This window comes from Fundulus heteroclitus, chromosome 5 (genome assembly GCF_011125445.2).
Source record: "Fundulus heteroclitus isolate FHET01 chromosome 5, MU-UCD_Fhet_4.1, whole genome shotgun sequence".
NCBI lineage: Eukaryota > Metazoa > Chordata > Actinopteri > Cyprinodontiformes > Fundulidae > Fundulus > Fundulus heteroclitus.
The window spans coordinates 7,864,215-7,984,446 of record NC_046365.1 but is presented as its reverse complement, the minus strand read 5'-3'; the positions used below and the strand labels follow the sequence as shown (position 1 = coordinate 7,984,446).

Genomic DNA, 120,232 nt, shown 5'->3' with positions numbered 1-120,232 from the left:
ATGATTTTCTGCTTACAGCTAATGACACGTTTAAGATTAAAACGTTACTTCAGACAATAAAACAAAGATCGTTTTATGTACAGAAATGGGAGCTTAATCTTGAGAAAGAAAAGTTCAACTGAGGCTCACAGAGAACAGACGCTCTGTTTGGAAATCTTTGGTTGAGTTTTGGTCTGAAATGGCGTGGCCAGGGCATGGATAATTTCTGGGGGGAAAAATCCAACAACTTCAGGGTAGCCTTCCTCTCCTACTGATGCTAAACAGTTAGGAAGAAAACACCTTCAGACATGTCATGTCCAAATTCATAATCATCTAGGCATGGCCCCATATGACATTCTCAAGCCACGATAAAAGTGTGTAAAAATAATCCTATTAAATGTCATTAACACAACAAGGTGTATCAGTTTTTATTTTTAATAGAAAAGCTACACTAGATCCTACTGCAGTTAAAATTATATAACTTTATTACATTAACTATGCCATTCAATTTGATTTTCATTTTGATACATAGACTTAAACATAGTACATAAACACCTGGTACTCTTTATTGGACCAAATGATGTCCATTTTGTTCTGACTGAAGCAAGTATAACAAGCCAATATTAGCTGGTTAATTAGTAGAGCTATCTGCTCCAGTAGCCCCAGCCTACAGTTAGCTGCTAACCAAACATACTGCACATAGCTTGGTGCTGTAGGGTGAAAATATTCTCAGAGTAGTGGGTGGCACACATTTAGTTCCTACCCCATAAGCTTGTCAAGGGCACAACCCACACACTCAGCTCTGCTGCTCAGCCCACAGGTGTATTCACCTTGCAATTGTTCATGGGAAAAATACATTTGTTTTTCCAATGGTATAAGATATGTTGTTTAGAAGCATCATTACAGTACAGGGGGAAAAAAACTCTTACTATTTATTCCGTTTATTCCTTGCTATTTGAAAACATTTTTTTTTTAAGCTAGTGAAGGAGCTATAGCGTGTATTTGCTGTTGCGCTTATTTTGTGTACTCCGATATCTCATGAGGACCTCAAGACTCCACGTTTGCTGATTTATGACGCACAATTGGGTGCATCCCCCACTTTGCAAACCAGTGCTAGCCCCTGTGTGTTTGGCCTGATTTCCTTCTCTGAAAGGTGCCTTTATCCTTTCATCTCAGCAGATCACAACTACACAGTGCCCTTTTATTTACGTCCCGATTTCATATTTTAAAATAGGGTTCTATTTGTAGAAATGTTCTTTATTTGTCTTGAGACAAACCTGTACTGATCTTACATAATTAGCTTGTTCTTAGGCCTTTAGAGCTTCATTCACTCTCCTATATCAGAGCCCAATTTAAAAACCAGTTTGTGGAAGAAGGTGCTTTATCTGTTGACTTAATATTTTCCATTTATTTAACAAGGGAACAAAGGCCACATGCTCATCCACTGATAAAGCTTATTATCCTAATCAAGTTTGGCATCTGCCACTGGGAAAGTATTGACTATAAATGAATGCGAACTTTTACAAACCTATTTAAGGACTCAAGTGCCCAGTTGTACATATGATTACATATCATGCAGATCGTGGAAGCCTCTTCATTGTTTTGCAACACATTTGATCCTTTCCCATATCAGCAATCCTTCACTCAACCAGAAGGGGGATTCAGTGGATGTGAAGAGGGTGATGGTTGCATGTAAGATTTCTAAATGTACCTGATGAGGTTTACAATATGGTGTGTTGAGTTAATGAAAAAGTCCTTTATGTGACTTTGGCTGTGGTTGGAGCCTGAGGAAATCTTAGATCTTTCCTCTTGTAACTGTTTGTATTAAACTGTTTGTATTATTATGCAATCAGAGGGCCCAGTGGCAGCTTCGCTTCTCTCAGTCTCCCCAGGGCAGCTGTGGCTACAATGTAGCTCACCACTGTCAGGGTGTGAATGGCTGAATGACTCAATGTAGTGTAAAGCAGTTTGGGGTTGTCAAACTTGACCAAGCGTACACAAGTACAGGCCATTTACCGGCCATTCATTTTTCTAAGAACTCAGTTTTCCCACTTAGCAGGTGTTTTTCCTGCTGCCTCCTTTTTGTTCACACTCTCTTCCATCCCCACCTCTGCCTCTTATCACAGCTCTGCTGTTGGTCTTCAATCAGGACCTGCAAAAAAAAAAAGAAAAAAAAAAGAGAAAGTAAATTCAAAGCTTACATCCAATTAGTTGGACACGTTCTGTGCGTTGCCCTTGAAAGAGAGAGAGTAAAATGTCTGGATGATAATGACAGGATTCAGTATTGGAGCGTTCACTAAGCTCTGAATCTTTTACTTAAATTGTACATTTTTGCTCTCTTATGTAACCTTCAAGCCAGGTTTCATGATAAGTCTAGAAAAAAACTGTCTGTGGGGTTCTACAGGCTTATATAGCCTTTGTTATTCTGAATTCACATACCTTTGTGTTGTGAAAAAATAGTGTTATAGATAAACATCCCTGGCAATTATACAGATTACACTAATGATTTGTGGGAATCTGGTCAAAGTTATACAGGCAGAATGAGATTTCCTCGGTCCAACCTTTTTAGAAAAGGTGGCTCCTGGGTGTTCCTCAATGAGAAAACAGCCGTCTGGCTTTAATCTGTCACTGTTGTATAGTGGCCAGAAAGACATCTCTAAAGGGTAGACATATATAACTTAACTGTACTGTTTCCATGGCAATGCAATTACGCTGAAGCAGAGAGAGTTTCGCCGTAGGGACGCTGATACAGACCACCCATGACACCTCCTCATACGTGGCTTCCACCCGTCTATTATGTGCTTTTGATGTCTGCTCAGGTAATAGGTAGGTGCTCGTCTTTAATGGTGGATTGTTGCAGCTGAGATGCAAGGAACTTTTGCAAACGTGAAAGGCTCAGGAACTTCAGCTGCTTCCTTGGACAGACACTTCCTGCCTTGTGCCTTTAAATGGGAGCAGCTGAAGGATGCAGGCTTTGTGGTTTTGGTGGACAGAAGAAGTGATCACTGGAAGCCAGACTTCTAACATGAAAAAAGAGGTTTTTCAATTGAAAATCTTGAACTTAAAAGGGCACCTAACGATGTTGTTATGACATTTTGTCATATTGCAACCAAAAACGTACCAAAGCCGTTTATTTTGTACAAATAAGAAAGCTTAAAAATGTGGTGCGCGTTCGCATTTGACCTTTCTGACTGAATTCCTTTTAGAACCACCCTTTACGGCAGCTTGCAGGTTTCATGGGCGATGTCTCTGCCAACCTTTGAACACCTGGAGTCGAACATTATTTTTGCACCATTTTCATTTACAAGTTCAACCTGAGTCAGGCTGGAGACCTTTGGTTAACGTCAACGGTTAAGTGTCTAATATCCCATTTTAGCTCTGGATGTTTAGAGTCATTGTTCAGCTGAAAGGTGAACCGAAACCTCATTAGCAAGGCTTTTGCTGCCTCTAACAAGTTTCCTTCCAGGATTTTTTCCTCTATCCATCTTCCCAATTCTGACTAGTCTATTCCTGCTGAAGAAAAGCACCTCCACAGCATCATGCTGTCACCAACATGTCTTGATATGGAAATGTTTTTTTTTTTTTTTTTTGCTCCACAGGATATTATAGCATAGCTAAATTGTTCAACTTAAGTCTAAATTGACCACAGCGCCTTATTCTACCTGTTTGCTGTTTCTTCTGTAAAACTTTCTTTCAGTGGGAAATTTCTTCTCACTCTTTGACTAAAAACCTTTGACTGTTTGTGGTAATACAACTTATTTACCAACATTGCTCCCATCACCCTCCAGTCACATCAGGTGAGTCCATCCAAGTTGCCAAGTATATACGGACCTGCAGAATGAAATAGCCAACACCTGGAATGTCGTATCCTACCAAAGGTGTCCGTTACAATTGTGATATTCTCTATACTGATATCGTGGTGAAAAATTACAATTTTACATCTTATACAGCTCAGGTTTGCAGCTGCCATATACTCTTTCATTTCCTTTAAACTTCTACACAACTTTCTCCCTGACCTGTCTGCTTTGTTCGTTGTTCTTCATTATGCTCTTTGTTCACTAATGTTCTTCAAACCTCCCAAGGCCCCAAACAGAACAGCTGGTTTTATACTAAGATTAGATTAGGCCACACACGACTGACTCCATTTATTATGGAGATGATAACTGAAGGCTAGCACCGGATATTATTGGGAGTAAAGGGGGCCGAATACAAACGCACGCACGCCAACATCAAGATTCTAAAATTAGACAGAAATTTAAGAGACTACGCTAGCTCTTTCTTCCTCCTCAGGCTCAGTGCTGCTATAGGCCTAAATAGCAGTCATATCGGTACATTCCAACAAAATAAGTCTGTAATGTGACCACAGGTGAAACGATTTAAGATGCTTATGCAAGACTGTGTGTAACTGTACAGCTAACGTGAGCTGCTGTCAGCTGCTGAGCCAGACACCGGGAGTCCCTCAGCAGAAACCCCTCATCAGGAATCGCTGGTGATCCCTCGATCTCTCCCTCTCTCCCTCCCTCCTTTCCACTCATTTCTGCTCCCCCCCAACCCCCACCCGCTCTCTTCATCCCAGCGTTCCTGCGAGGACGTATGCGCAACGGAGCGGAGCCGCTTCATCCGGAGCTGATCCCGGGCAACATCTCTCCGCGGACACGGGTTCTCCCTGCCTCCCCCGGGGAGCTCGCGCTGTCCTCTCCGCCTCCCGTCTCTGCCCGGCGGGCGGACCGCGTGCCAGGTGTCATGACGCACCAAAAAAACTGGCGCGTGTCCGAACTTCTCCCCGCGAGTCTGCCGCGTGCGCACGTCGCGTGAAGTCGCGTCCTCCCCTCGCGTGCGCGGATTCAATCCAAAAAGGGAGCGCGTGCGTCAGCCCCGGGCCCGTTTGTCATCTCCGTCCCGCTGTCACCGCTGATGATGTAATTGTTTCTCTCCCAGATGGATCTGCGCTCCGCTGCTCCTCCTGCGTCGCCGCTCTCAGAGTGAACGAGGGTCGCCGCAGAATGCGCCCCTGAAACTTGGACCGCTGACAGCAAACCACCACATGGGGACATTTTCAACTCCTACTAAACTTGGCCAACTTTCCATAACAGGAGCGTGCGGAGACGCCTGATGCATTGTAGCTTTCCTTGAGCAGAGAGATGGGGAGGAATCGTCTGCTTCTGGGGTCATTTCGTACAATCTAGTGGATGTATGGAGGAGAGCAGCCCGAGGATGACCGGCGGAACCCGGGAGGCTCCGGTGAACATCTCCCCGGCGGTGGCTGCCCACGCAGAGGGGGAGGAGATCGAGGTTTTGGAGAGTACCGACGTCCTTCCCGTTGCTCCAGAAGAAGTTGTAAGTTCCACGTTTAAACTACCAACCTTTATCGATAGGAAGCCGGGTCTCTGTTGAATTGTTTGATATAATGAGTGAAAATTAAACTCTTGAGGGCTCTTTCATGTCATTACTGAACTGTAATAAAGGATGTCTGAGAATAAGCTTTTAGGAATGCATCATTTTAGAACACGGTAGGCCTACTCTTTAAGTTGTTGCGTCCTCCTCAATGATCAGTGATCAGTTAAGAGCAGAGCAGAATTTAGGCTCATTTGTGGTGAAGTACATCCTTTTGAAACAGGTGCGGCCAGTCCCCTCTGGCTCCTGTCTGAGGTTTTTCATTCTTCCATTTCTTCCTCTCACTCACTTTCACCTTCACTTGCTCTTCTTTTCTCTTTGCTTTTCCTGTCTCAGCAATGGAAGTCCTTGTTTGACAAGGTAAGTAATACAAGCTTTATGTGGCTGCTTTAGTCTATTTCTGTATGCATGCTTTTCTTTTTGTCTGTCCCTGTGTGTGTGTGTGTGTGTGTGTGTGTGTGTGTGTGTACTTGTACTTGCAGTAGAGTGAGAACATTTCGTATTTTACCTCCAAAGTGAGGACATTGATGTAAAGTGAGGACCTTTTTTTTTTCTTTTTTTTTTCTTTATATTTTTAAGCCCTTGAACCCTTTCACATGTTCCAACCTCAAACTTCAAGTTTTTTTTATTACCTTATATTCAAATTTCTTACAAATAGAATCTGAAAAGTGTGGCGTATCACTAATACTCTGGCATCTCTAAATAAAACCCTAAGTGATCAAATGGCTTCAAAAGCCAATAGAGTACCCCTGTGTGTGACACAATCACATTATAAATCCAGATTTTCTGTGAAGACCTCACAGATTTTGTCAGAGAACATTAATGAACAAACAGCATCAAGAGCACCAGGGAACACAGCAGGGAGGTCAGGGAGAAAGTTGTGGAGACATTTAAAGCAGGGTTTGGTCATATAACGTAATCCAAAGCTTTCTACATACTTAAATGGTATGGCACATCTGACACCAAACAAGACATGTGGGGTCCACCTGCAGTGATAGAGCGATCATTAATCAAACAAGCAGCAAGTAGCCCCGAGGTGACTCTTGAGGATCTGTACAGATCCATAGCTCAGGAGGGAAAATCTGTTGTCAGGCAAACTAGTAGTCTTCCACTTGACAAACCTGGCCTTTATGGAAGAGGGACAGGAAAGCCTTTTGTGGGAAAATCAAAAAGACATTTTGTTAGCCCTGAGTGGCAGCTGTTCACATCCACATATGTGCACGCCCGGTCACCCGGCTATGTAAACAAGAGAATGGAGAACAACACAGAGAGCTGTGGTGGGACGTCATACTCTAGCCCAAGGGTTCCAAAATGTTTTTAGCCACGCACCCCCTTCTGTGTCCCAACCGGGTAGGCGCACCACCTATCTTAAAAAAAACATGAACAAAATTGCAGTTGCAGTTACAACAACACAACCATCATAGCAAAGGTTATGGAAATAAAATTAGAACATAATTTGAATTAAATTGCAATAAAGTTACACACAACTCCCAAAAGAGAATCACGAGGTCTTTCAGGTGCATTAGTGGCTCAGCCTGAAGCCAGAGAAAAAAGAGACAGTCAGATCGGTCACACCTCCACAACCTGTAACATCTCTGAAGCAGAGACCATCCAGGTGGATTCACAGATTAAACTCTGATGATCTTCCTTTGTTTGTTTTTGCTTTATTTATTTACTTGTACCAGCTTCTAAATCTGAGTCTGACTCACAATTTACTCTGCAAAATACAAACACAAAAAAGTTAAATTTGAATGGTGTCTGAAGACAACAGAGAGAGAACTTTGGTAGTAAAAGTAACAATAACAGAGCAATCCATAAAGCTGTTATTGATCAGAGGAATAAAAAGTTATTTCCTGATTGTTTCACAGCAGGTAAACACGCCCACAGCAACACACCTCAGCTCCCCACAGCCCCCACCACCAGTTGCCTGTTTCCTGGTTCCTGTCTGAATACGCGCTAAAACTGCATCTGTAAAATGAACTGCAGCTGTCTGAATCACAATGACAAGTGTTACAGCTCTGTGCATGAACATAGTCAAGAAACCGCATCCACCACTAATTTTCCCACCAGCAGCAGCAGAGCTTGTCACTGAGTCACAGCACCATGAGCAGCGCTGTTTGTAGGTGCAGCGTGATCAATAGAGAGATCAAGTCACTCAATTTAACCTTGTAAAACTTTCGGCCCAAATTCAATTTCCCCTCTACTGACATGAAATGACGTGAAGTGAGGAGAGAGATAGACATTTTCTGACTGCCACTAGTTTTCTTCTCCCAAATCCATTGCAATTCTCTCCTCTGTTGCCTCCGATTCCTCTCTCTCTCTTGGATCCTCTCCTCCTTCATCACTAATTTTAGATGTCTCACCTGCCTGACTGTTTCCCCAATTTCAGCCAATTGAGCATATTTGCGAGAATGAATGAAGTAGAGGCCACAAGCTAGGTGCGCACATACAGTACAATGCATAGAAGAAGATATCTTCCTCTATATTTCATCTTAAAATGAAGCATAGAAGAAGACTTTTTCTAAATAAGTAGATTTTCGTGTTAATACATTTTATTTATTTGTTATATTTACAGTTTTTGATTTTAAGTTTTACAAAGGAAATGTTTTTTTTGCACGTCTTTATGGTGTGGGGAAAAAACAGACCTCAATTACATTTGTCTTCTCGCGCACCCCCTAGCGTCAGCTCGCACAACCCCAGGGGTTAGTGCACCACACTTTGGGAATCCCTGCCCTGTTCCATCTGAAATATAACCTTTAGTTCTTCACATTACTATTTTTTAGTTCTTTGTATTTAAAATAATGACATATTGCTTATTGCTCATTCAACTTAAACATGCACTGGAAAGGTGATTAAAGGACAACTAAAAACTCAATGTACTCATATGTTCTAATTATATTGATCTCTACTGCTTAAACCATCCGACAAAAGCTTCTTTGCATGCTAAACCTGACATTTTCCTTGGAATACAAGAGCAATTATGCAAGTGCCCATTTCTCATTGAGGCTGATTAATGGATCATATTTTTGGACTGAAACGTTGCCAAGGCCAGCTTTAAATTCTTTGCCTGCTGGGTAGCAGTCATGGCACAACATGTAACAAGGCCGCATTTCTGTCAAAATCGGGAGCATCAGAGTGGGAGGATGCTGGAACCAGTGTGTGCGTCGCTCACTCACAGTGACCCCAATAATGCCATTAGGACGACACATAATACTGAATGCATTGATCTATGAGTAAGGCCTGCCTTGTAAAAGACAGATGACAGCATGCAGATGCACACAAACAGCCAAGAAACCCCAGGAGAAGAGAAACAGAGACCGAATGAATACGCAAGCAGCAGGCTGAGCTGACAGACGGCAAACGAGCCCCCACTATCACACTCACACATACACACACGTGCACACACACACTTATTTATGCACAGCTATCCTTGTGTGGGCCTGCTGCAGCACCTGCCTGGCCTGGGATTCAGGCCCCCTACTTTCTGCTGAGGGTAATTATATGTATTAATGTGTGTGTTTCAGTGTGTGTCAGTGTGCGCAGAGGTTCGCTGGGATTTTAAGCGTTGTGTCTGAAGCTCGTGTCAGGCTTACTCTTGCTGGGGTAGATGGAGGTCTCCTGGGATTATGTTGTGACTGCGTGTGTGTTAGTAAGGGAGCATTTTCTTTGGACAGCCATAGAATGGGCCCCTCAAGCTGCCATCTTTATGCGTGCCAAACAGCTTTGAGTTTCCTCAAGTGGGCGTCGGCACAAAACAAAACGCGGGTTTGTCCAAATGGCGAGGTCGCCGACCGCTCTGGCAGCTACAAATCTCCTTTCTCTCTTCCTGCTCTCTGTTCCTCCTCCTCACTCACAATGAGTTGCTCCATTTGTCAAGGGGCCGACCTTGGAGACCCCTGCTGCTGTGAAGCGACAAGAAGAATGATCAGCAGGATCATACAGTTCCATCAGGAAAAGGAGGGGTTTTAATCCATCCTGGACTCCCTTGTTGGTTCGTAAGCAAAAGAAAAGAAAAAAGAATGATGATGGAACAAAGAGCAAGGCTGCAACCTTAAGATGCTAGATGAACACTGGAAAGATCATGTAAGTTTATTGTGATATGGTAGATTTCTTTATCTTGCATTATAATTAGAGGTCAGTTAGAATAACATAATACCACAGTTTCTCTTACATTTTACTTTTATTTGTTCATCCAAGTTTGGGTAAAGACATGAACCCAAACTAAGGGGTAAGGGGTTATGTCCCCTTACAATAAATTTTTCTAATTCATTAAATTACAAGTAGCATAAAATATGCTATTCTATGGTAACATCAATGACTCTCAGGACAAGTGACATGCACTTCACTGCGTCTTACCCCTGTTTTCAGTATCTTGACAGTGATCTGCTATAGAAACGTATCCATCTTTCAGTCAGCATTCTTGCAGTGTACAGCAACAGGTGAGGGATGGGCAGTGCTGTGCACTTTTATACTCCATGGAGCTGGGAAAACTCTGCCCTCCCTAGCACTTTTCCTGGCATCTCATTAAAAGCCTTGAAGCTGTAAGAATGGTGCTTTTGAAACCATAACATTTTAGATTCCTGCTAGTACCCGGCTCATGGTTAAATGCCAGTAAAGCATTGGATATGCTGAAGCATAGAGCCTTTCACTTGCAATCTCAGATGTCAACCATAAATGTTGCTGACCTGTACTGTCATTTCAGTCACACAACACTAACTCCTGACATACTTTGTCTTAAAGATTGTGTGTTACTAGTAGTCTTTGTTGAACATTGATGAGGCTAGGAAATAGGCTAGAGAAAGCGTAGGGGAACACATGCAGCAGACATCTTGGGGTCATAAATCAAACCTCGGATGACTGCAACAAGGACAAAAAGCTTCTGTATAGGGGGTGCCTAACATAACACTACGTCATGCCTCTGCCCCAACAGCTCTCCCTTTAAACAGAGAAAATCTGATAGCTTTCAACAAGTGGCAGCAGAAGAAGAGTCTCGACGAAGTAGATTCCGCATATACAACCCTAAGAGCACAAGCCTGTCAACAATTGTAAATCCAATATGTTTCTTGATAGATGTATGTTGGAAGCTCAAAGATAAGACAGCTTTGCTGTAATACCTTTTGCCTTCCGGTTACCTACTGATAGGTCTTTCTGTAGCAGCCTGAATTACCAGGTACATCATCTATTCTGACTTTAATATTGCTTCCTCAAACCTCCCTGATACTGTAAATAGACAACCTTGATTCTACTACACTTAACCACTTTATTTCTGAAGAGGGTTGTTGTTACTTGAACCTGGTTGTGCTTATATTTTGGTCCATTAACTGATCGGAGAAAGATTTGTTTTTTATCTCCAGAATGGCAGATCTTTAGTCTCTGGTCCAGCTAAAAACTGTCTTAGTCAGGTCACTTCTTCATTTCTTGATACAACTCTCTCTATAACTTTACAAAATGGGGTTTTGCAGGATCTGCCAAACCTACAAAAAAAACACCCCTCTTGACAGAGAAAATACATGTTTTTTTTGAGTGAGCTGCTGTTGTGGAGATGTCCGCGACCAGAAAATCACTATAACTGCTAATATTTTGCTATGAGGTCTGGAGGCTCATACAGTTTGTTCCTCCAAGGTATACCCTGGCCCTTTACTCTTTTTAAACTTCTTCCTACTCTCAGCAAGAGTTTGAAAGGAAGTTTACTTAGCATGTCACAGGTCAAAGTTTTATCCAAAACTGTTCCATATTTGACTGGTTGGACTTGTTTGAGGGCTTGATGATGTAAGGAAAACATAAAATTGCACTTAGATTGCTAAATATTGTGCTGGTGATATTAATTATGATTTACCCGTATTTAAGTCACTCTTCTTTCTTTTCCATAATTTCATTATCTCGAAAATTCTTGCTGAGCTTTAGCATCTTAGTCAGATGTGGGCATAGAGGACAGTAAAACTACTAATTGGATAAATTATATTATTGACATACGGAAACTTTATTACATAAAAAATATCATGTCAACAATTGCTCCACATATTGGTTTTGCAGTGGATAATGATTGCGATTCAATATATTGTGCTGCCCTGCTATAGTTGGAAAAACATGTGGTCATTATTAGATACTAAATCCTGTTATTACATGTAAATACTGTAAATTAAAACAGTTATTGTCTGGTAAGAGATAGCGTGAATACCACCACGGATTATGTAAAAAGTCACCTTTCCCATAATCCTATAATCAACTCTTAATGTTCATTTCCTTCTATGTGACTGAGCTGGCATTTTAATCTGTATTCAAAGTCTTCGCCTTGATATCGTTTTCACTGACTCCCGTGTGACTGCAGAATTGCATTTTAGTTTCAGACCGTCACTTGCTGAAATGCTACGTCGTTCTGTTCTGCCTCCCCCTTCGCTCCGCTGTCCCGTCCCTGGAGAGGATTTTGTTGCTGTGTAAGTGCTTCCCTCCTCTGAGGAGTGCAAACCTCAACGATTCGATTCATGTTTCCCATCTCCTGAAACAAGCAAGAAGAGTGAGCACAGAAACAGACAACATCTAATGAAGCTGGAGAGATGGACTCCATTGGCAAGCTAATATTTGTCCTCCACGCACGCACGCACGCACGCACGCACGCACGCACGCACGCACGCACATACACACAAACACACCCACATACACATACCTTTGTTTGAAATACAAAGTGAGAACTGTGCCTTGACTTCTATTCGTTTTCAAGCCTTTCTATGACAAAACCCTGACCCTAACCCTAACCTTTAACAGTATATACCTAAACCTAATTGGTACCATAGTGCGAAATGTAACCTCTAGCCCAGAAAAGAAGTGAGGACCAAAAAAAAGGTCCTCACTTTACATAAAAGTCCTCACTTTACTAATAAAGTGAGTAAAAAATGCTTTTGCTCAGCTGCAAGTACAAGAACGCACACACAAATGCAGAAATATTGAATGGCAGGAGCTGTTGTAGCTTGATCACAGATAATAATGGTATAACAAAGAAAGAACAGGTTTTTTTTAGATTACTCTTTCTCTGTTGGGTGACCCAGTGTAGCACTCTTATGGTGCTTTTTAAGGAGTTCATCAGATTATAAGATGCTATCACATTTTTTTTGTATTTGATGGTCCCTATTCAGCAAGTCTAGATCAGAACGTAAAATGAGTAAACACCCTCATATTGTGCTCCCTTGAAGGGAACATCTGATGACTTTCCCTACCCGATAGTGACAATGACTAAATTAAGAAGTTTTTGACAAGATGTTTTGTGTTCCATCTGCAGCTCATGTTCACAGGTATAACAATTTGTCAAAAGGAAGAAGAGTTGTTTTATGATTATAAATTTTAATTAGGGCAAAGATAAAAGTTGTTTTAAGAAAATTCAGCTGTCTGTGTTTGAGTTGGCTGTATTTCAGTCTAGAGATGCGCATAGAAATTGGTGGCTTGAATTAACTGATTTCAACTTGATTGGACCTGACCAATGACTAAGCTGGTTGGAAAGACCCTTCTGGTCCATTAAATGACTGGCAGGGTTGCCGATCACTTAATGCAATGTAACAAAGTACTATCAGATCTCACCTAACCACACCTTTCTGAGGAAATTGTTAGTGCAGCTAGATGACTTAAGGTTATTTATCTTTCTTTTTTTATTTATTTTTTTACAAATTAATTCAGAGCCCAAGGTGTACAGCTGTGTTTTTATGGCATTTGGACCTTTCATTCTAGACTTGGACCATTGATGGTCATTTCACTTATAACTGTAGTCAGCTACACATACAGTCTTAGTACAGTATAAGTTCGTTAAAAAAGTCATCTTATTTTGGGAAGAGCCTTCAGCTGAAGTAGTACGAAACAGGTATAAATCTTGCAAATAATCTCATAAATAATCTGACATTAATTCAAAAATGCTCTTCTACAGAGACTCAAATATGATATCATCCTATTTACTGTCTTGATGTGTATGCTGGAGTTATGAAAAACGTGTTACCTGGGTTTGAACATGTCAGAACAAAGAACATTTTGTGGAACATCAAGTTCTAACTTGTCTTTAATTGGAAAATATCATGCAAAATCCAAAGTTTTAGCCCTTATATACACTTGTTGTGTACTTGAAATCTCTAGGAATGCAGAAAATATGAATGCAGTTTTCTCCGGAACTGCAAAAATATCTTTGTATTTGGTTTGTGTCACATATTTCGAGCCATTCAGTTTTCTAACAATTACGTCACAGTATTTGCTGCAGAACCCCTAACCAAGGTCATGGACTTTGAGCTTACCAGTCTCACAAACCCCACCATAACAAACAGCCGTCAGTTACGTCTAAGAAGAAACACCTTTAACTTTCACTTGACCACTTAAACTTGCATATTTAGTACTTTAGATTGCACGCAGCACTTTAATGAAGCATATTTGCACACCCTATTTTTAGTTCTCTGAGTAATTTTCTAGTCCAAGCTGAAGAATGCCGAAGCTACAAGTGGATAAGTGAGACTGTTTGGTTGTTTATTAGACCATCCCCCAGCTTACTCCTAAAAGTGTGAAGTGTCTCCTTTAGGCTCAATTATACTCACGCGTTGGGTTGCCACGCTGGTCTGGGCAGACTGGACATAGTTGCAGTATTCTCCAATAACACGGGGGGGGGGGGGGCAGTACTCAACATAACCAGTTGTTCAAATGTAGTAAAAAGAGTAGAAGCAGTTGACAATTCACACTTCCACAATGACCGCGTGCAGTATTGTAAACAATCTAGCACCCATGAGACTTTGCCAATAAACTAACCCATGAAAGTATACCAGTAATTCATGTATGTTGTTTTCAGTCGCACTATTGCGTCCTTTTTGGAACACACGCACCCTCGCACCCCGTTCAACGTGTTGAGTATAAAGCTAGCTTTAGAGAGACTGCACCAAAATGAGTTGCTCTTAGATGCACATCAGAACAAAGGTTACAAGGGAGAATGTGGCGGTAAATTAATGAGGAATTCAGACCAAAGCATTGCAGTTCCACTTTATATAGATCACAAATAAATGATTTCAATCTGAAAAGAAAGAATTGAAAAGCATGCTATGTACCCTTGAAAATGTATGTGTTGCTTTTGATGTAGCCTGAATCAAATGATAAACGTTTTCTGAGATTGAATACGTTACATTTCTTGGATGGTGCCATATTTTTTTACTTTTATTTTAGAGGACCAACTGAGAATAAAATCTCAAAGCTGCACAACATCCCACCAGATGGTCAGATAATTATTAATCAGTTTCAAGCATCCTAATGTGAATCACTGCTATCTTGGTCTTAAGTTCAACATTAGCACTCTTTGGCGTGGAGGCTGTTACTCCAGGAAGACTCAAACTGTGAGGAGTTTTTCAATTCGGTCAGATGGTGCGTATAAGCTGCAAGAAGTACAAACAAAAATGTGTTTTCTATGAGCTGCATTGGCTGTTCATTCAGGATGCTACAACAAAGCTAGTCTTTGGTGGTTGATAATCTTTTGCTGTTTGTTTTTGGGTGTTTTTTCGATTTGTCATTTGTCTCTGCCTTGGGGATGTTTCGATCAGTTGGTGCAGAGATGAACCGAGCCAGATCCAAGTACAGCAGATAACAGGAAGTTCCTCTGTTTTATCTTTTTATGCTTTGAGCCTCTTTGATAGAAGAGAAATGTTGCCTCTTGTTAGATACTAATCTATTTTCTACAGGGAGTACACAAAGACTGCTGTTTACGGGTACTATTGCTAACCACACTATTGGTGCTAAGCGTATTAATTGCAAACCTAGGATATTAAAAGTAACAGTCATTTTTGTATGTTTTATATCAGAAAACATCCTGCAATACACACAGTATGATGCCACCTTTGCTTTTAATAAATAAATAATAAATAAATAATTAAATAAATATACCTAACAATTTATGTCAGGAAGACCAACAAGAAATACTCTGAATGCTGTTAATTATAAATCAGAATTCAGTTTTGGCAGTTTTACAAATTCACAGTTAATTCTTTTCCTCAGCCTTTTGCCAAGCCTAAATTCTTACAAACTATCAGCCACTAGCCTGTCTGTGATTATGGGCTCAGTTCCAGTTGGTGTGTTTGCATCTCTATATGCCCCCAGCTGCCTTTCTGTTGACAGCCTGCCCCCAGTGTCACTTTGAAATCCCTCTAGGCATTCAACCCCAGGAGATTAGAGATTAAACACTTTCATATGGCTGCATACTTTGAATGAAAGTGTTTCGCTTTTCATTTCTTGCCCGGTGGCATGGATTTTTTTTTAAATACTGCCGCGGTTGTGCCAGAATCCCACATATAACTGTTTCAATCCTCTTTTAGGAATGTTATCTAAATGAACACACTCAGTCAGAGTGTTGCTTTGTATCGAACACATCCTGTAATAAAGCATTTGCGATTCAAAATCATTGCCTCACAACATTTCTACCTACAATGAAAGTAAACTGTATTTTGTTTATGCGATACCTCATCAAGTCTAGATGGTGGTGTCTGACTGTCTTTAGTTAGTTTGAAGGGAAAGATCCACCTCCCAGGTAGCTGCTGTTGTAGCTTGACCATATTTTCCCAAACATGGGCATATGGGAAGCTGCGTTTAGCCATGCTTGTAGAGACAGGACGTCTCGCTGCGCCCTGTCAGTTTTACCCATGCTGTAGAACAAGACGTGCAGACAGCGAGATCATAGAGAGTGGCCCAGGAAGCTGATTGTAGTTTGCTTTTGTCTCTTGGAGGGATACCTTTTCTCTTGTGTTCAGTTCCAGAGAACCTTGAACTGAAGGCTTAAATATGAAAGGAGCAGACCCACACCTTACACTGTGAATCACTTAGAATCTAAGTGTTTTAGAGAAAGGTGAATTAGTATGCAGTTGTTATTTTGCAGTGAGGTTAAAGTTTAAGTTGTTGTTTTGAGCATCAAATGCAAAAAGAAATCCCCACCAAAAGTAATAAGTCATTGTTAGGTTAGTGACTAGCACTGTTGTCTCAGCCTCTGGATTAAAATTCTGTCTGAGGTATTTTTATGTAGTTTGCCTATTCTGTCTTGGCATGTCTATATTCTCTACAGCAGGGGTCACCAACATTTTTGAAACTGAGAGCTACTTCATCTGTACTGTCTCATATGAAGGGCTACCAGTGAACTCGTCACCAAGCTCACCTTAACGTTACGTAATATAAATATGTTTTAATGCTTTTGTCATTCTTAAATCTATGTAAATACAAGTATAATTAAAAAGGAAGAGCAACTGAATAAAATAGCATTTTAAAAGCAGCTTACTTTACTGCAGGATTGAGCTTTCTTTTTCTTTTATTTTTTTTATTTTTGAACAGGCTTGTGGGCACCAAATATGGTCCTTGGGGGCTACCTGTTTCCCATGGGCACCATGTTGGTGACCCCTTCTCTACAGTAACTCCAATTTCCTCCAACAGTCCTCAAACCTAAAATACCCTTAAATTAAATATTGACTGTTAGTCTTCTCTTTGTGTCACTGTGTTGCCCTGTGATGACCTTAGATAGGGATGTCCTGATGATACAATTTCAAGCTCTATACCAATACCGAGGAAAATGTGTGATGCCATTTTCAATTCTGCGGGAAAAATAAAGTTGTAAAGTTGTTTATTTTTATAAAGATTAAAAAAAATAGTATATCCAATATCAACGGTAAAGTATGCATATTCGATTCAGTTGTTGAACAAGTTGTTGGAAGCCACGTTACCCAACACTGTAAGCAGGGATCTGCTCAATTCAAATGTAATGATAAACAGTTCTGTTTAGTGCAGCCCAACATCAGAATAAAAACTGTTATTCTGATATTGTGTTATTGCTAAATATTGATGACCATATTGATTACGATAAACCCACATTTTGAGCGATTCAGCACCTTATCCACTAAAAGCATATATCCAGCATGTGCTTTGAGGGCAGAATTTGTATGCAAGTCCCTTGAAATAGGGCACAGTTGCACAGTTGGGAGCACTGTTTGTAGCAAGAAGGTCCTGCTGTGATTAGGGCTGTCTTAAAAATAAAAACATCCGATTAATAGATTCCTCCCCTTTCGTGTAACAAAAATAAAATATTTTAAAATTTTGCTTTTATTTCAAGCCTATTGTTTGGGAGTTGACCTGAGTTCAAAGTGCAACTAAATACAAGCTGTGAAACATATGCTTGTAAAACAAGATGGCAGCCCTGCAATTGTAAACAATGAAAGTATAACAAAATGTTTGCTGCTAGAAGTATTACACAGTGACCTAAGAATTGACTTCACTTGTATGACTTCAAACTAACTAAAAAAATGAGCAAATGAGTAAATTAAAGTGCCTCTGACAATATATTTTCCCAAACATATATTCAGCATTGCATGTTATTCTCTTCATGGAACCCCAATGAGTCCACTGGCAAAGTAAAATCCATATTTTCCAAAAATTTTATCGTAAAAAATTGTAAATTCAAATTGATCGATTTATCTCCCAGCCTCAAGTGTGACTCAAATTGTAAGCAAAAACTTTGCACCACTAAGTCCTCATAAGACCTTTTGCCTTTTCCTATTCTTTATCACAGTCAAAATACATCCCCAAAGCGTACGCCTTCTCAATTAAAGACGTACGAAAAGGCTCTTCTCAGGACGCAGTTGCCATGTTATTGTAGTTTTTTAACTAGTTTTTTTTACCTTTCAACCCTGCAGCACCTCACTTTTTTATTGTAAGCCATTGTTCTTCAGGTATACCACTGAAAGATTCATAATATAGACTTTGATGCAAATGAGTGTTAAAAGTTTTTTTTTTTATAAATATTGACTGAATTACACAATTTTGTTGTGCTGTGTTTTGAGTTTTAACAGAGTATTGCAGGAGCCATATTATCTGAAATCACATTAGTAATCCCAATGGCAGCTGTAGCGTGAATGCTGGCCTGGTTGAGCCTGTTATTTTACATCTCAAATAAATAAATGTTAACAAAAGAATAAACTACCGTCAATATATTAATCAAAGCTGTATTGAAATAAAATATGTCATCATCCCAGAAGGATTTATTCCAAGTTGGGCCAGTCTGTACATTATTATTTTTATTCTGAATAGAAGGTAAAACTATGTTTACAATCCAGTACAGCTTTGCAGTATTTTTCTGAACATAAAGATAATTAAATGGTAAATAAACTAAATTTGTGTAGCACTTTTCTAGTCAGACTGACCACCCATTGTGCTTTACACTAGAGCCACATTCACCCAAATGCATTCACTAATGCACACATTCATACACAGTTACGCTGATCAGTAGGCAGCCTGGGGTGAAGTGCTTTGCACAGGCACACATTGACATGTGTTAAGGGAAGCTACGGCTGAACCCACAACCCTCAGAATGCAAGATGACTACCCCCTGAACCACAGTCAACAACAAATACAGTTTAGATAAATTAAAAACACTGGTGAAATAGCCCTTTAATAATTTGAATACAAATGTTGACCAGCTTGTTAATGTTGACCATATTTTGTGAGCAACTGCAAACCAGTTGCGGCCCGTTAAAGACCGTATGTTGACTTCTGACAGAATTGCAACCTTGCCTGTGAGCATCTATGCCCTTATCAAAAATTATTAATTATTTAATTATGTCGCTTTGTGTTTGTGAAGGTGCACATTTTTAGGTATAACATCTATCAGAAGCTGTGTTTATAAGCAGCATAGCAGACGGCATTAAGAAATTTGATTTACAACAGTATTTGTTATCGTAGCTATATGTAGTTCCTTGATCAACACTGCTGTTGTAATCTTAATCTTTGCGCATTTTGACATGGCTATAGCATCGCTTTATTTGTTGGCTTCCATTAGCCTACCTTCAGCTTTTCCAGGTCTTTATTCTTTCGCAGTTAGTAGGCTTACCAGGACAGCCCCAGTTCTTCCATTCGTGGAGCAGGTGCTTTGGCAGTGTGAACACTAGTAGAAAAAGGTGCCAAATAACAACTAGTTCCACTTCAGCACTGGAACTGGTTCTGTGCAAAACCCCCTAAAACAAGAATCTTGGAACTTCTACTTCCTGGCCACTAAAGGCTCCCACATACTCAGGCGTACTGTGCGCATACCGTGAGCCGCTCCGCACAAACTCTCTGTGGACGTTTGCCCTTCATAGTGGAGAGCACCTATTGCCTACATTTCTTGTGACAAATTCCTACATTTCCCACACTTTCTGTCAATGGGACAAAGCAGGGGAATGGATAGTAGCATGTTTAATTAGCTAGTTAAGCACCTGGAGCTGTTTTTTTCTCCAACAGGCACCCACTGCACATCTGCTAGTGTGGCACAGCGTCCTTGTGCATGCCTGCTTGGAACAGCTCCGTATATTTAGCTCAAAGTCACATATCAAACAGTTCCATGCAAAATCAACCTCGAGTGTGTGCGGACTCTGCACAGATGTCCGCATGAGCATGTGGGGGGCCTTAAGGCTCGAACTCTCCAAACCATCGATCCGTCTGACCCAATGTTTGGATCCGCACAGATTTTTTTCCTCACCTATTGTCAGAGTAGAGGCTCCCTCTACAGACCACCAGACTCAGGAGATTGAGTATTCACGTGAAAGTATGTACTACAAATTTCAGATATTCTGCCAGCATAAACAATGCTGCTGCTGTTTCATTTGCTTATCTGTTTGCTGTACTTCTGAGCCTCTACACACAGTCTATTGAAATGTTTTATTGATTATTTATTGAGCTGTGTGTTTTCTGGGACAGACCTATATAGGGACGAACCTGGCTGGAAAATGTCTTCTGTTTACCTTGCGATTTGGAGATTTTATTTTGTATTTTCCCCAAAGCTGAGGTGTTTCACTTTGCAAAAGTGTCTCTCTTCCTGTCTGATTCATGCATTTCCTGTCAAAATCCTGCGTAGCAGTTTGACATGATAGAGCAGGGGTCTACCATGGTCGGAGTCATGGACGGATCGGATTGGTTTGGTGTGTTTTGGCCTTTATGGATGCTGTGATGTAACCTCTGCTTTGTGGTCAAAATTACAGATAAAATGTTGCTCGATGTGGATGAAAATGTTTATTGAAAATAAAGAATTTTAATGCAATTTTAGGGAAGGTTTAATAAAATGTGTTCTGAGTTGTCCCTACTTCGTTTATACAGGGATCAGGTAAGTAAAATCTGGGGGACTTAATTGGCTTGCATTGAACAGCCTCAGAAGCGTGTTGTTGTTTTTTTACAGTGTAGAAATACCAAAGAAACATCTGGTCAAATGCTGCAAATAATTATTTACCTTCCACCAGAACAAAAGGTTTTCTGATAAATGAGCAAATCGGTTAGGTACATTATATTTCAGCTGTAAAAAGCCTATTTCTATCTAAATTATTTTTAATTTGCCGATATACTTAGCTGTCTAATTGCCACTGACACACATACACACACACACAGATGGTGGGCTCACTGTTTGCTGACCTGCTCTTCCAGCGCTCTGTCAGCGACTGACCCCAGCTGAGCCTTGGCAATGACTCAACATGAAACACTTTAAGGTATCACTGAGCTGTGTATTATTAATTTTGGATGATAACAGTATTTATGAGCTTCAAATTACACTCTGCCTCCTTCTGTTTTTGAACTACCTGGGCCGTGATGTGACGGAATAACAGCCAGGATCTTAAAGATTTTCATGGAAAGATATAATCAGAGCTCATCTCCCCCCACCTGCCTCTTCTCTCCTCGGCTCTAAATAGATTCTCTTAATGAAAGGCGCAGTTCCAGTTGGCAGAGTGTGAAAACAGTCTCTGCTTTTTATGCTGAAGTAAAAATAGCTGCTGGATCTGTTGATCTGTAAATGGCAGAGAGAAGATGTGGTCGTTTATCTGTAATTGGTTTCAGAGTGCAGAACGCATATAGCAGCCATAGCATGAAATCAAAGCGTCCCTTTCTACAGCTGAATGACTCTGCCGTGTGGTAATAGCCATATGTGCATACGTGTGAGTGTGTGTGTGTTTACGGTTCATTATGGAAAGCCTAGTGAGGATAGTTAAGGGGCATGGGTTAGACTTGGGTTAGGTATAGTTTGTGCCTTTCTTTTGTTCTCTAAAGGCCCGTTTACACTACACTTTTTTAACCGAGCCGAGACCAGTCCGAGCTCGGTAACCGAGATAACTCTTGTGTGTAAACGGTCAGCAGACTGAACCAGACCGCGCTAACGATAACCGGACCGCGCTAACTGCAGACCAGTTCCCCACCAGGTCTCGGACTGGTTTTTTTTATCCCGGTTACCTGATAACGAAGAGCGCATGAGCAGACCGCGTCATCCCCTTACAGTCAGCTGACTGTCAGCGGGTTTCCCGGCGTGTCTGGCTGCACGTCCCGATTCACACTCCATTCAGACAAATTTCAGACATTCATAATAACACTAGCTTCCTTACCGTGCCACACAGTTTCCAGAGATGACTCTGCTTATGAACCTCAGCGTCTGTCATTGTTTCCTGCGTCTGTAAATCCTTATTAGACGTTCATTTGTCTTATCCACGTCCCAAAAGCCGACTCTATGTCTAACAATAACATCCTGAATGTGACGGGTGCCGCCATTTTGATTTGCTCGGTCCCGCCTTCAATCCCAGAGAGCGGTAGTACCGCAGATCGCCACTAGGAGGCGAGGAGCAACCAAGGAACAAATAACCGAGATAACTCTTGTGTGTAAACGGCTGCATTTATCTCAGTTAACTGGACCAAGCTCGGACCGGTCTCGGCATGGCTCGGTTTTTAGGTGTAGTGTAAACGGGCCTTAACTCTTCTCCTTGAGTCTGGTTCCCTACTAAAGGTTTAGTTCATGTTAAAAAATGTGAAATGAGGGGCCGATCAAGGAGCTTCCAGTATTGATGATGGTTGTGACCCACCTTTTCCCTGTAGGGTCATCTTTTATGCATACACTGATACACTGATTGATGCCTGATTTGATTTAGTTCTTGTAAAGCCACACTTCAAAGAGACAATGTGCAGTGTTTCTTTAAATATGCCAACTTTCAATTGGCAAAACCTAAAATATCTGCCTATACATGAAAACTCCTACACTGGACATGTGACGGATTATTTCTACTGATACTTTCTATTAGTACTTTGTAGTGTTTTCTTGTGTAAATTGATGTTACTTCCTCCCGCTCTATAAAAACCTGCTTATGTTCAATGGTATAACAAATGAAAAATGATGTAGCGCAGTTCAATTCAAAAGGTTTGTGTTATGTCTGATTTTCCGTTTCAGTTTAATTTTCTGTGATTGCTCGTTCATTGGTGGAATACTATGTGATGCATTTGCTATAAAATACATTTGTGATTTGAAATTCTGTACTCCATTTAGAGTTCTATGAAAACATGTTTGCCTCCTTACAGATCATTTGTGTGTTCAGATTATCAAACCAATTCAGTATCAGAAAAAGATAACGCAAAGCAAATTCAAGAAGCTGTTTTCAAGTTCTGATTTCTTTAGTTGGGAGAAACAAGCCATCTACACCGAGGGAAAAATTATGTTTTGTGTGTAAACATAATAATTAATTGTGCATAATCGTATTTTTGGAGGACTAAATTAACTTTCAGCCAGACCTGATTACTGCCAGTCCTGTAGTACCAAGAAACCACTTGCACCTTTATAGACCCAGTTCCACTGGCTCTTACTAGCCGCACACTGCACGGCTCCACTCACAAGTGTTTCAGGAGCAGTTTTTTTTCAGTGCCGTCCCCGATCCCTCCATGTCTGCTGAGGAGCGAGGCTAAAGCGAGCCAACTCGAGAGGCGTTTTCAGTAAACATCCCTCTTTTCAGTGATTGGTCCCGAGGTGAGGGGAAATAAGGTTCTCTCCGAGGAAGTCCCGAAACGCTGAAGAGCGACAATATTAAGGTTACGGACCACAGTGAACAGAGTGCGTTAAATCAAACTATTATTTTATTATTTACAAACCATGAACTATGCCTGAAGGGTAAAAACAAGGAGAAAAGTACACTTCAGCTACCCAGACGAGCTGTATCAGATCCATGGATTTATCGAGGGTTTTCGTCACTGAAAACAGCTGGAAGAAGGAGCGGTGTGCGTCTGGCACCAGCAGCCGTTTTATTGGAGCTTGAACTCGGCTGGGAGGCCTGAAGCTTGCAGGCTAAATGGCTCCGCCACTCCATTTCGGTCTCTCTTACTCTCAAACACAGTTTCAAAGCAGACAGAGTTCAGACAGGCTCTGCCTTATTTTCTCATTAGATGTGTGATGCAGATATTTATCCTGGTGGATTACTCCCTTAAAATATCCAAGACAATCTTGCATTTACAAACATATATTTTTTATTATATATTATATATTTTTAATTTATATAAAAGTTTCATTTATAATAATGTATTTTTTATCATTTACCATTTCTTGCAGATTTCTTTAAAGGGTTAACAGGGAGTGGGGGGGTTGGAGGGGACAGGGGCTAAAGTAACACCCACAAGGCGTTTCCCTCTTCCAGACGTTTCCAGGCCGGTCGAGTCACAAACTGGACAAAGATAATCTGAGCGGGGAGGAGCCGAGTCGAGCGGGCCAAAACTGTGCCTTAAGACAACATAAAGTAGTTCAAATGATCTAAAAAGGAAATACATCATGTTCTGGTCTAAATAAGTTCAGGACCTTAAAGCACCACTGTGTAAGTTTCGACCCAAGTATTACCTTCACTTGAGAAATAGTATATATGGATGCAGGCTGCCCTTCTCAAAAACTTGCCTATGTAACTGGCTCTGAATGGGTCACGTGACCGAGAGTGCTGCTTTGTGGCAGTCTGAGCTCCCCTTGAACATGAGAGCTATTTTTCTCATCCTCGAGTCAAAGTTTGTCATGCCCATGGTTATTACAAAATACACTAAATGTAGTTCGCACACCTGCATGTCAGCTCTTCTCCTCTGTTGAAATTACTGCATTTCATGATAAGATGACTGAGCCTGTTGTCTGTCCCGTACTTCTCTTCCACGGCTCCTGGAGCTCCCCGTCCCTCTCCCTCTCCCCCTGGCTCTGCCTTGTCCTCTCCCTCTCCGTTTCAATGAGAGACTCAGACCATAATCTAGAGGGGTGAATGTGGCCATGTCTTTACAAGTAACTCCATGACTTCTCAGTCTGCATGTTCTAAGTAATCTGCTTTCAGATTCCAAAACAAGGAGACTGATTAATTTTGCAACAGTGGATTGTTGCCAGTGGCCTTCAGCGGCACTAAACCTGAAAGTTAATTTATTTCTTCCAAGTCCTTCCTCTTCTTCTCATAGACTTGTAAGACAATTTGCTTCTTGCAACTTAGCTATTTTCAAAATATACAGCGAAAGCAGTGGAGCTACAATGAACGGCTGAAACCAAAGCTCACTGGAAACATAAACACTAGAAGTGTGCATGTGACACAAGGGAAACTAACTAGGAACGAACACGTACATTGGCGTTAGGTGAGCACGTCACAAACATTGGCATATGAGACAACCAATAGGTAAAATGATCCCCCCAGAACTTGAAGCTGAACATAGATTGTCCACTAAACCTTCAAGGTACACCTGACTTAGGGGGTTATGCATGCACAAAATAATTCAAAACTCATAAGCAATTTCACCTGTGAATGGCTCAAAAAACATGAAGGTTTTGGGATGACCTGGTCACACTCTGGACTTTAAACTGATTGAGCTATTGTGACGTGACCTTAAACAAGGCGTTTAAGCTCAAAAACTCTGCAGTGTGGGCAAATTAAAATAATTCTAGAAATTATGTAAAAAGGATGTAATAGACTCCATGCCATGGCAGTTCTTGCTGCCAAGGCTGATACTACCAGCTATTAGTTTAAGGGGGCAATTACCTTTCCACATAGTACCAGGTCATTTGAGATACATTTTTGTTCCTTTAATTAATAAAGTCATCTTTTGAAAATGGGTGCTTGTACTTAATCAGATTGTCTTTACCCTTTGATCCGCAACATTAGCCAGAAAAAAACACAACCGTAAGAAGCCTGGAAAGGGGGCAAATTGAATCCCACAGCACTTTGTGCACCCATGCAGAAAATTGTGTTCTGGGAGTGTTTTTGTTTTTATTTTGTCTTGTAATGTGAACATAAAGGAGTTTCCATTCAGCAGCATTTGTAGAAATTAAAAACCTCGGTAATCTTCTTGACCAACTGACCCCTCTGGGTTCTTGTGTACTGTAGTTTGAGGAATGCAGTTGAAAGCTATGTAATGTTTGTACGTTTCTGGTGTTTAATTTACTTTCAGATTAACATGATCTGCCTTCCCATCAACTTAAAGTATGCAGGTGTACTGGACGTCACCTTTTCCAGAAGAGCCTGGTGGCAAATTTACAACTATTGCTCCAAAAACAAACAAATAATAAGAAATTATGGTTCCTTTTGTCAGCCTATTTATACTCCTCACTACAATAATTTTCTGCCTAAATGTTTAAGACGTCAAGAAAAAAAAACCTTTAATCTATACCAACAGTTTTGAAACAATACTTTGCAACAGTTTTAAACTACTACCTTTCTAAACAGCAAACAGGTTTAAATTCAGATTGATTGGCCAAGATTAACCAGACGGAATTTGGAAGCCAGGTCTTTCTTTCATTAGTAAAGGCAACGTACCTGAGCGCTGATAGTTATCGAGGTATTTTTAGTATCAGGGAACTGTTTAAAATAGGAATTTAGGAGTAGCACAGAGATATAAGAAGTTTTTTTTTTAAAGGAAGCTACGCTTTTCTACATGTCAAGTTCATTCAAGCTGATGAAGAGAATGAGATAACATGAAGGCTGAGCTTTGAATCCGTCTGTCATGGAACATCCTGGATTTGAAATTTAGGCATGTTTAAAATGGGTTTTTTTATCATCTTAGAGTTAAGGTAAGAGTCTAGATTCTCTTGCGCTTTAACATAAGGCTGATGTTTACAGTTGGTAAAACTAGTCGCGCTTACCAAGCTAGTTGCTAATTTAAGAAGACTGTTCTGAAAGAAAGTCTTCCGCATCTCTATCTACATGAGTCTCAGAAGACATTTGTGTTCCAAAACCTTTCAGGTCTATAGTCACCACTAGAAGATATAACATTGACACAAGCTGTGTCCGAATTCAGGGGATGCATCTTTCAAAGGACCTGACCCATGTAACATGTCATCTCAAGTTACTTTACAAAGTCAAATTCAATCAGATTATACAGATTGGTCAAAATTTTCCTATATAAGGGAACCCAGTTGATTGCATCAAAGTCCCAACAAGCAGCATTCACTCCTGGGGAAGTGTAGAGCCACAGGGAGAGTCGTCTGCATTGTCCATGGCTTTGCAGCATTCCCTCATACTGAGCAAGCATGAAGCGACAGTGGAAAGAAAAACTCCCCATTAACGGAAAGGAAAACCTCCAGCAGAACCGGGCTCAGTGTGAACGGTCATCTGCCTCGACCGACTGGGGTTACAGAAGACAGAGCAGAGACACAACAAGAGAGACAAAAAAGCACAGAAGCACACATTGATCCAGGAATCTGTTCTACATTAGATGGTAATAGCGGGTGATCTGTCTTCTCTGGATGATGTCACAGCTAACAGAACGCCAGACCAGGTGTACCTACTATGAAGAAAAGAAGAGAGAGAACAAAAAGTTAAAAGCTGAAATGACGACAATCATTTCAATGCAATGCAAAACTGGAGAACAGTATGACTCTGTAGAGTGAGAAAAATAGGCCCTGATGTCCTCCAGTAGCCTAAGCCTATAGCAGCATAACTATAGAGGTAGCTCAGGGTAACATGAGCCACTCTAACTATAAGCTTTGTTACCTTTTGTAATGTTGAAAGTAATTTACAGGTTCATAGATATAGAAATATACCACCAAATAAAATTAACTGATGACAAATACCATATGTTTAATTTATTAGTAAAACGTCACTACTTAAACCCTAACCTTAATTTCTAAGCATAGTTTTATTGGTAGAGATTAACAATAATAAAATAACCGAACATTTACATTAGATAACATCTGACTGAATTACTCCTGCTTTTAACTCATTGCAGAAAGCCAGGGGAAGTTTGAAAGCTACGTGGGAGACAGGCGTTCTTTCTTGGAATAGCGAACCTCAACCGATCGGTCAGCTGAAAGCCAGCTGTTAGTGTAGCGGAAGCAGAAATGTCCAAACGCATCTGAGCATTTTTAAAATGAAGTTGAATGTCAATACACAGCTAAATTCTCGTTTTAAAACGTTTTAAAAGTTACTGTTATGTCACAGAAAGCGTAATATATCCAACTTTATTCACAGTTTTCCCTCTTCTCTAGCATTGCTGTTTCTGGTTTTATCATGGGATAGGATTGGCCACAAAGAATACGGCGGAATCATCCTTCAAATCAGGGAGAAGAAGGACACATTTGTGGGCCACATTTGAAGGAATCTTACAAGGATTCGTGAATTCAGACAGGCCTCCACAAATGTGCCATTTGAAGGATGCAGCCCCTGAATTCGGACACACTGACAGTTACCATAGCCCAGTGTTTCTTGCATATTTCTGTCTCTCAAGCCAAGAATCCCTATAAAGTAATGCATCAGAGTGAGCGTTCATCAGAGCCAATCGCTCCTTTCTGTGTTTTCTCCCCAGAATAGCTGAACTCTTTATGAAACAGATTGGGCATACTTGTATTTGCCCTTGTGCTAGATATACTTTGGGACATATTTTACTGGATTTGTATCCTAAATTGTTTGCCTGCTTGCAGATCACTATGTCTTATACTCACAGCTGTTGGTGAAGCACTATTTTAGTGTCTTCTTGCTAACTTCTCTGTCTTTTTTATCTCCCTTGAGTAGTTGTGGCAGACAGTTTTCTAGACAAGTGGATGTCAGAAATGCATAAATCAAATGCAAAGGCTGCTTCCCTTACACCCACACTAAAGCTGCAGGCTGCGTAGTCCGAATGCATTTTGCAATGTGTCTTGATTCCTTTTCCCACTTTTTGACATTTTTACATGTTGCATAGAGAATTTTATGTCTTTAGAATGTGCACACTGCATGTAAAGATATCAGAATTGCTTATCTGATGTGTGTATTTTAGATACTCTGTAATTCTGTTTTGCTGGTGTCATAGTAACTTTTGTTGGGCCTGCCAGACAGGCCCAAGGTGAGCCACGGTGCTTAGCTTCTACACATATCCTCGCTCCTGCTCCGTCCCCTCTGTGTCATCTTACAGGGCACCGCAGCCAAAGCCAGCAAGCTTGGCCAAAGTGCTGAAGTGGCCAGCTGTGACAAGGACAAAGCCACATAGCACAGCTCAAAAAGAAAACCAGGGAAAATGAATGCCATATTGGATCATTGGTTCTCTGCTGGGATGCTTTATCGTCTTTGCCTTTGCCTTATTGGGCTGTGTTTTCATAAAGAACTAAATTAGATAGACTACAGATGGCCTGCTGGTCTTTGGACACATTAAGTATTAGAAGGTTTTGGCAGATGTTATGTCTATGATTTTTTTTTAATGAAGCCAAATCCAAGAGGGGATTAAAATGAGTTAACTGATGGGAGTTTTTCCAAACAAAAAATAGGATGAATATGGAGGTGTGCTTGTCAATGAACTCAACATTGCTCATGCACAGAGCAGCAGAGAGGCTTTGACAAACAGCCATTGCCGTGGAGAAAACAAAGGTGAACAACCCAGGGGTAAAAAAAAAAGTAACCAATCACATTTATACATTTTTCAAAAAAATTCCATCTGATTTCATAAAGCTGTCGACACTGCTTTTAGCTGATTCTTTTTTGTTAAATGACGTCACTGTATAAACCATTTCATGTTGATTTTGTGCGTATGTAAATTGTTCAAGGAATTGTATAAAAAAAATAATTACCGTATTTTTCGGACTATAAGGCACACCGGATTATAAAGCGCACCGTGAATTTACATTTCTGTGTGTCTTCATCCACACACAAGATGTACTGGATTATAAGGTGCATTGCATAGTCTTCCCAAGTGTGTAAAAGCGACACTCTGACAAATGGTCAGAGTGTCGCTTTTGGCCCCCCCCGTCCTGGGCCCGGGACAACTGACCCGTTTGCCCCCCCCCATCGGCGGGCGTGCTTCCATATATTCCAAATCGCTATCAAATGATGACGATAAATCCATGGAACTCCCATCGCTGTCGCTATTTAATTCATTACTCTCTGCTTCACATACTGCACTAATGGTCGCCATCTTGGATAATAGCGCGTTGTGAGGAAAACCAGATTCAGCATTGGGAATTTTTTTAAAATAGAAATTTATTGAACATATTGTATAAACAAACAAAACACACAGTTACTCAGAAAAACATGAGACAGGTTCTCCAATCAGCATTGGGACTTGCTCAACAGCCGATACCGCACCATGACGTCCAAACTGGGAGGTGGCAGTACTGTTCTTTGACCAACATGGATGCCTCCAGTAAAGCACATTCAAATAAAATTGACTCTTAATTTAAAGAACTTATCATTCATTGAACAGTATGTAATAATTTTATATTTAAAGTATTTTCAGAAGTTTGAATTCTGAATATGGCCGGACTTCTCCTTTAACCTATATAAAACAAATTTTGCTGTGATCAAAGGTCCGCGGTACTTTACTTAAAAATCGTCATCATCGTTTCCCATAATCTAATTATGGGAAAGATTATACTCGTAAAGCTCTAAAGGTCAGTCTCGTCTATCCTCCACCTCTGTCACAACCCACACACAACTGTGGTCCCTGTGCTGCCCAGGCAAAAAGAAGCTGTACTTTATTTCTATTTATTTATACCAACAGGAGTAGAATAGAGTGGAGCCCAGTGGTGAGAAATGGGGTTGGGGCGGTTTAAAAGGGGCAAAGGAAATGTAACGCCATTGTGCGTTGTCCTCCTATTTCTCTGGAGTCCGGATGAGTGGCAGCCATAGACATAATATAAGAGTAGACGTGTCATAGAGCGGGTTCTGCCTATGCTGCGATGCGTCAGAGCGTCCGCCATCTTAAATGTTTTTACTCCAGGAGTGAAATAATTCTGCAAACTGTGATTATTCTGGAAATGTTCCCCCTTAATTCTCATAATATGATGTTTTTATCATAACATTATCACTTTTGTGTTTGTTTGTTTATTTTTACTTTATTGACCTGGGACTTTTTTTCCTCATATTATTAATTTTACCTCTTTAATACTACCACAAAAAGTCTGTTCCTATTGGTTCACATGTGACACGGTTTTATGAAATAATGAAGACCACAATGTTTAGATTTAACAAATTGATCCTTATATTCATATATATATATATATATATATATATATATATATATATATATATATATATATATATATATATATATATATATATATATATATATCTGTGTGTGTGTGTGTGTGTGTGTGTGTGTGTGTATTTATTGCAGCACAGGAATTAGGCATCTTCTCTGATCCACGTTCACAATAACAGAACTCAACTTTTTTCTGCCACATACAATATGGCGGTGACAATGACGTGCGAACCTGCGCCCTATGACGGGTCTACGTATATATGTCTGTGGTGGCAGCATGAGAGTGGCAGGACAAAGATACAACTTCTCTGCATTTGTCTGTTTGACCACTGTCTCGTCGCCACCGCTGTTCCGGAGTGGTACTGCAGTTTTTCCTCATAATGTTCCATACATCACTGAGGCTGTTTTACATAAATGGCCCCCAGCTAATGGAAGCACGGAAACCCAAAAGCCCCAGACCTTGCTTTATCCCGGGAAACCAAATCCTGGGGCTTTTACTGGGAAAGGGGCTTATGACGTCTGAAAGACCATGCACTATTGCTGACTCAGCCTAACTGGTCTATTATATAACTGTACATGAAACAACATTTTCTCCAGGTATTATTCTTAAACCTTTTTCATTATATGAAGACATAAAAGATTTTAGGTGCAGCTACAACTTGTTTGTTCCTTCTCTCTCTTTTTTTTTTGACAAAGTAAATTTTGTTTTGCATGCTTTATTGAAAGGTAAGAAAATATTACATGAAGGTTCTTCTCAGTGTTGATGGCAAGGCTTTTCAAGTGCTTTAAGTCTGCCGAACAGCTTGGAAACCTGTTCCCGGTCGTTGCTGCAGGGTTGTAAAAAGCTTATTTATTGCAGCAATTTGGTGAGAAAAGTGAGAAACTGGACTCCTGATGATCTCTCATTCTACCAGACATGGGCATAGTAGCCAAAATTATACTCAAGTAAGACTAGCATGATCTTTAACTTATACTACTAAAGTAAAGGTTAAACATACAGTGCTGTAAAACTACTTCTCAAAGTAAATTTTCCTTTAAATGTCCTTCAAGTAAATGTAAATGAGTAACTGTAACTAGACACCTCTGGGTTTTATGGTATTGTTATAACATTATGGTTCAGCTCAGTTTAGTTAAAGTAGATAGTTATTTTAGGATCCAACAAATCACAATTACCTTACCTAACCTACATTAATATTCTGGCAGAAGGAAGAACATTTGAACTAATAGATAAAAACCTAAAAGAGTGTGACAAAAAGTATTTGGTTAATCTCCCCCTGCAAAAAAAATCTAATTAAACATCTATGTTACTTTTAATCAGTAGATAAGAATGATTGAAAAGCACTGCTCTGGCCATTTTCTTTACCCTGCCTCCTAAAAGTGCTTCACAAGTGTAGGGAAATACTTGCTATGATATTGGTCAATGTTGACGATATGCTTTTCTGCAAATTAATGTGTTCATGTCTTTCTGCTTTAGGTTGATAGCAAACATTGACCCCAGGTAACCACTCATCTGACCAGCTACTGAATTTTCTTTAATAATATTTCAGATTTCCATCTCATCAGCAAGGTTTGTTTAAGAGGATGCCTCTGGCAGAAATCTGCTCTTTTGGCATTTAAATTGTCCACATTATCACCACTTTACCTTCAAACCCCTTTTCTGCTGCAGCAAGTTTCACCAAGTGTATTACAGCCAAAGATAATCTAAATGGATTGTACTAAAATAATTAGCTAGTATTTGTTGCAGTCCATGCAGTTCTTTGCTAAATGCACACATTCTTTCACTTGATTGCAGGTCAGTGCATCACAGAGATGAAGCAAATCCTCCTGTTTTCAACTGGATTTATAAAGACTGTTGGTTTTATTACCCCCACCTTGTGTTTATAAATCCTTAGTCAAGCAATGTACCTGCAATCAGAAGGTTGTGAGTTTGAATCTTTTCCTTCACTACTTGTTGAGCAAGTCACAGAACCCTGAGTATTGGCATATGAATGTATGAGCATCTGTGTGTGCGAATGGGGATGGATGACTTGCAGTTTAAGAGTTTTTAACATGACTGGACAAGTATTGTGTAATGTCAGAAACCAGCACATAGTGTTAAATGTAGTTAAACCTTGGACCTTACCACTATGCAAGCAAGGCTTCAAATAGTGTAAAGCTAATTAAAACTATTTACTCTATTCCCTCTCCTTATGGTTGATGGTTGGGAATTCAGGGGAGTTGCCTCTCTTCGTTCACTTCCTGAACTGTCTTTTCTGGAAGTCATGGTTTCTTCAGCTGCAGAAATGCAGCAATAAACTACTCCCCTCTCCCCTTACCTTAAAAGGAAGCAGGAGCTGATCGTATAGAGCAGGGATTGTTTATTTCTTGCCGTTCTCTGAGGATTAAAGGAATAGGATCATGAAGTAGGAGCTGCCCTGGTGGGACTTTTCACCACTGAAAAGGGATCGGGGGACAGCTGACTGGCTCACTGCTTGATTAAAAGTGATTAAGGAAACCTCCTGTTTGCTAAAAGAGCACAAAAGAGCACTGGTTGGGAAATGTTAGAACAGTGTACAGTGGGATGCTTTTGGTCCTTTTTTTCTTTGTTGCAGGGTTTGCGCAGATGGCAACCTTAAAATGTTTCTGAGAAGCCTTTAAGCTCCCCCACCCTTAGAATAGCCTTTTGTCGTTCCGCCTTTTCTCTTTCCCCTTTCTTTGAGGTTTTAAGTCTTAGGGCAGCTCGACCATCGGGTCCATTTGCCAACTATTAAAGATCATAAATCTCTGTGGTGAATGGAGCTGTGGCCATCGGTGGAGCTGGAGGTTGATGGTGTTGTTAAGGGAGCTGACCCGAGGGCAAGCCTGTGGCTGAAGAAGAGACTGAATGGGAGAGGGAAAATAGACAGCTTGAGGATGGCTCATTAAACAAATGTTTCTCTCAACATGTTGTTCCCCATCGTGCTGTGGGAAGGGCTGCTGCATGTGTGATGCAGCAAAGAGATGTTTGACTGAATGTATATCCTGTTGATGGGAGGTTCTCACCTCGATGTAAATGGGAGGTTCTGGGGAGGAAAAAGGTCACCAACTTTGTGCTGACCTGCTATTGCCCTGTGCGACAGGCTGTGTGTGTGTGCTTTTGTGACAAGTTTGACTTATTTAAAGCCTTGCTCAAACGAACATCTCTTTGTTTCTTGGTGATATAGAAGTTTTAGGTTTGACACTGCCTTTAAAGGTATTTATACTGTTGTATAAGAAGGAATGTTTGATCGAATGAACTAAAAACAACACAACCCACCCTCCTTTTGGGTTAGAATTGTGGAAGTTAACACATTTAACACACTTAACACATTTGGTGTTGCAAAAATGGCAATAAAATAAGATGTTGCTTGGCAATCAGTTCCCTGCTAGATCAGCTTTTCTGGTGAGGAATAGGAATGCTAAGTTAGTATTTTGTGTAAGATGTGTTAAAGCTAGGGCTGGGCAAGTTAACGCGTTAATTTCACGGTAACTCATTAGACTATTAACGGCGATATTTTCTTTAACACGCATTAACGCATGTTGCTCACATGCTTTTATTTTGTGAAGGTCTGTTGCTGCGGTGTAGGGGTTTGAATCAGAACAGTAGGTGGCGATAATGCGGCAATAACCTCGCTGTCAGCCAAACCTCGGATTCAGAGTAAGAAAGGTGCTGGCCGGAGAAATACAAAGCCGACATGCGGAAGGCGGTGTTTCATGCAGGAATTTTCTTAGGCGAGGCGGTGAGTTGGTGAACGGAACAAGTTTTGTGCGGAACGGAGCGGGGTCTGCATCGACGCTGTCGGTGAAGTCGCTTCTCTTTCAAAGTATCCATGTTTTTTTGCCTGTTTTTCCCTGCCATTCACTATATGCACGCGAGAAAGCAACAACTAAAAAACGCGTGTTAACGTCAAATAAACGCAAGCAACGCAAGCATATCGAGTTAGCAAGCATTTCAGTTTAAAGTTCTTCCAGCATCGAATATGACAGAAACAAGTTAGTTGGAACCACTGCCAAGTTAAACTTTGGTATTGAACATAAAATGGTAATGCTGCTCCCTGCTGTTACCTCAGAAATTGCCTGTTTTTGGTAGATTTTTTCCTCATAAAGAGAATTCCCTGTCAGTGGCAATAAGCTTTAATTTATTATTATTGCTATTTTTTGTTTTACATGTTTAAGTTGAGCTTTACACTAAATATGTGTTACTGATAAGTGCTACAAATGTTACAACACTTTTGTTCATATGGCAGCAGAACATTAAAATAAAAGTGCTCTTTACAGTACTTTTGAATTCATTCTTGGAGTTTGTAAATACAATGCGATTAATCGGGATTAATCAGGCAAATTATGCGATTAACCGCGATTAAATATTTTAATCGTTGCCCAGGCCTAGTTAAAGCTTTACATAGTGAACATTTTATGTAAATTAATGTCAGTGTACTCTAGCTGCAGCTATAAAAAGTAAAACTGAATTTGGCCAATACCAACAGATCTGTTGTGATGCTTCCATTGTGTGTTAATGGCATTGTTTGCATGCACTTTACACCATCCAATCATCAGTTACGGTAACAGAGCTAAAGCCTGGCTGCAAAGAGGTTTCAGCAAAGCAGACTTCTTGCCATCAAAAGAAACCTGGGTGGTGGTAGAGGTGGGTAACACAAATTATTTCCACTCTTTTCATGTGGCTGTAGTTTTTTTGTCATGAGGGATCCACTTTGTTTTCTTTCGTGGGTCTTGGAGCCGAGATCTGTTTGTAGCTTGTTGTGTGTCTGATTGTGTTTCCATGTGCACGTTTTACTGCTATGAACGCTTTCACGAGCAGCGACAGGGGGTAAAGTGTTTATTTGAACACGTGCTAGAGAGCCTGCTGAGGGCCATTCAGCTGTCTACAGCAATCCCCTCTGCTCCTGGAGACGCCCCGGGGACACTGCAGCTCCCTGTCTCTCATTTGGTCTGTGTCCTCCTGATCAGCCAGTCTGTTCTCATCCACATATAACTCTGTCACACATGATCAATCCATGTCGACTTTAAAAGTGACCTAAAACAACTTTTAGGTTCTTCAGCATCCATTTGTTCTATTTTCTGTTTTCATTCGTTCTACAACCAGTCTGTGCTGTCTTATATATCTGTTATACAACAATACCTGGCAGATGGAGGGTTGGTGTGATTAGTTAGCAATATTGTTTAAATTGTTATTTTAATAACTTGTTTAGGTATATAAAAGATGTTAACAATATCAATCAATCAATCTTTATTTGTCAACTACAATTTATTTGTAAGCATGTTTGAGACTTATTTTGAAGTGAGTAAGTTGTGTTGCCCTGTTGTGTTGACAGAATTGGCTAATAAAGACTGCTTGTTGGGTTGGCTGACATCACCGGGTTACAAAAGCGTGAAGAAGCCTACAAAACTTTCACATTGGTTTGTATGGCAGCATTTTGGATCTCAAATATTATTGGAGGGGATGAGGGTGAGACACCCAGGTGGTCTGTGAGATGAAACTGAATCCTATCCTTTTCCCTCTTGTCCTTGAGTGCTAGAAAGAAATCAGACACAAAATGGAAGACCTTTTTTTCGTCAAGAGTTTTGAGACTGATAAGCTCCTGGTACCTAACATACTGCACAGCAACTGTTGCCAGGGAACCAGGAGATTGTGGGAGTTTAGGGATGCTGACCAGTAGTAATAACTACACACAATAATCCAAGGTAAACACAGAGTTCATAGGAAAAATAAAAGAATTACCAAACACATGGTAACTTGAAATGCCAATATACCTGAAACCAATAAAATAAAAATAAAAAATTAAACTAAAATGGGAGAAAAACCAAAGACCTTTAAGTTCTTTGTGCTCCATATGGATTGTTGAAAAGTGCTATATAAAATAACTGAGTGATAGTGAAAGGAATACTCATTTGAGAACTTTCACCTTTGTGTTGCAATCCTTACCCTTGCTGTTGCTGTCATTGTGCCCCTATTTCTTACACTGTGATGCCATAGTAACATTGGGGGTGGGAGCTTTGTCATTTTCTGTGCTAGTTTAAATGTCAATTTGTCACAATTTCAAGTTTCCCGATATAAACTTACAAGACCAGGATCAGCCAAGAGAAACACAGTGCTCAGAAACCGGACATGGAGACTGAAAGCTGCAAAAGCATCCAGTAACACACAGAGACAACGGAGAGGGCTTAAATAGTGGCTGAAAACAGGTGCAGACTGACAGCAAAATGAGCAGATGCAGGTGAAACAGATATTCTTAATTACCAGGTGGCTGAGACTGAGGGGGAATAATTAACTGGGAGAGATAGGGAGAAACACAGGGAAGAAATCTAACCCGTATACACCAGACCAAACGAAGAACTTATAAAATAACTATCCGGTCCACAAAAGAAAGAACTAATATAAACCAACACTAAAGGAAACTTAGCTAAAGAAATCCAGGAAACAACAAAAATCAAAACACAAACACCCAACGATCATGGCATAATTGCAGTAAATATTTCTCCATGCTTCAGTCTTTTCCACTAAAGCTGAGCAAAACCACAACTGACGCAGGGCCTGGGTGATATGTCTTTCTATTCTTGATACACCAGCAATTAGCAAAGAGAAACTTAGATGACGTTCCATCTTCTCACGTAGAAACCCATGCTCCTCTCTGTCTGGTACACCAATAAACCTGGAGGGGAACAGGGAAGTAGACTTGAATTTGAGGAGAGGAAACAGACTGTGCAAAAACAGTGCAATGAGGTGTGTGTCTGACTGTGTGTTAACGAATGTGTCAGGATCGTAGAGTGGGTGTGCAATCCCCCTGTGTCATGCTGGGTAACAGATCTCAGCTGTCTGTGGACCTAGCTGCTGTGATATGGTGAGAATGACTAAAGGTGCTGGTTGAACAGAGGCAGAACGACAAAGCGCCTGATCACGCATGTCTATACTGCATTGCCTAGAAACATTAAATTTGAATTAGGTTGCTCCTAGGCGCTTTGTCGATACATGGAAGTGCCTTACTTATTAAGATTATGCGCCTGTGAGGCTGAATAGCAGCGTGTCTCAACCCTTTGCAAGACAAAAAGCAGTGAAAAAAAGATGTGAGTATTAATTACTGCAGACGATGGGATCCTTGCACAGGTTGCACATTTCACACTTTCAGCAGAAAGTAGAGTTAGATCAGATTTGCTTAGACACAGAAAAGCAAAGGTTGCACAGCGTCGAACTGTACAAATGTAATTCAGACACGGAGTGTCGATCAAAACGACACAAAAAAAGCATGATATACAAAGTACCACAAACGGTTAAAAAGCTGCTACCAAAACCTTGAGTGGATATGCAATGGATTAGTTTCCAAAGCTGTCTGTCAACCATGCACAGATATTTGGCAATCATCCTCTACCTTTCTTTTGTTTATCCTTTGTGAACTCCAAAGATGTTCCAGGAAATACAAGTTCTAAATAAACTGTGTTCAGCCACATTTAGTGGTTTAAAAATAGGGTTTATGGTATACATGGTGGATCTGACTGTGGTCTATCAATCTAGTCCAGTGTGTAGGTATGTGTGGGGAAAACATGTTCACACTGACCAATGTTGCTTGGTTACAGGCCAGCTGGGAACGGAACCATGACTACCCGTGCTAATTTGTTGTTGGCCTCAGATGTGTGTTCTGGATTGTGCGTGTGTGTGTGTGTGTGTGTGTGTGTGCGCGCGTGCAGGTTTTTTTTAGGGTAGGACTGAACTGCATCCTGTTGAAACCCTTCCTCTGTCTGAGTTGTATTTGTATTTACAAAACTCAGAGATAGAAAAATATAATTGATTGGTGTATCTCTGCTCTTTATGTGGCAGGAAAATCATTCAGGCCAGCCCTAAATCAGAATTTCTAAAACTAACACAAGTAGTTTGGTCAAATCTAGGTTGTCCAAAATGAAACTTTTTACATACATGTTTCGAAGACCCAGACATTTTGTGTTCGTATTATAAACTGCTGTGAACAGATTAATTTGGGTCCATGTACTGTTGCTGCATGTAGTCTTGGCTGTCTTCTTTCCAGTGAAATATATGTAAGAAAGAGACGAGGAGAGCTGCAGAGTGCGCATTATCTGCCTGTGGGAGAAAGTAATTACCTAGGTGCACGTTCCCTCAGAGCCAAAAGGCAAGAGTGATGTAGAGAGGAGAGAAGAAGGGAGAATGAAGCAGGACAGAAGACTGAAGCAGGAAAAGAACTTTGATTAGTTCTGTTCTGCTGGACAGTTCACTCAGAGCCGATGAATTGAATGATTGAATTTGAGTGAATATAGCATTGCAGTTTAAAACGTTGTTGTTGTTTTTTTAATAATGAGAGTCTGTTGATTTGATGTCTCTAAATTAATATTATGGTAAAATGTTTTACCAGGGGAGCTGCACAGTTGGTAGCCCTGTTGGTTGTCTCATGTTAATAGCATTACTCAGTCTGCACATTTCCACTTTTGCAAAATTAACTGTCTCAGTTGATCTCTTTCAACCCCCCAATAGAGCCATCTTCATTAATGCACTCACCACTTCTCAATCAGATTACAATAGCTCTCTTCTTTCAAGTCTCCCGCTCAAAATCACTGCTAAACACCATCTAATCCAGAACACAACAGCTTGGATCATTACCCCCCCTCCATAAAACTTATCACTCCTGTCCCTCAACATCTTCACTGGTTACCCATCAAATATCGCGTGGACTACAACATTCTCCTCCACATCTTCAAAGCTAAAAAATCTGGCATCTCCTTACCTCACTGATCTCTGTCGTTGCAGACCTTCCCAAATTCTTCACTTTTCCTTGTTCTTTGTACTTTTTACACATCCTGCCAAATTGTTAAACATATCTGGCCCCAGAACCTCTGAACATGTGTACCATAACCATAGTGCATGAGTATAATTGTCAGGACTATTGCCTGTGAAACGATATTAGATTGTGCAAAACCCATCCTGAATAATCTTTGACCTGTATAGTGCACTCTATGAAGGAGTTTGTATTGTATTAGATGTAAATTATGGTTTCTAGTCATTTTGAAAGCTCTTAAACATATCTGAGACCAGGAGTTTTGTTCAAAGCTGACTGATAAATCCACCTCCCATTTCATAATAGGGAGAGATATTGAATCATCTAGATTAGACAGCATCCTGTGTAATTTAACAGTTTTTTTTAATTATTTCAGAATGTCATTGGTTCCATTGGCATTATCTACATTTTGCTTTTATCTGTTCAGCACATTTGCTTCTGTGTTTGTGTTGAGTGCTTTATAAATAAAGTTGGACTGGAATTCAAATAAACACCCCGACCCTCCACCTAAATATTCTGAAACATCTTGCATATATTTATGTACCAGAATATTAAACTAACTTGAAACAGAATTGAATAGTCCTGAAAGTAAATAAAGAAATCAAATTAAACGACCAATCCAAAAAATACCTTTTTATTTACTGAAGGAAATGATGCTCACACAGACCCGTATGTGATTGTGTATAGAACCTTTTGTGCTTTTGTCTCTCATCCACTAACCAGCACTTCATAGCCCTCATCTTTTCATTTCCCACTTCCTGTGTCTCTAACTATTGAAAGTAACCTGGAGTGGCTCTGCTCTCTGTCCTGCAGTAATCATCTTTTCACACAAAAACAGGGAAATAACAAGTTCCATAGTGCTGACTGTCAAGCACTTGCACACCCAGCCTTTCACCAGACTTTCCCAGAGGAAAAAAATGCTCGTATTCAGACATGCGTAACAAAAGGAAGAAAGCAAAGTGTGTGAGAAAACGTTGAAAGGGCTGCTTGATGAAAAAGGGTCACAACAGAGAGCTTTACGGCCCTCTCAGCTTTTTGATCTTTGTGATCCATGCTTTGCAACATTGTTGCTTAATTAACTTTGTTTGTGTCCAGCTATTATCTGCGCTATGAAGTTTAGTAATTCTACGAGCCAGCTGCCAGCCTGCTAAGTTTTTTTGTTACCCTCATAGCCAAAATTGTGTGTGTTTTTAATTTGCATTCGTACTGTTTGAAGATAACTTTTGTGATATTAATTCATACAGAGATTAGATGTTGTCTCACGAGATGAGTATTACCAATGAACACAGAGGTGCATATAATTCCAGTGTTTGAGACCCTCCCAATATTTGATCATCCCATCTCTATAACTTCCATCCATCCATCCATCCATCCATCCATCCATCCATCCATCCATCCATCCATTTTCTGACACGCTTATCCCTATTGGGGTTGCAAGGGTCTCTATAACTTGTGTTATTTCCTGATTTGATTGTTTTTTTTTATCATAATTACTTTTGTGAAATATAACCAGATCATAGATTTGTGACATCTGGAGTGTCACCTGTGGGGGGCTTAGACTGGCAAACTGCATTGATCTCAATCTTGAGAGAAAACCCATGAAAGGAAATCAATCAATCATTTACAAACATTCAGCAGATACACTGCAGGAATCCAAGCATTGTGATAACGTGGGGCAACAGTTCCTTTACAGGAAAAACAGGGGCTTTCATCATTGCAGTAAATCTCAATGCAGAGAGAATTCAAGATGAGATTCTACAGCCTCTCTGATATCTACTCCACAGAGCGGGCCTTATCAGAGACTGCCTCCAGAATGGTAGTGGTGAGGATAGAATGACCTTTGTAGTCATGATCTCAACCCTTTGAACACTTGTGAGATTTTAATTCATTCATTCATTCATTCATTCATTCATTCATTCATTCATTCATTTATTCATTCATTCATTCATTCATTCATTCATTCATTCATCTGCCTCGACTTCTTATTGGCCACTGTCTTTGTGCTAGAATGACCAACAAATTCCCACTCGCTCCATTATGACAAAGGCTCATTAAGGAATGGGATACCACCCCACAGCTGTGTGTGACCAAGCTGGTGACCAACCTGAGCTCCAAGGCTGTTGTGTTTGTGTCTGGATCACCCACACACTGCCCTTGTTCATTAAATAAATAATTTAGTTTCATTGGTAACATGCCTTTTTCTTTCAAAGATCAATCCTCCAAACTAATAAACAACCTCTAACAAGAGTCAATTGCAGAACAAGCTGTTTGGCACAAGCAGCAAGATGTAAGAAGTTTTTCATGGAAACACCCAGATACTCTGCTTCTCAACCTAGAAGTGCATTTTCCTTACAAATGTAACACCTTTTAAAGGGAATTAAACAGGCTTTCCAATAGTAATATTGATGATTGCTCATCACCTAGCACTTGGAGACTGGCTATTGGTAGCCTATTTGCATCTGTTTAATATCAACCTTTAAGGCTGTTTCTATGTGCGTCCAGTGAGGCAGTTCCTCCCTAATAAAATCTTGTTTAAGCTAGTCAGTTTAGAATATTGTCATTCACACAAATTAGGATAAACATCTCAGTTGTATCAAGTATATTTGTACAGTGGTCAAAGTTAGAAGTGACAGAAGGCATTAAGCTGCAGCTTCATATCTGCTGGTGTTTCTTGCTCTAATGCTTAATCCAGTTTCTTGCCTGTACCAGGCTCTCACAAAGTAACAATGGAACTGGGGTACAGAAACAACTCTGTGTGTTCCCGTGGTTGGGCCATTAGGCTTCTGTTTATTTTGTTGAGTTCAATACAAGGGGAGAGGAATATATAGGTCTTTATAGGTCGGTAACAGCCGTAGTCTCCTCGCTCTAAATTGTACCTTAAGGTTTCTCAGTTTATCGCTTTTACCTCCCCTCAAATAGAGTATTATTTATTGTTAATGGAATGCTGCAATTAATTAAGTTTTTGTTCAGTTTAATCATGAAAAAAAAACATCTTTAGGGTCAAAGTTCTACAAAGCACTAATTTTAATTCCACAATTTTGATTTGTCTCTAAACCAATTACAGGAAAAGTTAAAAACATTGATGGTATTTTCTATTGCTACACTTTTTAAGTTAATTCTTAGTCTTACCCGTGTCTTCCTCTCTGTGGCCTTTGCCTCAGTCTTTGAGCTTAAGTGGTGTTTATAGCCACATTAACAGACATTGCGGTGGCATTTTAGTGGCTGTTAGGATTCCTGTTGAGGCATTAGTCATGTCTCTGAAGTGTGACGACGTAGACAGAGCTCTGGCTGGGCCGGCGGAGGCCGTGACATGCATGGCGAGCTGGTTTTTATGGGAGCCAGACAGGTGACCTTTTCCTGGAGAATTCTCCAAGGCAGCAGAGGTGATGTCTGAGTAATTAATGGTGTGAAAGCGCATAGTGGCTCACCGCATCCTTCCCTTCTGCAATCTGGCCCACCCTGCTGTCTCTGTGTCACTCAGCTGTCAGGTGATGTCTGATCTCTCTGAGAACTATGGACGGATTGGATTTACTTACCTGTGTTTATCCCCTGTGGAATTATGTTTCCAGAAGACTGCATTCAAAGCAGCTTTTTAAGCTTTTGTTAAAATAAAACTGAGAAGAGGAACAACGATCTTAGAGGGGAGAGCAAAACACAGGTAAGGTACTCTGTTTCTGTGTCACATATATCCTCCTCGGTGGTTTGTTGTGTTGGTGTGGAGAAAAGGTTCTGTAGTCTGAGGTTTTAAAGAAGAATCAATTACACACAGATACATAAACTTCAATTACACAATTGGTGCTATTTTATATAATTAGAAATAGTGCAGGGCACATTTAATGGTGCTTCTGGTAAACAGACTTAAAATGAATGAACATTTTATTGCAACAGCATCACACTTAAACACTTCCAGCTATTAATCTAACTACATTTATTCACTGGAGGAAAAATGCATATTAACTGGGGGCAAAAAGTTTAGCTACTTCTGCCTTTCTGCCTTTACCTGTAGAACAGCACTTAGTCTTCCAATTATATATATATATATATATATATATATATATATATATATATATATATATATATATATATATATATATATATATATATATATATATATATATATAATGGTTAGCTATCATGGTTAGATATCATGAAAATGTGTGTATATATATATATATATATATATATATATATATATATATATATATATATATATATATATATATATATATATATATATTAATAACATTTTCATGATATCTAACCATTATTTAAAGCTTTAACACTAGAAGACTGGGTTAAAGAAAAGACTGGGTTAAAGAAAAGTGACTCTATATAGTAGGAGCAGATTGAAACACTAATAAACAAAGTTTAATTAGTTTTGTTAAAAAAATACATAGAAACCTGTTAAACAGGTAATTCCATAGTTGTTCTATGTTTTCTCTGTAAAATTCCCTATTATGTTTTGAATTATCAATTTTTTATGTGTTGTAAAGAACTTTGGCCAACTGAGTTGTATTTTAAAAAGTTATAAATAAATTTGAGTTGAGTAAACAGATGAGTTAAATCAGGGGAGTCACATAAAACAGACACCAAAACCCAAGCACATGTCAATTAAAGATAGATGGACCAAGCTATTGTAAAGAAGTTTTTTTTCTTCCAAAAACTGCTCTGAATTCCACTGCAGTCTTCATTATTCTCTGATTCTTATTCATTTAGATTCAGCTTTGAATGCATCCCGCCTCAAAGGTTTCTGAACACATACAGAGATTGTATGTGTTCAGATTGATTGATTTGAAGAGATTGTCCTGGCTTACCAAACATTTTGCCAATGATTTAGTAAAAAAACTTATATTTCTTCACATGGGTTTTATTACCCCTTAAATTAAAGATTGGATTATTTTCTCATGTTTGTCAGTATGAGCTAACGATACTGCAGTAAAAGATTGGTTTTGTTTAAAGCTTGTTACAAATCTTTACCAGGGTTGCCAGAAAGTGCTGCTGGTACTGTGCTTGTTTGCTCTCAACTCTATTACATTTATCTGAGGAACTGATTTTCTCTTTTCTGTATCAGAACAGTGAAAGATTATACTAGTAAATGGTTTATCGAAATAAACGGCAGCTGGAGCTCAAAGCACCAGCTGTGGGACAGATCAGACCCCCTCGCATCACATCTCCCATCTCTAACTAGACATTTCTACTGCTCTCCTATATGTGTTCATGTTCAAAGCTTTCCATTCATTCCTTATGTGTTGTGTTTCTTAAGAAGAAATGTGTCTTAATTAAAAACGTTGATCACATAGTAAAGCATAACTTGCATAAATGCAACACATGGCCTCATGAAACCACCAGAAAGCTAATGTAGTTGTATTTTGGGGAATTGCAGTTAATGGTGCTAACAAAGCATGCTAAGACACAGTTAAATACAACATGCATTTAGATATGGATTACATCTACAGGCAGAGCTTTAACTTGATTTATGAGCGGGTGGTTAAAGGTTTACTTATAGTTATTTTGCACTCAAATCCTCAAAAGCCAAATGTAATATTACAGTAGGATATTTTACTGTTTGCATACCAAACCTATAGCAAGCTAACTAATGTTCAAAAGATTCACAAGTGGACTAAAACATGTTTTGTATGGATCTTTGTTTATTTATATATTTATTTATAATGAACAAACAAAACTGTCTCATTATTCTTAGCAGATATGGAGATTTTCAATCCCTCTGTTGTTTTGTTTAACAAATCCTGCGGCTTCTTTATTCAGTGTCTAATTAAATGATAAGACTTTGTCTGGTGTTGTGTCTTTTTATCTGACAAACAGTGGTAATTATGTAGTGACAATGTCCTCAGGAAATGTAAATGTTCACCTTTTTCTTCAACTGGCAGATACACTACACCAGTGCATTTAAACCCTCATAAATTAACTAAATGATGAAAAAGTTTTGCTTGACATATGCATTTCATATAAATATTCAGTTGTTTGCTTGTTTTTCCATATCAAATACTAGAGACCCTTTCTTTATTTTTACCTGCCAAATAAACAAAGAAAAAAAAAGCTGAATGAAAATAAAGAAAACTAAAGTCAATCTCAGAATGGTGGATTAAAGTTGACAAACCGTCGTTATCCATCTTGTCCACAGAAGGTGACAAGAGCCTCAAAATCAACAATTCCCAATGTGGGCTTGACTTTTTTATTGTTGTTCATCTCTTCCTGGGACATAAGTGTAAATCGTGAACTTATGGGAAGATACATTGGTATTTGAAACTCCACCATTGCCTTTTTATTCATCTGATGCTCCAACTCATGCTGTTCTCATCAGCAACTAAACAAGACTTTGTTCATTTTCTTCCTTATTAATCCCTTCCATGTGTGCATCTCCTCTTTCCCAGTTGTGTAACTGCCTGCTAAAATGATACATGTGAGCATGTCATTAAAGTAAGACTTTAGTGAGAATGTTTTCATACCATTGTAATTTCACGAATACGATTTGACACTTCACTGAGATCCGGCTCTCAAACCATGTTAGGGACTACATCTTTACTTTGATAATTGGAGTGATGTCAGCTGCTGGTCTGAGTTTTTGACTCACCATCTCCGGCTCCCCAGGGCCACTGCCTGCTGACAAGCTGCCGGCTTCACTCAACCTGAACTAGTCCCATACATGAAGCCAAATCTGGGCTCTTGCAGAGGGGCAGATGATAAATCTCTTGACCACAGAGCGTCTTACAGCTTACAGTGACCAATGGCGCCGATAATGTACTCCTTCAGCTGTGTCAGATGATGTGACAAAAGAATGTGGATGTGTATGAGGGAAGAAAGGGAGACTGCCATGGTTACCTGCCTCATTAATATGAGAAGCTGTGAGTGTGACTGTTTTTTCCATTATAACATGAATGATGACCAGAGAATGAGGTGCCCCTGCTTTTGCCGGTCCTCCCTGGTGCTTCAGTGTAATTAGCAGGGAGACTAATGAGCTTTAACAAGGCAGGCTTTTTATTAGAGTTGCTAATTGCACCATGCCAGTGCTGTACTTGGGTAGCAGAAGGATGTAGATGGTGATAGTTCTTTTGTAGATGTCAGTTTACATTAGTGATCCATAACACTGAATCCTGTATAGGTCTGTGTTTGAAAGTTGGACTTTGTCATCATTTTCCCCCATTTTGCAAATTGCCATCCTCTGGACTTGGGTCTGTTGACTTACCACCCAAGTCCAGCTGACATGACATGAGTCTGTGGACGTCCACACTTGCTCAAGGCGGACTCTGCCCAGAGCTCAACTTTTCCATACGCGGAGTCACACTATAAAATGCTCGGTGGCAAGAAGTCTTCACATCAAACTGTTTATATGTGACACTGAGATGATACATTGAGCTGCTCCAAGCAGGCAGTCGCAAGGATGCACGTCATTGCAGTCCTTCTCCGTGCCGCACTGACAGGTGTGCGGTGGGAGCCTGCTGGAAAAAAAACAGCTCTAGGTGCTAAACTAGCTTATCAAACATACTACTATCCCTTCACCCACTTCCCCCTTCTCCCACTGGCAGAAAGTGTGGGAAATGTAGGAATTTGTCTCAAGAAATGTAGACAATAGAGTCTACAGTATGCGCACAGTACACAAGAGTATGTGGGAGCCTTTAGAATACCGAGAAAAGTTTACTCTAGGTGGTTAAAAAACAGGTAATGACTTATCATGGATCCCCAGCTTCAATGAAACCAGAACCTGGTTCTGTTGAAATGGATGGATGGATGGATGGATAGTTTATATGGACTCTGCCAGGGCTGCCGCTCATCTCCTGTCTTGTTTGTTGTTAATAGACAATCATGGCGAAGAGGGTATCTGGTAGAGGAACGGCAATGTAGCTGGGATGAGAGTCATCTCCTCTAAGCTTGACGCCATGGTTATCAGCTGAAAAAGGCGTGAGAGTATGATGGAGTGAGATTTGGGCTTTTCTGGAGCAATACAAGTGTATCACTGTGGAGTCGTTACTGGTCCGACTATGTTTTCACTGCCATCTACAGTAAGGAGATATAAATCATTGCCTAAAGAATGAAATCCCAGGTACAAGTAGCTGAAATGAGTTCCTCCATACAATGGCTGGACTTCGTCTGAGAAGAAGAGGAACTTGGTCATCTAGGGGAAGCTTGGAGTAGAGCTGCTCCTCTGAAAAAAAAAATTAAAAAAAATATAGTTTTAGTATCTGATGACCAGGGCACATTTCTTTGGAGTTTTTGTTTTTACCAGACACTGTTTTTACTTGACATGCAATTACTGTATTTCCAACACTGCTGCTGAAACCATATTATGATTGAAAACCTTAGTGGAAGTTAAATTTTAAGCCTTAAACCATGTTCCTTACTCGTGAAAACTGTTTGAGTATGTAGCTCTTTGACAGTGGCTACTGTGAACAAATCCCAAACGGACAGCATATCAGAAACTGCCTGATCTGCTGCTCTTTCTGCAAGATTTGCTGAACAAAATGATGTGGCCTTTCAACTTGTTTTTCTGTATGAGATGGTGCTAAATTTGACTTCACTCAGGTTTTTTTTTTTTTATATAAAATTATTTCATAGTTCATGGCATAAACAAGGGCAGAATAAACAGGGAACCAAAGATTCTTGACAACTGCAAAGACTGTGAATGCTCTCTAAGAACTAACAAAGTTTTCGGTTAATGACCCCAAATCTGCTTTGCCAAATGCTGCAGCTGCCTTTTTCACCATAACAAGTGGGCACTTTTCGCCTGGAGGAGTTTCTCTGGCCACAGATTAATAGCACAGCGGAGAGATGTGTGTAAGTACATGTGACTCCCTGCCTCCTTCTGTGCAGAGTGCATGCCTGGACCTCACAGCTCTACAGGAGCCAATGTTGACTGATTAATTGGTCATCCTGCTTGCTCCTAATTGCCTGCCGGTGTTTCTCTTCACAGAACCAAACAAGCCAGTACAAAGAGCCTGCTGGACAAGTTTTGTTCCTCTATGGAAAGCTGGATTTTCATTTTTGATCTGCTAATTAGAGGTTTTCTTTTCATGTGTGTGTAAGGAAAAAAAATAGTTTCCCCAGCAGCTCGCAGTTATGTTTAGAGCCACTTTCAAGCTAAGAAGACAAAAGAGAAATATTTAGCAGAGCAAACAGCATTCTACTGTTTAAATGAAACTTTTATGATACTATCATTAACATCACATTACGGTTTCTGTGCTTGTCAACGCCATGAAAGAATCATCTGTTGCTTGGAGCACAAGACACCTGTGTGACTTAAAATCACCATTTGTACTTTCTGGCACAACACTAAGCAATTAGGTACCTACAAAGGTTTACAGTATACATTCCAGGGGTTGGACAATGTGTTATCCTTGACCCTCCAGGTCAGCAGATTGAGATGATGGGGTAATTTTTTTTTATTTTTTTTTTTTTACAGTTTGAAAAATAGCAGCAATTAAGTGTTGCCTGCTGTTAGACTGGGAGTGTGGATTGTGAACAATTATTAATATTGCTACAGTAGTAATAATGCTACAGTAGTTTCATTAAATAAAGTAATAATAAGGTGCCTCGCACAAGTATTGGTACCCCTTGAACCTACTTTTAACCCTATCGCATAATTGGGAAGTGTAAGGAAAATTATGCACAATTATGCATGTATCATGATGATGGAATGCTTTTCTTCTGAGGGACAGCAAAGCTGTATTACATATAGATGGGAAAAAATGATGGAGCTTAAAACAGGACAATCCTGAAATAAAACCCGGCGTTCACCTTTCAGCAGATAAGAACAGTAAATGTGTAAAAAATTGTTCAGATAAAAGGATTTTATCCATTGGGATGGTCCGGTCAAAGTCCAGATTTAAACTGTGGCAAGATTTGAAAATTGCTGTTTACACAGAATCTCCATTCACTCCGACTGCTGTTAAGGATTTTGCAAATAAGAATGGGCAACAAATTTAAATTTCCAAGTGCACACGCCAGTAGAGGCATACACCGGAAGACTTGCAGCTGTGGTTGCAGTAAAATGTGGTCCTACAGAGTTTCAACTCAACACAAATCCAGGACTTTCAGATTTAGTTTTCTAAGAAATCTGAAAGTTATATATCATTTTACTTCTGTGACACAATTATGTGCTACCCCGCGTTATCGCATGAAGTCCCCATGAGACACTGAGGTTTGTTGCTGTAACATGACAATGTGGTGACAGATTTAATGGAGTACTTTCATAGCACAGCATTAAATGAGAATTCAATATTACAGCAATGTTTACTCTTCATGTTGGCAAATAAATATTTAATGAGATTATTGCTTTGCCAAATCACATTTAGGACATGCAATTCAGGACCAAAGAAAGTATAAAGTGTGTATTTGTGACCCTAACCACAGTGTGTAGTGTGTACAGTGTTCATCCTTCTGCTGATTAGCCATGGTTCTTGTATACTGTAGCTCCAGCCTCAGGTAGTAATTATTAAAAAGTTATTTTAAATTAGTATTGACTCCACAGGCAACAACCTGGTTTCTGTATGCCATGTTTGTTCTTTTTCAGTTTTCAGGTAATTTAGAGTCTCTGTTTATCTCGGACACAGACAGCAATGCGACAGTAACAGCAGGCTAAAGCCCGTGTGTGTGACTGTATGTCTAAGAGATGGTCCCACGCTCTGCTGAATGACTGCTTCATGCCTGTTGCCGCATGAACCCTGAGGGACTGAATCATTTTCGAGTGTGAAATTAGATGACCTGATCAGGATAAAGCTTCAATTTCCTGCCCTGTCAGTTTGTTTCACACTATTTCCTCTTTATTAAATACAAGGCAGCGTGACTGTCTGGGTGACGTACAGAAACATGTTTTCATATCAAATGAGGCTAAACATTTTATCATTAGATTCTTTTTTGTGCATCCAAAGCCCTGTGGTTGCAACTAGATGTTTTTTGGTAAAATATTAATCAAAGTTTATCATTTTCAAAATCTGTTGCAAGTTCTGTTGCAGTGTGGATTCTCAGACGTCGAATAATTGGTTAGGACTCCCATCTCAAGCATAGGATTTGGGTCTCGCTTAAGGTGTTTTAAGTTGAAGAGCTGAACAATATACTGAATTGTAATTGCCATCATAGTATCAGTGTTTGCAAGATTGCAATTGCAAAGCAATACATGGACATTACATTTAAAAACATGCAATATTTCAAGTTTCAGGAATTCATGGCTTACATATGCATAATGTATTTCTTTATTGTTGTATTTCTTTATTGTTGTTTTTTTTGGCATGCATTTGGCAAATTGGATGGACTCGAACTACCCTTGATGCTCACTCCTGATGTAGAGTTAGTGGCTGGGTGCTACTTTAATGTTACTGTGCAATTTGTTTTATATTTTTAGAGGAACCTATTTACTTCTGCAATAATTATCTTGAAACCGTCTTAGTGCTGCATTCTTAGGGTTGAATGGTGTCTATCGTAATTCAAGTTTCCAATTGGTTCAAATGGCATATGCTTTCGTGTCACCCTGCGTTTGGGGGATGAAAAATCCTCCACCTCAAAAGACAGCTCCGTGGCCAAACCACAAGATGTGGCCTTGGTCACTCCATATTCCAACATGTCACTTTCCCTCGTCCTGACCGCCGCAGCAACGAGAACTGCTCAAACCCACTGCTCATCTGTGTCTCTTGGAACCGCCCACTTTGGTGGCATTTCTCAAAATGTGGCCAGGGAGCGGCATTATGACTTTACATCGGGGTGAATTCAATTAATTTCAATTTTATTTATATAGTGCCAATTCACAACACGTTATCTCAAGGCACTTTACAAAGTCAAATTTAATCAGATTATACAGATTGGTCAAAAAGTTTCCTATCTAAGGAAAACCAGCAGATAGCATCAAGTCTTGACAAGGAGCATTCACTACTCCTGAAAGAGCGTAGAGCCACAGTGGACAGTCGTCTGCATTGTTGATGGCTTTGCAGCAATCCCTCATACTAAGCATACATGAAGCGACATTGGAAAGAAAAGCTTCCCTTTAACAGGAAGGAAAAACCACCAGCAGAACCAAGCTCAGTGTGAACGGTCATCTGCCTCGACCCACTGGGAGATAGAGAAGACAGAGCAGAGACACAAAAGGCACAGAAGCACACAATAATCTAGGAGTCCTTTCTGTGATATATGGTAATAGTGGATGATGTGTCCCCCTGGATGATGTCACAGCTAACAGAACACCAGACCAGGTGTACTTACTATGAACAGAGAACATAAAGTTAAAAGTTGAAAAGGGCAACAAACAAGGCAAATTGGAAAACAGTAGAAGAACTCAGCAGAGTGAGAAAAATAGATAGTTACACTTTAAGTTCACAGAAAGTAATGGAGATGTGTAATGGTAAAGTAAGACATCTGTTATTGATGTCGACGTCACAATTTTCAATAATAGTATTACAATTACATATTGTTTTGATATCGTGAAGCCCTAAATGACTCATATCAGAGTATCCGAGTCCCTTACTAAATTCATCTTCATATATCTGTGGTTGGTTTACACTTTGTAATTTCATGTTAGCAGCAACCCAATGGGCCATGTGGCCCCCTTTTTCAAAGCCAGTTTCTAAACATCAATAATGAAAGTACTAAATAATGTCATTACTTATCGAATAATCTACTTATAATACTGTCTTAGTAATGTAACCCTCTGAAGCTTAGTTGCTAAAAATATAGTCTTTTGATGAATTGCAAAGATGAAGTCTGTCTTAAGAGAGACATTCCATTACATACGTCTACATTTTCCACTTTAGATGGCCATGTGTTGGGAAGTATTTGCTTGAGTGACATATGTTACAAAAGTATATACCATTGTTTGTTTTTTGTCGTAAGATGTATTTCGAAAGCAGAAGCTATAGCAGTTACCAAAAGCATTGGTTGGAGTTTTGGGTGTACCAGATTCCGCCTCTACGTGGCCACGTTCAACCATAAATGGTCAATGCAAAGCACCTCACCAATGTCAGTGTGTATGTAAATGAGCCAGCTGATCAGTGTAGTTTCATGTTGTTTCATTAGAATAAATAAAAGAATACCTGATTACTATCATAATTGTTGGTTGCATCCCTATTTCTGGCCATTTTTGCCATCTCAGCAGTAAATCAAGAGATCAGAAGCAGTCTTTTTCAGAGTGTAGAGACGATGTCTAGCTCACAACACGGAAAATCATTTTATTTACCATGTGGAAAAGACATCACAATTGATATATTATTAGATGTCAAACTTTGGCAATCATTTAGTGAACTGTGTTAGGAGTAGTACTAAAAGAACCCGATAATGCAGCCGGACACAGAGTTACGTTTTGAAAGGTTTATTGAAGAGGATGAGTAGTGGCAGGGGAGGCAGGCAAGCAGAACCAGACAGACCAGGGGTTGCAGGCGGTGACAGGCCAAACTAATGATGAAGGCAGGAATTGACCAGAAAAGGCGATGTGGACCGAGGAACCACCAGAACGGGCAGAGCAAGCAGCTGGAACTCACAGTATTTGCTTTTACGTCTGATTTGCACGTTTAATAAAGGCCTTACTGTGCATTTGTTCACTGTATCTTTTCTCTCTTTTCTCTATGGTTGCCGTTGTTAACAATGACCTCATGAACTTTAACATTCATGAGGTGCTTTGCATTGTCTATTTATGGTTGAATCTGGGCGTCAACAGTCAGCTTGGATGTCAACCATCTATATGAATATAAAATGGTCTGAGCAGCAGGGGGTCAAGGTTAAGACAAGGCAGAGACTAGAAGAAGTTTTATCTCCACAAAATGGGGATTAAGGTCTAAACCACAGAATTCACCCAACCTTTTTTAAAGCATTTTTAAAATTTTGTTTCACATCTTGAATTGTATAAAACATGCATGCACTATATGATTGTTGCTCCTTCTCTGGGATATTGTGTGTGCCTTTGTACGCACAGTGAGCTGAACAGACAAAAAGCAAGCAAACCTTGAGTCCTCAATAAATTCCCAATGGAGACTAAACTGTTGGGACATGATGGGAGTCCAGATGTGACATCCCAAGAGACGATTGATCAAACACAAAGATTTTTCTTCCAGACTCACTGATTGACTTCCAGGTGACCTACGGTTAGAATAGAGGAACCAGCAGCCAGTTTTTTAGGCCCCATCAGCACTCACCAGGGGTCTCATTTATAAGACATAGCATAAATTCCTTACTAAAGGTGTTCATACACCCCTCAAAAAAGAAAATGGTGTACGTGAAACATTTGTAACGTTTATAAATTTACAAAACCATGCGTACTCCTTTATAGATCACAGCTGTACCTGAATGTTAGCGTACCAGGTTCCACCTCATGTTCTGCCCTCCACAAGCCCAGATTCAATGATAAATGGTCAATGCAAAGCAGCTCGTGAATATGGATTCAAACAAGTCAGCTGATCTTTTCTTCATCATGGTGAAGTGGCAACACATAGAAAAAGTAAGGAAATGTTTAAAACATTTTTCGCAAAAACATTTTTTATTATATTTGTGAATCAGAGGTAAAAGCACATATGTTGCTGAACCCAATCCCCAACCCCCCCTCAAAAGAAAAAAAAAAATCTGCAAGCTGATGGACGGTGAGTGCTCCATGGGTGTGAGGCTTTTCAGCACCTGGTAGGGAGGTGTAGCAAGTTTCCCCTCTAGGTTATTGCAAAATGCAATGCTTGGACTCTAAAGCATATTGGCCAGTCATCTGTTTTCCATGCCACCCAGGTGATCATTGCAGAGAAGAATATGTTAGTAGAAAACCCCCAAAAAATGTTGTGCAGACTGTTATTTAAGATATAAGCTGACTTATGGGCCTTTTTTATGTGTTTATGTATTATGGGGCGACGGTGGTGGGAGTTTGTCCTGCAGTTGGCGGGTTGCTGGTTCGATCCTCTGCTCTGTCTCTGTCGTTGTGTCCTTTGGCGAGACACTTCACCTGCACTGCCCGCTGGCGGTGGTCAGAGGGCCCGGTGGTGCCGTTGTATGGCAGCCTCGCCTCTGTAAGTCTGTCCCAGGGCAGCTATAGCTACTAACATAGCTCACTGCTGTCAGGATGTGAATGTGTGTATGACTGACTGTAGTGTGAAGTGCTTTGGATGTTGTCAAGACTAGTTAAAGTGCTGTACAAGCCATTTATTTGAAAGTTCCCATGTGTATACTTAAGTGTCACCAGTGCAAGCATGAATAACATTGGGGGTTTGAAAGCTTATGATGAAATCAGTCTATGACTAAATTCTCATATGGAGTGAAATTAAACCATGAAATCATGATGCAGTTTGTCTGCAATTCACCACTTCACCATCTGCGTCGCCAATTTCCTCTGTCTCAAAAATGAGTGTTTGAATGGGTCAGCGTTGCCATGAGGACCGCGTACGTTCTCATCAAGTTTTTTTATTTTTTAAATATAGATCCCAATGAAAAGTGACATACTCAAGTTTCAGGCCCCATTTTTTGCGTATGCAAGCTTTATCAGTGAGACCCCAGGTCCGAGCCCCCTGAAAAAAGGGAAGCTGAGACCCGTTATTTATTAAATAAATCGAACATCTGCTACTGAATATTCCAAAGTTGGTGAGTGAGGGGGGAGATAAGATCAATTGACATAAAGGTATCCCAAATGTCTTTAGGAAGATTAAAAATATCTATTATGGAACCAATAATACAGACTTGGGTTTGCCGATACTAGCAAGTTGGTTAGATTTTTATTTGTTATTTTATTCCAGGTAGAACCCCCATCAGGTTTAAATGCATGTAAATTGATTTACTATTTATGTCTTTTAAAGATTAAAATCTTGGCCAAAAGTGACAGGTTGGTGGAACAATCAGTGAATTCTAGCTGGAGTAGAATAAGACTCTGAGGTTAAGATCGGTGAAGTATTTTTGTTTTATTCCGGGGGAATAACTCTTTAGGCTTAAAATGCCTGACGGTTGATTTATTTATTTATCAATTTTTTTTTTTAGATTGAAGTCTTAGAAAATAGTGACTCAGACATAGGCCAATAGGCCAGAAAAGATTTGCAAATATCTGTTTATTTTCATAAATCCACGAGTTGAAAGAGTGAGAACAGTCTTTTTTCCCACAAATGCTCTGTAAACACAGTGTAGAATGTACATAAGGTTAAAATATGCTTTGTAACCGGGGGCCCTTTATGTTTCTGCACCACTTCTGTGTTATTCTGCAGCAGAGCAAAGCTAAAAGGCAAACAACAGCAGCAATAACACAACCTAGAGTCCCCCCCCCCCACACACACACACTAGAGCAAAACCAAAGCATTTTTAAGTTTCAGATTTGACTTGAGTTTAAAATCGAATCTAGAGCTGTGAAATATATGTCCTTCACAAATTGCTTCTTGTCTCCTGTTTTCACCTAAATGTATATAAGCATCAAATATTTGACAACAATCTTAGCAATTCTGAGTAAATTCAAAACAGTTTTTGTCATGATCCTTGGGTGTTTGTGTTAATTTTATGGCATCTTTAATTATTCTTCCTCAGTCAGAGCCAGCATTAATTAGTAAATCCCACTCACCTGTGTTGTAGGCAGCCATCTCTTTTCCAACACGTCTATCCCTTGTGGGGTCACCCATTCTCCAGCTGTCAATGGGTGAGGTACATGCTGGACAGGTCGCCAGTCCATCGCAGGGCAACACAGAGACAAATAGCACATGCACACATTCACACCTAAGGAGAATTTGGATAGGCCAATTAACCTAACATCCATCCATTTTCTGACCCGCTTAATCCCTCATGGGGTCGCAGGGGGTTGCTGGTGCCTATCTCCAGTGTTCAGTGGGCGAGAGGCAAGGTACACCCTGGACAGGGCGCCAGTCTGTCGCAGGGCAACACGTAAGACAGACAGGACAAACAACCATTCATACACACACCTAAGGACAATTTAGAGAAGCCAATTAACCAGTTATTGAACAATCATGTTTTTGGACTGTGGGAGGAAGCTGGAGTACCTGGAGAGATGCAGAAACACCCAGGGTGGACTCAAACCTAGGACCCACTGCGCCACTGTGCAGCTGTGTTGGAGCGAATTTAACGTTTTGAGATTTGGTTCATTACTTGTCACATCGTCTGTTTTCCATCCCTGTTCCTAGGTTTGGTGTGATTCAGTGTTGGTTCCATTAAAATATTATTGTTCCCAGTGTGCGCCTGCCGATGTCTTATTGCTGCTTTGGTCCTTCGCCACAAACCATGACAGTTTCGAAAAATTTACTTTTTAAAAGAGAAAAGCTATCTAAATTGCCATCAAGTATTTGTAATAACTTGCATAACTGGGCTGTTTAAGGCAGTGTTACCACATCTCTATCAGATTTAAGTCAAGAATTTGACTAGGGCTCTCCAAAATGTTTATTTTCTTTGTTGGTCCATTCAGAGGGGGACTGACTGGTAAGTTTTGGATCATTGTGTTGGTGCATCACCCAAAAGTGCTTGAATTTAAGATCATGAGGAAAGTTTTTTGCCAATTGTGAGACATAATCTGTGTTTTTCACTAGTTTTGGTCTTGGAACTCTTCATGGATGCCATTTTTGCCCAGTCTTTTTCATATTATTGAATCATGAACTCTGACCTAATCTCAGGCAGTCGACGCCTGCAGTGCCTTAGATGGTGTTCTGGGCTCTAAGTCATTAATGAGAGGGAGTAAAATTGGAAAACCATGTGTGAAAATTGGCTTCCACTGGAGTCCTAAAGCATTAGAAATGGCTTTGCAGTCCTTTACAGATGGATAGGAGTCAAATATGTTGTTTCTCAATTGTTCACTCTTTACATCAAGAGATAATTTAGTCTACATCATTTTGTCCAACTGGTTCTATTTAAGGGATTCCTCGATTCTACAGAGCTGGCATTACCTGGTCAGATTTAACTTAGCTGTTTAAAAAACTGTGGTACAAAAAACAATACATTTTTGATTTAACATCTGGCAGGGTGGATATATTTTTCTCTTAACAAATGACATCTTCATTTGAAAACTTACTCAACTTTTCTTTAACATTACCATTTGTTTATATCAAACATTCAATTGTGGCACAAAGCAAAGGACCCAATACTTTTTCACAGCACTTGCCTTGATACTATTTGTGCTGACAGGTATATTTACTGTATCCTTTAATTAACTCCATCTTTTCTTACAAGGGCTATGCCCCCATCTTGCTTTTAGACCTCACTCCTACTGCTCCTTAGAGGAGCTCACTGGAACAGTATTGAACCCGAATGGTGACCCGTATCACTCCAGGTCAATCAGATCCTGGAGGTCAGACTAGTCTGACATGCCGTGGTAAAGTTAATCAAATTGTTCAGATGACCTTCCATCAACTATGTCTCTTATTCTATTTAGCTTTAACGGATGTAATAGTTTAATATGAACAGTCCTATGATTACACCCAGTTGTGTGTTAGAGTACTTTTCTGCTGTTGGCTTAGTCAGCCACTTGATATGAGCCTGGATTTCATTCTCTTTGAAGATGTTTTTCAGCATATTTTCCAGTGTGTGTTGGGTCTGCTGTATTTCTCCAGGCTTTCTATGCAAATGAAAACTCTCAGAAAATCTCCCCGACCCTTGCAATTTGCCCTCCCTCTACCGCCACAATATTCAGGTTTATGAAAATGAGGCTGAAAACATAAAGCCCTGCATTGTGTCCAGTCTGAACCCCCCCTTCTCCCCCCGCCCCCAGGCCTCCTTCCCATTGCTACCTCGTTGTCCACATCTTTATAATCTGCACCCCTCCTTCTGCCGTTTTTCTCCACAGCACCGAGAATCTGTTTGGAAGCCCTTAATATCACTGCATGTGAATGTTTGGAGGTATTATGTCTGTGCCAAGATTTGTGTGTGTGTGTGTGTGTGTGTGTCTATTTTAATCTGAAGGGCTCTGGATCACTCCCCTTCAGCTGTTTGAAAACATGCTCTATGAAGGTTTTACAGGAAAGGGCCATGCTATAATATTATTAAATAATACAATTAGAAGTAGGGCTGCACAATATCTTGTAAATATAATTGTCACATTGCTCAGTACACAATGGCAATACCGCAAAGAACTGCTTGGTCTGTAATAATTATTAGCTAATTATAGTTATAAGGTACAATGTGCCCAGGCTTTCTATGACACAACAATATTTGTGATTCTTCTTTTCCTAACGTTGCAGAAGGAAGGTATTATGATGTTTTGGTGAGGTCACTTAGAAACAACAAATAAGTTGTTTCCCTGCCAAAACAGGAGCTGGATAGGCTCCACGCTATCTAGGTTATAATCTATGTTAACAGGAACCCAAATATACATTTATCTCATCATTCACTTATAGCATTACATATCACATATTTCGTTAGAAAGGGAGCTTATACAGCATTGAATGCCTGAGATTTTCTAATTACTTTCAACATTTTTAAATCCAGCAAGTTCAATGACAGAGAGTGGTTGAAAGCTCAAAAAGACAAAACAGACTAACTTTCCTGTTACAAGTTTAACCTTTCTCTCTGTCAATTTGCTCCTACCTCCTTATGATGGAACATCCTCAAAGAGGGTACAGATTAACTTCCTGTGACTCATTTTATTACCTAGAAACGTTATTAAAGGACCAAAACTATACAAATATAAAATGGTGAAAGGAGCGAAATGAACTGCACACTCCAAAGCCTAAGTCTAAGTTTTAGTAATCTGAAGGAAAAGCCACCATGTCTCCAATTAAAAACGGACTTTCCTTCCACCTGTTTTACTTTCTTGAAATCCTTTATGAACACCTCACTTTGAGTAATCTTCTCTCTGTAACCACATCCACCACGAAGAGTGTGGTGTTAGCATTTAGGTATGGTCCAATCACTGGTCATAAAATGGATCCAGTTTTTCTACGTTTTTGCCTTGCACCAGACAGTCAGTCAATCTGAAAAGTATGCAAGTCCAATCACCAACCAATGTCTCTATCTCTAACATTATATTTTATTACCTCTTTAAGTACTTTAAAACATGTAAAACTGGATGATTTTTTGTTTTGAGCGATGAACTACTCTATTAACTCTAACAGCAGCAGGTACTACAGATGCCTACCATGCTGTGGAAAGGGCCGAAACAGCTCCACAGAAGGCGGGGCTTAGATGAGCTCTGAACGAACAGTGCAGTGAACAGATCAACTGCACCCATTCGGTATGGACTTTGCACCACAGACCAGAGGAACACAACAAACATATGGTCCTGTATACTACCAATATCCATTCAAATACTGTGTTATCCAATTGATAATAAATTAATGTTAGTTTGAGTTATTTTAAATCACTAACGATAGTTAAAACAGTCTCTGGAAATCTGACTAACTTGTTAGCTTCCACCACTCCAGGGATATATTTAACTTTTCCACAAGCTCACAGTACTATGACACCTTTCTACTACAGGTAAGGTAACTATTACTGATAATAACTTCATACAACCTAATAAAAGGCAAACTCCCTTTAAACACTGGCAGCATAGTCAATACAAATATCCACTTTACCTGCTTGTCTGTGAAGGGTTGCTGGTGCCTCTCTCCAGCGGTCAGAGGATGAGAAGCAGGGTACACCCTGGACAGGTGGGCAGTCCATCACAGGGCAACCCAGAGACACACAGGACAAACCATAATGCCCTCACACACTCACACCCAACGGTGACCTGTTCACCTGACGGCCATGGTTTTAGACTGTGGGAGGAAGCCTGTTCAGAAGATGCAAACTACATACAGACAGACTGCAGAGCAGGATTAAAACCCAGGACGTTTCCGCTGCAGGACAGCAGTGATGGGAACTGCGACACAGTGCAGTCCATCGACACACATATGTAAATCCTATTAATTGGCAATACTGTTTAATCTTAAAGGATTACGGTTTGATTCCAATCTGACAGAGAAGTCTAAATGAGTCTGTCGAAAGTGTCTGTCTTTGCGTCACACAATGGGCCTGGATGGAAGGAAAAATAATCGCTGGTTTGAGCGAAGGGGCTGGATAATACTTGCATGAAATTGCCTTCAGAGGCCTATTGTGCAACGACCCACTTCAGCACCCCCCCCCCCCCCTTTCCCAAGCAGGCAGCCTGTTGACTTCAAGGATTGTTCATTCAGCTATGAAGCCTGCAGTGTGGCAAAGTGGGGCGGGGGATGTGTTTGCATGTGTGTGGTGGTGTTTTGGTGGGGGGGACAACGTACGGCTGCCAGCATCTGTGAGTGACGTGAGGAGAGATAACGGCCTCATTTACTTAAACCCTTCTCCAATCAGGGACCTCACATGTTTCCATCACAGAGAGAGTTGAGGGAGAAAGTGTGAGATGAAGCGGGTGAGGGGGAGGATTGTTGTGTCATTGGCCGGTGAATGGCAGGGAGGGGAGGTGCGTGGTGTGGGGTCTTGGATTGGACTGTAATCCTTTAGTCCTGCAGAGAAATAAGGCTGCCCAGTCTGGGACAAACAATGAGACGCACACTGAACATGCTGGCTCTCTCACACTGTGACTGGTGATGTGGTTTCATCATGACAACATCTCTCTGGCAGAAACTAGCTGATCTGCTGGAGGAGAAGGTTGGTTCCTTGTTTTGTTAAGTCTTGTGGGGAGTTTACGTTTTACGTGTTAAATGAGTAACCTAGAGAAAGAATCATGGGGATCGACATGTATAAGTGAGGGTTAGTCTTTATTTTTCAGGACTTTATGTACTTGAGAAGCTACTGAAAAATGCTAGCTTTGTTTTAATGGTGTGCCCTAGTATGCATCACTTGTTTTGATGCACTGAGCTGAGATTCTTTTTGGTCCTCATCCTACATCCTGTTTTGTAAACATTTGCTGATTCTGACTTCTCTTAAGGAGCTACAAATAACAACAAAGTATTTCTTTCTGAACTGTCTGCCAGGAATGCTCATTATTTATCTTTATTAGGAGCAGAGGCGACGTCACACAGGGTGTGTTAAAGAGTGGAACAGGATTTTAACAAGAGGGTTGAGACGTGACATAAATCCACCCCATCAGCTGATTTGGCAAATCCTTAGCAGATGATCCTGAGTCCATTGGGGAAATCTTTGAAAAACCTGGAAAATGCAGGAATTTACCATCTTTGATTCTTTTTCACAGCTGACGTTGTGGCACCAGATCCAGGATTTGACCCAATGCTTGGTGGATCTGTAGTGGCTGAATAGTTTTCTGCCTCAATTTCCATGCACACACAATCCCCTTCACATGTGTTTGAGAAGCGTGTTTTATAAAGATACGGTGGCACAGATGCAGCAGGCAAAACGAATGTGTGTTAGCAGAGGGATCAGTTAACCGAGTGCGCTTATGGCTGTGTTGTGGGATAGATTGAAACAACTGTAATTCCCTCGTTGTGCACGTCTGTCCGTGCATCCTTGGTTTTTAAACAAATTGAATATTATGTGGAAAACCTATTCACTATAAGTGCTACTGTTGATATCAGTTGTTGCTGCTAAGTGTGGCACAAGTGGTTATTGGGTTTATGGGGCAATTACCTTTTCCCACAGGGCCCATTCAGTTTGGATAGCTGTTTTCCCCTAATGAATGAAATGCTCATTTGAAAACTGCTTTCTGTATTTACTCAGCTTATCTTTATCAAATATTAAACCTTGTTTAACGATCTGAAACATTTAAGTGTTAAAAAAACACAAAAACAAAGACATCTGTAAGGGGCCAAAGACTTTTATTACAGCCCTGTACCTAAAAGCAGATCCTGGAACAGAAACGCTCGGCAGTGTTTTTGGTGCAGGGGTGCTAGAATGTGGCTGGTGTAACATCTTAGCTAACATATACGTTCATACAGGCAGGGCTTAATAATTTTTGCCTCACCTCTGTGTTCCCCCGCAGTACGACGCAGAGAATTCAGGCTTCATCAGTACAGAGCAGTTCAGGGACCTGCTGGCGACCCACGGCTCGGAGCTCGACCCCCACAAACTGGAAGTGCTGCTGGCTCTCGCTGATGGCAACGCCGATGGGAAAATCTGCTACCAGGACTTTGTCAACTTGGTGAGATGCTTTTAACACTAACACTAAAAAGTTTATAGTTACACATTGGCGGTTCTTTTGTTTTGATATTAACCCACTATTTATTATGTAGTAAGTAAAGTAAAATGTATTTATGAAGTGCTTGCTTTTCAAAGATAAAAAAAAAAAAAAAACATCACATGGTGCCTTTCAGAAAATGGGGACAATAAATGAACATGTGAATGAATCCATAAAACAACAAGAGTTAAAATAAACTACAAAGTTTTAAATTGCTTTTTGAAAGTTATTAAGGAGCCAACCACACGGAGGGATGGGGGCTGGTCATTCCAGCCTGAAAGGACAAGTCTCCTCGGGTTTTATAAAGCTGCATGAGATTCTGGTCTGAAGACCGAAGGGTGCGCCCAGAGAATACGGACACAAGTCAGTGATGTACTGAGGGGCCTAGAAAGTTAGAACTAGAATTTTAAACTCAATACTTTTCATCCCAATGTAGTCAGTGGGGTGAAAAATCGTTTGCCCTCTTAGAGAGTCCTTCCGTTTTTTTCTCCATTAGATCATCAAACTTGCTTAAATATAAGATAAGCACTGCCTCAGTGAATTCAAAATGCACTTTTCAAGTGGCTAATTTATGTATGAAGGGAAAAAGGCTTCTGGCCCTCTTTACTGAATTGTTTTAATTTATCCCTAACAAAGGGTTTTTAAGCATGAACATGATTGGTGTCATGATTTTGTTCAGGGCAACCTAATTTATGATTTCGTTTTTAGCCATTCAGAGGGGGACTGGCCAATGTGGTTTAGAATTTTGCACCGCCGCTTAACCCGACTACACTTGATCTTAAGGCCTCGCGCTGATGGCCGGCCATTCTCCTCAGGATTTGTAGATAGCAGAAATCATGGTTCCATCAGTTCTGGCAAGTGGCCTACATCCTATACTAGCAAAGCAGCCCCAGACCATCACAACACCACTACTGTGTTTGACTGTCGGTATTTTCTTCTTTTGAAAAGCTATTGGTTTGAGGCCAGATGTAAAACGACACGCGCCTTCCAGGGAGTTTCACTTTTGTCTTGTCAGTCCAGAGAGTATCTTCCTGAAGGTTTTGTGGAGCCTCAACATGTTTCGTGTTTCATGTTTCATGTCGTTTTAGCCTTGGTACCACCCTCATGGATGCCATTTCTGCCCAGTCTCTATCTTAGTGTTTAATAGTGAACACCAATCTAAACACTGAGGAGACGGAGGCCTGCTGAGCTTCAGATGTTGTTCATGATTATTTTGTGACATTCTGGATGACCTATGGTTGGGCTCCTGGAGTTATTTTTGGGAGGCCAGTCACTCCTGGAAAGGTTCCCCTCTGTTTTGTCCTTTCTCCATTAGTAGATGTGCGAGACTTTGTTTTTCATCTTTTCTTGAATTCCCTTGGATCAGGCCATGATGTGTCATTTTTTAGCCCACTTTGTGTCATCAGACTTTAAGGGATTCAGGAATCTGGGTGCTGAAGTTGAACTCTTTTGAGAAAACCTGGCTAACAGAGCAGGTGGTCACGTTTTAACACGAGGAATAGATTTTTTTCTCTTTTAAATTTGATGAAATTTACATTCATTTACATTTAACATGTAAGAAAAAAGGAAAAACAGCTTAATAGTAATGCATCAGTTTCAGAGCACTGTGCATGGCCTCGCATATTTTACTTAAAGCAGTTGAATTTGGATATGACCGTTGAGTTTATGTGTTTTGACCTAATGTAGTTATTCACTCTGAGCCATACAATCTTTACGCTGAGCCTCAAAAACCATATTCTAAGATCCCCTCGGCACAGACTGAGTGTTATTCATTTCTGTGAGGAAGAAGCTCCACTCTGGTCACAAATTCCCTTTTTAACGCTGACCTTGCCCCACTTACAGTTTTCCCTTCAAACCTCTGCCTGCTGCTCATAGTCCGATATTTCACTCAAGTACCTTCATCTGGGCTTGCCTGCTCGGTCACGCTGCACTTCCATGCAGGACGCTTGGTGGAGTGCTCTTAGAATCAGACTCATCATATGGAAAACTATAAGTAGTGGATTGTTGAGGGGGGTTAGGTGAGGACGTGCATGTCTGTGAAAACTGCAAGGAACTCATTGTCTGCCTCTCTCTGTGTTTCTTGTTCTTTACGCCAGTTTATTGTCTGATACAGTGGGTGAGGAATGAGGCCTGTAGGAATCTGGGGAAAACGTCGAAAGGAGCTTTTGTTGTGCTCTTTCCAGCTCAGATCATGTGGGATTGTGTTGGATACAGTGTGCTACGGGAAGTGGGACAGAAAGGGATAAGGGCTTTTCATTGTCGCACATTCTTTCGCTTCAATGCCTCCATAGGAGCACAGAAATCCTTGAATGTTTCTCGAAGGCATATGAACGATTCTTTCGGAGCAGGTTAAACCTGACTTCAAACTTCAATGTATTTTATTGGATGTTTTTTAATGATAGATAAACACAATGGTGTTTGAAAAACGTGTCGTGTCTCAGAACTTTGACTGGATTCAGGTCCAGACTTTGACTAGGACATTTTAACACATGAATATGCTTTGAATTTAAACCTTGTAATGCAGCTCTGGCCGTATGTTCAGTTTCATTGTCCTACGGAAGGTGATCCTCTGTCCTGGAGTCTCTGGAGCCTCCAACAGGTTTTCTTATAGGGTTGCCACACCCTATCAACTCTGACCAGCTTCTCTGTCCCTGCAGGAGAAGCATGATCCTCACAGCATGATGCTGTCATAGCCATATTGCATAGCGTGGGGATGGTGTGCTTAGCTCATGTAAGCCATAAGGTTTGTATTTGCACCTTGTTCCACATTGCTGTGTCCTTCACGACTCATGTGGCAAACTGCAAACATGACTCTTTATGGCTTTCTTTCAGCATTTGCTTTCTTCATGCCATTCGTCCATAAAGGCCTGATTTGTTCACGTCATGACTAATCATTGTCCTGTCAGCAGATTTTTTTTCCACTTGAGCTGTATAACTCTGCAGCCCTTCCAGAGTTACCATCAGTGGCAGTCTTTGATGTGGGCTGTATGGGCAGTTGTCAGGGTTTCATTTGAAAGGGGAAGTGCATAGGAACCAGTTTAAAAGAAAAAAAGAAACAAATGTTGCTTGTCTGTTGTTGGGCCTTGAATACATTTTCTATTCTTTGAATGTATGTGCAGTCTTCAATAGGAAGTTGGAATGCCCACCATCCTACATGCGTTGTGTGGGGCTACACTAGATTTCATCCAGCCCTGGTAATTAAGATGATTTCAAGGATTTTTCTGATAATTGCTTCACAGCCTGACTCTGCCTTAAGCTTCTGTGCAACTCTCTCGTTGATTTTGCTCAATTTAATTTCATTTCCCTTCTGGGAATTTATAAAGTATTTTTGAATGCGTTCCATGGTCTTCATAACACTGTTTGCTCACTGCTCTTCTCTAATAAACATTTGAGGCCTTCACAGAACAGCTACATTTATGCTGAGGTTAGACGACGTACAGTTGGATTCTATTTACCTATTTGATGACTTTAGCCGTTGGTCACACTGGGCTGTATTTAGGTTTTATAAGGGTAAAAGGAGTTTAACACTAAAGAACGCCATGTTTCAAAGCGGTTTTGTAGAAAATGTCATAAAACCGTGTTCTTTTCCTTTCATGTCATAAAAAAATCTGCAGTTTGTTGCTCTATCAAGGCATTGTACGTATGCCTAAAAATCCTGTAAATATTTTATGAGCGCCTAAAGGAGTGTATGACAATGTGATCATAAAGTAAAATACAGTTTGCACAGGTCTGTGTGAACGAATATGGCGTCGCTAAAGGGAAATTGCTAACTTTAGACAAAGGAAGCAGCACTCCTTCATCTTTACTGCCAGCGGCTGGTCCCTCGCACATTTTTATTGCTACAAAAATAAAGGTGGTTGGCAGGTAAAAGGTGAGGAAAGAGGTTTTGAGGGATGATGGATGGAGGCAAGGACAGCCAGAGACAGATTGTGAGGGGTTTATTCGGCGCGCTATTTCTTCTTTGCACAGCAGCTCTTCCATCAGCGTGATTGTCAGTAATTGCCTTTTCTTGCTGCTGCGTCACCGGCAGCATTCAAATTACTGCTTCCTGCTCCCTCTCCTCTTACAGTCTCCGCTTTTACCCGTGTCTTTGTTTTTTTTTTTCCTTGCCATACCTTTTTAGTTTGACTTTCCATTCTGTTGCCTGTCGCCTCTTTTGTGTCGTCTATTTGTCCGCGTATGTTTAACTCAGTGCCGTCCATCACTCAGAAGTGTTCCCTGGCCAGACCAGAAACCGGTCAATAATAGTATCCACACTTCCCGTCACTGTTTGGGATGAAATGATCCTAATTTTTAGCACAGGACGATACATTGTACCCTGTTTTATATTGTAAAAGCTGCAACTGTCATTGTCCCTTATATCTGGTTGTGACGGTCAAAGCAGTAAAGGACAGTGAGACAGAAGGGGAAACTTAAAAGTGGCTGATCAGCCTACAAAGACACAAAGAAGGGGTCAAACACACAAAAACCTAACTGAAACTAACACAAGCAAACCCCCCCCCCCCCCCTCGATCTGGAGATGCGGTTTGTGCCAATTTGCAGGTGTCCATATTAGCTCGTCCCGCCCCTTTTCAACATCTTTGCTCAAACAGAGGCATGGAGCAGCTGCCACTGAGGTAACTCAGAAAAGACAAAAAGATTAAAGCAAATGCACACATAGCAGAGAGAACTAAAATGTGTGCACCTATTTTAAAATACAGTGCTATATTGTGCAAATGAATTCATTCTGAACAAAAAAACAAACTCTCTATCTGTAACTTAAATCCTAAATTTGAAAAGGAAATGTAGTGAAATTTCTAATCATCTATTCAGTGTGATGTTTTGCTTTGACCCCATTTGTGTGGCTGTATCTGCAGCCATGACACTGGTTCACATGGCAAGATTTAAAAATTGTCAGCTGATTTTCCAAACCTGCAAAAATCATAAATACACACTAGGATATCAGGCCAAGACAACCCAATATGTTGAATATCTCCAATTTGAGGTGGAAGTGGTCCTGACGTCCTTCCGAGCGGATCAGATCACTCTTAACACAGCACACACTACAGGAATACCTCTAAAGATTCTCTTAAGAGCAACCCCGATAATCGGGGTGTGTCAGAAGGGGAAGATCTGGGCAAAAATCAGGCAAATTATACTGCTGTGTGAACCCGGCATTAATCTTCAGATTTGTGTGTTCCAAGCTATTCAAGAATCGTGTCACGATACTGGTGAGTACTGGCTCATAATTCAGATTCACACAAAATAAGACATAATGTTCAGGTTGGATGCACTGACAACACTTCCTGAGAAGCTAAAGAGTACAAATAGCGCTTAGCATCTGATTCCGTTTTAGTTTGACATTTTAGTCGATGCTCTGGTGCTCTGTTTTTAGTTTCCCTGCTTCCTGTTTATTCATTTCTGTGTTACTCCCCAGCCAACTTCCTCAGTTCTCACTTGTTCCCTACTTCCTCACAGCCGCTGCACATTCAGTTAATCTCAACACAGCAATCGCTCTTGTTGAATCACAAATTCACTGTGGAGTGAGGTCAGATTCAAGCCTGATTACTGCCACACTTGCAGAAACAACAAACGTCATAAAGAAAAGCTAGATATAGTTATCCATGGTAACCTTTGGATTTGTACTATAATTAACATCAGCAGTTGTGTAAAAATAAAAGATCCGTCAGGTATGTGTGCAGAGACTACACACCCTAGTAAACAACCCCCTTTGTGAAACACGGCGGCGGCATCATGCTGCAGGGCTGTCTTTCTATAGCAGGGCCAGTGAAGCTGGTTAGTAGATGGGAAGAAGGAAGGCACTAAATACCAGGCAAACATGTCTATCTTTAAGATTACAAAAACTGGAAGACCCACCTCAAACCCCTGCAGCTATAAATGGTGCATAAGGGGATTTCAGAACAAATCTTTATGGTCGCATTTATTATTTGTGCACGGCACAAATTGCTCAGACTTTTATTTGAAAAAAAAAGTTTAAAAGCTATTTATCCTTTTACTTTACATTTAGAGACTACTTTATGTTGAGCTATCACATAAAATCTCAAAACTTGCAGAAGTTTGTGTTTATAACATAAAATGTAAAAAAGTGTAGCTGACGTTGCGAGGCAGAGTTCGTTGAGAGTTTACTGTGTTGTAAAATAATGTTTAAACTTGACTTTTGCTCACTGAGAGAAGCCAGACGGGCTCCAAGGTTATGTTGATTTCTGATCCTGAGTCATTTCCTGCTTTTGGCCCCTGAGCATGGTGATTAATTAGTGCTCGTGATTGTGGGGCAGAAAAGCAAGGCTATCCATCCGCAGCTGAAAGATTTTCAACTAACGCCCACTACAGATCACAGCTACTGAAAGCAAGACGTTTACAAGGCAAAATTCTGCTGCCGTGGTTTCAAATGAGTAAAGGGCTGAAGGTCTTTTCCTTTATTAGCTGTACAGTTACTATGAAAGATCAAATTTTGAATTTCCAATGCAGGATTACTCCAAAATACAAACTATAAGACAATGGTGTTAAAAAAAAACTACAAAGAAATTTGGGTTTCTATGTAATAAACATCCAAGACTCCGAAAATGGGTTTGTAAGGATTAACTGTAGACAGTCATGAACAATGAAGGTTGACGCAAATACTTACTTTTTAAGATTTATTAGGTTTGGTAAACAACATTCTGAACAAACAACTTTTAATATAGATTTGCACTTTCATAAGCATTTTCACATTTCAGCTACTAGCAGTTCAGACTTGCTTGTCTGAGCAGCAATATGAATGATACACAACACATGATGGATGCTAACTTTGTAGCCGAGGCTGAGAAGCAAGAGGTGACGAGGACGATGATTGACATCCAAAATGGTTTGGAAGGTTTTTAATTTGTTTGATTTTTGTACATGTTCACCAGTGTCACCCCTCATGAAAAGCGTATTCTGCCACTGTTGCTTCAGCTTTGTGACATGTCAGCCAAGAAGTCATACAAAAAACAATTACCATTACCAATTTATTGCTATACAACTTTGTTACCCTTCTTTTATTTATATGTGTCCTTGGTCTACTTTCTCCTTTAGACGTGTTTCTCTGCCTTCTTGGTTTCTTCCTGCTCCTGACTTTTTCTCACAGATGTCTCTGTCCCCTGCTGGATGGATACCCATTTGTCTCCTTCACCTCGCCTGTCTCTCCCTGTCCCTTCTCCTCTTGGCACTGGGTCAACACAGAATGCCATTCTTTCTTTTGTGTCTTGTAAAAAAGGACAGGAAGTGCGATCACTTCACCAGAAGAATTGACTGTCTATATGTAACCCAGCTGCTGGGAAGGGGGGTATCTGTGTGCACTTGCCTTTGTGTGGTCCAGAGGTGGCCATGGTAACCTGTAATCATTTTCCCACAGTTTTCTGGATCTGTTATTAAGACTAAAATAATGAAATCTGTCTAAAGATTTACCCTCCCAAGACCTAAAACCTTCATTAAAGAGCCATCTGTCATCTTATTTATGCCAAGTTTTACATGACTTCTTTCTATATTTTCTTATGACCCTGAGAAAAATGTGTTGGTCTGTCAATAAAGTCTGCTCCTGAACCTTCAAGTGTCGCTGAAGTTTTCATCGACCAGTGTATTTTTTCATTGACCAGCCTTTTTGTCTGTGGGTTTTCAAATCTAAACGTTTGCACATGTAGTGGCATAAATACTGCTGTGAAACACAAGGCAAAGTTTTTAAAAAAAAGAGCACTCGGTTAGGTGAGAGCAGAAACTAGACGAGAGGGAGGTGGGGCTAATTGATTTGCATTGTCTGAAACACACAACATGGTCAATAAAGCCACAAAGCTTGGACAACACCTCAACACACTGATGCACAATGCTAACACGGATTTCTGTTAGAGACACATGGATAAGATTTTTTTGTGCGAATTTAGGATATTTAGGACTTGAATAATATTAACACGGAGTTTGAAGTCTCTATAAAATGAAACTAAGCAACACTGCTGTCTCTGGCATGTTAAACATTTCTGGCATCAGCTGAAGTTGGGTCAATGTGTTTTTCTTTTCTTGTTCACTTGATGCAACCTCTTAATGGTGGCTATAAATTGATCGGTCAATGATACAACAAGGCTGTTGTTTTTACTGAAATCGCGCCACAGAACAAAGCTTCTGAGCAATCAACTCAACACATATCCTAAGAATGCTGTTTCTTTTAAAATTCCTCAGGTCTGAGCAGGGGATGCAGCAGGCTAAACCCTCACTTCAGGATGAAAATGAATGGGACACATACAGAAAGAAAAAGGCTGTCTACGGGGCTCAGTGGTAGATCACACAGACCACAGGCGACAATCCTACACACAGCTGTCCCAGGTTCCACAGCTCTAGGACATTTACTGCATGCCCTCCGCTTCTCTCTGTGCCCTCCTTCTTGGCCAGCTACTAGTGTATAAAGGCCACGGAATGATTTAGAAGAAAAGGCTCTCTGCTTTTCGCCCATGCTAAATCAAACATTTTTTATTAAAAAATAATAATATTTCCCTGTATAGTCCCACAGAGTCGGAATTGCTCAGGAAAATTCCCTAGGTATTTAACATATCCTTTAAGGATGGGTGCTCAGGGAGTTTAACCACCAACCTTTGGGGTCTCTAAAAGACAAATGCTCAGCTGTCTAACAACTGAGCTGCCACTCCCACATAAAGAGACTAGACATCTACTTAAGGAAAGGTGGTTGTCTCAAGAGCTACTAGCTCCTTAACAAACATGAAAGGTCACTGAAATTACAGGGACACTACATGGGGCTCAAACCCACAACCCTGAGATTAAGAATCTCACAGTCTAATGACTGAGCTAGTCAGGCAACTGCTGTGAACCAGGTAAGAGATACAGTTAAACCCACAACCATTCACACCTTTAACAAGGTTATATTCACTGAAGCAAGAAGTTGTTTTGTGGTTGGAAATGACACAGGCATCTCCCAAAACATAACATGTCTATATACCAAGGGTATCACTGTAGAAACATAAATTTCTAATTTTTTTTATTGGCATTGTTAAAAATACCATGACCAAACCTATTCACACCTTTCTCTATAATAGATGGAAATGTCTTTATTGGCTATTTAAGCAACCGAATGCTTCTCATAGTTACCGTCAAGCTTTGTGCGTGTCTCCGCTGGTTTCTTTGACCATTCATCTTTTGCGATGAGCCCCAAGGCTTTGACATTTGAATACCTTCTTTCCCTCACCCTAATCTCCAGCTCTCATCAGAGATTCTTTCAGGCTCTTTCAGATTCAAGTCAAGACTCTGGCTGAGCCTCTCCAAAACATACTATTCTTGTCAGCCGACCATTTCCTTATCTGTTTGTTCTGGGTCCTTGTCATACTGAAACGTCCAATGTTGCCAAAGACCAAGCTTCGCTGTTGACTGACTAATGTTGAGGGTCTTCATGTAGGCTTCCTTTTCAAAGGCCCCTCCAAAGCATTATGTTTCCACTGCCATGTTTGGCAATGGGGATGGTGTTCTTGGGCTTTAATGCTTCAGGGTTGCTTTAACAACAAATTAAGTCATTGTGGTTAAATTTTTATTTCTTCTGACCGCATGACAGAAAAGCCAAAGTCTTCTTTGTCAAGAGGAGATTTTGCAAAGACCATGCAGGTTTTAGTGACCTTTACTTCCCCCTGGGTCTGCATCCACGGAGTCCAGCATCATGTAGAGTCTGATGGACCGTCTGTCTGGAGATGCCGCCTCCAGCGTGGCCCACATTCTTCCTCCGTGGTGATCCTTGGATTCCTTTTCATCTCCCTCGCACCATCACTCTTATTACTGCTGGTGTCCTCTGAGATTTTCCACTGTGTACAACATCTTATATTTTTCTTTCTACCGTGGTCCTTGGAACTTGAAGACAGGTATGTCCTTTTCCTGAGTTGTGAGCAGCCACAATGCACAGTTTGTTCCAGCCTTGACTCGCCACAAACTGAGAGCTGCTGGTTTTCACCTGTCGAGTGGATGAAAACAGCTGTTCCCCGTTACTCAGAGTACTTAAGACTTTAGAACAGCGTGGATTGTTTAGAGCGATGCAGAACCTTACATTTCCCCAATGTTACATTTCGTACTCTTTTACATGAAATGTAAGAAAAAGTGAAACAGGTTTCCCTTTTTTGGCTGAACTCTGTGGCACATTGTATCATCATATTGTGATACACACATCTATATCCATACCAATCAGCAGAAACATGGCTTCTATCAATTATTTTGATCAGTGCTATGTCTGTTAGTATTTCTCTTTGCTCTGGTTTTCGCTTGTTATTTTCCATCATTTCTAGTTAGTTTCTCTCCGAGCAGGCGCCATATTGTGTGCAGTAAATTGATGTGAAGATTGATTTATTATGAATAGGCATTGTTAGCAAGGCACGAGGTCCGGATCATAAATATACCCAGCCTCCCACGCTGGCAGCTGAAACTCCTGCTTAATATTCTCACCATAATAACCTGCCTGTTGCTCTGTTACTGACTTATCATCAGCAGAAAAAGGAAGCAGATTTCGGGCCATTACCTGAATGCTTCATTTGGCTGATGTGTAATTTTGCTGTATGACTGAGAAACATTTGAAAGTGCTTTAGGGATGAAGGATAAAAAGGGCTTCTAAAACCTGTCACCTCTGAACTCTGACTAACCTTTGGGATTTTGACTCTTTGAATTATTTGATGATTACGTTTAGAAGATGAAAATTACCCCTGAGATGTTGTCTATGGCAATGTTGTGTCTGAAGCTGGGTGATCAGTTTGCACACATATCTTTATTGGCATTGCTTTCATGGTAAATGTGGCCTTAATTACTGATTTTAAATCAATGAAAGGCTTTTGCAGCTGGAATATTTGATTGCGGGCTTTTTGAAATGAACAGGCTAAAAGGATCGAAATCAGGGTTGAAAAAGCAAAATAATATTATACGAAATGCTAAGAATATGAGTTATCAAGAGCCGGGTGCTGGAGCTTGCAAAGAAACAAGTCTTCTGTAATGTTTTTTTTAATTTTCTAGCGGTGAATATATTCTTCTGCGCACCCAGAGGTGGGTAGTAACTAGTTACATTTGAGTAACCTTTTGAACAAAATGTACTTTTAGGAGTAGTTTCCCTGCACTGTACTTTTTACTTTTACTTGAGTCATCTTAATTAGAAAAGTATTGCTAGTCTTGCTTGAGTAAAATGTCTTGCTGCTGTGTCGACCATGTATAACTTCATTAAATAAAGAACAGGTTTGTTTTAACCAAAAATGCACTAGAGAGACACACCTACAGTTTATGTTATAGTGAGACTTCTCGTTCGTACACCAGCTTTGTTGTTCTAACGCTATTTGCTGAGCTCATCGAGCCATTTGGAGGTCAAATGAACAATGTAAAAAAAGGGGTCACCAACATGGTGCCCACACACAATATCTAAAAAAAAAAGCATTAAAATATGTTTATTTTACATAAACTTAAAGCGAGTTTTGACTGTTGAAGTTCAAAGGTCAGTACTGGTAGCCCTTCGTATGACACAGTACCAAAGAAGTAGCTCTCAGTTTTTAAAAGGTTGGTGATCCCTGGTGTAAAGCCCATATTATGTCATTGGAAGCACTTTGCATTGTTCAAAAATGCTGTATTTACATTAACTGCTGTAAGTATTGGCCTCATAAGCTTTATGTTGAAAAAATGATTTTGAAAATTGTTTCTTCCTCCTGAATGTTATTTTGTAGTATACTATTTGTTCTATATTTTTATTTTAGTACTTACTGTAAATACCAGAATTTGTATATGACTTTATATTTTTGATTGTCCGATTACATTTTTTTTTAAAATATTAAATACTTTTTTGCTCTTACATTAGTAATTTCTTGGTTGGCTACTTTTTACTTTTATTTGAATAAAAATATGTTCAAGTAGATACCCTTTTTGATAACTCGGCCCACCACTGTGCGCAGCCCATGAAGTTATGGTCAGGACGCCGGGAAAGCTATTTAATGTATTCATTACCAATTTGTATACCTCGGTATGTGTTTCTGTCTGTAACTGAAAAAAAAGTAAATCTATGGACTTCAGAACATGACAGCACTTCAGAAACATTCACTGGTGTCAACTCTTCAGTTCTACTGGGGTCTAAATGTTTGTAAAATGATTGAAAAAGCAACTACCTGCTTTCTCCCTAACAAGCATTTTTGTCCTGACTTAAGCCATAGAGACTGAGAGAAACTGCAGCAGCTCAGTGAAAACAGAGCTTCCTGTTTTGGACGAATGACAACATACATGATGGTGACATTTTCTTCAACTGTTGTAACAACTCCTGCCGGTGTTAATCAGCTGACACCGTTAGCAACACTAACAGCTGCCTCTAGATCATTTCTGGATTTTAAATATTCCTACCTTGTGTCAAAGTCTTCCAACAGGCTGCCAACATTTCCATATCCTTCCTGGATCATGGTGGATGGAGGTTCAATGATCAGAAATAAAATGAAGAAACTTTCTATGCTCTGGTTATTCTTGTGTTTTCTTTTTGCTGCCAAGCAGAGCTCCAGTTTTCTCTTTGGTTATAAATATGTACATTTTACTTAAGTGTGCAACAATTGTTTGGGCGGAGGTCTTAAACGTACTGACTAAAGTCAACAGAAGCAACAAACGACCGAGCTGTCTGGGTTTGTTGGTTTGGCCCAATACCTGCTCCAAGAAAGACATCAGCATCAGGTTAGCTCTAGTTCCAGCAGATTCCACTTGTTGTCAGGACTATAACGTGTTTATAATGTGTTTTCATTGAGCCACTCATCCTGGTGGCTCAATGAAATGACTAGCTTGCCACAGTCCATCTGGGAGGAAATTAGCGTTATACTTCAGTTCACAAGTGGTTGATCTCAAATAGGTGGAATATGAAGAAATCTTTATTTGTCATTGCATCCACAGGAAAGAGCCTGAGTACTAGAAATACATACTGAGAAACATGGGTTCAGTCTGTAAATAGCAGAAAAGTGGAATAAATTAAGCAAAATCAACCCCTGGAGCCAGAAGAGAAACCCACATCCAGATGGCACTGGTGTTAGCAGACGTCTGAATATGCGCTGACCAGTCATCTCTTTTAGATACTTGTACTGATGACATGAAAAGTGAAAGCCTGGAAAATTAACCCAATGGAGTTTTTTTTAAATGATTAATATTGGCTCAGATAAGATTTCACTTATACGGACATGATACTTTCAGAGACAGGGAGGTGGTGAGTTTACTGGTGGCTGGGCAATAACACAGCCTATCTGACAAGAATGCCTGATAAAGCTGGCTAAAGGATCCCAATAATAAGCCTCTCTAATAATGAACATCTCATTAAGCTCTCTACCCTTTACATGGTGTCCTAATCCTTGTCGCTCCTTACTTCTCTCGTCTTTGTTGCCCAGATGAGCAACAAGCGCTCCAACAGTTTCCGGAGGGCCATTCTGCAGGGGAGCAGGCAGCTGAAAGGCTGCAGTCTCCGAGATGAGGTGGGCTTGGGGCTGTCCCAGCGGCTTGTTCGCCATGTTGCCTATGAAACGTTGCCCCGCGAGGTCGACCGCAAGTGGTACTTTGACAGCTACACATACTGCCCCCCTCCCTGGTTCATCCTGGCTATCACTATTGCAGAGGTAAATCGGTTAAGAAGGCACTTAAAACTCAGAAAATTATTCTCTCCCCTGGCAGCATCAGGTTTAAAGTAATCCTCTAATTTAACGTGTTCCTTCTGGCTGGAAGTAATATTAATGTTTTGGAGTGGGATAAGATAAATTAGGTAAATTACCAGTGGAAGCATAGACAAAGCAGCGATTATAAGATGGGTTTGATTGCTTTAATGACAATAAGATATAACAATTTATTCTCCTTTTGGTTTTTTTGTTCTCTCCTGAGAGATGCCTGTCCAGTTTCATATCAAAAAACAAACTTCTTGGTTCAATGAAAGCTAGTTTTAGCTCTAATTCTGCCAGGGTTAAGACTGACTTTTGGCTAGATTATAAAGTCCTTGTGTTTTTACGTTTTAACCCTGCTTTGGAGTCATATTTTGATGAAAATGTGTTATGAGGGGATTAAGATTTCTTCTAAATGCTGCAGGTGATTTTGATATATTAGTGCTCAATTTAAAACTTTACAGTGTAGTGAATATATATATATATATATATATATATATATATATATATATATATATATATATATAGATATAGATAGATAGATAGATAGATAGATAGATAGATAGATAGATATAGATATATAGATAGATATACAGAAAAATCTCTATTGAGTTGTGTTAGATTATAGGATTTTAGGGTGATACATTCATCACAGACATAAGAAAGGGCTACCTTTCATCAGCAAATACTATAAGTAACAACTTGACAGTGAACCACAGTTTACGTTGTCAAACATTTAGGAAATTGATCAACCTGAATAACAGTCTATTGTATTATTAGAATTTCATGTAATAGACTGACATAAAGCAGTCCATAGTTGTGAAATCAAAGGAAAATTATGTTTTTAATTATTATTTTCATAAAAACATTAAAAGGCAGAAAACTGTCTGAAAAGTATCATAAAGTTTGAACATTTCGCAGAGCAATATTCAGTCTGTCATTCAAATATATAGAAATGGTGTGGCATAACTGTGGTATCTCTGCAGGAGCTGCGGCAACTGGCTGCTCAGGTGTGCAACATATTTTGACAGGACATCTGAGAGTTTTGCTTCGATAATTCTGGCCATAGAAATCATGTGGAAGGAAGTGCTCTTTTCAGATTAGATCAAAATGTACGTTTCTGACCTACATGGAAGATCCCATTTGGTTGGAGAACAAACAAAATACTGGGGTAGACGTTCACCTTTCAGCAGAATGTACTGCCAGAGCTAAAAGGGAAGAGTTTAGATAAAACCAAATTAATGAGTGACAATGGTAGCAAAAGGAAGCAGCGCAAATAATTGATTCAGACCTTTCTTCATGAAGAAATAAAAGAAAATGTGTATATTTATTAACTGCTTGGTATAAAATATTCATAAAATACTTGGAAGTCTGTGACTGAAATGAAAGAAAATGTGATCAGTTGAATTGCTATGAATAGTTTTGCAAGGCAGTGTATGTACACAAAGAACTAATGAAATACAGTGAGCATATAAGCAACCGTGTTTCTTGACTGTAGGATAGAAGGATGCCAGCGTATTAATGCTTCTCAGTTTAAGTTCTGAGAAGGAGAAATTACAGAAGTACCACAGAAGTACTACAGTATTCTATTTTGCTATTTCCTTGTATATGCTTAAGATCATTGCTTTATGCCCGTCTGTTTCCCTGTGCAGGTAGCAGTGTTCATGTATTATGGAATCCAGCTGGATCGCTTGGTGCTGCAGGTGTCCAGCCCGTCCTTCCTAAAAAGCCCCCTGCCCTACCACCCCCAGCTCCGATCCCAGGCCTGGAGGTACTTCAGCTACGTCTTCATGCATACTGGGTGAGTCTAACCTCATAAACTGACAGATGCTTGTGATGCTGTACTAATTTTGGGAGTGGTGTCCTTGTGGTTAGAGAGCAGGGTGCTTGCATCCTGGGGAGGCTGTAAGGTTATGGGTTTGAATCCTACAGACTGCCACTCTGGGTCCCTGAGCAAGACCCCTAACCCCAGATTGCTCCCCAGGTGCCACACAGTGGCAGCCCACTGCTCCCTGAAGGATGGGTAAAATCCAGAGGATGAATTTCATTGGACTGTATGTTGCAATGACAACAAAGGTTATTATTATTATTCCCATAGATGCATTGTTGATAAACAGAATTTTAGACCCTGAATATCAATTGAAAACATTTTATGAGGCATGAAGTAACCAGATAAATTAACCAACTTGTCCTGTCTAGGATATAAGCCTTCGTAAGCCCACATTAGTACTTTTACCTGTGAAAAAACAAATAACTTACATCTCCTATGTCAAATGAATTGTTCTGTGTGCCCTAGCATTTGACATGATGTGTATCTACAATATCATTACTTGATTAGAGAACCTATAGAACAGTTGGTAGCCCTGTTGCCTTGCAGCAACAAAGTCCTGGGTTCTAATCCCAGCCTGGGGTGTTTCTGTAGCCCTGCTTCCTCCCAAAGTGTGTACTTGGATGTTGGTCCTGTGAGTCTCTGTGATGGACTGGCGGCGTGTTGTGGGCGTACCCGCCTCCCGCCCAATGAACACTGGAGATGGCAACTGGCTTCCCCGCACGGCAAACTGGGTACGGATTATGGATGAATAGATGAAAACCAGAATTGTTTAAAAGGCTGTTGCTGAAAATATCCATTTCCAAATGTATACAGCAGTTGTTTTTTTTAGTTTTAGTTTTTTTTGTATCGCAGACAAAGCTAGAAAAAAGTAAGTTGGTAAGCAACTGGTAATTGTCACCATGGGAAAAATTACAAAACAAATTAACAACAAAGGTAAAATCATCTTTCACAACAGCTACAGTGTCATGGTAACAAAGGAGAATTTTTTTTTTGGGGGGGGGGGGGTGCTTATTGATCTAATGTTTTTACACATTAATAGTGCTATTATGAAAGCTAATAATTCATAATGTAGTATTCAGATAAATCACGCTGCACATCATCTACTCCTCTGTGGGGAGAGGATAGTGGTTTTCATCAGCTCAACTACGGTCATCCAGATTTAATTACTCCTAGGGGTAACGCCGTCTCAGCCATAAAGAGAGCTAATAAAATGGTAATTAACTGGGGATTGATGGTAGCAGGAGTGGCACTGGTGAAAAGACGAGCCTGAAAGTGCTGCAGAGGAGAGAAAGGCATCACGATCTGTGGCTTTTGCTGTTAGTTTTCTAGTTTTTGTTTCTTTGTGTGTTGTCCTTGATGACAGCAACTTTCTTCATAAAAATAATCCACTGTAGTTGAATTGATAAAACCTCAATACAAACCACAATTTGAAGGGTTTGGCCTGATAACATACTGCTGCTACACGTGGCCAATAAAGGTAGTCATCCTAACCTGTAATCAGTTTGTTTCTAGTTAGTATGTCTTTATAAAGAGCCAGAGTTTCAGGGCTTCTGACTGTGTTTCATTCAGTGATGCAGTGGCATTACTGAATGCAGAGCTAATGGGGAAAAAATGGGAAAACTGTGAACAAAAGGTCTTCTGGAGATTTTGGTTGAACTTTATAAAACCGGAATAGGAGCTTATGCACAGAATTAGGAACTTGACCTTTATGCAAGGTGTGGCCTCATGTTTCCCTTATGTGTCCAATCACGCTCCAGAGGTGGCCAATGATACTTTGCTCCATCCCTGTTGGGGAATGGAGCAAGAAGAATGCCCCAATATGCCAAACAGCATACATACAAGCCTTAAGACTTCTGTTTAGATTGATGAGACCAAAGGTTTAACATAATGACCATGGCAATTAAAGCTATAGAAGACAACAGTCCCTATGATGAACAGTGGTGGTCTGCTGATGATTTGGGAATTTCTGAGCTACAAAAGCAGAAGAAAGTTGATTAAATCTGACCAGTAGCACAAGGCCAAGTCGACCAGATGTAAACTCCTCAATGAAACTGTATGTTTCATAATCCGATACTTCAATATCTTCTTTTTAGATATAGTTATGTGTTTAATGGGATCTTAGTGTTAAATAACTTTCAAGTTTTAAATTCAAATACATCCACAAACTGATTTGGATTATTTTTTACTAACACCTGACAGGTCAAGCTAAAGTCGTACGGCTCAGGAATAGAGGACTCAAATGCAAGACTCAACATAGTGGGATAAAAATCAAAACTCCTTTAATGCTGACCAAGGTCAAAACACCAAAAATAGAACCCAAGCTGAAGTATCAAAAAAGAGGCAAGTCCAAAACACAAACCAGGTCAAAATCACTGGAAGGCCAAGTTAAGTCGGGGAAAAAAAGCTTGAAGCTTTACACAAAGGACAAAGATGAACTGGCAAGGGAAAGTTACATGAGGTGTGTAATAAATAGACAAACAACCAAAGGAAGAAAATCAGATACAGGTGGATAACATTAGGGTGTGCCAGAGCTGATTGCAAGAGGAAACTCAGGATGTAAAGTTGACTAAAATGAGAGGAAATAAAAGTACAAAATAAAACAGGAAGTACATAATAACAGGAGTGCATATGATCCCGCAGGCCGCCTCTGGCCAGGGATGTACTGTATCTCACTCATGGGATAATGCCGTATATGTATTTTTAAGGGTCTGCAAGTTGGTTGTGTAATCTTTCGCAATCGCACTATGTATCCCATAATGCAGTGCAACAGCTACTCACGTCTCAAGGCATGAATGCACCTAAGTGCAGCTTGCAGGAGAGTCAGACGCATTAAGGAAACATTATGGCATTTTCAGCGATTCGCTCAGCATTTTCACCCAAGAAATGACAAACCAAAGCCCCCCTGCTGTTTTCCCAAGTGCACATAGGGCTGCTCAGCTGAACTTTGTGCTCAATGAGTTCACAGCGTGCTTTGCAGTTTCTGAAGTGCAAAAAAAAAAAAAAAAAAAAAAGACATACAACTGTTCTGTAATCCATGTGCTTCTGGCGGGGAAAGAACCTGCAAACATCTCAGTGGAGCTTATAGAAATAACCGCACAGTGAAGGGAAAATAATCTAAAACCCTGTAGGCCCTGCAAAGTTTCCCCCTTCACTGCTGGAGCGATGCTACGGCACATACCTGCATGAGGGGCTGTTCTCGGTGATGAAAGTGAACTAGACGGCGTACAAAAGCCTGTCCACTGAGGAGCATCTGCAAGGCTCTACAGATCACAGCCTAACACCAAACCTTATTGAACCTCTTGCCAAGAAACTGTGCCTAGCAAAGAATAATCAGTGGAGAAGGCAACAAATATCTGTCTAAATTTTGGTGTTGTTGTGTTGTTTTTTTAGCGTTTCCTTGCAATAAAAAATTGTACATTGGTTTGGCTGTTGAAGATCATTTTTCTGATTAAAGGACAGTTAGTTTAGTTTAATGCGTAAACATTAAATCTTCGTGTCCATATTTAGGATTTTGTAGCCCTTGACCTAAACCCGAAGTGAATAGTTGTCCCAAAACATGTGAGAATTTTCTGTGAGTCTGAAAATTGTTCAGGATGGGGTGCATTCGTCCTTCGTAGGCAATACAACTTTCACTATTACCTACCATTTTGTTGTGGGATAATTATATACCTGTGATGTTACGTTAATTTGGTAATAAAGTAATAAAAAAAGTAAATGCATTTTTTGTTTAACTCTGTCAAAGACCATGGTGATGTGAACTCAACAAGACCTCTTGTGGACAGCGACAGATCTGCCTGACAGCGCAGGCTTTTCCTCTGATTAGACCGCCCCTGGCGCCTGGAGTAGAGTTCTCCTGCTGGAGTCGGACAGGCGGATCAATACATCCCATTGTTTCTCTCACCTCACTTCTATGATTCTCCATGTCAGATTATTTTTGTTGGGTTTTTCTCTCTGTTTATATGGCGTATTTGAGTTTCTCTCCCTCCCTTGTTTGGCAACTTTGTCAGTTTACTCTGAGGATGATTGCTCAAAATACCCTGCGAGGCGACACATACGCACACATTTGTTGGCTGATTCTGTCCAAATATACAAAAGGAGATTCCTGTGAGTCATCAACGTCTCTTTTTCTGTCTACATTTTAACATTTGCTGAAGTAGAGATGAGACAATAATTCAGCGGCAGAAACTGTTATGAAGCTTGTGAGGAAGAGTTTTTCTGCTGCGAAACTCAGATCTTTCTGACCTGGTGACTCGGGTGTATCTGGTTAGATTTTGAGAAAAATGGGGCACAGGGTGCAAGCTGGTAGGGGTTTTCAGGTATCTCTCATGAAGATTCATCACACTGGAAAAAAAAAGTTAAATGGAGCATTACAGCAACTAAAATTTACTATTGATTTTGTGTGTGCTATAGGCTTGTATTGTGTTAGTGAGCGGCTTCATATTAATGGTATGCTAGAGAAAAAGGTAAGTGTTAATTGATGATGCATTACAAATACTCAGAAATCAGACCTTTTTGCAGACTTGTCCCATTATGACCAAGCCTGTCTAAAAGGCCCTCGTCCTAACATTAGATTGAGCTGAAATCATCTTTTATCCCTGCAGCTGGTAGTCCTGTGGTTAAAAAGATGGCAAAATGCAATATTTATGACAATAAAGCTGCTCCAATAAACTGTGTATTTAGTTGCAAGCTTGTACATGCACTTGCAGGTTGGTAACCTTGAGGAAGATGTCTGCCTCCAGCCAGTAATATCCTATCTAGGGTTTCCTGTGGGATTTTGTTTCTCAGAAAACGTAAACAAAAAGGTTTGAAAAAGTAAAAATGCTTTTTCTCTTTGGGGGGTTTCAATGGAGCATGAGAGAAAATTTCCCGGGTTGCAACTTTTTTGCATGCTTGGTCAGAGTAAAGCGAATTACACTGAAAGAAAGATGAGATGACTGACTTGGGAAAAAAAGCCCAATTTAAATTGTCAACTTTTTTTAATACATTTGGTGCTGATAGTTGTATTCGCTTTTTGTTTCTGATCACAGTCTAATCTTTGAGTTACCTTTGTGCACCTACACACAAGCCAGCTTATTCAATGAGACCTTTTTTTTTTTTTTTTTTGATTCTAACTTGGTTCTGAATCCAGAGACAGGAAGCATCAAGATGTCCAGTCTGGGCCACAGAACCAGCAGCCTCCATGTCCAGACAGAAAAGCTGTTAAAGCCAAGACCAACAATATCTTCAGCCAAGAGGGAGAGAGCGCCTAGTGTTGACAGAACCTGCCGCAGAAACACAATTTGGCTGAGAGAAATTTCACAGCCGTCTGACCTAATTGGAAGCAGTCTTGTTCTGACTGACGCTGCGTCCTGGTGTCAGAACCTGCTAGACCTTAAAGGCCTCCCTTTGTTTGTTTGACTTTTTTTTTATCTCTCTCCAAACTTTCCTTAATATTAGGCAGTTTTTTTAGAACCGAAGAACTTTGAGTTCACCTTTCAGGAAGCAAGAGAAATTTTGATAACTTGAAATCTATTCTCGGGAAACAAGCAATGGGACCTTTAATACCTGTTTCCTTCAAAATGTCCCTGTAATTAGTTATAATTATGGTTGTGTTTTTCTTCTGTTCTTTTTTGCTATATTAATCACTGGAGCAGTTAATTGTTGATTATAGTGAGTGGATCAATAAAAGCATTCACTTTTCAATCGAAATGTCAGGATTGTGATTCTGAGAATAAATATATTGTTCTAGTAAATATTCCCTTCATTTGTTTCCATAAAGTAAACAAACAAGGCTTCCCTGACAAAGAGCGACAGTCGTTTTAATATTCTCAGTAGAAGGAGATCACCTTCAGGTGGTTCAGGACTCTGCCGCGAGGGTTTATGTGGAGCTCACCGAGGAGCCCGTATAATGCTCGTTTTGGCTTCCCTTCGGTGGCTTCTGATGAATTTGACAATTCAAAAAGAAGAGTCCTTTACAGCACCTCCGCTCCAGTTTGAAAAAGTTCACTGTTCAATCTTTGTTGCAAAGATGAACAACATATGGCCCATATTGTTTTGTATATATGAAAGCCATAAGAAGTCCAACTTAATTTTTACCACAAACCATATCAGGGGCACAGCAAACACTTGGAACAAGGTGCTCTGGTCAGATGAGATCAAAATGAAAGATTTTACCCCATGTGTGGGGTAAACCTATCTCACCCTGACATCCCTGTTGAAAAATATATGGGAGAGGCAGGGTTATGATATGAGACCACATTTGCTCCGGAGGAACGGAAAAGCTGGTCAGAGCTGATGGTGAGATGGATGGAGCTAGTTGCGGTACAGTCCTGGACAGCAGCCAGTGGTCATATACATCAAAGAAAAAGGTTGAAATTGAAGTTAAAAAAAAAAAAGATTAAAAAAAGTAAAGGTCCTTTACTGCATGTCTCCCCCCTCTCTCAAAACCCCTTTCCTGTCAGCCTACTTTGTAAAAAATGAGCTACTAGTGCCATGAAAACCCAAAATAATAATAATAATAATAATAATAAAGAAAAATGTAATAATTTAGGGCAATTTTTTTTTTTTTTTTTTTTTTTTTTTTCCCAGTGTCCTGTCTAGCAATGTGGCAATAAAAATTGATATCTTAATGCCAAATAGAGCTCGACAGATTTTACTTTCACAAGTGGAGCAAACAGCTTTCGCCATAATGCTCCGCTTGATTTATGCGTGTAAATAGCTTTATTGTGATTCCTGCAGGGAGAATTTCAAATTATATGGACACTACAATGGGAAAGTAGGAGAGTAAAAGAAAAACAGGAACAGAAAAAGAAAAAGAGAAAGAAGAGGTGAAAGAAAGAAGAGATAAAAGGAAGAGAATGATAAAACTTCCTCTGTCTGCTCCATCACCTGGAAAGAGATGCAAAAAGAACAGCACAACCAACAGACATAAAGCAACAGATACAATCGTGTAACACCTTGATACCATTGCTAAATCATATGTATTATTATTTAAGCTGACATGTGTAATGTGATACCTAAAAAAAAAAAAAGGTAAAAGAAAGTAAATAAATTATAGCCTTTCTGTATATAAGTGAACATTTAATACCTGGGACCCAGCACCTGTGGGAGATTGTGAGAGTGCACTAGTTTAGGTGGAAACTATCCAGAAGGAAATGGCTTGATAGTGATTGTGGAGAACCGAAGACCCACCTTCCCCGAGCACAGAGGCAGGGGTCAGGGGACCCATAACCCCGGACTCCCAAAGGGGCCCCCAAAGCAGTGCGCCCAAGAGGGGGCACTGCTTCACAGGAAATGTACAACCCCCCCCTGAGGAAAGAGGAGAGACGACCCCGAGGAAATCCCCCAGCCACCGCAATGCCGACGCCCCCAAGAGCCGCGGGGACGAGCCCGTGGGCTCCGCCGGCAGCCGGCCCCGCTGAAGTGGTCCTGGCCATGGGCCCTGGGGGCCAGAGGCCCCAGGGGCGCCCCGCCCCTGCGGCAGGGCAACTTAGGGCAACTTAACTAATTTCTGGTGTGGGCCTCAGGAAGCTCTGCAATCAAGTACGTTAGATCCAAGCATATGCTGTACTTGTGACAGAATGCTTTAGTCAAAGTCCAATCTTGGATATAATTGAAAATCTTTACTAAGAGCTAAAAGTGGCTGTTCATAGACGTTCTTCATCCAGGCTTTGGAGTGTAAATATTTTTCCTAGACACTGTAAAATAACTTTGTATGAACAGTAAAAAGATGCTCTTTTTAGGAGTTTCCAACAGACAAACAATGAGGCCAAGTAGATGCAACCTCATATTCATGATGTTATACTTATAAATGTTATCTATTGGCTCTTTGTAAGTACTTATTTTTTTGAAAAAGGGTAATCCCAACTACACTCTGCCAAACAGATCAAATATCTATCTGTGACCTGATTAATGTGTGTGTTACAGGATTGAACATTTGAGCCTGAACATGGCCATGCAGCTGCTGGTGGGAGTGCCCCTTGAAATGGTCCATGGTGCCCTGAGGATCGGACTGATCTACGTGTGTGGTGTCCTGGCAGGTGGGACTGACAGCTCTAATCTTCATCCTAAACACACTCTGTGAAGATCTGCCTGTCTTACCCTACCGTTACGCCATCTGCTTGTTGTCTGTGTTCACGCATCTTACAACATATCAGAATCAGCCCTATGTAAATAGGAGTGCGTGCGCGCGTGTGTGTGTGTGTGTGTGTGTGTGTGTGTGTGTGTGTGTGTGTGTGTGTGTGTGTGTGTGTGTGTGTGTGTGTGTGTGTGTGGCGCGCTGAGGACAGATGGTTTTGTCTCTCTGTCTTCCCAGCGGACATGGTGAGATGTAGGGGGTTGTCAGTCCTCCATCAAGAGGCCCATCTCATCCCCCCAATATTAATTTACAATAGAACGCAACACAGAGATGAATTTCTGTCAGAGAGAAACACTCAGTAATAATGAAATATGTTGAGAGGGAAGCTACGAGGTAGGGAAAACACTTTTTTTTTTTTTTTTGGTAATAAGTTGGGAAGGCTCTGAAGAGAGAGGCCATGATATGAAATAATGGAAGATGAGAGGAAGTGTCCGAGAGTCAGAAAATAATCAGAGTCAAGTGTATCAGATATATGAGCAAAAGCCGATGCTGGTCTGGAAACAAAATGTCAACACTCTCCTTGTACGTTCCTGTAAACCTCAGGCACTGGAGCGGTCCAGTTTTCTGCTCGGTTCAGCTGACTTAAAGATGGTTTGTGTGTGTGTGTGTGTGTGTGTGCTGTTTTATATTTACCCAATCTGTAATGACTGACTCATCTGATCCCACTGAGTTGTGTCAGTAAGTGGCGTGTGTCAAAAGGGGGGAAGGAACAGATTTTCAAAACTGCAGAGAGCTGAGATTGAAAAAAATTCATTAATTATTCTGTGTTTGTATTTCTGCGTACCCCATGATTCTATTTGTATGTGTGGCGCGTTGAAGGGTCACCGAGGCAGACCCCCGGGAGACCAGCTGAGGTGACCTTTAGTTTTAACCTCACTCTGAGAATGAGGAGGATACTGGACTATAAATCAAACAGCCTCATCAATGCGCACACGCTAAAACACGCGCAGACATGTCTACTGTTTTAATGAGATATCGACCACCGGGAGAACAGATGCACAGTGTGGCCGCGTTGGCTGTGCTGTTAGGTTTAGTGTCACATCGGCTGCTTCTGCTAATTGGCAGTAAAGCTCTGACTGAAATGCACCATTTCACAGCATGTGGACATTCGCACATCATTGCGCTCTATGTGATCCAAACACTGTACGTAAAAAATGTAAGTACCGATGTTTATTAAACTCTGCTTCCTGCAGCTTGCTTCACAGAGTATTAATTTTCCTTGGAGTTGGATATTTGCAGTTTGATCAGCTAAAAGTGTTGGTTTAGGCACACAGGAGGCAAAGTGAAATGTGTAGGGATCTGTTAAACATCAGGTTGTGTTGTTCATGGCACCTCAGGAATGGTGGACGGCGCTTCAGTAAATGTGTGTAATGTTGACACTTTCTGGGTTGGTTAAACTTTCCACAGGTATAAAGTTAAGATTTACTGTGGAAGCCCTGAAGTGGCATAATAAAGTATTACTAAAACAGATGGAAGAAAAAAGAAAAATCTGAAAAGTGTGGCGTGCCTTTGTAATCAGATCCCTGAGTCAATACGGGGTAAAACCAATCCTCATCATCCTGTTGTGGTAGGTTTCTGTTCGGCAAGGTTCTTTGTTTTGTGTGGACAATGTTTATAAGATGTTCAAAGATTTATTTTAAGATTGAAATTCTAAAACCTATGTCTGCTTTGAGCCACTTCAAAACTTTGTCTCTGAGCTGTGTGGTCTGTTCCTTGGTCTTCATAAGGCTGTTTATCTATCAAAATTCTCCAACAAGCATCCAAGGCTTAATTACACAATAATTACCCAACTTCTGAAGCAATTGGGCCACTTCTTAAATAGGAGTATCAGATTAAAGGGACTGAGATCAAATACATGCCATATTTTTAGGTTTGTTATTTATTAGAACAGAATAAATATATACAACCATACACTAGTTTGCACTTGCCTTTCACATAGAATCCTTTAAAAATACATTGAGGTTTGTTGTTGTAACACAGTGTGAAATCCTATATAAGGCAGTGAATGTCATTTTAACATTGAGATTTTAATCGTGTGGATTATTTTTCTATTTTCTGACTGCATTGAAGATATTTGTTTCCTTATTAAGCTAATTAAAGTAATAACGTTAAAGTATCAATATCTGTCTGAAAATAACGCAAAGCAGTTAAATCCGTTTGGAAAGAATCAGAATCGGGCTCAGCTGGTACATATAAAGGGTCAAAGCTTGGCTCAGAGATCAAGTAATGATTCATAGAAAGGTCACTGACCTTTTACAAACAATGCACACTCTGACATCATGCTGGAAGCAATAGACCTGCTTATAAAATCTCAATATGTGCACTTTGGGACAGCCAATGTGAACACAGCTGCCTGCCTGTGAGATAATGTGTTTGCACAAAGCCTAAGAGTAAACTACTCAGGACATTTAGGGAGACCATGATGAAGGTTACACCTGTGAAAAACTGATTTACTGGCTAAAAAAACCCTTTCTTGTTGAGTTTATCTTCAGGAGTACTGCTGTCCATTCCTATCGCCACAACGAATGAATGAATGAATGAATGAATGAATGAATGACAACAACTCTGTGCTGCACTTTGTAAGAGGAACAAAGAACGTTTCAGGGGTCTCTTGGGCAACAAGGATACACTTTTATTGTTTGCATTTATATCCTTTTTTGAAGTTCACACTCACTGTAGTCAAAGTTTAAATAAAGTAATTACTGGGAGCCTGCACAGACCTCCATGCAGATAAACAGCTTAAAGGTGGGATATTTTGTTTTTTGGAAAACCAAAACGCTTTCACTTCAAAGATGGACTAGGTGGTCGCTCTTTATCTCAAAAGAAACCAGGTGGTGGATTAAAGTAATGCTTATGGAAGCTCCTTTTCAACAAAGTTTTCTAAAATAATCTAGAAAATCAAAAAAAAAATGTATCTTATTAAATAAAACCTTTACCCCTTGTTTAGACATCAGAAGGTTGTGTGTACGTATTTAATATTAACATTTCATAACAACCTGATTGTCTTAATTAGAAAATTTCTCTTTTAACAAATTTTGATGATAGGAGTAGTTTAAGGAAAGGGAGAGGGGTAGAATATGCACAACAGTATAATTCAGATCAGTCACAATGTGTTTCAACGTTGACTTTATTAGGTCATGATGTCAGCCCAAATGCTTTTCTAAAAAAAAAATTACAATAGCTGAGCTTTGAAGAAAAAAAAATAGACAAGGATTAGTTTTCATGTTCATTTCTGAACAGGATATTTCCAATTTAAATAATATTGCAGTTTAAAGAAGGAAGTCATAGAAACCTCTTCGGTCTGTAAAATCCTCCACACTGAGGAGTGTGGTGGTTGGATAGGTGTGGCGTTCAGGTTTACCATTTTGACTGCCGGGTCATCGCTCAGGGCCTGGCAATCATTGTGCATCTTTAATCATTAACACTTCCATTCACAATGTGCTTTAGCTAAGTCACACATCCGGCCTGCTTTAGTGAGCATGTTGCTACCATCTTTGCATGCATAGGTGCAAGTACATGCTAAGTTATCTTCTTGTACTGTTCATTATAGCAACCTCTTATATTCTCCCTTCCGATAGCTTTTTTGAAAATTATTACAATGGGTTATTTACTTTTCTTATCTACAGAGGTGCAAATGTTGCTCTGCAATCAATTCAAGGCCAAGAAAGACAAGCACAGATAAAGGTTCTGTTTGAACAATAATGGAGGTCCCAGGAAATAACGGACTGCTTAATTACTCAAACATTACAGCAACTAAACGTACCCTTGGCAAACTGGTCAAGGTCATGAGAAACTGAAAAGAAAAGTAGAACTGTTTTATGTTAACTCATTTGTCCACCTGAATATTATTATATGAGAGTAAAATACAAAGCGTACAGTAATTATTTTGTTGAAGTAATTAGAAAGAGAAGATCAGGTAACAGTGACCTATGAAATTTAAGCTCGAACTTTCTGCTTCTGGAGCTGCTTGCTCAGTGAAAAATAAAATGGGCGAGCAATAAAACAGCTGCTCAATTTACAACATACACCGTCCAGTCCTCGTATTCTTAAAACAAGGGGAAGGCGGCAAGATATGTGGCCTACAGGAGCGCTGAGTGATTTACAACTGTTGCTCCAGTTGTAAATACTTGGGGCAATACGCTTTTATCAATAGGGCAGCATTTGATCTAATTGCATTTATCGAAGTTGGAGCATACGGAAAGAGACTTATGTGATTATTCCTCTTCCCACTCCAGGTGTTGTGAGCCCCCCGCCATCACCGCAAACTTTAGATGCATCTCCCCCCAACACACCTGAAACAAATGAATGGCTCATTAGCCACCTATGCAGATCTTGATAACATACTGAGAAGGTAATTCTGCTGATTCAGCTGTTTTGAAGCAAGGAGCCCTCTAAAATGGCAGGGGAGTAGCTCTCAAGGACTGCAGCTGCAGACACTTTCTAGTCTAGATCATCCAGACTCCCAGGTCCTATTTTATGCCCTGTTTTCTGTAGCTCAGCTCACAGTTATTCTACAGGTAGAAAAATGTTGATTTTGTCACTGGGAAACCATTTCTGCGTTGATTTCACCTTGAGTTTTGGATCATTGCCTTGCTGAATGACCCAGCGATCACCCACCTTCAGTTCTATGGTAGAGTCCAAAAGTACCTAATGTAATGAACTCTAATAAGATTCCCTGGGCCTTTGGTGGCAGATAGGCTCAGAGCATCACAGGTCTTAGTGCATCACAGATCTTTTTGACACAGTCATTCTTCCTTTGACTCCTAACACATTTGCAATATTTGCTGCTGAAAAGCTCAATCTTGGTCTTAAGTGCACAGTTCCAGCTAAAGTCCGAGTGGAGTTTGTCAGACTCATTATGCATACATTTAGGATGGTAGGACAGAAGAGCCTTCTCTCTGGCATCATACTCAAAAAACCTTGTAAATATACATACATATATATAAATTAATATAAATATTGTCTTGCTGTGCTTTTATTAGGAATCTTGGGGTTAATTTGACAATAACTTCAAATTTGACAGACAGGTCTGTGCAGTAGTTGGTCTAGTTTTTATCATCTGAGGCTGATTAGAAAACAAGCCCTATCTTCCTCATGATGCCCATAAAGGATCATTCATGCCTCTATGTTTTTTAGACTGGACTACTGCAACTCCCTTTATTATTTATTATTATTAGTGGGATTGACCTGTCTCTTCTCCGTAGTCTCCAGCTGGTCCAAAATTCAGCCTCCCAGCAGTCAATGGGAGCAAAACAGTATGAGCGTGGTACCCACAACATTGCATCTTCTCATCTCACTGGCTCCCTGTTTCTTTTAGACTTCATTTAACATTTTTACTCTTGTTTTTTTTTTTTTTTCTTACACTAGTGGCCTTTATTTGCCAGTAGACTGACTGACTGAATGTGGTTGAAAGAGAGGGGGAAGACATTCAAACCCGGGTCTCTTGCCTTTTATTGTTTTTGTTGTGTGGTTACTGCTTACTGCTTTTATTATGATGATTCTATCTTGTTTTGCATCACCTGCACCGCACTCTGGGTCCCTTACGTTATGTTAATGCACTTTATAAATAAAGTTTGGATTTGATATGGTTTGAACAAACCCACTGGCGTATAGATAGCATCTGACTGGTTGTTATGGAGACGCGATGACCACAAGATGCCACTGTTTGCTGCGGCCCCTCTGACAAAGACTGTTTTTACTTCCCTTAACATCCTGCTCACTTTGCGTGAGGCCAAGACAACCTGACAAGACAGCCAGGCCAGACGAGGAGCCATGCAGCATGCTGGCCAGTGGAGAAGATAAATGTGCCTCTTTGTCATGCCATATTTATTTCTTTCACCAAATACAAGTCTTTAGTTAAACGAGGATGAAAATAGAAAAGATCACTCAACTCTCCTCTGCTCTATTCTGTTAGCTTAATAGTTAAGAAATAATTTCAAGGCAAGGAGTGAAGGAAAGGATACAGACTGATTCAGAACATACTAGGAAATTAACATTTTGGTGTTTCTGTTTAGCTTTGCTGTTTCCTTTACCTCTCAGTGCTTGATTGGATGTTTTATACATTCAGTCATTTTTCCTTCGTATTTATTTCTCTTCATAGCGTTGCAGTTCACATCAGTACTGGAAGAGAAAGCTGCTGTTTGTCAGGATATGCTGCGCCTACATTACACAGTTGGCGACATTCTTGCCATTCAACATCGATGTGTCCATTATGCAAAAGGTCAAAGCTGTGCAAATCGTCTTCAGTTAGTCGTATTTTCAGTCACTAGGACTCGCTGAACTGGGAGATCCGAAAGTTAAGGTTGACATTGCGACGCCTACAGTTTTGGGAGAAAGTAAAAAAAAACACTCTTTTTTCCTTTTGCATTTTTATGTGTAGTGATATAAAGGAACTCATCTGCTGCTCCAAACAATTTATGTGAGTACAGTAAATAAAATGTTTGCCTGGTTACGACGGATGATAGTGGAAGACCTTTAGAGGAATGTGCATAAACAAATAAGGTTTGCAAACCTTGATATGTAAATCTCAATAGGAGTCATAATTAGAGTACTATAGTCCAAGTACACCCCGATATTCGGTAGTTTGTAGAACGTCCTTCAGAAGCGAGGACCTCAACAGCTTTGCTTGACTTCATAGAGTCTCATAGAGTCTTTGCCGTTGTGTTTGGGATCATTGACCAGTTGATGACCCAGTTTGGGCCAAGTTTAGCTGTCAGACCGGTGGCCTTGCATCTAACTTGGAATACTTTGGTATTCAGAGGTCATACGGAGATAGTTAAATACGGTGACTCCAAGGTGACCTGGTCCTGTGGCTGCACAACGAGCCCCAATTCATCACCCCTCCACAATTTGAGCTCTTTTTGCTACGTATCTGGGCATTAGCCATCCTGATAGGCAGTGAATTTTTTCCAGGCATGTTTTGAACTGTCTTGAATGTTTTCCTCCTGTAGCTGTTTCTCACTGCAGAGTAACAGACTTCAGATTGTTCGGAAATGACCTTACAGCTGTACTGTTTTTTTCTTATTTATTCCATATTATTCATTATTCATTTACACTTTCTCTAAGTTCTTAACATTGCTTTTTATTTTTGAGGAAAATCCTTCATTCAAATTCAAAATCAAGAGTAATAAAAATAGATAAAAGCTGGTACACATACATGCCAGCAAAAGGAGTTCCCCAGTCATTTACCGTCTGATTTTAGCCGGAGCCCTTTGACAGATGTGCGCTCTTCTTCATCGCCGCAGGGTCTCTGGCGGTGTCGGTCACTGACATGACGGCTCCGGTGGTCGGATCGTCCGGAGGAGTCTACGCCCTTGTTTCAGCACATTTGGCCAACGTAGTGATGGTGAGCTTTTTGTTTGCATGCGTGGGTGTGTCTGTGATTAGATCACTCAGCTGCCCTCTCTGAGAGCCTGTTTGCACCCCCCCCCCCCCAGCCCCCGCCACACAGGTGCTTCTCCACCTCCGAATGCCTTACATTCCTCACTGTCAGCTTTGTCCTGTTCTTCAAAGGCCAGACCAGTCTGCCGGTGTGTGCACATGCTTATGTGACAGAGTGTGAATAAAATCCGTCAATCCACCCTCCTGTCCTTTGGTGTGACTCCCACCCCTCTAATACAGGTCATCAAAACAACGTTTGTTGTTCCTCAATGGGAACCTCTATATCCTATGTGGTGTTCGTCATGGATTCCAGCTGACCCCCCCCCCCCCCCTTTCCTTCATCATTTTCAAGGCCAGGAAGAAGGGATTCATCTTCATTCTCTATCCTGAAATCATATTATCTCTCACAGCAGGACCCCAGAGGGTCAGAGTGTCTCTGAATTGACCTGAATTAGGACAAGGGGCACACTTTGTTGTCATTATCCTGTTCAGGATGTGTGTTTGTGAGGATGTGTGTGAATTTTCTGATGTGGAAATAGCACTGTGTCTCAGTCCCCTCTCTGTCTCTGTCTCTCTTTGTTTTTCTAGAACTGGTCGGGAATGAAGTGTCAGTTTAAGTTATTCCGAATGGCCATGGCTCTGGTCTGCAGTAAGTTGGAAATAATCTGCCTCTCCTCCATTCTCACCTCTGATGTGTCGTTCGTTTTTTTTACCAGAGTGTGTTCCTGAAGCTCCCTGAATTACATACTGCTGTTTTCCCCGCCAGACTAAATTATTATTAGGATTTATAACAGTGTGGAAAACCTTACAGCGCCATAGATCGATCGAATGACCAACATTCTTATGCAGTCTGGAAAATTATAGAAAAGTTAAGAATTGGATTTCCGTATGTTCCCCATCTGAATTACTATGAGTGAGTATGGAAAACAAATTCTATTTCCTGAAATTATGTGCTATGTTGTCAAAATGTTGGGTCCTTTGTTTCTTTCTTGTGTCTTTCCCTAATTCCTTATACGCTTTTGATTCTTGCTTTCTTATGTTCTTCCTTCTCTATTCATGCCCTTTCATTCTTCATTGTGTCCTTACTTCCTTTTGTCCTTCTTCTCTCCTTTCCTTGTACCCTTCATTCCTTCCTTGTTTCCTTATTTTCTTTCCTGGGGTTAATATTTTCTTCTGTCTTACCTCTGTTCCTTTCTTGTCCTTCTTCCTTAATTTCTGTCCTTCTTTGTGTCCTTCCGTCCTTCCTCCTCTCTACCTCACTTCCTTGTTTCCATCCATCCAACCAGTCTGACTGAGCTTAAACCATTATGTAAAGAAAAATAGGCAAATAATTCTGTCAAAGCTGGTAAACACATACTTCAAACACTTGCAGTTTTTATTATTTTTATTAGTAAAAACTGTTGACAACCATGTTTCCTTTTCCTTTCACTTAGCAGTAATGAACTAGTATGTCTTGGTCTATTACAAAGAACCCAGTAAAACACACTGAAGACTGTAACCCGACCAAAAGGGAAGATGTTCCTGGGGTTATATTTATTGTATTGTATTGTTCCTGGAGTAATTATCCAAGGCACAGCAATTTCACATTGAAACTCAAGAATATATTTGTCTCCCATCCTTTCTTTCTTGAAAGTCATTTCTACTGATGGACAAAGAGCAGCAATAATTACGGGGACCACATCTTCCGTTAGAAAAATGTATCAGTAATGTTGACCCCCATTTCTAGTGACCTGAACACCAGCCCATCTATTTCTGCAGAGGTGATTTCTGTAAAACAGCCATAAGTCTTGTATTGGAACATGCTGACATCTTGTGTTTCTCTCCGCTCGCAGTGAGCGTGGAGTTTGGCCGGGCCGTGTGGCTGCGCTTCTACCCTCCGGCCTTCCCCCCATGCCCCAACCCCAGCTTTGTAGCTCACCTGGGGGGAGTCCTGGTGGGCCTCACCCTAGGCGTGGTGGTCCTGCAGAACTACGAGCAGCGGCTTCAGGAGCAGTCTCTGTTCTGGATATTTTTCTGCGTCTACACCTTGTTCGTGCTCTGTGCCGTGTTCTGGAACGTTTTCGCCTACAGCCTGCTCGACGTGCGAATACCCCCGGCGCCGTGAGCCGCCCCCGCCCTGGGGCCCGGCTGGCTGGATGGGTCCGCCCTTCATTGTCTGAGCCTCATCTGGTGGTGATCTAAGGCATCCCACAGTCTCACTAACCCTAGCCTTACCATCCAAGCTACACACCGCCTGCACGTTGTCTGTGTCTGCTGGTCGCCTGTGGAGATGATGCAGCATCAGCAAAGAAGAAGCCTCGGATCTAACGCGACAGCATTGCTTTACCTCTTCTGCCTACTTCTCCTCAATCCAACGGTGCCTTCTCATGAAGACATCACCTGCTGAAAGTATTTCCGCGCGTTTGCCTCTTGACCGCAGTGACGGCGGCAGCACCCTTTAGTGTTTCACCTTTCCTGGATCGGAACGGTTTGTAAAAGCAGGCGTTTCCTCTCACAGGAAGCTGGGGTTCTGACGTCCATCCAAGCAGCTCAGATGCACAAGAGAATCAGGTGCAACACGTAGCACAAAAGTTAGCCTTTCAGTGAACACAGATTCGAAAAGCTACAAGTCTGTCACCTTTACAAGTTGCTAAGAAGTCAGTTTTTAAATGAAAGCGTGAGTCGCTGTTCAGTTTTGCCTTCAAAATCAGAATACAGGCATGGGCCGGCCACTGGTATGGAGGTATGATAAGGATTATTAGCCACCGGTGTTTTCCGACATATCATGCTTACTTTTTAAAGTCCATTAAATGAAGCCTCCTGCCACTCCACTGTGAATATTGTTTGAAATAAATGTTTTGTTGTTCTCTTGTTTCCAGGAATCTCCATTCCATCTGCTTAGTCTCTGGGATTACAATTTAAAAAGATGTATTAGCTACGCTGCCTCCGCAGGTGGCAGGCATGTTGACATTAATCAAATTCAAAAGAAGAAAGTCCTGAACAGGTTAAAATGATCAACTAATAACATCTCATAGTGATAAAAAAAAAAGCACTCGGATATGTAAGACTAAAATACAGTAAATAATGACGAGCCTTATTAAAGCAAATCAAGCATTTCACACATTAAACATAAAAGTATAAGTTTTAGATATTAACAATATCTTGATATGAACAAGTGTCAGTAATTACTAATGTAGGAATGGTTTAGGTTGGACTTAATTTAAAGACTTTTCTGGATACAATATTTTCCATTTAGAGATCATTTATTATAAATGACATTTTTTGTTACCAATCAAGTCCAAATATCAAGAATCTTTACTGCCATCATGTGGTACTATTTTGATGAGACAGACACTGGCTCAGGATGCACACAGATTACCTAAAACAGGCAGATACAAGAAGGCGTAATATTTCCAGGAAATATTACGCCTTCTTGTGCACTGACCAACATGCTTCCTGAAAAGCTTAAAGCGTGCAAATGGTCTTTAGGGTTTGATAAGACTCGTGTCCAAGTCCAAAACGTCTGATAGCAGGCCTTTTAATGAACAATATAAATCTCTGTGTTGTTGCATTTTAGTATTTCAGTGTTGTGTGGCAATAACGTATTTAAATTAAAAACCCACACAACAAAAAAAATGTTCATACTGTCAACATAGGTATTACAAAACATGCAGTCAACACCAGACTGAATTCCAGAAAGGAATTCCTTTGCAGGATAAACTGATATATATTAATATTTTATATTGAATCTCTTTCTTTTCATGATGGAGTGGAACCGATGTACCATCTGTACCTTTGTTTACCCTCTAAACTGTCACCGTCTCCAGTTTGATGCATTCAGTGCGTTTGGCAAATCCTTCGGTCTGTGACCTCTCAGCAGGTCCAATTGTTAAGTTTTCCAGACGTGAAACAAAAGTGTGCTGGAGCCATTCTGCCAGTTCTCCTAGTCTGTTCAACATCTGTGAGGGCTGTGGACGTTGTGCAGTGTGTCCCTAGCTTTAGTGTGGACAGGGCCTGAGAAAAGGATAAAGGGTGGAGTAATGCGTGCTCTGCAGCCACTTTAGTGTCCAGAACTAGCGTTTTCCCCACGGTTACAGTAAGTACAAATGCAGCTGTCTAGACGTATTTACAGTCTATAAAACCATAGTAATTCTTTGGAAAAGGAAGGATTGCCACCCATCACACTCACTAAGATAATCCTGTTTTAAAACTGCAGTCGGCTAGCCAGTAGCGGCGTAGTAGTCAAGCAACGGACTGCAGGCTTGCAGGTAGCAGAATCTAAATGTAAAAATATTCTGTAAATTTGATAAAGACTTGAAAAGATATGCATTAAATTGTATCTTAAACCTTGATCCAAATAATAAATACATGTGATGGTTATGAATATGCTCTATTTTAGCACCAGTAGAAATAATCGTTGCGTTTCTGAGTCAGCAAACAGTAATCAGATCGTGTAATACACGCTTTATTTTAGATCTTCACGTAAACACCATGACTTTGTGGTATTTTTTACTCCAAGTGATCGCACCGTGAGAATCGTGTACCGGCCCATGCCTGTCTATGAAAATGAAGACATGTTCAGCGCTTAAAAAAAAAAAAAAAACTCAGTCTTGTCTCGTGTGTGCGCAGGGAGTGTTTGTACCGATAAAAAAAAAAAAAAAGAAACAGAAGTGCCATTCAGACTTGAAACATTTTGATGCCAAAACATTGCTGGCAGGAACTGGCAGGAAGCGTGACCCTAACGAGCGTCGCTTGGTTTCTTCAGTCAGGTGTCTGTCAAATGTAAGAGAAAGCTTTTGATTAAAAATGTCCTGCCGACTCGAATGAATGCAGTGAAGCTTTTTGCTCTCTTAACAGTGCTCTCCATTTGTAGTATTTGTTGCACAAAGGCTAAAAAAAAAAAACTGTAAAGGAGGAGAGCTCTACGCGTTCATGGTTCGGTTTCAGTGAATTTTTCTTTTTCCTTTAGCTCTGAACTGACATCCCTGACCTGAAGTCATTTCGGTTTGGGTTGTTTTCATCTTCAGTTCAGGAGCCGACTGTGCAAAGGATAAATGCATTTTCACTTTTCAGTTCCTGTTTCAGCTTCATTTGTTCATTGATCAGAGCTGAAGCAGGAAGCGAGGCGCGCCCATAGCCTGAGGTGTCTAACTGTACTGTATTTTAAGGCCCGTGTTACACGCTTTACTGAGTATTAATCTAATGACGTCCAGATTAATGTTTTAACATGTTGGATTGTTTTATGTGGTGATACTGGTATCTTGCGCAGTTGTTTGGACATCATATATGTTTGATATATCCTGTATGTATCCTATTTAATTAAGGGTTAAATATGGCCTGGGATTGTACATAATAAGGGCTATTACACCAAACTGAGTGAGGGGTAAATCACAGATAGTATTTTAATGTTGTGCATATTTTGTAGATTTGATATGTGCATACGAGGGGTCCAATAAAAAGTTTTATATAAATCCTCAGTTAATGTTCGAGTTTTCTTTATGACATTGGTTGACTGTTGCAGTTTTTGACCGCGTGTAATTATTTTTAATCACAGTTTTATTCAGTGGTTCACTGTGAAAGGTGCAGATGCTGGAGAAGGTCAGGTAAGTGTGATGGAAGATGAAACTAAGTTGTGCAGGAAAGCAGATTTGTATGAAAAACATGAAATAAAACAGTGCCGATACCCTCCAGATGTTTTTCTGGGGCTGCTGGGAGGTGTGGTTGTTAGCACTGGATTAAAGGACTAATGTCTGAGCAGGATCTCAAAAAACTAATCCGTGCGTTGAATTTTTAAGTCTTGAGGGATAAAATGTGAATAAGCCACATTTTTGTAGGCAACTTGCAGGAACACAGCCAACTATGCAAAACTGGAATAAAACAAACACCAAATTGTGAAAAGGATCCAGGAGTGGTGTAGATTCAGATAAATTACAGTTCATGAAGAAGGAAAGGACGCCATCCAGTGGCAGAAACATAGCACTGCTTCAGTTCGAGTGGAAGAAGAAAGCCTTGAACCTTTCCTGTGTGTTATTTCCAGCCATATTTACTGTCCACACACATGTACAACCATTTCACCCAATATAAAGCCAGAGTGGGAAAAAGGAGTGAAAGAATAGTTAACTTTTAAAAACCCTTGTGGTGTTTCTAACAGAGGAAGAGTTGAGTAAAAGCCCCAGACTGATTCAGTTCCCAGTCTCACATCAGCCTCTCTAAACGTCTAAACACTTCATTTGACTTATTTCTACTCGCTGTTTTTCATGGGACTCTGGGGCAATGATGAAATGTATTTTTATGAATGTTTTGTGTGCTCTAAAAGCTTTCTAATGGTCAACATTTTCATAAACATAAAATACTGCTGCTAACCTCTTAGAATAGGCAGATTATAGGCACATTATAAATGTAACAGCAGAAAAGCGTTTCACACAAACGGCTGCATGCGTCTAGTTATCCGTTCAGGTTGTACACATTGAATTGAGTTCTGTACTCTTTCTCTGTTAATCTGTAAACCACCCTCAAGTTTATGTTTTATGCTTCTTGAATGTTTTTTTGTATTGAAAATAATGAATGTAACATTATCAAAAAATAAATATAAAACGATTTTTTTATTTTTCTATTTTATTTTTTTACTTTTCTGTCATGTATTCCACAATACAGGTTTATATATATATATATATATATATATATATATATATATATATATGTTCCTGTATGTCAAAAGGTAGATGGAGCTGAGCTGTAGGGTGAGGATCTTGGTCCATTGATGATAAAGTGGAAACTACAAATTTGTATACAGTGTATAAAAACTTTTTTTTTCTTTTTTTTTTTTTTGGGCGCTTGAGATTGAATCACATTAAACCTTTTCTGTTTTGTATAGGACTCAGATCAGGCATTTATGGTTGCCACTCTAAAACACTGACAGTAAAGTGTCACTGCAAGACGCTTTAGTACCGAAATTTAAATAACCGACACAACACAAATTTCCTTGCGTTGTGTGCTGTACACATGACATTTTTTTAAAACATCTTCTCACTCAAGAAGATCTGGGGTTCCAAAATGCGTGTACAACCCAACTTTTATTCCCCTTTGTTTATGAAACTGAAATGTTTTTACATTGTCATTATAGTAATAAAAATTATTTTTAGTTGTTTTTTAAATGGAAACCCCCCACACCAAACCTGGATTCACTAACAGTGAGAACCAGAAAGAACATTGTAAGGCATTATAAAGACTGTTGGTATGAGCACAATTACTTAAATGTGCTTGTCTATCCTAGCTGACTTAGCTTCTTAAAAGCTGTCTATATATATTTTTTTTAATGTTCAAATCAAAAATTCTTTATTAATCCCCATGGTGAATTTAGCACAGCTGTGACTCATGTTATAGGGGTTTCTTCTAGGGTCATTGCTGATGGCTCTTGGCAGAAGGACCAAAGCTTCCTCAGTAAGTACAGTCTACTCTGTCCCTTCTTGTAGTCAGCTTCTCAGTTGCGTCTCCAGTCCAGCCTGTCGTCCAGGTGAACATCAAGGTATTTTTTACTCCTCCACCACTCAGGGGCGGTTCTACACAGGGGCCAACAGGGGCCAGTGCCCCTGTACTGTAGAACTGGTCCTGGCCCCTGTTATGACCCCTGTACTAAAGATATTAAATACATTTCTTATGATGATATACACTGACAAAGATATCGTAACTGATTGGTCACATGGACCAATTGTATTTTTATTACCTTTACAGTTTTACTCTAACAATTATTTAAAAATTAATCTGTTTCACGTTTAGCTCCAGCCGTGCTGAAATAGGATCAGGGGTCAGCAACCTGCAGTTCCAGAGCCATTTTTGGATCCCTTAATATATTAAATGATGAATTATTGACCAGTTTATTTTTTTCCCCCAATCTTTTGTTCTCTGCCCCCATGAAAAAACAGTAGCCCCCCCCCAACCCCGCCCGTTAAATCTGGTGTAGAAGTGCCACCTCCACTTCTTCAATGACATACTAGTGTTTCTCCTGAAATCTACAATCGTCTTTGTTTTGTTCACAATCTAGATGAAATGATTGTTTCCACACCATGCCACAAAGCCACCCACCAGCTCCCTGTACTCAGGTTCACGTCCATCTCTGATACGCCCTAGGACTGCAGAGTCATCCCAGTATTTACTGCTGAATGACAGGAGTGTATCTTCTGTTGGAGCTCTGATTTACTCAGAGCTCTGAGTGCAAAGGAGTGGTGAGAGTCCCCTTTGGTGCACTACCTGTTAGACATGACGCAACCCTTCAATATCACTAAACCGTGGCCTGTTGGTCAGCTAATCTCAGATCCAGGTGATCCTTAAGGCCTCCACCTGAGCCCTGTGGAGTTTCTGACAGAGCGGATCAGATCAGACAGTATCTGATCTGATCCGCTCTGTCATACTTAACTTGACTTTTTCCGACCATTTATTCTACCACCCTGGATTTACCCAACGCTCATTGCCTTACAGCTGGTGTGGCATAATCCCATTTTAAACTGGGGTTGGGTGGATTGTGGGGGGGGCGGCGTTTCCTGCACTGACGTCAGCTCTGCGTCTGCGCGAGACCGCTGATTCCGCCGCCGCCTTCAGAGGAGCGCCATTTTTCGTTCTCGTCACGGGATTACAGCATGCTCTCATCCAGCAGATAATAACATCGATTTCAGCGTTCTGTGACCCACTTCCCAGGATCTCCGCATAATGGGGCGAAAGAAGAAGAAGCAGATGAAGCCTTGGTGCTGGTATCCTTTGAAGTGCGGTGAAAAAAAGGGCCGCGATAGGCGGGCGGGCCACAGGCTACATGTTAGCTTGACAAAGGGAGGCCTACGTTAGCATCTGTTAGCTTCGTCTGCTAATGCTAGCTAAATAAATCGGTCAGAGTCGGACAAAGGGCTGGGGGTTTTGTTTTTAACGTGTTCGGCGTGGTTAGAGAACGTCGGGCTCTTGGTGTTTCTGCCTGGTAATGGGTTATTTTTTTTACTAAAAGAAACATTGGCTTTAAAAAGAGCTGCTAATATGTTAGCCGCGGATTAACGTCCCGTTTTCCTGGATCTTTATGTAATCTTATTACCCAACGAGAAGCGCTGCTTATCTCCAAAAGTAACGCCGACGCGACGTTGTTGGTTTGATTCCCCGTCGGCTTTTAATAAAACGAAACAAAACAAATCCAGAGAAGTCCTTAACTCTTCACTTTCAGGTACTGCAACCGAGACTTTGATGACGAGAAGATCCTCATTCAGCATCAGAAAGCGAAGCACTTCAAATGCCACATTTGCCATAAGAAGCTGTACACCGGTCCCGGCTTGGCTATTCACTGCATGCAGGTGCGGGCCTCCTTCGGGAGTAAACCTGGGGAATGATCGTGTTTGCGTGGCTCACCTGACGTGTCTGTCTTTCAGGTCCACAAAGAGACGATTGACAGCGTGCCGAACGCCATTCCCGGAAGGACAGACATCGAGCTGGAAATCTACGGCATGGAGGGAATCCCGGAGAAAGACATGCAGGAAAGGAGGCGAACATTAGAGCAGAAATCACAAGGTACCTTTTCCTGTTGGGGCTCAGAAGTCTGTGCTTGTGTGGCTTTGGGCCATCCGGACAGGGCTGTCAGGAAAACGGGAGCGTGGCTCTCAGTGAGGATAAATAAAAGATTAAATAAAAGATTAAAGGTAGTGCTGGATGATATGGATAAAAAGTAAGGCGTTTTCTATCTGATATTGTTCTCAATGTTTCTTTTTTCATAAAGTGATTTATAAAAAGGCTTCTCTGAAATCAAAGCTTTATCTCTAATGTCTCACAGGCACATTTTTTAACAAGCAGCTAAAGATAAATATGAGAAACGGCTGGGAAAAAAAAGAACCCACAGGAATACATGAAGGTGTAATTATAAAGTCAGACAGTGTCTCTCCCAGAAATCTTTTCCTGGGGAGGCATTCATGTTTTTCTTCCACTTAGCTATCCATTAATGAATACAGCTTTATACAAGCAGTCATCTTCTGGATCTCCCCATCTTGCTCTTATTTATCTCTTTATGTTACTATCTCTGTCGTGTATCTTTTTACAGTTATTTGCCTTTCTTCCTTCCTACATTTTAATTTGCTGGTGAAGATTCTCAGTCATCCAGGTCATGGTCATTCCAAAAAAGTAAAACAAAAACAAAACTGGCCTCTTCAAACTTCGGAGAAAAGTCCAGTTGTTTTACTTCTTAGTTGAACGAATATCTCTCTAAAATCTAGATCTGCCAGAGTTTACAATATTCTTTAGCGGAACTTTATTCCGTTTTAATTGCATTAAGGATCTGCTTCTGATCCATCCATGAGGTCCATCTAGCAACAAAAATGCCATGTCTAAGTATAAAGCAGCCATCTTATTTCATAGATGGATGTCAGAAGGTGGGGTTTTGTTTCCAACAGACATAATTGTGGTCATTTGCAACAATTAAAAGCAAATTGTATCATTGTAGAACATCTGAAAATGACCATAGATCCGTTTACTTGTTTTGAACGTGCTGCATTGAGGTTTAACGCTTATGATCATCAAGTTTAAACAGAAATGATCTTCCTCATATTTGTATCAGGCAAACGTTCTCCGTATATAGAAGTAATGAGAGCACTATGTGAAATAAATGTGTCCTTTGCTGTTGTAAGACAACAGAGAAGGACACGTTTATCCCGTTGGATCCTGTTCTCCCGATGTAAGCGACTCTCATTCTGTCAGGGATAACTATTTGGTCATTTAAGCGTTTCTCTTTAATGGCCCGCCGTGTTCCTCCATCAGAACAGACTCCACCGACGCCTCCACGGCCAGTAAACACTCAGTGCGCCTGTTTTTAGTGCAGCCATCCTCAGAAATGGAGCCTGTTTACAAAATGCAGAAACATTTACCAAGGCAGGTAAAAATATGTGGGCACTCTCTCTCCTGGTGGGAGAACGCAGCTGACTGAACTGAAAGTGAAGGAGCGATGACTCGGCCTAGGAGAAACATTAAATTGGCTACATTTGCCACAGCAGACACCCACCCATCAGTCCGTGGCACACAGAGGTGACGCTGCAGGTGCTTGTGAGTCTCGACCGGCTTGGAGCAGCTTGATGTGGAGACTCCTTCCTGCCGAGCAGTTTATGGTGCCGGTGCAAATGTGTTTGTAAAGTTGGGCTCTGCACCTACCTGTCCACAGACGCATGGCCGCCTTGTTATGGTGGAGCCTGCAGACAGAAATAGATCTGTTTAGAGAGGCTAGTCATTTTTATAAAATGAACCGTGAACACAAACAGACGTATAATGATGTCAATACCTTCTGGTGGTGCTGATGATTTGCGGGGCGCCCCCATGTAGAGCGGTAGGGTAAAAAAAAACAAAAAGACCATCTCGGCATAAACAAAATAGTCTCATCTTCAATCCTTTTTTTTTTTTTTTTTTTTTTTTAAACCTCGGTATATTGCTCAGCTCTAATTCAATGTTTCATGCTTGCTATATCTTGTGAAAGCACTCAATGTCCCCCCTCCCCCCTTGCTTTCAGAGGGTCAGAAGAAGAAGTCGAATCAGGACGACTCTGACGATGATGACGACGACGACGAGGCGGGGCCGTCTGTTCAGCAGGTAGCTGCCGTGCGGCCCCAGGCGGGGTACGTCGCCCCGATGGCCCAGCCTGGAATACCGCCTGTGGCCGGCGCTCCGGGGATTCCTCCTGCAGGATATCAAGGCAAGGCGTCTGGACACAGCCAGCGCTCCCTGGTTTTACTGTTTTTGTTCTGGCTGTAGACTTTAACTGTAATTGTACAAACCTCATTTGGAATTAAATATAAGCCACCTGTTAAATATTTCATGCTTCTGTCTGAAAGGCAGATGGCAACAGTTGAGTCATCCCGTGTTGTTTTGCTCGTTGCTATAGGAATGCCTCCTATGATGCCAGGCGTTCCTCCCATGATGCACGGCATGCCTCCCGCAATGCCTGGAATGCCACCGGCGTAAGGAATAACTCGCTGCTTTAAGCTTTCTCTTTCTACTTATTTGTGTTTATGACTGAATGAATGGCCGTGCATAAACGCTGTTAACTTTGTGTTTCAGCATGATGCCAATGGGGGGGATGATGCCTCCCATGATGCCAGGGATGCCCGCTATTCCTCCAGGTGGGTTGTGGATGTAGTTTTGGTAGTTGTCCATTAAGCGAGGGATCTGCTTTATAGTCCACCTTTTCCCCCCCACCAAAACACTAATATAAAGAAACGAAATCACGTCAGTTTCATGTGGAAAACGACATTGTGAGGTGAAGGAAAAACTACTTAGCCAGCATTATGTAATGGGTGGAGACCAGAGGTTATATATTTCTTCATTAGCACCCATCAAATAGGTGCATACACAAACCAAGCAGTATTGTTCACGTATTCTGACATCTATCTAATCAGGGTTCTCCCCAGAAATTTGAATAAAGTGAAGGAAGCTCTAGTATTTTCACTGCTTCAAGTACAACTGGAGGCCATTTCCTGCAACGTAAGCTTTGATCCACTCTGAATATACAACTTATGATGCATAAGAAAATAGCCAACACCAACTTCTTTTAAAGGTCAAGATGTTTATTGATAACAATATGTGAAAAATACTAGTAGAAATGTAACATTTTGCAGCAAATCCACAATGTCTAGCCTAACAAACTGCTGCTCTTTATTCTCACTCAGACATACCAGTCCCAGCAGCTCTGTCCTAAACCACTTTCTACATCATGTAATCTAACACCACAGGGTGTCTGCTGCTTCAAAGTAATCATGAATACAATGAAAAATTAAATTCTGGTCCTGGAGGTCCGATGTCCTCCAACTGTTTTAAGTGTCTGAGTCCAGTAATCAGCTCATTACCTGGACTCTAGAGAACCGGGCTGCATTCTGACGATGGTCATTCAGCCATTTGATTCTGGTGTGTTGGACCAGGGACACGTCTGAAGGTTCCAGGAAACCGGACCTCATGGACCGGTATTGAAGACCCCTTGTCTAGTCCCTCGCTTGGCGACAGCATCCACGCTGAAGAGTGATGGCGTCAGTGATTCATGTGGGGGGGCTAGAGAAGCTCCGATACCCAGATCAGAGACTCCGGTAGTGACTAGTTAGCTCGACCGAATGACGCCGATCCAGTCATTTCATGTTTTATATCATACACAGCAATATAGTTCCAGCAATCTAGTCACTTCAATTCTATGTATGCAACTCTGGTTGCGTCATCACACAGCAGCTAGTGACGAACAAACATGGAGCGAGAGCCGGACTGAGCCAAGACTATTTGGAAGCATTTCAAACTTGATACGCCAACAAGATCTGCATCATGAAAATTGTGAGGAGTGGTGATAAAATCGGTAAATTCATCGTCACAAACTTAAACATGCCTCTAAAAGCCTTTTTGGTTCCAAGCACAGATCATGCAACGAGAACAAGAACTGGTTCTCTGACCTGTGGTTATTTGGACCTTCCACAGTGGCTCCAAATAACTTTGGCTAGAATCGCTCAAAAAACAACAAATGCCAGCTTTAGATGTTTTTCGGGTCTTTCGTGGAGTGTTAGTCTGAACCTTTCCACATCAGAATGAAACTAAAAGTACCCGCAATATTTTTTCTTGTTTCTTTGGAAACTGTGCTTTACGTCATTTGTCACAAAGAAAATGTGTCCATCTGTTCTTCTTAAAGCTGATTTCTTCCCGTAATCCCAGAAAATGGAAATAAATTGTTGGTTCTGTAAAAACGACCCATTTTCTATCAGATATTTATCAGAAAAACACAAAGCAGTCTGGTTCCTAAAGGCCACGTTGACGTCTTTAGACGAGAAAACAGAACTGCCTCTTGGTGAAAGTTGCCATCCCCTGAGCTGGGACCATAAACCTCTTTTGTCTCTACGCTGGGCTCTGCTTCTTGTCGTTAATGAACCGACGTCTGCGTGTCCTGCAGGGATGCCGCCTCACATGGCTCCACGGCCGGGGATGCCCCACATGGCTCCGGCCCCCGCAGCAGGGCCCATACCCAGCCGGCCGGCAGCACCGGCCATTCAGCCCGCTGTCACCAAACCTCTCTTCCCCAGCGCAGCGCAGGTTGGTTTCTCACTCCTTTTCATGATCCCCCCCCCCCCCCCCCCCACACACACACACACACACACCCAGTCACCTACTTAACGCCTTCTGCATTATCCCCGTTGCTCACCTGTTCCACACCTTTGATCTCTGTCCAGCTCTATTGTGATGAGCTCATGTCGACCTGTGACGTGCCAACCCTGTCATTTCCTTCCCACCACGCTGCAGATGGGCTCTGGCGTTAACAGCAGCGCTGCAGCCGTTTCCTCTCCACCCGCAGACCATCAGTCTGCTTCTTCCCAGCCTCCCTTTTCTAACATGCCCCAAGTACGCTCCCAGACCTTGACCTGCCCTGTGGCAGCTGCATGTTGCATAGTGACCTTGCCTGTGCCGTCTCCTGACGCCGTTTACTACCTTTAGTCCCACGCTGTGAGCTCGGTGGCTGCATGTGCTTCCAGTTAACACGGAGATGGCAGAAATGGCCACTTGTCAGGAGCCCCCCCCCCCCCTAACCTGAGCAGCATGAGTTAGAAAAGGCAAATGCATCCTTGTGCTTTTAAGGAGCTTTTCTGTTGCAGTCTGTGTCTTAGGAGTCCCTCACCCTTTGCAGAACGCCCGGGACGTTTTCATAGTAAAATGTTTGTGTGATTTTTTTTAAGAGCCAGAGGTAATTTCTAGCTAAATGTGTTGTTAAAATGACGCACTAGAGTGGTTTATTTCCCCAGGTTGAGTCATTGCTACTGTTCTCCACGCAGAAGATGGGGATAAATCCAGAAAAGACATTCCTGCTGCTAGTTAACATTTTGCATGGCAGACGGGTCAGGAGTGCGTCCGCTTCCAGTCGTTTTCTCACTGCCGCCGTTCTTTGTGTCGTCTCGCCGCCCAGGCCCAGCACAGCCCTTCAGGAGCCGCAGCGTCCAACTCGCTGAGCACCGCCGCCTCCTCAGAGCCTCCCAAGGCGACTTTCCCCGCCTACACCCAGCCCTCTGTCTCCTCTTCCACCTCTTCCTCTTCTTCTAATCCCTCTAGCAGCACTGTGGCTAAACCCCCGGCCACAGTGACCAGTAAGCCCGCCACGCTCACCACCACGAGTGCAACTAGTAAGTTGATCCACCCTGATGAGGATATCTCGCTGGTAAGTCGCTTGATCTCTCCATTTTGCTCTTTTTTTCCACAGTAAGTAATGTCTGGCTTATATAGTATGTTTAGTGATTATTGATCAGTGGTCAGGATGCAAACATTGATTTTTAAAATCAGCTGAGATGAGGCATAGCTACACAGGCTGTGTGTGCTGATAGAACTGAGTAGTGTCTGTCTGTGGTTATGTTGAAGGATGAGTCTGAGCTTGAAATGTCCTCAGTCTGAGTTCAGGGCTCGCCAACATTGGTACCCAATTCCTCAACCTTTTTGTGAGTGTCTCTTTGTACTGGAAGGGGCGTTCCACGGTTTCCCTAGCCTGAACGCGTGCGGTGTGTGTTTTGTCTGTAACCAGGAGGAGATGAAGGCCCAGCTGCCCCGCTACCAGCGTCTCATACCCAGGGCCGGCCCGGCCCACGCCGCTGCTGCGCCCCCCGTGGCAGCTGTGGGTAGCATAATGCCCCCCCAGCAGGGTCTGCCACCACAGCAGCCTGGCATGAGGCATCCCATGCATGGTAAGCCTTCCCGAGGCTTTGGTTAGAATCTCTAAATCAGGGGTGTCAAACATACGGCCCGCGGGCCGGATACGGCCCCCCGGACAATTTAGTCCGGCCCTGTGGCTAAATGCATTATCATTTTAATTAATTTTTTTTTTCTCAAGTGTCCTTTCTGGCAATGTGGCAATAAGAATTGTTGTCTTAATGCCAAAAAGAGCTCATCAGATTTGACTTTCACAAGTGGAGCAGTACTGCTTTTGCCATGGTGCTCCGCTTGATTTATGAATGTGAATAGTTTTATTATGATTCATGCGGGAAATATTTTAAATTATATGGACACTACAATGGGAAAGTAGGAGAGGAAAGGAAGAACAAAAAGAAAAAAAGAAAAGGAGAAAGAGGAGATAAAAGGAACAGAATGATATAAAAACAATTATTGAAAAAAAAAACATGTACTTCGTTTAATTGAAAATATGCAGTTCCTATATTGTCCACGAGGGGCGCTGTTTTAATTAGCAGATTAAGCTTCAGGTGTGGAAAAATTTAAATAATTTCCTAATTTTTATCTGTTTGATGTATTTTGTCATGCAGGACAGTGTTTTTAAGTTCCAAAAAATGTGAATAAATGTTTTTCAACATTGTATAATCACTGTGATCAGTTCTTATGCATAATGCACAAGTAAATGTTTAACTGAGTAAAAGTATTGTTGAAATTGCACATACTTTTCTTAAAAACGCTGAGGTTATTCATAATATATTGTGTAAAAGTGAAATTCATTTAATATAAAAATCAACAAGTCCACATTTATTAGTTCTATTTAATCTTGCAATGAGTTTACTCGTGTGTGGCCCTCTTGAGATCAGATTAAGCTGCATGCGGCCCCTCAACCAAAATGAGTTTGACACCCCTGCCCTAAAACGTGGACTTAGACGCGAGCCGCAACCTTAGAGCGCGTCAGCCGGTACAACGCCGAGAACCGAAGCACTAACGCCGCCGCTGTCCCGTCTGTGTCGCCCGCAGGTCAGTACGGCGCCCCACCTCAGGGCATGCCTGGCTACATGCCTGGAGGGATGCCTCCATACGGGCAGGGTCCTCCTATGGTGCCCCCTTACCAAGGAGGCCCGCCCATGGGTATGAGGCCGCCCGTCATGTCTCCAGCGGGGCGCTACTGAAGAAGCAAAGCACCCACCACATTAGGTTTGAGGTTAACACCTTTCTCTCACCCCTTGTGCTTTTTCAAACCTAGCTGCAAGCAAAGAGCAGTAAGCCTACAGTGGTGGCGAAGACGAACACGGTGTGTTTAAGAGAAAACAAACAAAACAAACCCCCGCATGGACATTTTATTGTAATGTTTATTAGACAAACCGCCAAACACCATGAATATCTAACGGCTTTTCTGGTGTTCCTTGATCACATGTGAGGATATATTTTTTCCCATAGGTTTCACTCAGGTTCATAAAGGTGAAGTGTGTAAAAATGATTCGTATTTCTTTTTGAAGCTGCTGGAGTTACATGAACATACCGACCCCTTACAAAGGCAAGTTTCTTTTGAGAACATTTGATTCTTCTTAATTCTTCGGTAGATTGGCTGAGGCCCTCACAGCATGCGCAGGTGCTGTTGGACATCCGTCCCCAACCGTGGTTGGTGAGGGTCTCTGATTTAAGGTGGATCCAACAGAGTTGTGTTAAAAATTCATCAGTCACTAGCTTTATTCTTTTTTTCAGGTTTGTTTTAATATTACTTGGTCAAATGCCTACTTGTATGCATCCTTTGTAATGTTTTATCAATCTGTTGTAATAAAATCCATCTTGAAATCTAATGCTGGTTTGTCCTGACGTACGTGGAGGTGAGTCACCGAGGTTGGTACTGGTGTTGTATTTCTGCACATCTCGCTCTGTTTAGTGATGGGGTTTTAGCAAAACAAACAAAGTTTCCATTGTTTTTTTGGTTTTTATCGTTTTCCCACCGTATCCACCTCCCATTGTCTTATACAGGACGTTTACGTTTCCAGCGCTTTCCAAAAGTTCTTTATTCATGTTCTGTTTGAACTTTTCTGCATTTTTGGCACAATATTACCACAGACTGACAAATTTTATTGGTAATTTATGAGCTGGACCTTTACAAAGTGGAGCATAGTTAAGGAGTCGAATGGAAGTGATGCAAGTTTTAAAATGCATAGGTTCTAGTTTCACATGTAGGGAAAACCAACATGTTCTCCTTTTTGAGGGGGGGGGGGTAAAGGTCAGACAGTCTGGATGAAGGGAATCTGACCGTCAACTTTAAAGTGTTGCCACAGACACGACTTTAACTGGGTTCCAACCCGGGTGCTGTGTCCTTGCTACAAGAAAGTCCCGGGTTTGAATCCTGCCGTGGGGTCTGATTGCACGGAGCATGTGCTTGCTGCGTAACCATGGGTTCTTATGGGGTTCTCTAGCAACCCACCACCCGTGGGGGAGGGGGTTCTTAGTACCACACAGGCTTGTGGTAAACTACAGGAAGCTATTTCCCATAGCAATGGTTTTCCTTAGGTCCCTGGTTCAGACAAGTCCGTTTTCTGTAGTACACAGCTATTAGTAGTTTGACAGATTATCCCCACCAGAGCTTTGAATCTCTGCAGTTCCTCCAGAGTTACCATGGGCCTCTTGGCTGCTTCTTTGACTACTGCTCCCCTGATGGACAACCATGTTGGATTGAACAGAGCTCAGCGACGATCAAAAGCTTGGGTTGTTTTCTAATCTAACCCAGCTAGAAACCTCTCCGCAACCTTATCCTGGTTCTGTCGGCTGTTCTTCAAGGTCTCCATGATGCTGTTTGTAAACTGATGTTTGACAAACCTCTGAGGCCCTCACAGAACGGCATTCACACTGAGATTAAATGACAAAAGCCTGATTCAGTTACTATTTAACTTCAGTGATGGGTAGATTGTTGGGTTGTAGGACTAAGAGGGCTTCCCTTCATAATTATGCTCCAGTTTGTGTTGGTCTACTGCCTAGAAAATGTCCGGTTATGTGGAATGGTTCAGGGGGCGTGAATACTTTTGGAAGGCTTTGTACATTACAGTAAGTTTTAACGTGCCCAGATCATTTGGACCTTGAGCCCACCAAGGAGGCTGATTAATTGGGTTCCTGATATATGGTGGAACTGGTTTTACTTTATTTTTTTTATTTTTTTCTTAACTCCATGTTTTCCAGCCTCATATGCATACCAGCACTTTAAACATGCATGAATGCTACAGTGTTAGCAGTACAAAACACACCCAGCTATACAGCAGGACTGGGTTTAAGTCCAATCTTAACAAGTTCCCTGGCATTTTTGTTTTGAAGATAAAAAGAAAACTCGTATTAAAAAAAAAAGCAGCTTTTATTCTATAGTGTTTGATAATTCTGTCCTCTGTAGGCGCTCAGTTCTAATGGGATTGCTGTGTTATCTGTTAATGATCAATTTGAGTATTGGTCAGTGTCCCAAGATGTTCTCTGGCCCAATCAGCTGCGTTTCCCCAGAAACCCTAACAACTCCAGACATCAGTAGAGCGAACAGCCTCTCGATTGTTCTTGGCCACAGCGCCTGTCTTTATTGCTGGGTGGTTTTGTGTTTGAAACGTCTTCGTTCGGTGTCCCACCAAGTCATCAGCTGTGTGCCGTTTGCTCCTGTGTTGGCATTACTCTACAACAAAGAGGACCAACATGAACCCAACTCTGAATGATTCAAATTCAAACTTATGTTGAGGCATTTTTTATTTTTTATTTTTTTTAGTGTTGCACACCATGTCCTCTGGCCAGATCACTTACTGCTGTGTATTTGTTTTTGTCTGTAGCCCATCCATATGAGCTTTTCAGCCTTAAAACCCAGTCAGCTGGCATGACAGGTCAGTTGAACCCTGTAAGTACCTGATGTTCATTATAGTGCGAGACTGTCCCGTACGGCTGGATGCGAGGCTGTGTTACACTAGTGTTTCAGAAACATGATGTGGAATGAGATAGGGGCGTCTACATTTTCCTGGCTGTATTAAGATGAGGACTGATGCTAAGCTGTCTACTTTGAAGTACCTTCTGGCTCTCTGTCGGCTGGCTTGGTAAGTAGCAAGAAAGAAGCAGAGTACTTGAAGTGCAGGAAGAACAGCTGAGCTTAGAGTCTCAAGTGGTGTCTAACTTGGTGGCTATGCAAAAATCAACCACGTTTAATGTCCTGTTAATAGGCTTTGTCTTATGGTTAAAGTCTGAAAAGGGACAGAAGTTGAATAGGAAAGCCTTTTCTAAATCATATTTAGGTAATTCTTGTATATCCATCTCCAGTAGGTTATTTTTTTCCCTTTGGATTGCAGGACAGATTTATTTCAAGTTAAGTCTGCCAATAAAGTTGGGTGGTAAACATTCAAAATGGCTTTAGACCTTGAGTAGGCCTGTACTAAACAAAATGAGGAATAGATGCATAGAAGCCATGCCTAGACACCACCAGAGTACTGAACAAACCCTTTTTTTCTCCTCCTAACCTATTGCTATTTATTGGGGAAGTCACAAAAGCAGTATTTGCATTTATTTTCGGTTGAGAATTTAATCTGCTTTGTAAATGAAGTGTTCCTGCATGTATGTATTATGTCTGTTAATAGAAATGCAGCCTGTGCTGTAATGTTGCTTTCTGGATCTCATTTGGTGTTTTGATTGAAATGTCGCATCAGTGTCGAGTATAATAATGGTTTATAAGTAAATGAATAAAACATTTGTATTGCTTTCCTGCCGTTTGTCATCTTTTATTTTACATTAGTTGCTAAAAGTGAGTCCACTGGGGTTCCTGTCTTTAACGGCATACAGGGGCTGTTACACTGATTAGAGCCCCACCTAGTGGCCAGCGCAGGACTTTTTCAGTACAACGAGCCTGAGGACGATGAAATTGATAAGGAAAGATGAAGAACTTCGCCTGCATACCACCCAACATCACAAAAGCCAAATGTCTGGGTTTTGTGATGCTGTTGCGCATAATGTATTGTTACATAGTAAATAATAGTAGATGATGCAACCCCATATAACTGGGAATCTTAAAAACAAAAAAAATTGACAAAACGAAATTATAAATATGTTGCATTAGGGCTCAAGTTACATAAAGAAGCGTGTTTTTGTTTTATTACCTAACTGCATTTAATTATATTTTTTTAATTTATTGATGCTCTCTATAAACCAAATGGCAAAAATAACAGTCTTGACAATGCTGGCAGTTTGGGGGGTTTTCAGACACCACTGGCTGGATTTTAGTGTCAAGATAAACCCAAATTCTTATAAGATATTTTTCAACATAGAGGGGTCATTCCATGAAAACTGTCAAGTTTGGGTCCATAACATTCAAAGAGGAATAGGAGGCATAATAAAACTGTCAGTAATACTTTAAGTGTCTGAAGGCATTAATTCAAGTTTAGTTGCTAGCATGAGGTAAAGTTAAATTAAATAATAAATATACATTTTGCACATTTATAACTTTTTGTGTTAAACTGCAATCATTTTCTCATGTCCGCTCTGACCATTTTTCTCATTCATGTAATGTAAAACTTAAAATATATCAAATAAATCTCAAACATTTATTGTTGTTATGGTTAGACATACTTTCCTCTTATTAGGAAATGTGTTAATTATATTAAAAAGGCATATTTTTTTATTAAAATAGAATGATTTTTCTGTGTCCATCAATTTCATATTCCACCCCGTCACACCCATAGACATTAGGGACTTTAATCTCTGAATATACTTTGTATTCGTAGTATTTTTGTTTTTGTAATATTACAAGTTTATTTTCGTATCCCTTTAGCTTCATTCTCCTGAATTTATTCTAAAGAATAAAAATATTTAAAATAATCTAACCTGGCCCTATTACTCCAGGAGTGAAATAATTCTGCAAACTGTGACTATTCTGGAAATGTTCCCTCTTAATTCTCATAATATGACGTTATCTTATAATCCCTAAACTGTGTCTTGGAGTTTACAGAAGGTGGGGATTTTTGCAAGACGCACTCGAAAGCAATTAACTTCTTTCAAGCTCTGGGAGGACAACAGGCACAGCTCACAGGGTGTTTGCCTTTAAGGTCTGAAAGCTATTTTATTTCTCTTGAGGTCATTTGGGTTGACCCCTGATAGGACATTTGGGTGCTAAATCAGCCTTAATCACAAAGACTCATGGGAGAACAGTCTCATTTGTTTCGGAGCAGACAGAACCTGGGGCCTCAATTTCTGCCCCCCCACCCAAACCCCACCCCACATGCATAAGGAGGGGTTTTGGCAAACTATTAAATGAGAAACACACTTTGGGTGCTTCAGACAAGGGCTTACAAGCACCAAGAAATGGGATGTCGGGTAAATATGCAGAATGAGGTGGTGTGAAGCTTGTCTGACATTGTCTCCCTTGGTATTCCAAAGGAGACAATGTCTCACACCCTCTCCATGACACACTGGCCCAGCAGAGGATCTCCTTCAGCAGAAGACTACTGTTACCCAGATGCACCACAGAGCGCCACAGGAAATCATTCCTGCCTGTGGTCATCAATCTCTACAGCGCCTCCCTCAGTGATTCAGACCCCCCCTCTGTAATTGACATTTATTCATTCTTTTGCACTGTTTTTGCACATCGTCTCTATCACGGTATTTTAGATCTGTAAAATAAAGTGGCTGATCTATATCTATCTATCTATCTATCTATCTATATATATATATATATATATATATATATATATATATATATGTGTGTGTGTGTGTGTGTGTGGCTGTTGTTTGTATATCTGGAGCATGTAACGGAAATAATTTCCCTCTGAGATTATTAAAGTATATCTTAAACAACATTATAACACCTTGATAATTAAAGAGGTTGCCCTTTTCATTGAAAAGTTGACTTATCACTGTGATATCATTTCTAAACCAGTTTTCAAAAACAGACATTTATTCTTTTAACATTTGACTTAGATTTAGACAACTTTGTCATTTTGTATGCAAAAAGTGCGTACAGAACGAAATTTTGTTTGCATACAGTTTGATAGATCACAGTAAATTGCAGGATAAAGATACCGCAGCGGTTTATGTAAATAATTTAAATATAAACAATGTAAAAAAATCACAGTAAATTGTAAGGAAAAATCACTGTAATTGCAGGATAAAGGTGCAGCAGCGGTTTTTGTAAACACTTGAAATGTAAACAATGTAAAACTAAACAGTGCAGGGGAAAGTTCAGAGTCCCATTTGTGGTTTCAGCAGTTCAACAGTCTGATGGCAACAGGGAAAAAGCTTTTGCATATGTCTTTGTTATTCCAAAGAAAGTACCTATTAGGAGAAAAATTATGTTTGAAGATCAGCGACCCGGCCAAAAGAGCTTGCTTATGAAAATTAGAGAAAGCAACAGGAATACAATCAATGTTATAATTACACAGCAAAATAAACTTAAGACCACCTATCTTAGAAAATATGTGGTGAGGAATAAAATTCCAGCTTGAGGTAGGATTTTTAAAGCAATGTTTAATCCAGTTCACTTTGAATGTATCATTAATTGTCGAAAAAGTCGAGAAAGTTAAGACCTCCTGTATCATAACTATTCTTCAAAACAGAATTTTTTAGTGTAATGAGTTTTGTTTTTCAAGATAAGGTTGCAGAGTGTCTGATCAATTTCTTTGCACATATTTTTGTTGACAGCCAGAGAGACAGCTGCATGAGTTAGCCTGGATATTCCCTCTGCTTTAGAGAGAAATATTCTGCTCTGAAGGGATAAGTCTCTTTGGAGCCATGAGTTAAATCTTTTCTTTGTTCTTTCTAAGATTGGGCTAAAGTTAAGGGCACATCTGGTAATGTTTTTTGGTTAACACTATTACTAAATAATTAACAGTTTCTTTAATTGGAATATTGCAGAGATAGGATAGCTCACATTTCTTAACAGCCATTAATTCACATTTGTTCACATTTAAGTAAAGACCAGAAGCATCAGGAAATAATTTAATCAATTCAAGTGCCAGAGAAATTTCAGAAGAGTCTTTTAAGAAATTTTTGTATCATCAGCCAATTGGCTGACTGCAGTTTCAGAGTCAGTCCATTTTCACTGTTATGCAGATTACACTCAACTTCACCTATTAACAAAATCAACCCAGTGATTCTCTCTACCATCACTTACTGTATCTATGACAATAAAACCTGGATGGACAATAATTTTCTAAACCCAACAGTGATAAAACACAACCCCTCACCACTGGTCCAAAATCCATCCTCCCTTCTGTTGGAAAATTCAGCCTCACTATTGATGATCACAATGTTACCTTAACCAGGCATAGTGGTTAACATCACTGACTTATCAAAGATAAACATCTATATTTTTCAGACTTAAATTCTGGACCTGCAACTTAACTAAAAACAAATCAATCAGACAAGAAACACGGTTTATAAGGTGGGAAAAATATCAGACAATCTTAAAGGGACAGTGTGTAACTAATTTGGCTTTTAATCAAGTATTGCTTTTATTAATACATATTCTGGTAAAGTCAAACAACATTACATCAAAAATGAAAGCATTCTCATAGCTTAGAAATAGTTTAAGAATACATAGTTCCAAGTGCACCCACTGGGTGGCGCCATTTTGCCTCACTATTTCTAATTTCAGCAGCCGAAAGAGGAAAACTTGTTTCCCCCATCTGTATCTGAAGACGTGGGGTCGGCGGACCAGTATAAACAAACAAAAACGACAAACATCATTCTGTTTGCCATTTTAATTTAAAATGGACTATCCATACTTACTTTGTCGTTATAAAACAAAGCAACTAAGAAAAAAAAAGTGACAACTGAAGAGTCTATATCAGCGCAGCTGTGGAGATAATTCATGAGGAAGCAGCTTTCTGCTGGACAGCAGGTAAGTTAATTCAACATAACTAATGTTTATTCTGGCATTATATTAGAAACAGGGCAGCAACGTCCAGCAACTTCTGTCCTCCCAGCAGAGGCGGCTCATTTGTTCGTCTCTCTCTCTCTCTCTCTCTCTCCTCTATATGTGTACACAGAGTGACGGAAGGATATTTCAGCCGACCATTTACACTTTTTGTTGCCAACAACAGAAGCGGGACTCTTTACTGGTGTTTATAATCGCCTATATCAGACCCCAAATAAGCGGCTGTATGTTCAGAAAAAAGTCCAAAAAACTAGGACACACAGAATTGATAAGCAACTTTAGAAAACAAACAAGCGATCATGGCAACAGTGACAAAAAAACATTTCACACGATGACCGTAGCTATTAGCATAGCTAATAAATGGAGGACGTGTTTATATCGTCACATTTATGATACTTTAAGGCTCCTGGGAGTAGACATTACGGCAAGGTTATTTGTAATTCATTTAGCGCTCTGTATGGTGCACAAGTGTGAAAATCTACACAGTGGGCATTAAAGAAACCTCACTACCAAGAAGAGTGGGCCTAGTGCGTAGAGCAGCTCATAGACTGAGAACACAGCTCTGCTACAGCTCAGTCGGAACAAATGAAATACAATGAAAAAGCTTGAAATGTTTTAAGACAAATCTATAAAATTAGATACTACAGATATTATTAAATTAGCAGGTGAAGACTGCTGCCTTTAATGACAAAGCACATCTCAAAAGGACACTATAGCAATGCAGTTTGACATAGTATTCACGGAAGAGCCATTTTCTCTCCTGTATGGATTCTCTTGTGTCTGTTTAGACTTGCTATTTGGCTAAATCTTTGTCCACATACATCACAGCAGAAAGGCTTCTGTCCTGTATGGATTCTCATGTGAGTGCGTAAATTTCCTTTTTGGCAAAATCTTTCTCCACATATATCACAACAGAAAGACTTCTGTCCTGTATGGATTCTCATGTGTGTGTTTAAATTAGATTTTTGGCTAAATCTTTGTCCACATAGATCACAATAGAAAAACTTCTGTCCTGTATGGATTGTCATGTGTGTGTTTAACATAGATTATTCGCTGAATTTTTTTCCACATAGATCACAACAGAAAGGCTTCTGTCCTGTGTGGATTTTCATGTGTGTGTTTAAAGCGTATTTCCCAATAAATGTTTTGCCACAGTCTTCACAGCTAAGCTTCATTCCTGTCTGGACTTTCCTTTGTGAATCCACATTTTTCTTCCCAATAAAACATTTCTTATATGCAGAGTGTTTCAGTTCAGAGAGAGGGTTCTCTTCATCACTGTCCTCTTCATCCTTCTGAGTGTCTTCAGTTTTAAAATAAATGCAAACATCTCCATGATCTTGTATCCTGATGGATTATTCTCCATCTCTCTCTTCTAGAAGCTCGTTGTCTTTAATTTGGTCTGGATAAAGCTGTGAGAGCAGCAGAGACTGTTCATCATCCAGACTCTTTATGAGAGGAGCAGCAACTGGAAACCTGATGGCATTAATCACCTCCTTTCCATTGAGCTGCTCTCCTTGTAGACTGATGTAGACTCCCTTCTGTTCCTCCTTTATATGGGGGGACTTTGAGTCATGCAGGTCGGCACAAGGTCTGTGGTCTAAAGAAGCTTCTTCTTTAGCAATCAGTTTCTGCTGAACATCTGCAGAAGACAAACACATTTAGCATATTAGAAGAGATTTTGATCTCAGCCTGAACTGAGGCATAAATGTATATTAGTTAGTTCCGGTAGTGAGACGACGTTGGTGCGTTTTGGCTGCCGCTTCTCTGTGCAAAAAGTCAGACACAATCAAACTACTCCCTATTTCTGGACTGTGCTCTGCTTTGATCACCTGGTCCCACTGTCCGTGCCCTAGCTTATAAACACTTTGTCAACACTTACACGCAAATCTGCCCGCTCCAAATTCTACTCAGACATTATCCGTTCCATTTCCTCAAACCCCCGCTCTCTATTTTCTACAATTAAAAAAACTCACCAAACCACAAGGTAACATTACCTCCACATTCACAACAGAAATAACTTCCTGACATCTTTTCAAACAAAAAATCCAAACATTCACACCTTGCGGACATCCACCTCCTCCGCCTCTCCACTAGTGCCTACAGTTTCCCTTCTTACATCCCTCAGCTTCACTTTTGTCTCTCCCCTGTCCCTCTCAGACACCACAAAACTTCTCATCAACAAGGAATTTATCTTGTCATCTTGACCTCATTCATTCTCCCTTCCTTAAAACCTGTAATCTCACCCTAGTCCCTCTCAGAACTCATATCATAAACACTTCACTTATCACAGGTTCTGTCCCATACCCACTGAAACATGCCACCATTACACCCCTCCTGAAAAAAACCTGGCCTAAATCCTGATC

At 40.6% G+C, this 120,232-nt stretch overlaps 2 protein-coding genes across 7 annotated transcripts; both read left to right on the top strand.

The window, feature by feature from the left end:
• The first annotated feature begins 4,531 nt into the window (after positions 1-4,531).
• On the top strand, positions 4,532-98,772 carry rhbdl3 (rhomboid, veinlet-like 3 (Drosophila)). 5 transcript variants are annotated; one of them, XM_012873182.3, is made up of 9 exons: positions 4,532-5,316; positions 5,710-5,733; positions 62,161-62,319; positions 75,729-75,953; positions 77,642-77,790; positions 85,726-85,838; positions 93,181-93,281; positions 93,905-93,965; positions 95,149-98,772. In XM_012873182.3, the coding sequence occupies exons 1-9, from the start codon at positions 5,173-5,175 to the stop codon at positions 95,418-95,420; spliced, it is 1,248 nt and encodes a 415-aa protein (XP_012728636.1). In that variant the 5' UTR covers positions 4,532-5,172; the 3' UTR covers positions 95,421-98,772. The 5 variants fall into 5 exon arrangements, with proteins under 5 accessions (XP_012728636.1, XP_035992698.1, XP_021177516.1 ...); XM_021321841.2 differs by having other exon boundaries at positions 4,535-5,316; positions 75,729-75,812; XM_036136805.1 differs by lacking the exon at positions 75,729-75,953.
• Positions 98,773-101,867: 3,095 nt separating this feature from the next.
• On the top strand, positions 101,868-110,793 carry znf207b (zinc finger protein 207, b). Of its 2 annotated transcripts, XM_021321832.2 has the most exons (11): positions 101,868-102,039; positions 102,495-102,621; positions 102,697-102,835; positions 104,811-104,993; positions 105,183-105,258; positions 105,359-105,420; positions 107,220-107,359; positions 107,567-107,665; positions 108,225-108,473; positions 108,831-108,990; positions 109,994-110,793. In XM_021321832.2, the coding sequence occupies exons 1-11, from the start codon at positions 101,999-102,001 to the stop codon at positions 110,143-110,145; spliced, it is 1,428 nt and encodes a 475-aa protein (XP_021177507.2). In that variant the 5' UTR covers positions 101,868-101,998; the 3' UTR covers positions 110,146-110,793. The 2 variants fall into 2 exon arrangements, with proteins under 2 accessions (XP_021177507.2, XP_012728619.2); XM_012873165.3 differs by lacking the exon at positions 107,567-107,665 and having other exon boundaries at positions 101,869-102,039; positions 109,994-110,145.
• The last annotated feature ends 9,439 nt before the right edge of the window (positions 110,794-120,232 follow it).

What these genes read in the sequence shown, in the direction of transcription:
- rhbdl3 (XM_012873182.3), top strand. Translation starts at nt 5,173, where the DNA reads ATGGAGGAGAGCAGCCCGAGGATGACCGGCGGAACCCGGGAGGCTCCG. An exon ending in GGAAGTCCTTGTTTGACAAG is followed by an intron (nt 5,734 to 62,160) that starts GTAAGTAATACA and finishes GTTCCCCCGCAG; the next exon opens with TACGACGCAGAGAATTCAGG. An exon ending in TGGCTATCACTATTGCAGAG is followed by an intron (nt 75,954 to 77,641) that starts GTAAATCGGTTA and finishes TTCCCTGTGCAG; the next exon opens with GTAGCAGTGTTCATGTATTA.
- znf207b (XM_021321832.2), top strand. Translation starts at nt 101,999, where the DNA reads ATGGGGCGAAAGAAGAAGAAGCAGATGAAGCCTTGGTGCTG. An exon ending in ATTAGAGCAGAAATCACAAG is followed by an intron (nt 102,836 to 104,810) that starts GTACCTTTTCCT and finishes CCTTGCTTTCAG; the next exon opens with AGGGTCAGAAGAAGAAGTCG. An exon ending in CTGATGAGGATATCTCGCTG is followed by an intron (nt 108,474 to 108,830) that starts GTAAGTCGCTTG and finishes GTCTGTAACCAG; the next exon opens with GAGGAGATGAAGGCCCAGCT.